The following is a 121,896-nucleotide window of genomic DNA, read 5'->3' on the forward strand; positions in this document are numbered from 1 at the left end:
ATTAAACAAATAACTACTTTTACACAGCATACTACTTTATTAGCTAGGCTTTCAGAGTAACACTTCTTTCCCTTTTTCTTACATATTTTTACATTCTTATACATAATTTCATACATATTGTTTTTATTTCCATTTACAAATTGATTAATTGTTTTATTTGTCTTTTTCAGGATAACAACTACCTGAATTGATTGTGGATAACCTTCAACAGCTATACCACTCAAACAGTTTAAATGATATTCTGGATAATATATACAGTTAAAAATAAGTAAAAACAGTGCTATACAGACAGTATTGTGAGGAATGTGATTTTTATAATGCATTTTGGTTTTTCGATTTTTTTTATTTTTTTTTATTATTGTTATAATAAATAAATTTTAGTCTTTATTTTTTGTAGTTCTTTACACATATATACAGTTTATGGTTTCTTTTTCTGCTTCTTTGCAGCTTCCTCTCTTGTAGCGTCGTGTAAATTTTCAGTTGGCGTTACTGGTGATTTTTCAATGTTTTGAGTTCTTGTTCTTGACTTGTTAGGCGTTTTGTTTGTTGCATTAGCCTGCTCATGACCAGGTTTTATTAAATATCTTGAGATGCCAGGTCTCCTGTCATCACTTTTAGGATGTTTTGGTTTTTCCTTCTTTTTTGGTGAATTGTCTTTTCTGGCGGACACCCTATCGTGATTATCGAGGATCGATTGTGAATGTTCTGTGTCACTCTCTGACCTACTCTTATCCTCGGTACTCATGAGAGGTTGTGTCGAACTCCGGAAATGGACCTCACTCTCCTGACTTGGCTTGTCGATATCATCATGGTCTTGATTCTGCTCATAATTCTCACTATTGTCGTGAACATTAGAATTATCTTGTTTATTATCGCCATCAGTGTTAGTCATATATGAATCATTACCTTCAAATTCTCCTTCTGAGTTTTCGTCGCATTCATACTGCTTATGGCCTGTTTGACCACATTTTTTGCACTTCCATCCATTCGGACAGACATTTGCTGTATGACCTTCGGATAAGCACTTACTACATTTCATATTTGGTCTGTTTGTTTGTTGCTGACCATAATGGTTGATTGTGGCCCAGTATTTTCCAATCTTTAATGACTTTGGAAGCGGTGGATCAAATGGTTTGCACACAACAATGCGATCACCTGTCCTGCAATTTGTGAGGAGGAAATCTATTCTTAGCCTCTCCCTGAAGTGGTTGAGTACCTCACATTTGCTAGCTGAAAGCTCAAGGGATCTTATAATCTGCTCATCATCTGCTGATAGGGGTACATTTTTTACGCGTACCTTAATTGTATCTTCTTGCTCGTTCATTGTTACATTTGGGTTTCTGGTGTACAAAGTTACAGATTTTGTTCTGATTGTTAGACCTACAGACAGTAGATCTTTTTGTGCGTATTCATTGTCAAAATATATTCGCCACGTACCACGAACTCTCTGTAACCCAATTAAGGCTTTTACAGGTACTTGCTCATTTATTGCTCTGTACACCTCAGGATGTGTCAGAAATAGTCGCTGGCCTCTATAGTTTGTAGCATTTTCACCAAAGACATCGGACTCTAAGAGAAATATTGGTTTAACACTACCAATCTTGTAATCATCGTTTTTGTCTTCACTACTTGCTGCTTTAGCATAAGAGGCAGCCATTTTGTTTTCTTCGTTTGGGTTTTCTTTGTCAGTACACATCAATAAATATTACAATTGGTTATCAAAATGGAAAGTTTTAGTCGTTTTAGTACGGAAATTATATGTTTCATACACGATACACAAAATTCATACCATACTTTTGTTGAAATCTTCAGAATATCAATTTTTTTACGGAGCTATGAAACACTAGTCACCTTAGTTCAAGGGCCATAACTCATCTTTTCACCAGTAAACTTCTAACTTTGTTTTTTTTTTATTTCTTTCTATTTGTTTCGAAATTCAACTTTCAATCAAGAATCCGCTCTAGCTGACAAATGTGCTTCAGGGCAATTGTAACTCATTTATGGAAATTATTTTTTTTTAACTGTAATCAGGCCTAATCAATAGGATAATCCCTTACAAAGAACATGATTTACATTCAATCTTCACTATTTAAGAACATCAAATCCTACTATTTCATTGGTCTAGAGCACTTTGCTATATTCTAAAGTTAATTATCGGTTTTCCTCATTGTTGCAGATTGTACGGTGATCTGTAGTTGTTTACCTCTTTGCCACTCCAGCCTCCTCCACCAAGAAAAACAGACCATTTATAAAATGTTATTCATGGATAATATAGTCAATAGTGCTATAAGTGAAGTAAAATACCATTAATCAATCAATCAACCAATCAATCAATCTACAACTTACAACTTTTTTTTGATAACGTCCGTTTACAAATTAATAAATCATTAAGAAACTAATGTTCCAACTCTCTCAGACAAAGCTAACCTTAGATGGATTTGGCTATTATTTTAAGATCGTCTTACTCCTCACGTGTTTCGTTACTAATACATCCCTGGCTTTTAAACATATGACTTTGAGCGTTCCTGATGATGGCAAATCCAAAACCATCGCAGGCGTCAAATTTATAAAGTGTTAATCATGGTATATGGTCACAATTCACTCAAAGTTGACGTCAGACTGTTTTGCAATTCTTTTTGTGTCCATAGGTTTTGATACTCACAAATGTTTAATGCATTTGGCCCCTGGAATTTTGGTCCCAATTCTTTTCGAAATACACGGGATGAAAACACTGAAACCGAGAACATATATACATTCCAAATGACAATAGCCAATGTATCTAATTGCAGGAGTTACAGATACGGTGTATTTTATTGGTGCCACCGATATAGCCAAAGAAGGTGATTGGGAATGGAATGGAAGTAAAACTCTCCTTGATTTTACAGACTGGAGAAATGGGCAACCAGATCATCATGATCACACGGAGAATTGTTTAGCTTTACGAGGACATTCGGGCTTCCAATGGCACGATTATTCATGTCATGAACGTCATAGATACATATGCGCTGCGGAAAGATAAATCAATTTTTCATATATTAAATACTTATTTAAAAAGTATTAGTTCTTATGAATGATAATGGAAATGTTCTTTATTGAGGAAAGTTTAAGATATCAAAGGGTTGTCAGAACCAGCCATCATATTAACACGACAACGAATCAATCGAGACATATTTTAGTTATTTCACGAAGTGAATTATTCCATACTTTTTACGAAATTAAACAAATATCTCAAGAACAACAATAGTGAAAATAGTTATATAAGTTTTCAGATCCTCAAGCCACCATTTCAGGTAGTTTTGTGTAGTTTGAAGAACATCGCTCATTGCTTATCTGTTTTGTTTTAAAGATTAAACTCAATTATCTTCAAACAATAAGCGAGAAAAGCGTCGAAAAGTATACAGACCCTCAGATAACCATGCTGATTGATTTTGTAAAGTCAGGACTAAATCACTTTAGTCAGTGGGTTATTGCTTGACATATACAATACTTGATTGAAATCCCTTAGATCAGAAGCTACAAAAGTAAAAAGTGAATATAGCACCAAAATATACAGACTCTAAGACGGTCATTATTAATGATTTGGTAGCGTCCGAACTAAATTACTCAAGGCATATTTGAGCTCGTGACTGACATGCGAAATATTTGCTATTTTTTCGAAGACTAAAGACACGTAAGTGTGGAACGCCAAAGGAGAAATCGAACAAAAATATATAGACACTCATATCACAATTTTCAACAATGTGGTAAAGTTTGGGGTAATTGTTTAAGACATGAGTTTTTCTCCGAAATATTTAGAAGTGACAAGGGTAAAGAAACCATAATGGATTCGTGGTTGACGGACGTATAAAAATAATAAACAGTCAAACGAATGCTCATAAAAATTAAAAACCAATTGTTCAGGTCTCAAATTAAATTAAGATAAGAAATTTTGATAAAAAACAATATGTCCGGGCTTAAATGATAGCTTATCACACACTGATTTTGAAAATACAATGTTTAAGGAACTTTTTTCATCAATTAAGGAAGATAATAAGCCACTTCCAGTTAAATCAAAGTTACTCCCGGTGTCAAATAATAGCTTACTTTGCTCTCATTCTAAAAAATAAATAGTTTCTATATACTTTTGCTTAAAATAAGGGAGATAAATTGCTACTTCCGGTTTTAAAAAGGTCACTTCTGGTTGACATTTTCAAGGTTATATGTCTACTAACCTAATGCAAGAGATCACAAGTCTTTATCCTGTATAAATATGAATCTACAGCAAAGGTCAAAATCTAGAACGTCAATTTAACCTTTGACCTTGAACTAAATTTCAAGGTCATAAAGCAAGGATCTGAAATAAAATAACCCTTAGTCTCTACTATGTAAGGGAAATGAGTTCTATCCTTATACAGCTTATTTTGAGTTTAAGAGGGGAAAAAACTCCCATCAAATGTCAACGCACCCTTTTAACCAAAATATGTATGTTACGACAAGTCGCGAATATAAGTTTTGTAAAAATATTTAGTCGAAATCTTATACGGCTTCTGAAAAGAAGCAATATCAATCCAAAATAAAAATTCAGAATCTGACCTTGACCATTTTCTTTTTGGGAACCAAGGACCAAAATTCAAAAGACCCTAGGTCTCTATCACTTATGGTTTACCAGTTACATTTACATTTTTCTTATATAAAATACAAAAGGGGAAATATCTCTCATATGGAGTTTCCGGACCGCTTCGGTCAAAATTATTCTTAAGGACCTGAGAATATAACGAGCAAATTGGTAAAATAATTTTGTCGTAATCTTTAACGGTTGCGAAGGAGATGCGCACAAAAGAAAACAGTCTTTGGGGAGATAACTTTTACAGTAAAAAGTGTTCGACTAAACAGGGTCAGTTTCAAACTTGCAATAACTGTTCGATATCATATGCAAAAAATGTCAACTTTTCCTAAGGAAGTACAAACCATAGTTTCAAATAATATACATTGTATTTATTTATGAACGAAATTTTTTTAAATACATGTTATAAATCATAACAGTACTGAAGCACTGGCTATTGGACACATGATATTATCGGAACATGCATTGTTTACCAGCAACGGTAGCGACACAGTGAGAGTAAAGGCCTATAATATTTTAAAGGGGTGATGCGTCCAAAATGAGTTTCTGAATTTACCTTAATCAGGAAGCCCAAATCCAAAAATTTAAATGCTAGACATATCCATTCAAGGTCAACTTTGCCTCAGGGACTTTGAACCTTAGTTTCTTAATAATTTCTAACTTTACGAACGGGACAATTTAAGACAAGAATGTCATAAATCATGTCAGTACAGACTACTGAGCTGATGATAGATAACAGGTGTTACCAAACCTATTAGACAGTACTAACAACATTAACGGTACAAATTGTACTGCATTTTAAACTGTCTCTTCAGTGATGTTCGCGACCAAATAAAAAAACTTAAACAAATGTTGAAGACATATTCAAACAAAAAAGGACATAAATTTTAGCCAGTCAGGGCTTTGCAATAGACTGCACCAACAAGCAACACCGACTTCTCTACAACTTACTCGAAAAAACAAGCAAATACAAAACAGGGAGAGCATTGGTACAGGCACAACATCCGGTGAAATTAAACACGTTTTACGTGCGCACAAACCGCCCGCCTTGCATCTATAGACCAGATGTCGTTAAAGTAAAGCACACAATAAAATCTGCACGAAGCAGATACCAACAAGATGACTACTAACTTGAACAGAGAAAATTTAATTGACTCGATACAATGGTTTAATCTGTTTTACAACTTACCCTGACGTTATTATTATTATGAGATCCTGATTATATATAACTACGACATTTTGAATTTTTCTGACATATCAAGACAATAACCTAGGATATGAAGTTGATTGTATCCCGTCAGTATGAAAGGAAATTAAAAGTGGTACATGTATTTATCCGTATAAAATTGGTACATATATTTATCCTTATATAATTCATAATCCGGTAGCGACACCGGGTTCGTCGACATGATAAGCGTCTCCTGATATGCACGCATAATCTGCTATGCGAATCCACATTTAGTCAAAATGTCACAATCGAGAATAGAACACAACCGGCAAAATAGCAGATAAGACGGGTGTCTTGTAGCCAAAGATCTAAGTCTTCGAAGACATGTCGAGTTGAGGCTCAGACTTATCATATCGGTCAACCAATTCGTGATGGTTTCCGTTAAACTTATGTAGATTCGGTTTGTGCATTTATATTTGTGTATATGTTTTGTATTGATTATGATACATATGAGTAAACTTATAAGTCGGCCATTAGATGTGCTCGAGAAGTACGCATTGGAAGACCAACTCTTTGTTGAAATATCAATCCACTAAACTCAACAAATATGCAGTCGATAAAAAAGTGCAGAATTTTGGTATCGTCTTCGGCGTATTTGTTGTTCAAATCAATGTGGTTCTTAATACAGTAAGATTGATTATGACCTTAAATAAAAAATGTGTATCTACGAATCCCATTTTTTATCGAAATGTTTAATAAGAAGAAGTAGATATGGGAAAATAGTAGTGTACAGCATAGAAAAATCGAAAGTCTTGATGTTATTGTGACAGTTGAATCTGCTTGTCCGGGTTTATAATTAGATAAATTCTAATTCTATTCTAATCAAAGGATTTATTCATTTTTCACATATTTTGTATATGTCATATATGTTTGAAATAGAAATGTTTTCCCTGAGAAAATATGTTAAATAGTAACAAGGATTAAACCATATTTTCCATTGATATCCAATCACTGCCAATCATGGTGTCGTCTGTAAAACTTTCTGAATTAAAAAAAAAAAACACTTCAACAAATTGTCTATAAATTTATGAATCATGAAGAAACTAAGATTTCAACTCCCTCAGGCAAAAATTATCTTAGGTGGATTTGGCTTTAAATTTATGTTTAGGTCCTTTTTGGTCATATACCGCTTCAACTCTTTCGATTCTTATACATCTTCATAATACGCATTTTGTTTATAGTTGTTATATCATTCAGTTCATCCTTTATTTATCTTTCTTTCTCGCGTAGTAAAATTATCACGTAAACAAATTATAAACATTTTATATTTTGAGTTGATTATAAACCCTTTTTGAAGGCATTACTCTTGTGAATGATAGTACGGCTGTCAGATGTAAACGTCAATCAAGGCAGGTGTAGATTCTTTGTAATTTAATTTCTATTAATAGGCAAGTAAAGTAAACTAATGACGTTGCACACAGATAAGTTATAGAATATATGCCTGAAACTTTATTTGAAGACAACATTATAGACTGGTGGTTTGTTAAGGAAATGAAAAAGATCCGCCAAACGCATCTCGATGGTATCCCCAATATATGAATGGAGCTAGGTAATTCATGATCTTCGTTCGGTGCATGCAGTTATAGATCGGTCAGTATTCTTACTTAAAAGTCTACTTCTCTACCTTCGTATTTAAATGGAAATGATGGCCTATAGGATAGTTTTTAAAAATCTATTCATTAACATTTTTGGGGAGATTTTCGGTGCAGGTGTTGGCCCATTTGTCATGATTGTTATACCGGAAAGGAACATTGACAAATTGATTGGAACTTTGACAGAGCTGGTGACAAGGAATTTAGAAAAAATACCGAACTCCAAGGTCAATAAAAAAAGAGGAAGCGCATAAATACTGACAAAATCAAACGTAATACTTTATCACCCATGGAAAAAGCTGTTATATTCATGACTGGGTACAGAAATTTTTCAAATAAATGGTTAAGTGTTTGTTTGTGGCAGTAAAATAGTAGTTTTTCAATTTTAGCTATAGGTGAAACATGAGTCGAAGAAATATTATATATGAGAAGTCCGAAAGATTAAGACGTGATAACTTAACTGATTGTAATTGTAGTAAATGTTGTGAAAAGTTATGTGTTGAATGTTAAGACTTGATGGAAAATGAAAAAAACACTTTATTAGTTTCGTCCGTCCGATGGAACTGTTGTCATATGCAGGATATAATGTTCTTACAACGATTGAAAAAGAGAGGTGAAAGATAAGGAAGGGAAATTCAGACTCATAAGTTGAAAATAAACTTACAAGGCCATGGCAAAAAAAAAGAAAAAGACCATAAGACAAACAACAGTATACTAAACACAACATAGAAAAATAAAGACTGCGCAAGACGAACCCCACCAAAAACCGAGGGTGTTCTCATGTGCTCCGGAAGGGTAAGCAGATCCTGCTCCACATTTGGCACCCGTCTTGTTGTTAGATACTTTATTCTCTGAAACCAATTAACAATTTAACATGTTCATGCGAGTACAAACCCGGTGATAAGTCCAATTCAGTAGGTCACATTGGGGGAAAGGAGGACGGGATTGTGGTTACGACGATTGAAACATATCCGTCGTCATCTATGAAACAGCTATTCCATGACGGTCCAACTCGTGATGGCGTCCGTAATATTTTCGAAGGGATGCATTCAATCTCACCACTTGGAACTCTTGGTTTAATAGCTTCCTTGTCAGGAGTGTGTTACGATCCCTCTTTTTGAGAAAAAAAACCCCACATTTTATAGAATACTAATTGAACACTTTAAGACATAATGATAGTTTTGATTTACAGTGGTGTCTTAGTTTATGTCTAGTGATAATGGCGGATGTGGAAAAAGTTATTTGTATAAAACTGCAGGATACTTTCTTTCCCGAACCCGTTTTGCTTTTAAGCTGAACATTCTTCATTACGAATAAAAGGATATATGCGATTTTTTTGTCACAGACAACACTCCAATTACACAAACAATCAACATATACCCAGTAGTCAACAGTCTTCAACAGTAGACAATATCCGAAATAAAACAAAAATCTACAGAAAAAGGTAAAATTATTATAATATTTTTGCATGGAAACATTTATGTACGTAATAACCTGAGAATGTAGAGGATACAGTTGATTGTTCTCTCTTGACAAATTAGCCTGTGCATGTAGGTCGAGCACCTTTGTACAATTGACTAATGTCTTTATCTTGAATTGATTTTAGAAACTGACGTAATTTTTAATGAAATACATTGATGACTTTTCATCCGACATGTATGATCGACCGCCATCATTATCTAGAAATAAATATCTCCTCGTGACATAAAACGAAGAATATATGGTAATATGACACGCAATTATATTGTATAACATAGGGGATATATAACTTGTCTTACATAAATCCGGCCAATTGCAATTTATGTAAGGATATTTTTGTGTACTTTCAATGGATTTAAGACTCCATTTGTACCATATTAGCTGATTTACATAGTTCTGGATATACAAAAATAGGCAATTAAAACAATTGTTTATTACTATTGAGAGCTATGTTACACGTAGGTCTCCACTTATAATTAATTTTAGAATAAGTCAGTCGAAGAAACATGCCAAAGTATTTCGACAATAAATCTAAACCTCTTATAGTTGATGTGTTTCCCTCGGTTTTAGTTTGTAACCCGGATTTGTTTTCTCTCAATCGATTTATAACTTTTGAACAGCGGTATACTACTGTTGCCTTTATCTATCATGTTTTATACCAACACGAAACATTTCCCATCAATTTCAAAAACCACAAAAGGGTTCTAGAAAACTTCAACCTTGATGATCTTAAATCCAAATCTTCTAAATGCATTACTTACTATGAATGAAATATCAGAAAATCATTAATCTGCAATCTTTACTTGTTTCTTTCAGTTTTCAATGTGAAAGAAAGAGTTGCCATATTTTCTTCTTTATATTGAATACTTTGTTATCTGTTTTATACTTGTCCATAAGTGATAAATTAGCCATTGGCATATTACCATGATTGTATACAAAGATTACCTGAACATCGGATTATTACCATCTTTTTCAAAGATATACTTTTAACAACGGGATACATAATGATATTTAAAGATTATTGAACATCGGAATACAACCTGTATTTTCTACGATAAACTTAACATCGGAATACTACCAATATATTTAAAGATTTACCTAACATCGGAATGCTACAATGATTTTCTAAGGTTAAATGAATATCAGAATACAACCATTATATTCAAAGATAAATCAAACATCGGAATACTACCTTTATATCATAAGACACTATAAATATGAATTTGCCGCAAAGTGCAAATAACGCCAACGCATACAATTTTTTTGTAGGGGAAAATGTTTATTCATTACAGTGTGTCGGTGTTCTCTTTTGAAAATGTGACTGAAAGCGTATTTGATATTTAGATGATAAATCTTACTTAGGCCTAGTTTTGAATATTTTACATATATACGTTCCGTAGATTCTTTGCAAAGACCAATGTTTTCCTTCAGTTGCAAATACTGTGAAAATAATAAAAGCATTCTACAAATTGGATCGAGATTACATTAGTTTATTCATAATGTATAATATTACTGCTGTGAGGAACTGGTAAAGTATATTCCATCATAGATCCCACGTGACTAAGTAACTACCGTCGTCTACCGGATAGTTTTTGCTGCCGACAAATCTTTGATAAATTCACGCTATGTCGTGTACCTAGCTTTGCAGCTTGCTTTGTATATGATTTTTTATTACCCCTTTGGTATTTTCTCTCTTCTTTTGCTGTTAGAACCATGTATGATCATTTCTCTAATTCTTCGTCAATTTATCCCTTTCTGCACCCAATGTATTAAAAAAAAATTAATCAACGTGTGGTTCGTTTGATCTCAGTTCTTCATTGGTTAAAATCCGATTATGACGTCGAATTTTCTTGCTTTCCTCTGAATTTCCTATTGTGACGGCATGAAAAAAGAGGACTATGCCTGATGACGTCACAGAGAAAGAACACATTTTTTGTAGATCATTCGAAAAGAAGGAATAAATTTGCCTGCGTATTGTTTGAAAATCATTAGGGAAACAGATTCCACCACCAAATCTCGTGTAATACGATATTTATCCACTCTCGACAGTTAAATTTTAAATATTTAAAACGCTCGGCGAGCTTCGCGTTTTAAATTTGAAAACTTAACTGTCTCGAGTGGATAAATATCGTATCACACTCGATGCAGTGGTAGAATCTATATATATTAGAGTTGATTATATCAAATAAAGGATGGCACAGAAACTGTTCAGTTTTTTTTTCATATCTTGTCTTTCATCTACAAAATGAAAATGAAGGGGCGATTGAGAATATAACTGAATTATTTTTTCCATTGTAAACTTTCCATTTCTGTGTAAACTCTTTCCAGCAGCGCATATAGATAGATAATTTATCTCCAAGTTGAAATTATATTGCAGGGCTTGCGTTTCATATAATTATTTCCTTGAGTGATGGTTTTGGCTTACAAGGAACTTAATGGTACCTTCAAAAGTTTTATGGACTTCATCATGATTAGGTTGACCAATTAGGAATATCTGTCATAACAGCAAAGAAAAGTACAATAAAGATGTTTTTAGATTAAAAAAAAGAAATCTAAACTATTTCCCTACTTGAAAAAAAGGAATATCTGTGTAACAGATTACCGCAAATATGTTCCATCTGTCGTAGCAACAGTCCCGTCCCGAATGTCACTTATCACCGAATCTCTACTTGCCATGAGTAACAAGACGGGTGATACTAATAGAGCGGGGACTGTCTACCTTTCCGGAAAACATGAATTAATCCCCAGTTTTGATTTGTTTCGAGTTGCTCAATCGTTAGATATGTATGTATATAGTTATCAAAGGTACCAGGCTTATAATTTGATACGCCAGGCGCGCGTTTCGTCTACATAAGACTCATCAGTGACGCTCAGATCAAAATAGTTAAAAAACCAAACAAGTACAAAGTTGAAGAGCATTGACGACCCAAAATTCCAAAAAGTTGTGCCAAATACGGCTAAGGTAATCTATGTAGTGTTTTGTTGACTGTTGTTATCGCCAGTTTTTTTTGTTTGTCATTGAATTGCTTTTCTACGACTTATTCACAAATGCAATTAATTGATGATATTCATATATCATACTTAAGTTAACATTTATTTTTTTCTCTGGCAAACTAGTTGGTATTCCTTTCAACATAAACTGCTATCATATTTTTTTTCTAGATAATAAAAATGCCACCATTACCACGTCTACTACTAATAATAATTATAGTAAAGGAATGAATAATAATTAGAATGATAATTACGATAGTTGTACATATAGTCTTGGTAGATGTCAGAGCTTTACTTCTAGTCAAACTGGAAAAATCAACGTCCAATATGCTCACTAAATCTGTGTAAAGTTTCACCAGCTATCCGCATTTGATCAAGTTTATGTATTTCCGAATTAACCACATGCCAAACGACAATACAACTAAAAATTTTTTTTTTTAATTCTGTACTTTGTGCTTTCGTTTTAAAACGAAATGGGGTATGTTACTCAGGATTGTTCTATTTGTGTAAAGACATTGAAAACACCTAAAATTCTACCGTGTTCCCATTTATTTTGTGAAGTATACATTTCAGAGTATATAATATCGACGGTTAATAAACCGGAGCAAAAAATATACAACTGCCCAGTGTGCAGAATCGAAGTCGAAGTAAACAATCCAGCTGGTCATAATTCCGTTTGAGGACCTGCTTTTCCATCAGCTGAAGGTTTCACACCAACTAAAACAAATATGTTAGGCTTTCAAAATAAACAACAGTGTCACCCTTGTGAACGCTGTGAACATTTGTCAATCGATGCCACAGTTTGGTGTAGTAATTGTGGCGAAGCTCTGTGTCAGAAATGTTGCGATCTTCATCGTCGGTTTAGGATTACTACAACACATAAAACTTGTCCAATTACCACTACAACTAACAACGACTTTAAGTTCTTGGCCGAAACGAATGAATTGTGTAAGAGGAAGGCGAAAGATACCAGAGGGACATTCAAACTCATAAGTCAAAAATAAAATGACAACGCCATAGCTAAAAGAGAAAAAGACCAACACAAAGAATAAAACACAAAACACAACATAGAAAACTAGAGACACACGAGCAACACGAACCCCACAGAAAACTGGGGGTGATAGTGTACACCAGACTAAGCCGCTAGACGTTTACTGTTTAGACCATTCAGTGCCGTGTTGTGTTGTTTGTCTAGCTGTAAACCATAGAACATGTTAAGTGACTAGCATTGAAGGAATAGACGATTTAAAAGCAGAGAATATTGAGCTTTTTCAGACTGAATTAGAAGATGTAAAATGCAGTTTAAACAAACTGATCAATTTAAAATCTAAAAATAAAGAAGCTAAAAATCATCCTTTCAAACCATGAAAAAAGAAGCTATTTCAACAACCGCCAACCTGAAGAAAAGAATGGGCGATCTCTGTCAAAAATTTATCAAAAATTCAAGTTTAATGCAAGACGATTTACTAACAGAACTAGATAACATCATAAAACAGGCATAAGGACACTCGTTAGTTTTAGAGAATTGGACTTCAAGATAAAGAACTGTTAACTCACTTGGATCGAAAAGTCAAACATTGGTAGTAAAAGAGGACATTAAGGTAGAATTTGCACATAAAGATTCAAACATTAAAAGTCTCTTAAATGAAAATCAGGATATTGATGTGTCAACTGGTTTTAAGGAAATTTTAGAAGCTTTGGCTAAGGTTGAAATGCTTGGAAAAATATGTTTCAAAACAAAGCAACAAATTTTCTGATAAAAATAATGACCAATGGAACAATTTGTTCAAATCCAATCGTGTTCATTTTGAGACGTTATCACTGAAATTTCGGTCTATATTAGAACGTAAGGAAAGGGTCTTTATGTGTGGTGTTTGTTTGACTTCCGAAAAATGTGTTCTCATTTCTTCAACTGGACAGTGTGAAATTATTAACATACGAACTAACCAGATTATCATTTCCGTTTCCATTAAACAAGTAGGTGGACCAAAACGCATTTGCTATGACAAAAATGATAAACGTTTATTTGTGACTTTCCATTCAAATCGTGGCGTCTATTGCAAGATAAAAGAGGACATAATACAACAATTAAAGTCATACTCTTTCTATACCTGTGTATGTGGAATTGATGTTTTTGATACGAAACTGTATATATGGTGCAGGCTCCTGATATGCAAAATCCAAGTGTGTTTATGCAGACTAATACAGGTGGAGTATTAGATGACCTAGTAGTAGATAAGGAAACACTAATACTGTTGCACTACAAAGTTCTAAAAGTGTGAGCTTCACAACATTTCAAGAGAGAAGCTTGAAAAATACTGTTTACTTCAAGGCAATATCAGTAGCATTAGCTTTCGGACCAGATGGCATTCTTTTTGTCGCGGAAAGTAATTGGTGCATCAACGTTATATCGAAAAATGAACAGAACTTGCGACCGTTGATAGAAAAACTTGACAAATTGAAGAACGTTAGAGATATATGGACTGACAACGAATCAAATGCCCTTTTCGTTTGTGGAAATAACTATATTGAAATATATGACATACAGTGGTGACAGTCACTTTGTTTGTTTAACTAAAAATCTGAATATCTGTTATCATTTCTTTTCAACCATAGTACCGCTACGGAAAGCTTAAAATGTCATATGCAAATTTCTAATTCACAGAATAGTCAACTGATCATTGATAAACGTTCATAAGTTTAAATTCATTATGAGAAACAAACACATTACAAGGCAAATGTGCCCTTTACATTGTTTTTGATTTCCGGATGGTGCCACGACTTCATAAAACAATTTGATTACATTGATGGTATAAATATATGTTACAGAACTAATTTGAACTCAGTAGGATCCAGAATCCTCCTAGTAAAAATCGGAGTAACAATATTTACTTGTAGAAATTGGAATTCTGTTTCAAATTATTAAAATCCAGTACAAATCAGAATTCCAATATCTACTTGTAGAAATTGGGATATCAAGACTTGTACCAAGAGGATTCTGAATTGTACTAAATTTCTAGTAGGATCAAGGATATCACTAAAGACAATAGTTAGCATGATTCTTGATTCTGCCAGACTTTTGTTTTATCAATTATCATTTTTGCTGATGCACTTGAAGTAGAAAACAAACTGAAAAAAAGTATAATACCACTTTAAATACATTTTCTGTTGTACTCCATTACAAACAAAAAACGCATGAAATTGATAACGTGTTGTTGTCTTTTTTTGCTAACATTTTGTTTATGGTATTTTGATAAGCAAACCATTTTGACTCCTTTTCCGGGAAAAAGATTTTGCCTAAATGTAAGAGATTTTCGTCTGAATATTAATTTTAAGACATTGTTCAAAATTCAAAATGTTTTTGTTAAAATTTGTATCGAAAGACAACTTAACATTACTGAATGAATGAAGTTTTATCTGAAAGATTACATTTTAAATACCTAGAATAAAATTTGGGTTTTAGTTAAGAATGTACTTATAATAACTCAAAATTTTGTAAAATTTAAGTTTTAACCATATATAAATATCTACAGATATCATATGTATAGTAGTTAAATTTTTAATTGTTTTTAGTTTTTATATTTTTTTTTACTTTTATAAATATAAAAGGTGTGTAATGAAGAAATATCTCAAGGCAAAATATGGAAATACATGTAAGTAGATGTGGTATAATTGCCAATGAGACAACTATCCACAATAGACCAAGAGACAAGGATGTAAGCATCGTTAGGTCACCCTACGATATTCAACAATGAGCAAGCCCATTACATATAGTAAGTTATAAAAGGTGCCGATTGCCAAATGTAAAACAATTTAAACGAGAAAAAAAAACTCGGCTTGATTTATGTTATAACGAAAAAAACTAATATAGCAGACAGCAACCAACGAAAGCCACTGAATTACAGGCTCCGGACACGGGACAAGCTCATAGACAATATGATGGAGTTTAACATGTCTGTAAGTGCTTCAGGCTCAACTTACCTGGGACAGTGGTGTAACAGCACATCATACGAACCCACTGTAAAGATCAGTTGGATATGTCTTGAATCGTCAGTTGTCCACGATTCACAAAAATCAACTAACAAAAAGACACAAAAAACAAATGATGCAAAATACCAATCTCAGATTTCTTAATATTACTGAGAGATAGTTCAATGCCACCAATTACAACTAATTGATAAATCATGTTTCTCAAGAAAAATATATCAATCGTACACAAGGATTAGCCCCATTAAGAAATAAATTTTCCCAGTATTTGGCTTTTTAACCCATGTATCATGTTATTCATCTGAATGGTTGATATTATAGGTATTCAACTATGAATACGTGCAGTCAAAAGGACTTATAAAACCAGATAAAGACATTTGACTTGGTTATATTTTCAAATTGATATTCATACAAGACCAGTCTTACAGAAGGAATGACTCTTAGATAATTCCTAATCTGTGTTACGGTGTTTTCTAGTTAAAAGTAGCTGGAATACATTAAATTACAAATTTGTAAGGGGTTCCGCGGAATTCAGTGTCTCGCCTACTATTGCTATTGTCATTGTAAAAAGTGTAATATTTACTTTAAAAAAAGTGTCCATTTATCAGTAAAATACAGTAATTTAAAAAAAAAAATTTCTTTAGATGCTATTTCTTGTTATTGAAGATTAGCTTCTGTCCCAGTTTCATAACAATCGATGAAGGTTTACAAATTTATCATGTCAAAAAAATTTAATCCCAGACTGTCTGTAAATGTTAACTGTAAAAATCTAAGTCCATCTATCAGAAAAAAACTTAAAATGAAAAAAATATATTTTCAAAAGTTTGCTTCAGACATTATCTCTTAATCATAAAAAAGCTTCTGCCAAAGTTTCATAAAATTCTATGAAGCTTTGATAAAGTAATTGACTTGTAACAAACTTTAGTCCTGAGACTGAATCAACTAAGTAACTATAAAAAAAAACTAAGTCCATTTATCAATAAAATACGGGAAAATAAAAATATATATTTTCAAAATTTTGTTCTGGATACTCTATTTTGGTCATTATCAAGCTTCTCTCCAAATTTCATAAAATTCCTTGATGGTTTGACAAAATTATTGATGACTGAAAACCTTTAACCTCAGACTGAATCTGAATGTTTATTTGTAAAAAAAACTAAGTCCATTTATCAGTAAAATACGGAAAATGAAAATAGATATTTTCAAAATTTCACTCTGGATACTGTATTTTGGTCATAAACAAGCTTCTGTCCAAATTTCATAAAATTTTATGAAGGTTTGACAAAGTTATTAATGTCTAAACAATACTTTAACCACAGACTGAAAAAATTAAGGGTAAAAAGGTGGAGATCTTTTTCAATTGTAATCTCCTCCCATTTTTTGACATTTTTGATTGGTCAAATAATTTACTTTTGTCTTACATAAATTGGCAGCATTGTATTACGAAACTCAATGCAAACTTATTTATCCCAAAACTATGTTAGATGTTTGATAAATAGGACAGGTTTGATTGTTTATCTATTGTTTTATCTATAAACAACATGAAATTAATCTATAAATTATGTCTGAAATATGAATGATTTTGGATTTATATAATGTAATTTAATTTCAAAGAAAAGACAATACCTAGAAATATATTAAATGAAAATTGGGTCTATAGATGACTTGTGAAATCAGTGACATAATCATTCTAAATTAATCAATGATTTAGGTTACAATAAACAGTGATTCGCTTAAAGCGGCTATCATACAAGTGAGAGGTTTAGCTACATATAAAACCAGGTTTAATCCACAATTTTCTACATAAGAAAATGCATGTACCAAGTCAGGAATATGACAGTTGTTTGTCATTCGTTTGATGTGTTTGAGCTTTTGATTTTGCCATTTGATAAAGGACTTTCCGTTTTGAATTTTCCTCGTCGTAACCACAATCCCGTCCTTCTTTTTCCCAAATGTGACCTACTAAATTAGACTTATCACCGGGTTTTGCACTTACATCAGTAACATGACGACAATTTTAAGAGAAATGTTGAATTTCAAAATCTCAGCCAATAGAATAAAACTATATATTAAGATTGTGGAAATGAAAATACCCATATGTCACCGTACCACCATTCATTTTCAATTTTCTGTCTTAAAATCATCAAACAATTCTTAAAGGATTTAGAAAAATAGTATAACAATGTTGGAACATAGAAATGCCTTATCAAACAACTATCTACAAATAATTTTTTTGGGACAAAGATCTTTATTTGGAGTCCCTCTGTTCATTGGTCCCAATTTGAATACTAAGGTACTACAGGGATAAACCTGTTTATTTCTTCATGATCAAAAAAAGCATTGAAACTGAACAAAACTGCATAAGAATACTAAAATTGAAACCTAAAATAGATTTTTTATGCAAGTTTTGAAACCTACTGGCATTGAAACATATTTTGCTCAATTTATATACTGACAATTTATCATCCTTCTTAAGAAATGAAGTGAAATATCAAGTTGTTTTTTGTCCCTCACCAATGATTTCGATTTCCCTTTGATCTAGAGGAATGTGTTTGCATTTACAATTCAGCTTTGTCTGAATATATGGATTTATTTTGGTCATCCCGCTAATATCAAATATTGTTTTCCTCTTCTCGAAAAAATTGTGACTTAAAAGTCTGCTCCTTTTATCTCATTTTATTGTACTTGTCACTCAAGAGATGCATCACTTGAAAAAGCATCTCCCATCCAGAGGTGTGCATGGTATAGAAGCTAAAAGTGGTGCCTCTCCTCTGCACAGGTGGTGAAGAATAGTCCATCTGACCTGTAGTTTACCTTTGTAAATTATGTAATGTGATGGCTGCTATTTTTGGATTTAAAAATTTTATGTAATTCCATTCTATTCCGATGATAAAATCTGTGGAGCTGTTTCCATGAGGTTGCTTGCGTTTATTTCCATTAAGCTAAATCATCAGCTGGAATCAACCACAAGAGGTCTATTAATCCTTCGCAGACTCATTTCAAAACCCATTACTGAAACGTGACTTCGGGCCTGCGTCAGTGTTTAACTTAGATTCCCAATGACAGGCAAATCTGCAAATCAAAGTAACAATATCTATATGAGTCTTTTGCCGATCACACATAAGAGTCTTTTGCCGATCACCCATACTCGTAACTTTGCCAACTAACCCATATTTCTTAATCATCCGCCAGGTCACAGTTTCAGTACTGGATGACCACGTTTGGCCAGTTTACTACTCCTACATCATTTTTCCCGAAATTTTTCTGTTATTGGACATTTTTTCTAGACAGTGAGTTTAATATTTTGGCCTTATTTACTCTTTAACATGAATTAAAACAATACATTGATGAAACGGTGATAATTTATTGGTTATCTCTTTTATCTTTATATCTTTATATACACCTAGACAGGTGTCAAACTTCAAAGGCATATACCAGATATAGTTCTAAAACTGTCGTTGGTAAAAATCAATAATCCAGCGAGAAAAGTCAATCATCTATGCGTGGTATTTATTGCCTGACATATGACCAGAGACCTCAAAATAGTGTAATTATCCATGTTATATATATTTGTATATATTTCAATTTTTTAAAATCGTAATTATCCATTTTTTATTTTTTAAACGTTATCTAGTTTTTTAATACTTGCAAATATCCACGTGTAAGAGTAAAAAGGTGAAAAACAAGAATATGTGTCTTAAGGACACAATGCCCCGGTTATACTATCACATTTCCATGTGCATTAAGCCGCAAAATCTGGGTTATAACCTTAATTTGGCACATATTGCGAAAAGTTCACATCTTCATGTATATGTGTACTAAGTTGATACGACTACAGGTTCATGGTAAAATACCTTAAGCCAAACCATTGAAACTTGATACGACAAGAATGAACGCAGATCGAAAACATGCCTCCTAATATCGTAATTTTAGAGTAGGGTGGGGGTACATAATAAAATAAAAGGTAGTAAATGAACCAATAATTGAAGTTTACCCTGGCCACTTGAAGATGAGCTAAAAATAGTCTTTTGATCACTAAGTCGTAGTGCCCATAACGTTTAAAACGTTTCCATAAAAATTACTATTTCCAACTATCATTTTTCAAAAAGTTCTTTGAAAATTTAGTTCTTAATGCATAAATTTAATAACTCCATAGTTTTGACACCTTTATTTTATGGTCACTTGCTCTTCAAATCAGCACAAATGGTTCAGCTCAGTCACTTGTTCAAAATTGAAACATGTCCAATTTCATTGCAGAGAATGTTTTGTTTACGTACTATATTTGAGTACCAATTGTCGTTAACCACAATCCCGTCCTCTTTTCGCGAATACCACTTACAGAATTGGACTTATCACCGGGTTTGTACATTCATGAGCAACATGACGGTTGCCACATGTGGAGCCAGATTTGAAGATTTGCTTATCTTCCTGAAGCACCCGAGATCCCCCAGTTTTTGGTAGGGTTGTTGTTCAGTCTTTAGTTTTCTATGTGGTGTTGTGAACACTTGTTTGACTTTTGGTCGTTTTTTGTTTTTGCCATGGCATTGTCAGTTTGTTTTTGACATAAAAGTTTGATTATCCCTTTTGTAACTTCCGGCTTTTTTCTACTGGGATTGATTCGAAAGCTATGATTTTGTATATCAGGTTAAAGAACTTTGATCTTGGGTTTACCTACTGCAAGTACTTGTTGATACACCATGTAAAAATTCTTGAACGCTAATAATCCAATAGCTTTTCAATATTTTTATTTGAGGAAGGCACTGCTTTTCAATGTACGTGTAAAATCAATGTATCAATGAAAAGGACATAATTCACATGATTGACCAAACATGTTTGACAGGCAGGAACTGTAACATCTTTAAAACATTTTTTTTTTCTTCAAATTATGAAATATAATAATTTCATAATGCATGGGATAACTCTTGTGTTATTACATGAATGTAGTCTTTTTTCAGACAAAGGGGAATAATTCCAAAGCCGCAATACGCAAAAGAGTCAAATTCATTTTTTTTTAATTTTGCAGTCAAATACATTATTGAATACAATAGGATCTGAACAGCTTTCGTCAGAGAAGTGTTTATATGAATTATGTAACCAAGAACCTTATCGTTCCATTGTAAAATCAAGTTAAAATGAATCAATAAATTTTAATAATGGAATAAAGATTTCTGTTTTCTCCACACACTCTGATGCGCAATGTTACCAGAATAACAGGATCCTTCAAAAATGTTATACCAAATTTCAGACTAACTTGTCTTTGCTGTGCCATTAATGCATACTTTTGTCAATAAACTGCTTCGCCGAGGGCAGCTGGATACGACCGCAGAGGTCCAACCCTGAACAGTTGGGGCAAAAATGGACACAATATTCAAGCTTGATACAGGTCTGAATTTGGATTGTAATTAAATATTTGACACATTATAGGTTTCTGACACAGAACAAATATAGTAAAAGAACTTGAAATTGGTTATATGATTTGAATTTATATTCAATTGAAGATTTCTTGCTTTTGTGCAATGCACTGTGCTGTTGCGCAATACTTAGTAAATCTGTTTTCAGACTATATAAAAAGAATTAGCAAAATAAATTGTGACCCCCAATTTTTCTTTGGAAAATTGACAATTTCTTAAATCTTGAGGAAAAAATATTGACCCCCAAAAAAATTTTTTTTACCCCCTTTTCCCAAAAAAAATAATAATTTAAGAAATTTTCTTATTAATTTCTTAAATCTTGAGGAAAAAAATTGCCCCCCCCCCTTTTCCAAAAAAAAAAACATTTGAAGAAATTTTCTTTTTGTAAAATGTGGTACAATTTAAGAGACATCAAGTTATTGTCTGAAAACTAGAAAAATGCTTGTTTTATACCCTTTTTGGCCCATAATTCTGGAACAGATTGGGCAATTACCCCCAAATGAATCCCAACCTTTACTTGTGGTATTGAACTTTGTGGTACAATTTCAGAGCAATCAAAATACTTATACACAAGTTATTGTCCTGAAACTACAAAAAGGCTTGTTTTGGGCACCTTTTTGGCCCCTAATTCCTAAATGGTTGGGACCATCATCCCCAAAAACAATCCCAACCTTCCTTTTGTGGTTTTGAACCTTTTTCTTAAATTTCATAGAGATCCATACACTTAAGGTAGATCATAAGTGTATATTTTTTGAGATAGAATTTTCTTATACTTTGCCAGAATGAAGATTTTACTATGCTTTTTTTCAAAATTATAATAAAAAGTATGGGTCACCGTGCTATTTTTCAAGCTATGAGTCGTTGAAAATTGCCTTAATTTGGTTAGATTGTTCATGAAAAAGCACATTTGTGTGCATAAAAAAAATTCTATGAGATAGAATTTTGAAATAAATTGTGAGAAGATAGGTTTTATAATATGTTTTAAGAAAATAAAAAGAAAAAATGGTGTCACCGAACTTGTTTTCTTGCTACAAGTAAAAATTAAAAATTTCCCTATCAGTCTAGTATAATTTTTTACTAAAAGAGTTATCTCTCCTTAAATGGCTCATTTGAGAAAAATGATTCTAAAAACCAAAAAAATGATATTTGTTTAAATATTTTGTATAATACAATAATTCACCAAGTTTTCTTTATATAAATAAACAGTCTAACCATTAAATTGCAAATCTGTCTCCAAATTTGCAGATTTAGACAAATAACTAGACCCATTTTGTACTGCGATTGTACAATCCAAGATGGCGGTATATTAGAATCTACCTTAAACTAAAGTTATTGTCCGGAAACCAAATGTCTTCGGACGACAACAATGACGACGTGATAGCAATATACCACCCCAAAATTTTTTTGGCGGTCGTATAAACACAAATGCACTTGTGACTCAAAAAAAATTCAGATCAACATTCTTAAGTAACTGCACAGAAACAAAGAAATGTCCATTCTGCTTCTATACATTACAAACCCAAGAACCATTGGAAAACAAAGTTAACAAAAAAAATATCAATAAAAATTTAAGCGTTTTATTTGAATGTAACATAAAAATATCTCAAAAGAAACATAATGACTTCAGTAAACAAACAAGCACCTGTAAATGTAATAGGTAATGTAATGCATGTCAATTCTTTGTACTGCATATGTGTTCAGTCATATTATTTGTACTGCAAAGGCTATCAGTCATCTTCCTAAAACCTTTTACACATAAAACAATTAATACAATGGTTAGCTTCTTTCTTGCAACTGGTATATTTGAAATTGAGAAGTAAAAGGTCAGTTCATTCCATTCATTCGTCAGGAAAGTCTATTTTATGTTTAACCAAAACAATTGAATGAAATTACTGTTTATTGACACCAAACTGTATTAAGTACATTCACATTTTTTCATCAAGAGACTTTTTATAGCTAACTATTAGGTATGGGTTTTATTTTTCAATGAAGGCTCTACAGTTACATAAAGTTGTTCACTTTTGTAATTGGTGGATAGTTTCTGATTGACAATCACATCACATCTCCTTATTTTATATCTAGGATAAAGTTTTCAAAAAAGACCTTTTTTACTGTTACAAGACCAACAACTTTTTCTCAGAATTTATTTTAAATACATTAACTCGATCTAAAACATTAAAGCACACCTGGCTGTCTTTCAGGGATATAATCAAAATTGTTATTGTTGTACATGTCTATCAATTTTGATGAATTGCATTTGGCACCTTACATATGAATTTTAGATACAAGATGGTTTTGGTTTACAAGAAAGAAACTAATGAAAATATATTTTAGCAAATATAACTGTTCTTCCCAAACAATGAACACAGGCTGCAAAAAATTTTTTTTCACAATATATGAGATAACGACTCAGGGTTTCAAACTTCCAAAATTTAGTCCAAAACTGCAAAACTTTCAAAATAGTCTCATTTTGCAATCTTGGCATTAATACTTAGATATGAAACAATGGTTTGCCTGAAATATGTTTTGCTAGAAAATATATTTTACTCACAGGTTAATGTGTGTAGAATATCTTTTTGGATAAAGTCATAGCTCTTTTTTGTCCAATACATTTCGTGAAATATTTCCATTTTAAATCAAACAGGTCAATTTCAAAATGTTTATGAATTCACTAGTGACCTTTCTTCAGTTTGTATTGACCAGTTCATTAATCAATAACATTATCATAATCTTGAAAATATTCAAAATATTGAATAACTTTACCTTTTAACAATGTCAAGGGTTAATAATATCTCTTTCTTTCATTCTGACTAATGGATTGACTAGCAGGTCATTTGAATCACACTTAAAAGAACAAATTCAATTCTGACCAGTTATTGCATCGTTGATTAAAAACACAATTTGCATCAACTTTTTCACTATAAACCATCAAAATATCAAATACAAGGCTTAAAACATTATGACTGAAAATCTTCTCCTTTTCTCCATGCATACACCCTGATAAAAAACTGTCACATATTACTCGAAATATATTCTTAATTCATTCCACTGTTAAAAAAAACTATGAAAACTTAACATTTATATTTCCTTACTGAACCCCTGGTTCCATACCTACATGGATTTTTACATTCCAACGAGTCGGCACTATAAATGACAAATTCCAGCGATATCAATTAGCTCATGAGACCTGAAAGTTGTAACTCTTCAATATCCACCTTGTTATGTCCCCATCATGTCTTATTATTGTTAACCGTTGCTTATAGATGCTTATGTTACCAACTTGACAACAATTAAACAAACTTTGAAAACAATTTATCAGCTCATATTGATGCTATCAGCAAACCAAGATATGTTTATACAGAAAAATATCAAAATAATTTTCAAATACTCTGGTTATTTAAAGGGTGCAGATGATTTGTCTCGACAACAACTGATTAATTAATTTTGTGATCAGGGGATGTCATTTGCAATCCTCACATGCTCTGGATATAATATTTACAACAGAGGTAAGGGAAAGTTACAAATCTCAATAACTGATTGATATCTCTGTAGCCAACACAAGGTAAATACTAGATTTTTGCAAATAAACAAATTTACTCTCTTGAGGTTATGATATAATTTTTATATCTCTTTTCAAAGCATCTAAGTTTCAATTAATGATACAATATCTACTTCCCATAAAATAATAATCAACTGTGGAATTATAGTTGTCCTTTCATATGAAGTTAACCCTACTCCTTCTGCTCTTCCAGACAGAAAAAAACTATTTTGCCACCCAAAGTACAGGAACACAAATATTGTGAATGGGAATAATCAAAACAAACTTATATTGATTTGTGAGTACACTAAAAACATTCCAAGCTTAACTCAAAATTTATACATGAATTATACCAATTCCACTGAGAAATTCATCAAACTATACTTAGGAAAAGGAAAGGACTTCTGCAGTTTTCGGAGCTCAAATGACAGAAATTAGAAATATTTTCTATCAGTTTCTCTGACAGTTTTAAAGCCAACAAAAGAAAAAACAATATAATTCAAACTAATTCAACTATCATATAAAAACTAAAACATTTGTTCACTCCATTCCAGTAAATCTGAATACCTTTTACCAAAATTACCACCATCTTCATTCATGAAAAGGTTCAGTTGCACAGGTTTCACAGTATTTACATTACAATCTAACTGAGTCTTGTTATATATTCTTGACAGTACTCTTAGCCATTCAAACTACTAAATATGATGACAATAACTTAGATACCATATAAACATTACAAGTGCCCTGAATATAACCAGGCTACAAAAAATGTTTAAATTTCAGAAATAAATAATATTCATAAAAATTCTAATAGCTTATATAAATTTTGCTATCAAACATATTCTATGAAATGGTTAGAATTTCCTTTACATGTCATGACTTTGCTAAATCAGTATTGAGTTGTCCAACAAATGAAATCCAGAAAATATGTACTTGGTTATCAAATATTATAGATTAAATAAAATATGCTTAACTATGTCTCAGATAGGTTTGCCCTTTGATATTGATAATATTTATAAAATAAGAATGTGTCCATAGTACACGAATGCCCCACTCGCAATATCATTTTCTATGTTCAGTGGACTGTGAAATTGGGGTAAAAACTCTAATTTGGCATTCAAATTATGAAGATCATATCATAGGGAACATGTGTACTAAGTTTCAAGTTGATTGGACTTCAACTTCATCAAAAACTACCTTGACCAAAACATTTAACCTGAAGCAGGACAGACAGAACGGACGCACAGACCGAAAAACATAATGCCCCTCTACTATCGTAGGTGGGGCATATATAGTAGGTGGGGCATAAAGAGACCATTTTGCTATACATTTCAGATCAAGCTCAGTATAAATTGATCCCTCAAAAAAAATGTTTGAATTTCTTGTAAAGAAAGCAGTTACATCTTACAAGACCTCCTTAGCATGGTCATAGGTTAGCAAAAGAGGGTCTAAAGTGTTGAATTCAATAACTAACTACCTACCAACAATCAGTAAACAAAAAGTAAACATTTAATGTCCAGAAAAGGTAAAGGTCACAAAAAAATTCTCCTTTATGTATAATTTGAATTGCAAACACATAATTAATTTCAAGTTTAGTGTATTAATTTAATTCAAACTAAAAGCTAGTTGTTCATACCCTTAACAAAAACAAAATCAAAACAAATTTAATATCCATCAATCCTAACCTGATTACACTGTACTTAACAGTGTAAAATTGTAAGTTATCACAGTAATGTTCATTGTACTTCAAAAATATTTGAGAGTTACCCTGAAATGTAATATACCCTCTGCATATACATAAATACATTCACATTAAAATATACTTTTATATATCCACGAAAATACATTTTTTCCCAATCCACAAAAATTGATTCCCACTTTAAATAAATGAATCCTCAGTACTTAGTTTTGCATTTACGACACAAATGTTCTATTTCATTTAAAATTTGAGAACATATAATCATTTACATGTTATCTTTCAAATACTTTTGAATGAATTATGTAATCAAATTGAATGAACTCAAAAACAGTTTATCAATTAAATATTAATACTCATTTGTCATTTAAAAACAAATTACATTTTCAAAATATTTTGAAACACTTTGTAATGAGGGATAAAACAATTGTAAATGCAAAATTAATAGGAATATCATGTGTTTAATACATTGTATGTAAGTAGGGACTTCTATACCAAGAAAAAAATATCATCTAAATAAAGATTGTGTTGCAAAATGACATGGATTTCTTCAGCACCATACAAAAGTAGACAATTTTTCACGTTCTTGTGGGTAGGTAATTCTAAAAGTTTCCTCCTTGTGAATATTGATGTTCAGTTTTTATTCCTCCCCAATTTAAAATCTGTTTGTCTGGATTTTCATCCCAGTCCTGTTCTAGTTTCAACTGAAAATATAACAAATCAAATTATGAGACTTGATATATTATATCATTGGTCACTTAAAATTAAAATACATTATCACTTTCATGTTTTTTTTAAACTAAAAACTTACCTCAAAGGTCAATATCTTAATCTTAAATTGTTGATTATTTGATGAATACCATCCCATATGAGCATGCTATATATATTTTTTAAAAAACAACATATTTGAAAATCACTTAGGAGAAGCTCTACAAATGTTGATTGCAGGTCATATAAATGAATTATAACAAGGAACATCAATTAAGCAGGTATTTCAAGGTTTACATATACATTATTTTAGTGTCTTTGAATCCATATTTGGCATAATTTTTTTTTAAAGTGTAGGTTATACTAAGTTTCCAGTTGATGCAACCAAAACTTCATGAAAACTATATTAAACCAAAACTTAAACCTGATATGGAACAGACGAGTGGATGGGAGAACAGACAAACATACAGAAAGGAAAACATACTGTTCCCTCCCATCATATATAGGGCATAAAATTTGGTCAGTAAACTTGCTTTACGAGCAAAGCAAAACACTCATGACATATCAAGGAAATAATGTTATAAAATTCACTGATATTGTTTCCATCAGTTCAAAATAAAAAAAAAATATTTGCCTCTTCCCAAAAAAAGAGTCTAATAATAAATTTGGTAGTTTTCCTTAATCTATAAACCTTTTGTAGTCATCGTCTGTTGATGGTCCTTCTATTTATTATATAAAGTAATTCAACAATTAAAAAAAAACAAAGTTTGCAAATGTAACCATTTCTACCTATTTTCAAGTTCAAAAATATTTTTGAATGAATAATAAAAATAACTTCACAGTTCAAACAATATAATAATATAAATAAGTATATATAGAGTAAGTTCTGATTACATATATTTCATAGTTAAAGATAAATAAAATATAAAAATATCCACACCAAATAAAAGAAGACAATTTCATAAGAAAAACACAAATCACCATACTTCAACAGAATACACCATATAAATTGTCAATTAACAAATCTATCCCCCCCCCCTCTTTTCCAAAAGTTTGTTTTTGGTGGTGGTTTTGTTGGTAAAAAGCCTTTTAGCAGATGAAGCAGCCAAATAAAAACCACACAGAACAAGAACAAAATTCAAATGTAACTTTTCATCTCAAGGCTAGCATATTTTACAAGATTTCAGGGGAATGACTTGTAAATCAAGTTCAGAGCAGTTGTTACTTTCAATTCAGACAAAGTCAAGAAAAAGAACTTAAAAGTTTACACAAATTAATTTACAATATCGCAGTCAGCTTACAAGCCTCTTTTTCCTTTACAAAAAATTTAAGGATTCTGACACAAACATGATAACTGATAATAAAACCTTCACTTCAATGATACCAAAGTTACACAGATGACAAGGGAGGTAATTACAGATTCTGTAAAGCATTGGATTATAATTTGGATTTTCTAGCTGTTAAAACTATTTCTATCATCATGGTGTATTTCATTGTAACTTACTCTGAACTTTCTCTCATGCTGTGGATTATAGAAATTAAGTTCAAACCACATCTAGGATAAAGCAGCATAACAAACAGAAACATATAGTTTTCTATAATGATTATAAGTTATTCAGACCTGTCAACTTTCTTGATTTATAGGGGTGATTTCCCCTGAGAGGGACGTCAAATTAACTCATATGTTAACTCACTCAAAACCATTGTAAGTGAGACCCAAACACTTATGACAATTATCGGTTCTCATGTGCTTAAAATCACCTTTTAAGATTTTAAAAAGGTTGGCAGGTATGAATTCAACAAAGAAATGAAAAGGTAAACAAAAGTTCAAAAGGCAAAGTACAGTCAAACCTGTATTAATCAGTTACTCTTGGGAAGTATCAAAAGTGACCATTCAAGAGAGGTCAACTTTTAAATGAGGTTCCGAAAAAAATTCTGAATCTGACAAAGCCTATGGTCAAGATTGGGGCAAATTGTTTTAGCGGTTTCAATCGGTAGAGTTATGGTTCTTTTGTCAGAGAAGTAGAAATAAAATTGGCGGATACTGGCTGTAAATTTAAAGAAAACATTCAAAATATATTAATATTCGTGGAGAAATGAGTCGGTTATACGGTTTTTAATGGAAATGGAAAGGAGTGTAACACGAGGAATTCACGAATTCGACTCTTATTACACAATCTCATTCTGATTTTCATTAAACTTAGATACTGAACACATATATTATTCGTCATGATTATTTCAATGGTTAAAACATTGAAATGACAGTTGTTAGAAGTTGAAATAGGTGACCGCTGATTTGAGTTAAATTATAGAGAAAACGTTTGGGAGGGTCTGGAAGTGACTGTTACAGGCAGGTGACCGCTGAAACAACTGACTGTTAAGGCAGGTTTGACTCTAGTTCAAAGTTAACTCGGAGAAAATGATATTTTCTTCAGTTATAAATTAATACATGCACTTATTTAATATTTATTACTAAATATGTAGTAATGACACTTTTAGCATGGATTCCAAAATATGAAAATAACGAAACAAATATAACTACTTTTACACTAAATGAACTTGGACAAAGATCCAAGTCAGTTTCCCTATATCTGTATCTTTTTAACTGAAGAAAAAACAACCAAATATTTTTTAAAGCAATACAAAAAATTTTGCAATGAGGAATGTACTTAAGCTTCTAATACATGCATAAAATTTCTAAATCTAAATAATTTTACCATAAAGATACAAATATGAAGTTTGACTTTAAACAAGAAGGTAAATTTTCACTCCCAGAGTGTGATTGGCTTCCAATTCATTGAAAATGTTCACCAATTCATTTTGTTCAACAATTCATTGAAAATGTTCCCCAATTCATTGAAAATGTTCACCCATTCATTGAAAATATTCACCAATATTTTGTACAATTATACCTTTCTCTGTTTATGTTTTTCTGTTTCTTTTTTCTCCCACTGTTTCTGTTCTATTTGTTTATCCTTTGTAGCAGTTGATCCACAACCCCACACCTACAAAAAATGTATGGCTACATTTAATTCCATTTTCAAATTACCTATTATGTTTTCTGATTTTAGAACTTTTGTAAATGAAAACAACATCTAGATAGCTTCTGTATATAAAGCTCATATGGGCAGCAATAATAATTATCCTAACGTTGTATTGTTTATAATCTTGGAAAAAAAGTTGGCAGTTTGAAAATGGACTATTCTGTAAGCATTTGAAAAAGTTCTTACCATTACTTAAGTTTGAAAGTTTAACTATTTATAGTGGTTAAATATTTTAATTAACATGGTGATGTGAAAGAACCTATATTTTTTACCTGTAATTTAATAAGATTTCATAGATTTTCATTGACTTTGGCACAATAAAGAAATTGAAATTTTGGCATGCAAGTAGGGTTTACTTATTTTGCACTTGAAAGAAACTTTTGAATATTTTTCCATAGGTTTTACTATATAAAATAATTGTCAAAAAGACAACAACAAAAATCAAAATAAAATGAGCGATTAAATTTACAGTATTTATTTAGGTTGCAAACTGTTGTTTTTCTATTGAAAGAACAATAACTCTAATTCTTGTTCATATCAAATGAATAAATCCTGAATATGACTGAAATAATGTTACCCAATATTAACCAGATGCCTGGATAAGAAGGTAGATTGGGTGTTTCCCACCATCTTGGATTGTAAAATAGCAGTAAACACATTGCTTTATAAGGTTATTCAGATAAAAAAAACTTTTATTAAGGAATGTGTAAGGAATTTACCTATTTTGTTTTGTTGCATGAAAACCAGTCAGGTTTTTTTATTTTATCTTAAAATTCTATCATTTAGTTTTCTTTCAATCACACAAAATTTGGTTTCCTGATAATTTTGCACAACCTGTAGCTTGAAAAAAAGACCTTTTAAAAAAGGCATGATATAAACTACATTTAAGCAAATAATTAAAAATTCTCTCAATTTTCATGAAGACATCTACCTAGTTGAAAAAAAAAGTTGAAATTGTTGCAACTAAAATTAATGAATCTGCAGTAATTGCTATATGAAAAATTCTTACCTCTATTTTATTAATAGCACAATTAACTCCATAATGCTCCAATTTGTCAAAATCTGATGGAATAACTATAATCAAAGATTTTGGATCTTTTCCAACATGGATACCTTGTCTGATATCTCTTGAATATTCATTCCATAACACCATCGGTCCACTGGCTGAAACAAAAACAAAGCACATCCATGTAACTTTCACTATCAAAGCCTAACATATTGATTGAAATCAACAAATATAAAAATAAGAAGATGTGGGATGATTGCCAATGAGACAACTCTCCACCAGAGACCAAATGACATATATGTTAACAACTATAGGTCACCGTATGGCCTTCAAAAATGAGCAAAACCCATACCACATAGTCAACTATAAAAGGCCCCGAAATAACAAATGTAAAACAATTCAAACGAGGAATCTAACAGCTTGATTTATGTACAAAACAATGAACGAAAAATAAATATGATATACAGCAAAAAACAACAACCACTGAATTACAGGCTCTTAACTTGAGACAGGCACATACAGAATGTAGCAAGGTTAAAATATTTTGCTGATGCCAAACCCTCACCCATACCTGGGACGGTGGTGTAATAGTTCAACATAAGAACAAAAAGGAAACTCTTGAACATGGAAAAGGGCTTAACTCATCAGATCGATACAAAGCAGAAAACATTTAACGAAAACACAAGACCGGACATGTCAAAATATTTATACACCCCCACAACAAAAAAGACACTAAGTACAGATCTGAGAGTACTCACAGTTACTGACAGCTAGTTCAAAGCCAATAACAACTAATGAAAAAATCTAATAATAAAAACTAATAAAAACAAAAAGCCTGGAAGTCAAGTAGTAACCTCTGGTTGGAAATCATAAAAAGAATGTATGCATTGTAGTGCTTCACATACCCAACTCGTAATTCAAAGTCTTGAAAAACATGAAGTCGGTGTCTAACAGATCTGAAAAGTGCATGCACATTACAACTCATCAGTTTTGAGATGCTGACCAAATATGGAGTCATTCAGTTAAGTAGTATTGAAGGAAAGTGTGATGGAAATTTTAAGTTCATTCAATATATTAAGAAACATAAAGTATCAACAAACAGAATATAGGGATCTGAAATATTTGAAAAGTGCTCACATGTTCAACTCATTACTGTCAAGCTGCTAGTCAAATATCAGGCCATTCTGTTCTGAGAAAGGTTTTTCAAAAATATTTGTTAAACAAACAGACGGACAGACAAGATGATTGCTAAATAGCCCCTACTCCTAGAATGGAGGTTTAAATACAGTATATCTTTTCTATGTATTATCTCATTTTTCAAACATTATTTGAAACAAGCAGTTGACAGTGTAATACAAAAAATGTTTTGATACTCAGAAATAAAATTTATATCTTGAGCAAGTTATGTCTGATTTAATTATCTTAATCTTCACAAAGTGTATCTAAGATTTTTCCATCTTGCAAATTTGTTGAGGTTTTTGTTAAATCTTTTCACAGTTGCTTCAAAATACCAGCTAATTCAAACACATTTGTTTAGATTGATGAGTTATTTCCCTTGACACAATGTCAAAAAATATATAAATGGCATAAAGCACAAAGCAGGGTTTTCTAAAAATGACAGTTTTATTGGGTTTTGGTCAGTGGTAAAATATAATTTTACAAGAAATTAATAACTGAAGTATTTTCATAACTTGCAATCTTGAAAAGACAGAGTAAATGTCAATGCGACAACAACCTAACAACACAACCTTTATTAAAGAACAGAGTTCCAATGTCCCTAGTGTTGCACATATATTATCTATCCAAGGGCAATAAGTAAAAAAAACTTTTTTTTTGTTCTTTAAATTTTTTAATAATATCTTAAAGAAATGAAGGCTTAAGAGCAAATGCAATGCAAATTCCAATATAATTAATATTTCCAAGGGGCAAAACTCTTTAAAAAATATTTGATCGGCATTGATTTTCGAACCTACCGGTATCCGGGAATTTCTATATCCCCACAATGTGTTGTGCAGGGGACAAAAAATAGATATCTTTAGATTGAATCAAAAGCTGTGTAAAAAAGGTTAAGCTTTCACTCTGAAAATCAAGAACAACTTTATCTGCAGGATAGGAATGAAAACCTCTGCACAGATACTTGCTTATCAATCTTATATCTTAGTATGTCCTTCTGCATATCTAAACAAAAGTGTATACAAATTCTATACAGTTTATGAATAAAAAGTTCCTGATTGGAGCCAAAATATAAAAAAATGAATCATAATCCATTACAGTTATGTTAGCCTATTGTATTGAAGGCAGTGCTACCCAATTATTTATTTTTTGCCACTAAATTAACCAAATCTAAAAACATAGATTGAGACATTGACATGAGCAAGTCATTACAAAATAAATGGACTGAAGTGATAAATTTTATGGTCTTTAAATCACTAACCTTGTACTACTCTAAATACTGGTGTAATCTGTAATAACATGGTATCCTCTCCTCCAAATCTGTGTGTACCTTCCCTGTTAAGATATCAATTTAAAAAAATGTATTCACTAGATATTGATGAATAATTTCAAAATACAAGTTTCTATAAATACAGTCAAGACTGCATATAAAGGTCACCCTCAGGGGTTCAAAATGTGTAAGTACAGTGGGACAAGAAGAGGGTGACGTGATTAGACATGTTTTTGATTAATATAGGTGACCTTAATAGCAGATTTGACTGTAGAACACTATTTTAAGCCTGCTATTGTTTTGTGTATACTTTGAATTTGTAAAGACTTCATGGTGAATCTCAATATAACCAGATTTATGATTTATTACAAAACAATTAAGTTTCTTAGTGATATTTTCATGTTTTTCACTTGTTGGTGTATACCGAATGTTATCTATATAAACAACTCATTGAAATGTAGTATCATTTATTTTGATTAATACTTGATTTTTGTTTTTCTCTTTTTTGTTTTTTCCTTTTCCGATCAAAATGGCTTTCATATTTTGATGAACTAATTTTCATTTCTTTTAATGTTAATGTACAATTTTAAAGAAAACAAAAACAATACTGGACTCAAAATAAAATCAGCTATTAAACCAGTTCATGATCTGTTATCTTTTAAATATAATTGAATACAAGGAGATGTTGGTGTTTGTGCATGAGACACACACCAACTTCAAACCTACTTAAAATATACATTTTAACATCTTACCGCCATCCTGTATCCTCTGCTATACAGTATATATTTCTGCCTTCAAATGACAACAGTGTCATTGTGGGACCATGATATGAAATAACGTGATTTGTAAACCTGTGAAAAGAATAGGTAATTAGAATTGTACTAAATTCTAAGGTAATCAAAACACAGAAAAGTCTGAAATCACAAGGAAACACTTAAGGACATTTTGGGCTAAAATTCAAAACTAGAATTAGGTTATCTAGTGATCACAGATACCCCCACTTGCAGAAAACATTTCAAACATATATGAAATAAACTGTTAACACAGAAATGTCTTGCCTTTTTGTTATTTTGATCATAAAATGCAAATGTTGAAATTAAAATAGAAATACTTTAACATGCAAATTATGCAAAATATTGAAACTCAATGAACCACGACTAATGGCCAAACAATCTCCATGGAAATGAGATGTATAAGAGCATACCAAGTATCATTGAAATACCACAAGTGGTTCCCCATAAACTGACCTAATCACAAACTAATACATGTAATCTGAGCAAAAGTTTCAAAGTCAATAGACCATGACTGAGGGGGCAGGGCCAAATAATCTCCATGGAAATGAGATGTGCCAATGCTAATACAACTGCATACCAAATATCATTGACCTACCATAAGAAGTTCTCTATAAACTGACCTAATCACAAACTAATACATTATTGAAACAACATACCTATGTCTCGCTCTTAACTCCATCAGACAATACAAAAACCAAAATTCCTATTGAACATTGCCTGTATTTAATGTTTATTAACATCTAAAATATTTTGTAAAACAGTACTTTCAATTCAATATCACCTTGGCCACAAACTAAAAACAATCAAAATCTTAAGGTAACTCTTGAACGGCAAATGTCATAATCATTGAACTCTTAACATGACTTGTATTTTATGGTCCATGATATTGTGTTTAAGTTTCGTAAGCATAACTATATTTCCCCTCTTCGAGGCCGGTGTACAATAACTAAGAGCTAATTTCCTAATGCTTGTAGATTAAGACTTTTGTTGGCTTGTGTATAAACGTTGCTCAAGCATTGTAATCAAGATTGACATCTGCAACAATATAAATAGCCTGTAATTCAGTGGTTGTCATTTATTGTTATTTCTCATATTTGTTTATCGTTTATTGTTTTGTATAGTTTGTTCTTGTGTTGTGCTGTTGCACCATTGTCCCAGGTTAGGGGAGGGTTGGCACCAACAAACTAGTTTATCCCCACCACATTCTGTATGTGCCTGTCCAAAAGTCAGGAGCCTGTAATTCAGTGGTTGTTATTTGTTGCTGTTTATCATACTTTTTTAATTCATTAATTTGTACATAAATCAGGCCGATAGTTTTCTCGTTTGAATTGCTTTACATTTCAGGGCCTTTTATAGCTGCCTATGCAGTATGGGTTTTGCTCACTGTTGAAGACCGTACCTGTACGGTGACCCATAGTTGTTAACTTCTTTGTCATTTGGTATCTGGTGGAGAGTTATCTCATTGGCAATTATACCACATCTTCTTATTTTCATACGAGTTAAACCTGAATACATTATACTTAAATTTGTTTGGACTTTATTCTGGAGGTAAATAAAACCTCAGCAAAAGACAGTAATTGTATAATATTAATAATATAAACCTGGTGTTTTCACTGTGCTTGTCTCTCTGAAAAAGAGACTTCTTAGGTAATCAGTCTAACATGTTTAGGTAACATCTATTTGATCATAAAAAATAAATGTGGGTTTAGAGTCTAATCATTTAATTACCTATTATGTGAGAGTCCATCTTCACTACTGTTATATAATGATGTCCAGCTTTGACATCTACTTAATCTGGCCTGAAAAATAAAGATCCAATCAAATAGACTGTTATTCATATCAACATTTGAACTAATGTGGATTCGTTATCATTTACGGGATACCAATTTTAATGGATTTCGTGGATAAAGTTAAACCAGAAATTTTAAAGTTCAACTAAATACAATTTCCATATATGCTTGTATGCAGCACGATTGAAAACCTCAAAATTAAGAATCTACGAAAATACAATTTTTTCCTGAATCCATGAAAAGACAATAAACTTTCTGTAACAGTTTTATTGTAATTTCATGCTTCCTAACGTTTCCATTTGTCATTTCAAACCTATTGGTATATATTTATGATGGTCTCATTAATTGGACAACAAAAGATAATATTTTTGCTTTAATAGATTTTCCTTGTTTTCAACCAATATAATGTTTTAGTGAAGGTTTACAGATGAATAATCTAAAATACATAAGTATTGGGGAAATTCATGTCGTTCAAGATTAAGAAAGATGAAATCAGTTTTCTGCAGTTCTATCCCCTTCATCAGTTTTATACTTATATACAAAAGCAATGGTATATGCATGGAAGACAATACGAGTCAGTATGATATGCTATCAAAATTGGAAATACAAGTTTATAAATTTACCAAACCTATCCTGTCACTTTTTTAACAATAATAAAAACATTGCCAAGATTTCTTAATTTACAGTATCCAAAATCCAGTTCTGAGAAAACTTTACAAACCTATACAAATTTGTATCAATATCTTATGCCGTATATGAATACATGAGATGAAAAGTCAACATCAATGAAACAGAAAACCAACAACACAATAAAGACTAAATAGATCTTTTGATTACTCTCATATTTTTCAGCAAATGTAAGAAAATATAGTTTAAGTGCAAATCTGCCTAAGAATCAGGCAGTGTTGAAAACATGACAAACAAAAACCCACTAAAGTCGACATTAATTTATGTTCAAAATGTATAATGGTGCACAAATATAACATTCATTTCCTTTTCCTGTTCTGGTATTTCAAGATATCATTTGGTTGAAATGCACTTGAAATTAACAATTAAGAATTGACCTACCATTTCTAACTCAGGATGAGGGTAACTTGAAAATAGGGTGGTTAGGTTTTTTTTGTCACTTTATGAAATTCTTCTAAATTGCTTGATTCTTACAAAGACTGGCACTTTAAAAGTTAGATGCTAAAATTGTGACAGGATAGGTTTTGTTAAAATATAACTTGCATAATTTCCAATTTTGATAGCATATCATATGTATGTAGAATTTACTGAATTGCTTATAATTAATCTCTCATTTTTGTACATTGCATAGCAATTGCATTTATAAATGAACTTAACAATTGCTGAATATAAAGATTAATTTATTATATAACTACAATATGGCCATACAGAAAAATTAATTGCTTCCAAGACCAATTGAAAAAAAAAATATTTGAAAGAGGTTTCTATTCTTTTTAACTTGTGCTTTCAATAATCACATTGAACTTCAAATTAAACTTTTAACTATTAAGAGACATGTTTCATTGACCAAGATTGAACTTGTATTATTGGTACAATTTGACCTGGTCACAGTGCCAATCTGGTGATTGTATAGAGTAAAATAAGTTATGTTTACATTTACTAGAAAAAGACGTCTTTGCAAATGAATAATTTATTGATAGATGGCGTTGATTTTTCTACATAGATACCATAACGTTACAAAAACAACTGCTAATGAGTATAAATACATGTATATATCTGGCAGTACCATGAAAGTCTCTTTTTATCCTAAACAATGGTACCATAAAATTGAACAAGGAATTTCAGGATTTGTCGTTTAAAAAAAGCATAAACAAAACAGCTCATTTTTGCAGGTATTAGGATCCATAGCAGTGACAGAGCTTACAATAATTTTATTTGGTCTAGACAAACAAACAAAAAAGAAGCCTGTATATCCATTACTTACTATTTTCATAAGTAAGTTAAATGACGTCAGTAATGGATTTTTAAATTCAGACTGTTCTTCCTTCTGATCTATATGAGTGTAACTTGCTGGGATAACTGCCGACAATGACCATACCATTCCCATACTCATTAAATGTTTGTCTTGCTCAAACTTCTCAAGTTCTGGAACAGGAGCAGTTTCCTGTAAATAAAGTGTGTACTGATTTTAATTTGAAAAATTACGGCATGTTAAAGATCTAAATTAACTGCCAGTTTCTTATAATAGTCAAATATTAGCAAACCCGATTTTTTTCATAAATACTTAATTAGAAAGCATCTAGTTCACATTCAATCATATTTTTTCTTTAAATTTTCCAATTTTAAGTTCCATTTTGTCTCCTTTTTGTCTTACATGTAAATTACCTGTTCTGAAGGCATTTTAGATCCTGTCAGGATAGTATACACCCAATTGTGTACACCACAGTAAATATGAGGTAAGTTGTGATTGGTCCATTTCTTGAAGTCATCATAACATAGTTCTTCATGAGGTCCAAACTGAAAAAACCAACATATAGATCATAAATATAACCTTCTATGATTCTTCAACTCAAAATTACTCCAACTATCTCTTAAAATACCAAGTTCTGCTATTTCTATCAGATACAGATGCCATGTTGGGTGCCCTGCCTTCAAAGTCTATAAAAGACATTCTGATCCATTGCAAATTTTAAGATGAGATGGCCAATGGTAAAATGGCTGTGTAATCATGGTGATTCAATGTTTTAAGACTGGTATTAAAAAGTCCAAGAAGAAAGTAGTGATTACACAATATTTATACATAATATGAAATGTATCAAACATAGACATAAATGTGAATAAAGTGAGGTATCAAAAGAAGCTCAAGCTGGCATAAATGTAGGTCACAGTGACCGAAATATTATAGATACAATTTGTACTTTATTTAACAATCAAATCAATGTAAAAATTCCTGATGTACCCTCAAAAGACGCCAGAATGTTACTTACTGTGATTATTTATGATAAACTATTATTGATTTATCATTGATGATTTCTGAGAATGGTAGTCAATTAAAAAATATGCTGATTCTAGTTATGAGTGTAACTAAAGAATGTTTTTTACAAAGCTTAACAGTATTTTTCAATTATATAAACTGTTGACACAGAGATATGTCTTGCTTTTTTGTAATTTTGATAGTAATACTGCAAATTATGAAATCAAAATGGCAATTTTTAAACATATAAACTAACTTATGTAATGCATTTATACATTCAAAGTCAATGAACCATGACTAAAGGTGCAGGGCCAAATAACCTACATGGAAAAGAGAATCAAAGCACGAAAGCGCTGTAAAGGCAGTTAATTACAGGTTGTGTGTATTTTAAGTCCAGTTATATCATTATCTTGCATAGTACAGTGTACTTATCAGAGGTGGCTTTCAGTATTTAAGATTTAGAGTTCTCTAATGATATTGAATAAGTTTTATGAATGTCATATTTTGAGCACTATATGAAGGCGATTGTTCTCACTTGTTTATGAACTAGTGCATTATGTCCAGTTTGTACCTTTTTTATCTATGTTTATAGTCAAATAAGTTATCAAAGGTACCAGGATTATAATTTAATACGCCAGACGTGTGTTTCGTCTACATAAGACTCATCAGTGACGTTCAGATCAAAATAGTAACAAAGCCAAACAAGTTCAAAGTTGAAGAGCATTGAGGACCCAAAATTCCAAATATTGTGCCAAATACGGCTAAGGTAATCTATTCCTTGGATAAGAAAATCCTTTGTTTTTTCATTGGCAATCATAACACATCTCCTTATTTATATAATGATCTATATTCAACGACCTTAGGTACAAAAAAAATGTATGTAACTAAACTATGATGGGAAACCTTTGACTTCTTTCTTTATATAAACTTTTGATTTGGTACCATAGAACTATGTAGAGTAAATGTACATTGCAACATGTCAACTCTTTCAACTCCAAGCAAAATTATATTTCCAAGCATAAAGTAATTTATGAATGAAATAAAATGCTCCGCTGGGGCGCAGCTTGATACGACCGCAGAGGTCGAACCCTGAACAGTTGGGGCAAGTATGAACACAACATTCAAGCTTGATTCAGCACTGAATTTGGATTGTAATTAAATATTTGACACAGCATAGGTTTCTGACACAGAATGAAAGTGGTCTAAGATACTTAAAAAAATTTAATTTACCTATTCAAACCATATCATTATTATTTGCTTTTATATATAAATCAGAAATAACCAATTTAAAATGGAAAATTTTAAAGAAAAAAAAGGAAAAAGAATCCCCCCCCCAAATTTTTTGAACCCCCTTATGATTCATCACCCCAAAACTCAATCCCAGCCTTCCCTTTGTGGTATGGTACCTTGTAGTACAATTTCAGAGAGATCCATACACTTGAACACATGTTATTGTCTGGAAACTAGAAAAATGCTTGTTTTTTGGCCCCTTTTCGGTCCCAAATTCCTAAACATTTAGGGCAATTACCCCCAAACTCAAACCCAGCTTTCCCTTTGTGATATGGAACCTTGTAGTACAATTTCATAAAGATCCATACACTTACACACAAGTTAGGCCATGAAACTAGAAAAATGCTTGTTTTTTGCCCCTTTTTGGCCCCTAATTCCTAAAATTTGGAGGCAATTACCCCCAAAATCAATCCCAGCATTCCCTTTGTGATATTGAACCATGTGATACAATGTCAGAGAGATCCATAGACTTACACACAAGTTATTGTCATGAAACTAGAAAAATGCTTGTTTTTTGCCCCTTTTTGGCCCCTAATTCCTAAAATTTGGAGGCAATTACCCCCAAAATCAATCCCAGCATTCCCTTTGTGGTATGGTACCTTCAATTACAATTTCAGAGAGATCCATACACTTGAACACAAGTTATTGTCTGGAAACTAGAAAAATGCTTATTTTTGGCCCCTTATTCCTAAACTTTTAGGGCAATTACCCCCAAACTCAATTCCAGCGTTCCCTTTGTGATATGGAACCTTGTAGTACAATTTCATAAAGATCCATACACTTACACACAAGTTATTGCCATGAAACTAGAAAAATGCTTGTTTTTTGCCCCTTTTTGGCCCCTAATTCCTAAAATTTGGAGGCAATTACCCCCAAATTCAATCCCAGCTTTCCCTTTGTGATATGGAACCTTGTGATACAATGTCAGAGAGATCCATAGACTTGCACACAAGTTATTGTCATGAAACTAGAAAAATGCTTGTTTCTTGTCCCTTTTTGGCCCCTAATTCCGAAAATTTGGAGGCAATTACCCCTAAAAATCAATCCCAGCATTCCCTTTGTGATATGGAACCTTGTGGTACAATGTCAGAGAGATCCATACACTTACACACAAGTTATGTCTGGAAGTTACAAAAATGCTTATTTTTTGCCCCTTTTTGGCCCCTAATTCCTTAACTGTTGGTACCATAACCCCCAAAATCAATCCCCACTTTTCTTTTGTGGTATTAAACCTTATTTTTAAATTTCATTGAGATCCATTCACTTAAACTAAAGTTAGAGTGCGAAAACTAATGTGTCTTCGGACGACGATGACGACGCCAACGTCATACCAATATACAACCACAAAAATTTTTTTGCGGTCGTATAAAAAGGAGTTCTTAATTAAGAAATAAACTGATTCGCTGAGCGCAGCTGGATACACCCGCAGAGGTACTACCCTGAACAGCTGGGGCAAAAATGGACACAATATTCAAGCTTGATACAGGTCTGAATTTGGATTGTAATTAAATATTTGACATATTATAGTTTCTGAATAAATGTAGTCAATGAACTTGAAATCGGTTTTATGAATTGAATTTATATTTAATTAAAGATTTCTTGCTGTTGTGCAAAACACTGTGCTGTTGTGCAATACTTAATAAATCTGTTGCCAGACTATAAACAAATAAAGTTCAATTTCTTCTCAATGTCATATTTGAAATTTATGAAAATCAATAGGGAGATTACATCAATAGCTATAAATAATTCACCAAAGTTTCATGTGAACTGCTCAAAGCATTTTTGGGTTGTTGTCAAAAACTGGAAAATCCCCCCTTTTTTAATGAATAAAACCCCATAACTCAGAAATGTAAAATCTAAAATTTATAAAATTCTAAAGGGAGCTTACGGATTGATAATTTAGTCTTAGATGCAAGATTTTTTTATCAGTTGTTAGTGGCTTTGAACTAGCTGTCAGTAACTGCGAGTACTCTCAGATTTGTACTTAGTGTCTTTTTGTTGTTTGGATGTACAACTACCCGACCACGTCCACTTGTATTTGTATTTATCCATCTGATGAGTTTAGCCTCTTTCAACTGATTTTTATAGTTCTTTCTTATATTGTACTGTTACACCACTGTCCCAGGTTAGGGGGAGGGTTGGGATCCCGCTAACATGTTTAAGCCCGCCACATTCTGTATGTACATGTATGTGCCTGTCCCAAGTCAGGAGCCTATAAAAGTGTAATTCAGTGGTTGTCGTTTGTTTATGTGTTGCATATTTGTTATATTTGTTCATTTTTTTACATAAAATAGGCTGTTAGTTTTCTTGTTTGAATTGTTTTACATTGTCATTTCTGGGCCTCTTATAGCTGACTGTGCGGTATGGGCTTTGCTCATTGTTGAAGGCCGTACTGTGACCTATAGCTGTTAATTTCTGTGTCATTTGGTCTCTTGTGCATGTGTGGAGAGTTGTCTCACTGGCAATCATACCACATCTTCTTTTTTATATTTACATCAACAGATATAAAAAATTCACCAAAGTCAAGGTGAGACAACAAAACTTAGTTGTAAGATCTCTGAAATTTTTTACAGGGTACGAGTTTTTCTCATTGTTGGAGATTGTACGGTGACAGTAACACCTGTAACTGCTTAAACCCATTTCTTATGCACTTTAGTTTGATAAACTCACTGAATATCATACCACATCTCCTTATTTTTATATGCATTACAATTTACATGTGCATGTAATTGTAAATATATATATATCAGAACAAAATTCATTGCGTCACTTTTATTTATGCATCCTTTGGCACAATACAAGTTCTAAAATTACACAACATAAAACAACTAAATGTTATTTCAGATGAAAGTTTTGTTTCAGTTCCATTCATAGGATTTATTAGAATTTTGTATGTTTTGCCAAGTCCAATAATTCGCTCTTTGTGACATAGAGACATAGTTGACTAAACCACCAGGTGTCGAACATTCAAGAATTTTCAGTGTTTCTGTTTTTATTTGATGAAAAGGTTGCCTGAGCTCTAGGAGCTTTAGGTTTTATCACAGGATATTCTGTGCTGTCAATAATAATCCAAGTCGTAGGAAACTTTAATTTGAAGTTGGATGGTGAAAAATACCTGACTAAACCACTAGATGGCCAAGTGTTAGCCTCACACCACTGTTTAGACATAAAAACAATCCATGTATACACAATATTCTTAACACTAGATTCAATCTAGAATCTAGACAGTTCCAAGTTGGTTGTATGATGCCTCAATTTCATCAAAGTCATAAAAAAACTGATTTTCAACTGACACCCTATCAATTTGAAAATATATGTATCTCAAACAATGTGCTGCTGGACCAAGTGTGGTCAAAACAAATAAAAATTTAGTATACAACTCTAAACCGGTATAAAAATGCATGGCTGTGTCACGTGTTTTCATTTCAAAATTCTCTGCTGAAAACATAGGCATTGATGGTGTTTGCGTAATTCCATCTGTGAAGCTCAACATTAGCTCGGCAGTTGGTGGTGGACAGTCATAAATCCTTTCTGCAGTATGAATGACTTCTTCAGGAAAACCAACTTTACAATCAAAACTTTCCTCTAGATTTCTACTACAATAGTCATCAAGTTTAGTTCTTTTGTTTTCACAGGAAACTGCCCTGATTTTTCTTTTTGCGGATGATTCAGTCTCTTGCTTGGTCCAGGAAAATAGGCTGGGAATTGCAGTAGACTTAAGTCTCTGTATGGTGGGTTTGCGCCCTGAAAAAGGTTATAAAACATTAGTTTTTTTATAATTAAATGAACTTCCATTAGCAATGTATACTTTGTACTACCTGGCGAAATATTAACTAGATTTATTCATTACAATCTGGATAAAACTATGTTTGCCTGATTCAATGTATGTTATGTAAATCCAAAGGACAAAACATGAGAGACTTATGCAACAAACGTACATTGTTTGTACCTAAATAACTATAATATAGATGAGAGCATGTCATTGTTTTGTTCCTGTTAACATTGTCATTGATATTTTTCAAGAAAGTCTATGAGGCATAGCTTATGCATTCCTGTCATTACTACATTAGCATAATTACTGCTAAAATAATTCTCAGTAAGATATACCTCTTGTAAGAAATCATTATAATTGTAGCAATCACCAAAAAATCTCAAACAGATCACATTGAATCGTAATCCAAAAAATTATGACGTCTTGAATTACCCACCCCCTTTTATTCTAAAACGATAATTGCGGTTGTAAACAGACTTTGGTTTTTTCGCATGGCGATTACATATATAACTATATATTTCACAAAGAAAATAGAGTTTTACCATGAATAGTTTCCTGCACGTAGTCTTTTTCAGTAAAACGTGCCTTGCAAACAACAGCTGATTGAGATGGACTCCACGATATCATCGTGTTCTCGTCCAATCTGCGTATGGGCCATGGCGTTGATCCAACTTTTCCTTCTTTTTAAGTCATTTGGAAATGCATGTCCTCCTCTTAAATGACATCCAGGTACACAACAACAAGTACTTGGCATCGTTAATTAAAAATATAACTGAAATAGTTGCACAGTGCAGAAACCGGAAGTAGAGGAACAGGATCCGCTACCACGACGCCACCTATTCAGGAACGATAATTTGCTACTTTATATAACTGCGAAAATAACGTTAGACGGGTTCTTCTTCTTCTTCTTGTTAAATCCACACACGTGCATAAACAGAAATGCGCTTTAAATTGTATAATATAATTCATGTTCAGTCGACCTTTAATTATTATATCAACGACTGAAATGATTTATAAACATCTAGATTGCAGATAACACTCGAAATTAACCCGAGCTCTTTCCACACGGAATTCAAATAATTCTAGTTTGTCAATCGGTTGACTGCTTATAATGCAAAATACTAATATATCAAAAGTTTTTAAAACTAACAAAACACAATGATCGTTTCTCTATTTCCCAATGTAAATGAAATGAAACAAAAAACAATTTATATCGCAATAAGAAGAGGAGAGAATTCAACATTTCCGGATCTACTTGGAGTCTAATGACCCCCCACGTAGATAAGTTGGATATAGCGGAAGGAAGGATTAACCCGGCAACTAGAAAGGCATTAAAGCACTGCCTTTAAAAAACTGCCATTTTGATTTCATAATTTGCAGTATTACTATCAAAATTACAAAAAATGGGGAATGTGTCCATGGGATGCCCCCGCTAGCATATCATATAAAGTTATAAAGGGACATAACTGAAGAACAGTAAAAGTGACACTACCCAAATTTGAACTTGATCTGAGTTTTGTAGTAATAAGTATTGTGTATAAGTTTCATAAATTTGGTTGAGGCAAACTTAAGCTAGAGAACGGAAACGGTAAATTCAGCAATTTTTCCATTTGTAAAGGGCATAACTCTAGAACAATAAAAGTGACACCCCCAAAATTCAAACTTGATCTGTATTTTGTGGTAATAAGCATTGTGTATATGTTTCATAACATTTGGTTGAGGCTAACTTAAGTTAGAGAACGGAACGAAAAATTCAGCAATTTTTCCATTTGTAAAGGGGCATAACTCTAGAACGGTTAAAGTGACGCCATCAAAATTCAAACTTGATCTGTGATTTGTGGTATAAAGCATTGTGTATAAGTTTCATATTATTTGGTTGAGGAAACTAAAGTTAGAGAACGAAAACCAACTTTGGGACGTACGTACGGACGTACAGACGGCCAAGGGTAAAACTTAATGCCCCCTCCACAAGGATGGGGCATAAAAAGCAAGACATATCTCTGTGTCAACAGTTTATATAATTGAAAAATACTGTTAAGCTTTGTAAAAAACATTCTTTACACTCATAACTAGAATCAGCATATTTTTGAATTGACTACCATTCTCAGAAATCATCATCAACAATAAACTATGCCAATGCTTATTAAACTGAATTCCAAATACCATTGACTAATCATAATTGGTTCACTTCAAACTACCGTAACCTAAGCACAAACTTAACTTGTAAACCATGCAAAATTTCAAAGTCTATGAACCATGATGAGGAGTTGGGAAGATGCTGGAAACAGCACGCCTTAGTCTCGTTTTTTCGACTTTATAGAAGTGAGACAAAAAAAACAAGTGTTACACAACTAAAGATTGTACAAATACATGTAATCTTAATCTATTTTAATTTATTGAATATAATAGCCAGCAACTCCCAAAGAAATGTCCAATGTGATGTTATAATTGTGTACCCCCTGATTTGATGGTATTAGAATATATCTTTGTTTACAAAGTTAAAAAAAGGCATCATATTAGAATATTTTATCTTCGCCAAATGTTTCATTAATTCAGCTCTGCTGTAAAGCTAAGAATTGCACACATATTTTGTAAGTTGTAAGCATTAATAAAGCAAGTGATGAGGCTCCTTTTTAAACAAATACAAATAGCAATTACAAGCATCTTGCAAAATATGCTATTTCATTTGCTTTTAAATTGCTTTTTTTTTCAAAATCCGCATCATTTCTTAAACAATGAATCAAGTGTTTTGACAGATAATCTCCCTATCAGTTATGTAACAATCAACAGAAAGTAGCTGTGAAAAGTTCATACTCGGTATCATCGATATCATCAACATGGACAATAAACTATCAGTGGTGTATCTATAATTCTTGTAAAGAAAATAATATTATCTGATATTTACTTGATAAAAATTATTTAAATTCTTTCCTAGCTGTCAATATTGTTTTTAGTGATCAATCAAAACATCTCCTACTATACAAGTCCCTGAGGCTATACAGCCTGTAATATGACTGGATATTAACAAATAAAATAACCATTTTCAGTTCCTTTTTCTTAAGAGCATAGAAATTAGTTTGTAAATAGTTTTTCTCTTATGGTAAATTACCCAAATATAAACTACAATATTACTGATTGTGTTTAGCCAATAAAGTGCCATCCCATAGGGCAAATAGAGTTTTTTCTCAGATGATTATTATGGATATTGCTCTTGTGAGAGTAATTATGTAGTCAATACAAGAAAAAATACAGTCTACAAAATAAAGTCTTGAAGATATGAACAGTAATTTACTGGCACTGGCAAAATTTCTCTAGTCATTTCTAACATTCATTCTAATTTTAGGATCATAAATAGAGAAAAATTACTGTGAAATATTTAAAGTTGAAGAGTAATCCTTAAGCTGAATTCTTAATTTGATTTTTGGGGGAAATACCTTTCACTTCTATATAAGTTTATATCATATAGAATTACATACAATGTGTGATGAAGTGTGCATATATAGCTCTTATCCCAAATCTCTTTACAAATTATTTCTTTCAAGAGAGTTTATTATAGCAAAATGCACTTCCTCTGAAAATATTTTATTGGTGAGGGTTGTGCTCTCTATTATCATCATTATCTCTCTACATCATGCATATAATTTTTGATGACTAAAATAGTCCCATGTTTCGTGTGATTTTGCCATTTACCTAATTTACTATAATTTCACGGATGTATAAACTATAAAAAGTACTTTAATAAGAAGCAATATTTTATTATAGTAAATAGATTCAAAATTCAACTCTGCAATATAAAAGAATTTTGAAAAGGATTTGATTTTACTGCCAAATTGGCTCTTAATTGTACCTTCTTATTTCATATTGATTGATTGTTGGTTGATTAATGTCTAGTGGCAAATATTTCATGCATGTTCAGGACAAGAACAAATTCACAATGAATACAATAGGTAGGTTCTGTAAATGTCCGAATTGAAGTCAAGATCATTAAAATTTTGACTACCACTGGGAAATGCTGGGTTCATTGGATAGGGACCGAAATAAAGCCTTGCGACAGGCCACCTACAACTAGAGTTGTTACAAGGGTTCTTAACGTGCAGAGAGCATGGCACTCTCTTTACACGAGGCGTCAGATTTAATGTCCCCATTCTGACTGGACGTGGCTGCGTACTTGTACATCCTGCTCAGTCAAACTGACGCCCAACTTTGGCAAGGGTTTTTCTGGTAGTCGAAAGAACACCAAAGTGACCACATTTTTATTCCCCAGTCACCCTTCCGGAACTTATTTTAAAGAAAGTCAGCATACAATACAAAATATATTTAAAACAACAAACAACTAATCTGATAATCTGTTTTACTACAAGTGATTCATTAAAAGACATTCCTGTTGAAATAAAATGCTTCGCTGGGGCGCAGCTTGATACGACCGCAGAGGTCGAACCCTGAACAGTTGGGGCAAGTATGGACACAACATTCAAGCTTGATACAGCTCTGAATTTGGATTGTTATTAAATATTTGACACAGCATAGGTTTCTGACACAGAAAGAATGTGGTCTAAGAACTTGAATTTTTTTAATTTACCTATTATGGTCCAATGTCCAAAATCAAAATACATGGTTAGATTCAGCATATCAAAGAACCCCATATATTCATTTTTTTTAAAATCAAACAAAGTTTAATTTTGGACCCCAACTTGGACCAACTTGAAAACTGGGCCCATAATCAAAAATCTAAACACATGTTTAGATTCAGCATATCAAAGAACCCCAAGAATTCAATTTTTGTTAAAATCAAACTTAGTTTAATTTTGGACCCTTTGGACCTCAATGAAGACCAATTTAAAAAACAGGACCCAAATTAGAAATCTAAAAAAACTGTTAGATTTGGCATAACAAAGAATCCTAATAATTCAATTTTTGATGAAATCAAACAAAGTTAAATTTTGGACCCTTTTGACCTCAATATGAACCAATTTGATAGTGGGGCCCACAAATAAAAAATCTAAATACATGGTTAGATTCAGCATATCAAAGAACCTCATATATTCAATTTTTGTTGAAATCAAACAAAGTTTAATTTTGGACCCCAATTTGGACCAACTTGAAAACTGGGCCAATAATCAAAAATCTAAATACATGTTTAGATTCAGCATATCAAAGAACCCCATATATTCAATTTTTGTTGAAATCAAACAAAGTTTAATTTTGGACCCAAACTTGGACCAACTTGAAAACTGGGCCCATAATCAAAAATCTAAACACATGTTTAGATTCAGCATATCAAAGAACCCCAAGAATTCAATTTTTGTTAAAATCAAACTAAGTTTAATTTTGGACCCTTTGGACCTCAATGAAGACCAATTTAAAAAACGGGACCCAAATTAAAAATCTAAAAAAAACGGTTAGATTTGGCATAACAAAGAACCCCAATAATTCAATTTTTGATGAAATCAAACAAAGTTAAATTTTGGACCCTTTTGACCTCAATATGAACCAATTTGATAGTGGGGTCCACAAATAAAAAATCTAAATACATGGTTAGATTCAGCATATCAAAGAACCCCATATATTCAATTTTTGTTGAAATCAAACAAAGTTTAATTTTGGACCCCAATTTGGACCAACTTGAAAACTGGGCCAAAAATCAAAAATCTAAATACATGTTTAGATTCAGCATATCAAAGAACCTCATATATTCAATTTTTGCTAAAATCAAACAAAGTTTAATTTTGGACCCTTTGGACCTTAATGTAGACCAATTTGAAAACTGGACCCAAAATTAAAAATCTAAATACACTGTTAGATTCGGCATAACAAATAAATAAATGTGATCAAAGATTTTACAAATCTAATGCGCCATACTGTGTAATTAAAGATTACTTCTTAAAATTTTTCAATATTTGACCCCCCCCATAATTTCTTTTTATCCCCCCCCCCCTTTTTTCCCCCAAAAAATTCTTTCCCTCAAGATATGGTCATAATCTCAATTCAAATTTCCAACGGAGTTGGCAACCATAATTACCCATTTAAATTTACCATAGTGCTAACTTAATCTATTTTATAATAGAATTAAAAATATAGTGTCAAATCTTTCATATGGATTTTTTTGTAAAAAAAAAAGATGCAACATTTGCAGATATTTTTACTGGTCTTCCTTTATAAATATGCATTTCTTTAAACATAATTTAAAAGCAGTGTAAGGGAAGTAACCAAAACGTTGTATTTGGATTACCTCCCTTACACTGTTTTAAATTATCTTTATTGTTCATTAACCATTACTTTATACATAATTTAAAAGCAGTGTAAGGGAGATAATTTCAATGATGTATTTGATTTATCTCCCTTACACTGCTTTAAATTATGTTTTGTACTAAAGTATTTGTCCATTAACCAGGACAACCTTGTTTTTCCCCCTTTTTTGCACCTAATTCCTAAACGGTTTGAGCCATAACCCCCAAAGCAAATCCTAACCATCCCTTTGTGGTATGGAATCTTGTAGTATAATTTCAGAGAGATCCATACACCGTTCCACAGTTATTGTCTGGAAACTAGAAAATGCTTATTTTTGGCCCCTTTTTGGCCCCTAATTCCTTAACTGTTGGTACCATAACCCCCAAAATCAATCCCAACCTTCCTTTTGTGGTATTTAACCTTATGGTCAAATTTCAAAAAGATCCATTCACTTAACTAAAGTTAGAGTGCGAAAACCAATGTGTCTTCGGACGATGACGCCGGACGACGACGACGACGACGCCAACGTCATAACAATATACGACCACAAAATTTTTTTGCGGTCGTATAATAAAAATTGCTGAAGCAGATCCAAATAAATGTTGATAAGGTCATGAAGGTTTAATATTTGAATCAAGCTGAATCAACAGGCAGGACCATGACAATTTTGATTTTACCAGCTAACAATTTTTTAAAAAGCTTCTGTTACAACTAAAATAACTGACAATTTAAGTTGCAAGAAAATAGAATATCAGATCAGTGCCCAGTAACAAGTTCCACCACATTCTGTATGTGCCTGTCCCAAGTCAGCAGCCTGTAATCAGTGGTTGTCGTTTGTTAATGTATATATCATATTTGTATTTTGTTCATTGTTTTTACATAAATCAGGCCACTAGTTTTCTCATTTCTGGGCCTTTTATAGCTGACTATGCAGTATGGGTTTTGCTCATTGTTGAAGGCTGTTCGGATACCTATAGTTGTTAATTTATTTCTATGTCATTTGGTCTCTGGTGGAGAGTTGTCTCATTGGCAATCATACCTCATCTTCTTATTTTTATATTTACAATCAGATACTTACCATCCCATTAACAATACTTTCAAATACTTTATCATCATTAACACTTTTTGTATATTTTATACTGGAAGATCCAAGTGTCAAGCAATAAGATACATTTACCATCTGTAAACCATCTAAAAGGCAAAAAAACGAAAATCTTAATTCAATTTTGATACCACTTTTGCTGTTACCAGAGTTGCTATTGCCTAAACTTTAGTTTCAGCAATGTTTATAATCATGATAATGTTTACAAGTTCATTGTTTTGTATTAAATTGTGACCTTAAGTTTTGGTCTTTTTAAAGATGCTTTCATTTATATGCTATGGATTCTGGTCACTTTGATTCTGATTTTAAAATGTTCATTCAGTATACTATTCATGTCTTCATATACAAGACATAATGCCTTATAGTAGTAGAAACCTATTTAAGGACATACGATACAGTGACAGGGGAGGTAATGACGTCGCTAACGTAATATGTTATTTTTCTCGACGTCAAACTTTGACATATCGAGAAAAGATGCACTTTTCAACCGATTTTTATCATTCAGACTAAATTAACTTGAAAACGAGTACAGGGACCCCTCTTTTTAAAAATGACATTTGGCTTGATTATGTATGAATATTATTTTTGCCAATTTTTATGAACAAATCACTGATGAAGTTGTTTAAAATTAGATAAATATACCGCCAAAAAGCCGTTTTATTGATTAAATGCATGAAAATGCAATAAAAATAAATTATTTTCATTTACTTAGAATTGTTACACAAATTCGAAACACACTTATGTAGAGAAGATATTCCAGATGTGTTTACAAAATCTGCTTGCGTTTCTTTTTTAAAACAAAAAAGTTAGGTGTGTCTTTGCAAAGGATAGAAATGTCCAAACAGAGATGTCCAGTAAATGTCTAAAATTTCGACCCTATTTATCTCCAAAAGTAGCACATGAAGATATATTTTTTATTACATATTTGAATTAATTGATTAGGTGAAAAATAGCTTGTATGCAAACAGTGGGATCTGACAGGGTCTGGACCTGCATTGCTGCATGTAATTGGTTGTCAGAGGTAACATGTATACTGGAGCATAACTGATCATTCCCTTATATTAAAACCAAGAAAACTTTCATAAAGATTTTCCTTGTACAATGAGTGTTGTAAAATTAGAAACTATAATGGCAAACAGGAAATGGATAAGCAGCAGATGTACAAATTGCTTACTCGCTACAACTCAACATTATCAAGCTGCACACCAAATATTAAATTATTCCCTTTCATAGAAGTCAAGAAAACTTTCACGAAACATTTCCTTGTACAATGAGTGCCGTAAAATTTAAAACTATCTGCAACAGGGAGAGGCTATACTGCAGATGTGCAAATTGTGTACTCGCTACAACTCAACATTATCAAGCTGCAGACCAAATATTAAATCATTCCCTTCAATAGAGGCCAAGAAAGATTTCTTTTCAAACCCACAGAGTCAAGCTTTTACTAGACCTGTTTTCACCTTCAGCAACGTAGGTAATAAACAAATCACCCAAAATATTAACAATACCTGATGATTGTTGAAAGAATCAATTTAAAAAGGAAAACAAGATTTTGACAACAATTGAATTTGCATAAAATACACGTATACTTTTTAGAAATTCATTTCAGCTGTGGTGGGTTATTCAATCAATGAACCAACAATCTCTTTTCAAACTATTTATGAAACCATTAGTTGTAACTATTTACAATTTACTTTTCGGTAAACATTAGTATGTATAATTAACGAATTTCTTGTCTTGTTATTGTAAACATACTTCAGCACTACATCTGGTAAATTTCAAGAGTCCCAAGTGAAAATAGAAAATAATAAACAAAAGACTTTCACTGTTTGTGTATTTCAAAGGCACTCCTGCCAGAAAGATGATAAATGAAAAAATTCAGTGTGAAATCTAAATCTTCAAGCAGTTTTGGACCCCTGTCAGTCCATTTATAAAATTGGTTGATGATTTTTTTTATCTTGATTGTCATACAACAGAAACCATCAATATAAAATGTCTTATTTGATTTCATTTTTAATTGGTTATAACTTTTTCTAGATTTATTCACAAAATTGTCCAATCTTATTGAAATGTTGATCCTGTGTCCGTGCTTCGCTTACAAATTTCCTTTGCCGATGTAATAATAACTAAAACAGACGGAGAATGGAATGTTCTCAGATCCTTGTAAGCATTGAAGGCATCATCTGGACACAGGATCTGGATTATAATCAGCGCTAGACTACATGCCCACCAGCGTAAAAATCATCTCTATAGGCCAATAGAATCTAACTAAAATTTTCGTAAAATTCAGCTGCAGGCCTGTAGATTCAAAAGTTTATGGTGAAGACTGATAATCAGATACAAAAATGTCTGATGTTTTATAAAATTAATACATTGTATTGCTTCTCCATCATTCATATGACTTTACCTTAGTTTAACCTACTCTCATTTGAGTAATTTCTTGTTTCAATGTATGGACAATTCTTAAATACCATATACTGTGGATTCATTTATCTTTGTGGGTACCAATTTTTCATGGATTGAGGGAAATTTGTATTTTTGTGGATATTTGATTTCTTTGGTTTTGATAAAGTCTGCATTCAAGTCTATTAAAAAATTATACTTTGTTGAACATTCAAATTTGTGATTCATGTTGAACCACGAAAAATTGGTATCCCATGAATATTGTTTATGTTAGATATTTGATTCTTTCTGCTGAATTAATTCCCATTTTGTCTCAACTTTGGGCGAATTAGAGGTTGTCATACAAAACAACGGCTTTGTGGTATTGTCTAGAGATCCATATCCACATCTCCATTTAATCATAAATATTTTAACTTCATTTTCTTACCTTCTTTATTTAGGTAATCCTTTCCATCACAAAATAATTTGAAATAGTATTTATGTTGAGAAGGTTCATCAAACATTTTAAGGAGTTCTTTTCCAGACTTAACAAACTGTTCTTTAGTAATTCTTTCTCGATCAGAAGTACCGTGGAAACTACACATCTGTTTGTACAGCAATTTTCCAAAAGTATGAAGGGGTCCATGGAAAGCATTCTGAAAAAAAAATATTTACAAATAACAGGAATTGAAAAAAGTACCAAAAGCTCCATGAGGTAAATCAAAAAGAACAAGTAAGGCAAAGGTAAAATATGTGTGGTTCCTGTTGCATGCATTACTTTTCTGAAACATACTGCTAATTTTAAACAAGAAAAAAACTTAGTTCAAATAGTTTTTTTTAGAAAACTGCACATATATGTAAAGTTAGGAACATACTTAGATAATTTGGGTCGTTTAAGCAACCAAAATCACATTTATACTTTGTTTTGCTAAAATTTCTAAAGTTACTCAATTAGTAACTTTTAATCATCATCCTACAAGAAAATGGAAAAGAAAGGATAATTTTACTTTTAGTTTTTCAACTTATCAATAGCAATTACTGTGACATATGCTATGTATTTATAAAGGTTACTCGGGAACACGTGTATTTGTTTACTTTTAACACGTGTGTTTAAATCAAAACATGTTTATGTTTAATTTGATTGGACCATCAGTAAGTTATTACCGGTTTAAGTTATATCAATCATGATAACTTCATGCTAGAATTTTAGCGCTAAAATTATAATAAGATATCTAGAATTGTCATTCGAGGTTCGCCTATCCGACAGAAAGGTTCGTTTTCCCACCCACCCACCCCTTTTATTAAGACTTCATAGGAATGTGAATCAGTATGTTATGTAGAAAATAGTTGATAAAATACATGTATGTAAATCGAAATGATTTTTTCTTCAACTTATAGAACATTTTTCTATTGTAGATTGTGTTTATATGTGATGGCAGCGGTCGATGACAGCAAATTGGACATTTGTTTATTGTTTATAATAAAAATAAGCTTTCTGTGCTGTCGGGGCGAGCTGATAACCAAAAACTGTGTTGAGTTTTTACTTTGTAAATGCTTTATGTTCGTTTGAAGTATTGAATAAGAACATAATTAGTTTTATCATCTCATAATATATACTATCAATTAATTCCTTAAATTGCTAAAATTAAATTTTCTCCACATTTGTATCATTGGTATCATTGTATCTTCATACAATGCAAAGATGTAGATATAAGAAGATGTGGTATGAATGCCAATGAGACAACTCTCCATCCAAGTCAAAATTTATAAAAGTAAACCATTATAGGTTATAGTACGGTCTACGTATGTGTCTTCATCTAGCAAAGAATTCTCCTAAAATTGATTCTTGGGCTCTCTTGAACTTGCTGTTGACTATGAATTTTTGCTCAGTGTTGAAGACCTTAGTGTGACTTTAAAATGAAAAACACGAACTAAAGCACTGTTCCTTTGCTTTAGGTTTTGTTTTGTGTACCAGGTTCATGTTTACAGATGTACATGTTGAGTAAGAAGATGACATTAATCTTTTTGTTTCCATATAGCAATCTTTTATTGTAAATTAGTGAAAAATAAATGCTTCCGTTACTTATACAAAAGTAATAATTTTTTTAAGCATAACAAAATGACACAACATATATTTCAAAGAAGGACTCCATCATCAGTTATTTCAATGGGTATATAGTATCTACTCTAATACCTAATTTTATCCTTAAGGCTTAAAAAGGCCTGTAAAATAATAGTCTTTTTTCTTTTAATAATACTTCTTTCTAAAGTCACTGAACTGAAACATTTTTATTGGCAGTCACGGTTAACTTGAATTTAGAACATGTACTACAAACTGGACAACATTTATTGTCAATTTTAATGTTTAAAATGCTCATCTGTGAAAATTAAAAAAAAAAGAGTTTAATCTCATTTCTCATAGTTACAAAGATGTGAAACCTAGACAAAAAATAATACTGGGGCAAAGATTTAACTTGAATTTCACAACAATAAGACAGCATGAAAATTATCCTTTATTGTGTTTATGAAATATATGTTTTCCTACGAATATTCACTTTTTTACATACAGGTTAATGATACACCCATTTGGGACTTAAATTAAATCTTTTACTCTTCAAGTTTTGACCAGTTGATTCAGGTTTTTATAAATCAGGCATTGTCATGTGTTAAATTTGAGTCTAATCTTTTCAGAATATTTGATCTCTTGCTCTCTGAAGATTTTTATTAAATCATTATACAATGTATAAGAGAAAAATAATTTAAAAATTATTACCCAACATCAACATTCCATTGTAAAATTATGAAATTTTAACATACATTTTTAAAGTTAGACAATCTATAACTATCTCAAGGGGATAATTTTTTAATAATCAAGGGGATATCATGGTAAAATCTATCATGTAACATTTTCAAATTAAAAATTGATATCATAAAAACAATAAACTGTTTTCTCAATTTCTTTAAATTTTAATATTTTTTTTACGAGTATGGAATGATATAATACTACTAGTAAGTAAATCATATAACAATAAATTACAATAATATTTGATAGATACAATCAAAGATTAATGAAACTAATATTTCTGATGGCAATCTGTTGCAGCCATATAAATTTATACTATACATCATACGAAAACATCCAGCTGCTGTTTACAAAAATAAGATGTAAAATGATTGCCTATATCAGAACTTATATCCACCAGAGACTAAAGGACGAGGATATTAATGACTACAGGTAAAGGACGGCCTTAAACAATGAGCAAATCCCATATTGCATACAAAGCAATAAAAGTCCCAGGCAGGACAAAATGTGAAACAATTCAAAAGAGAAAACCAATGGCCATAATGATCAACAAAAAAACAAATATCTAAATGCAACAAAAACTATACATATTTCAGGAGCTTGCATTCTCCAGTGGTTTTCGTTGGTTTCTGCCTCCCATTATCATTTGTCGTTTATTGTTTTTACTATAACTCAGTAAAATATATGTTTAAAAAAAATTCTTGCAAGTGGTGATTCTATTCTATTGCACCCCGAATAGGTTTTAGAAAGAACAAAGCGTTGAAATTGAAACTATTCAAGTGGAACAAAGATAAGTTTAAGGTATAAAACACATCAAGCAAGCTGTTCATATACACAGTCATTGATTTCATTATCTTTACTACAATTCTTTTTAATTGATATAAAGTCTTGTATATAAAATTAAATTACAGACTGAAATTGCATAACTCCTGTAAGAATTGTGTTATATATAGAATGGGGTAAGTTTAAAATACCAATTGCTATGTCGTTCTGGTTAAATAGGTAAGAACAATGTAAGAATAGCGAATAGTCCAGTCCAATTAAAAGACAAAATACATATTAAGACCACTAAAAATCGACAAAAAACATTGTGTAAATTAATCTTGTGCTTGTCCGTAACATTTGAAACTTGTTTTTCTTTTTTATGTTGTAGAGTTTAGTGGTGAAAAATGCTTTATATGAGAAGTATAGAAAATAAGCCTTCCCATGCATCACAATGCTAAATAGCTATGAAAGATATTGTTTTGGTTAAGTAACTTTTCAAAGTCTTGATGTATCATTTGTATCCTCAGTTACTCTGACAATTCAGAAATTATACTTATTTGTTGAGAAACAGTTGATCTTTTTCTACTGATTATTTGTATAACAATTTATTGATATCTTCTGAAACACACTTTCAAATCTTGTGATCAAATATTCAATATCTGCTAAATTTATAAATTTACAAAGAGTTAATAATAAATTAACCTCTGAATGATAATAAGATTTTAGTTAAAGGTTTCGCCCATTTCAAAGCAATGTCTGTAGCAACGTCAATCTATATCAATAAACTTATACTAGATCATTTTGATTTTAGAGTTACATATTAGACCACTGGTTGACCATGCTGATTGGAGTAAAGAAATATGGTCATCATGAACCAGACTGTTCTGGAAAAGTGGTGGTCCGAAACTTGAAGGTTTTAATAATAATGGACACCAAAATTTTACAAAAGACCGAAACAATTTTGGTATTTTGCAATAGAAATATATTTAGTGAGGACCAGCAGATTTTCTTTAAGGACCACTATGGAAAAAGGATTTTGAGAACTCTGGTCATCTGAACTTCCGACGTCCAGCAATATAATGTGTCCTGAGTGGGCTTCCAATTAGTGGGATGTATAAATATGCTGCCAAGTCCTGTAGAAATTTGAATGTTTAATCAGTGGGCAGTGCATGATAGGAGAGTCCAATGATGATCCATGTTATATGTTATTGATACCTATGAAAAATCACTTTTTCCTATCAACTGACCCTGTAAGTTTAATGACATAAAGAGTCAATATAAACCTTAGTCCAATAACAGTCATGTTCAATGTCATATATCTAACTAAACAAATATTTTGTCATTAGAAAATAAAAGGATATGGAGTAAATGTACATGAGACAAAATCGCACACAATACATAGAAAACATATGAAATTATCAATGAACAGGGCTTGTCATTACACAACAATGTCAGTATCAAGAAGTCTTTTGTACATTATTTAAAGATATATGTATAGACCATAGCGATTAGTTTAAAATTTAGAGAAAAATTAACCATATAATATAATCATCAGTACTTTTATGATTCCGACTGTAAAGACTCATGTGTTGACAACCCAACATGCCCTTTATTTACATTGGCAGTCCTGAATATGCATGAACTATTTGCCACTGAATGTTAGAAAATAATAATTGAACATATATTATTTTGGATGATTCCCTGTATGAATAATGAAATGTACCAACAATAACCTCTCTAAAAGGTGCATTACTGAATCAAAGCAAATGTGGGTTTACCATTGAAGCTATTTATGCTTCAGGGTTGAATTACTGTAAATTCAGAAATTACTGCATGCATTTATTATTGCAATTTTTCAGGAATGGACAAAATTGCGAGTATAATTATTGCGATAACAAAAAAATCTGCATAAAGATCTATGTTTCAGTTATCAAAATGTGAGTTCTTATTATTGCGATACTCACCCAACACAATGCCCAGTCGCATTATATAATAAAAACCTCGCAATAATTTCTGAATTTACAGTACATAGGAAGTTGATTTTGGTGTATTTTGTGAGCTATTCTACATTAATGATACTCCAGCTATAATCATTTGGTTAACAAGAAGTTGAAGAGCCATTGATGTAAAAATGCAACAGATAGTAAAGCATGCTTCTAAATTTAAGGCTTGATAAATTGGTGGTGCAATAAAAAATGCAACGAAAATTTCATACCTGGCCATTATGTGCTTCTGTGGTCGGGTTGTTGTCTCTTTGACACATTCCCCATTTCCATTCTCAATGTTATCATGTATAAGTATTCGGTTAACAGTAGGGAGATGAGCGATAAATCTTAAAATGCATCACAAAGAATAGCATGTTCATCTGACGTTTGATACAACATTATCAGGTTCAAGCTCTCATTTGTAGTTCCTAAGAGAAATGTGTCCAATATTTGATGGGACAGAGGGACAGATCTACAGACAACCGTAAACCAGTATACTCCCAGATTCCTTTGAAGCAGGGGTGTGATAATAGAGGAACTAGTTTTTTGTTACATGTTACAGAAATTTTCCACATGTTCATTAAAACTGTCTTCCCGAGACATATATACTCAAAAAGATATTATTATGAAAGATATTCTATACTTATTTCTTGAATGTTTAATTTAGTGCAGATCATCCATGATTTAGTTTCAGAAAAAAAAAGATGAAAAAGGGTTCAAACCAAACCAATGTGGGATCTTAGTGACTACCACCATATTTGCTAATCAAACAGTATGATACTGTAAACCAACTAATTTTCGTGAGCGATTAATTTTCGCGACTTGAAAAATATCGCGAAGATGTTAAACCTTGATCTTCTGTTATATTGATAAATCAATGAAATTAAAACATCGCAAAACTAGAGGCTCTCAAGAGCCTGTGTCGCTCACCTGATTCTACTTTGGTTTTGGAAATCATGTAAAAATAGATTAAAATCATAACAGATACCCTAATAATGAGTGAGGCCAAATTTGGTTTAATATTGGTCCTGTAATTTAATAAAAAATCCTGGTGGCCATCTTGAACAGTAAATCGGCAACAAAGTAGCAACACTTAATCAGCACCTCATAAGAAACATTTATGCCATGTTTTGGTTTCATTCCATTCAGTGCACCTCTAGAAGAAGCATTTGTATGTATTTCCCATAGGGTCTTATGTTAAAGGAAGTCCCCCTATTGGCGGCCATCATGGATGAAAGATCAGCTTCAAAGTAACAAAACTTAGTCAGCACCTCATAAGGAACATTCATGCCATGTTTGGTTTCAATCCATTCAGTATGTGGTTCTCTAAAAGAAGACATTTGTATGTATCATCCATAGGGTCCTTTGTTAAACATTGTCCCCATCTGGCAGCCATCATGGATGAAGGATCAGCTTCAAAGTAACAACACTTGGTCAGCACCTCAAAAGGAACATGCATGCCATGTTTGGTTTCATTCCATTCAATGGTTCTCTAAAAGAAAACATTTGTACGTATTTCTCATAGGGTCCTATGTTAAACTAAGTCCTCTGCTGGCGGCCATCTTAGATTATGGATCGGCTTCATAGTAACACCACTTGGTCAGCACCTCATAAGGAACATTCATGCCATGTTTGGTTTCATTGCATTCAGTGGTTCTCTAAAAGAAGACATTTGTATGTATTTCCCATAGGGTCCTATGTTAAACTAAGTCCCCCGCTGGCTGCCATCTTGGATGATGGATCAGCTTCAAAGTAACAACACTTGGTCAGCACCTCATAAGGAACATTCATGCCATGTTTGGTTTCATTGCATTCAGTGGTTCTCTAAAAGAAGACATTTGTATGTATTTCCTATAGGGTCCTATGTTAAACTAAGTCCCCCGCTGGCTGCCATCTTGGATGATGGATCAGCTTCAAAGTAACAACACTTGGTCAGCACCTCATAAGGAACATTCATGCCATGTTTGGTTTCATTGCATTCAGTCAGGTTCTCTAAAAGAAGACATTTGTATGTATTTCCCATAGGGTCCTATGTTAAACTAAGTCCCTCTCTGGCGGCCATCTTGGATGATGGATCGGCTTCAAAGTAACAACACTTAGTCAAGACCTCATAAGGAACATTCATGCCATGTTTGGTTTCATTGCATTCAGTGGTTCTCTAAAAGAAGACATTTGTATGTATTTCCCATAGGGTCCCATGTTAAACTAAGTCCCCCGCTGGCATCCATCTTGGATTATGGATCGGCTTCAAAGTAACAACACTCGGTCAGCACCTCATAAAGAACATTCATACCATGTTTGGTTTCATTCCATTCAGTGGTTCTCTAAAAGAAGACATTTGTATGTATTTCCCATAGGGTGGTATGTTAAACTAAGTCCCCCGCTGGCAGCCATCTTGGATTATGGATCGGCTTCAAAGTAACAACACTCGGTCAGCACCTCATAAGAAACATTCATGCAATGTTTGGTTTCATTCCATTCAGTGGTTCTCTAAAAGAAGACATTTGTATGTATTTCCCATAGGGTCCTATGTTAAACTAAGTCCCCCGCTGGCGGCCATCTTGGATTATGGATCGGCTTCAAAGTAACAAAACTTAGTCAGCACCTCATAAGGAACATTCATGCCATGTTTGGTTTCAATCCATTCAGTATGTGGTTCTCTAAAAGAAGACATTTGTATGTATCATCCATAGGGTCCTTTGTTAAACATTGTCCCCATCTGGCAGCCATCATGGATGAAGGATCAGCTTCAAAGTAACAACACTTGGTCAGCACCTCAAAAGGAACATGCATGCCATGTTTGGTTTCATTCCATTCAATGGTTCTCTAAAAGAAAACATTTGTACGTATTTCTCATAGGGTCCTATGTTAAACTAAGTCCTCTGCTGGCGGCCATCTTAGATTATGGATCGGCTTCATAGTAACACCACTTGGTCAGCACCTCATAAGGAACATTCATGCCATGTTTGGTTTCATTGCATTCAGTGGTTCTCTAAAAGAAGACATTTGTATGTATTTCCCATAGGGTCCTATGTTAAACTAAGTCCCCCGCTGGCTGCCATCTTGGATGATGGATCAGCTTCAAAGTAACAACACTTGGTCAGCACCTCATAAGGAACATTCATGCCATGTTTGGTTTCATTGCATTCAGTGGTTCTCTAAAAGAAGACATTTGTATGTATTTCCTATAGGGTCCTATGTTAAACTAAGTCCCCCGCTGGCTGCCATCTTGGATGATGGATCAGCTTCAAAGTAACAACACTTGGTCAGCACCTCATAAGGAACATTCATGCCATGTTTGGTTTCATTGCATTCAGTGGTTCTCTAAAAGAAGACATTTGTATGTATTTCCCATAGGGTCCTATGTTAAACTAAGTCCCTCTCTGGCGGCCATCTTGGATGATGGATCGGCTTCAAAGTAACAACACTTAGTCAAGACCTCATAAGGAACATTCATGCCATGTTTGGTGTCATTGCATTCAGTGGTTCTCTAAAAGAAGACATTTGTATGTATTTCCCATAGGGTCCCATGTTAAACTAAGTCCCCCGCTGGCATCCATCTTGGATTATGGATCGGCTTCAAAGTAACAACACTCGGTCAGCACCTCATAAAGAACATTCATACCATGTTTGGTTTCATTCCATTCAGTGGTTCTCTAAAAGAAGACATTTGTATGTATTTCCCATAGGGTGGTATGTTAAACTAAGTCCCCCGCTGGCAGCCATCTTGGATTATGGATCGGCTTCAAAGTAACAACACTCGGTCAGCACCTCATAAGAAACATTCATGCAATGTTTGGTTTCATTCCATTCAGTGGTTCTCTAAAAGAAGACATTTGTATGTATTTCCCATAGGGTCCTATGTTAAACTAAGTCCCCCGCTGGCGGCCATCTTGGATTATGGATCGGCTTCAAAGTAACAACACTCAGTCAGCACCTCATAAGAAACATTCATACCATGTTTGGTTTTATTCCATTCAGTGGTTCTCTAAAAGAAGACATTTGTATGTATTTCCCATAGGGTCCTATGTTAAACTAAGTCCCCCGCTGGCGGCCATCTTGGATTATGGATCGGCTTCAAAGTAACAACACTCGGTCAGCACCTCATAAGGAACATTCATACCATGTTTGGTTTCATTCCGTTCAGTGGTTCTATAAAAGAAGACATTTGTATGTATTTCCCATAGGGTCCTATGTTAAACTAAGTCCCTCACTGGCGGCCATTTTGGATGATGGAACAGCTACAAAGTAACAACACTTGGTCAGCACCTTGTAAGGAACATTCATGCTATGTTTTGTTACATTCCATTCAGTGGTTCTCTAAAAGAAGTCATTTGTATGCATTTCCCATAGGGTCCTATGTTAAACTAAGTCCCCTGCTGGCGGCCATCTTGGATGATGGATCGGCTACAAAGTAACAACACTTGGTCAGCACTTTGTAAGGAACATTCATGCTATGTTTTGTTTCATTCCATTCAGTGGTTCTCTAAAAGAAGTCATTTGTATGCATTTCCCATAGGGTCCTATGTTAAACTAAGTCCTCCGCTGGCGGCCATCTTGGATGATGGATCAGCTACAAAGTAGCAACACTTGGTCAGCACCTCCTAATGAACATTCATGCTATGTTTTGTTTCATTCCATTCAGTGGTTCTCTAAAAGAAGTCATTTGTATGCATTTCCCATAGGGTCCTATGTTAAACTAAGTCCCTCACTGGTGGCCATTTTGGATGATGGAACAGCTACAAAGTAACAACACTTGGTCAGCACCTTGTAAGGAACATTCATGCTATGTTTTGTTACATTCCATTCAGTGGTTCTCTAAAAGAAGTCATTTGTATGCATTTCCCATAGGGTCCTATGTTAAACTAAGTCCCCCGCTGGCGGCCATCTTGGATGATGGATCGGCTACAAAGTAACAACACTTGGTCAGCACCTCATAAGGAACATTCATGCCATGTTTGGTTTCATTCCATTCAGTGGTTCTCTAGAAGAAGTTCAAAATGTAAAAAGTTAACGCCGACGACGGACGACGCCGGACGAAGACGGACGACGGACGCCAAGTGATGAGAAAAGCTCACTTGGCCCTTCGGGCCAGGTGAGCTAAAAAAAGCGTCACGAAGTCGAATTGAAACGGCAAAAATGCGAAATAAAGTATCCGCGAAAATAAGTTGGTTTACAGTATGTTCATGTCCTCTTCTAAGGTTTTGACAGTTTATAAGGTTAACATAAAATATAGAATAAATCTAGGATGACCTAGCAGTATAAACTTAATATCCCTCATGAGTATATTTGAATAAAATTAAATAATGAGACAGCAACCCAACTACACATTATGTTATCTTCCAATGTAATGATCAGCTGACAATATAAAACTAATGCATATATGTAGTTTAATTTAAGAGACACTTCACTATCAAGGAAAGCTCTACCAGTATTTTGGTGAATTCTAGGTAATGTTTTGAACTTTTTATTCTGAGTGCTTTTAATTATCTGAATCTAATTGAATAAGGCATTGAAAGCATAACATTATTTACTTACATATAAAGGCTTAAGGCATACATTTAAGCTAAAGAAATGAAATAAATAGTCTATTAATGGATTTATTTAAACTTTCATTGAGTCTATCATATTTGTCCTTGGAAGTTCAAGGCTTTGGCTGGGTTAAAGCATATTTATTAACCCAGGTAAAGCTCTTTGTTTGTTATCTGCAACTGACCACTGAGTTCAAACATGACCATGTTTAAATAGCCGCTTGACAATTATCATTGTTTATAAATAAAACTGTGGTCACTGAATAGGAAATGGTTGGAGAGTTCCTTTGGAATTGATTCTGGAACAGTTTGAATAATTAACAATTCTATTGTAGAGCTTAAAGCCTAATGAAGAAAATGGACAGAGGTGCCTTTTTTTGTGTGATATTTAAATAATTGACAAACAAAAAATGGACCTACACCATGTGTACATTAAAAGAATAAATTTCAATATAACAGACATACAAACATGAATGAACTTCTTACAAACTTCAAGCCTAAATCAAAATGGAATGAAAAGACAGACTTGTACTGGACACTTAATGGGAAAGGATCATCAATACCAGAAATCTCAAGAATAAAGTATTATGTAAAACTGATACTGATAGGAGATTCTACTGTAGGTAAATCATCTTTACTCAGATCTTACTGTAGATGTTCTTTGTGTTCTCAAGATTTAATACTACAGAAAAGACTTACTGCAATCCAAAAGTGCCACAATAAACAAATACAACTACAAGACAGTCATATTCAACTCAGGATATTCGACACAGCAGGTAAATAAAATTAATAAATCTAATCATTTCGTTCTTTTTTTCAAAATTCATATTTCAGCATGATCATGATGACAAAAAATTATTATAGAAATATAACACTATCATATATCATGTATATAGTCATCAGGGCATGGCAAAAAGAAATAAAAGCAGGTTATAAGAAATCTTAACCTTTTTTCTAATAGGTTATGTTGATCAAGGTAAAAACTGTGACACATATAATGATGGGGAAATGATCTACACATGATTTTTAAATGTGCAAAAAGAGCTACCAATAATTATTCACCCTCTATTTTTAAAGTCAATGAAAATAAGTCCTTTTCATACTTTTAACAACAGAGTTGCTCAATTTTGAATATAAAAATAAGAAGATGTGGTATGATTGTCAATGAGACAACTCTCAGTCTCCACCAGAGACCAAATGACATAGAACTATAGATCACCGTACTGGTTTTTGACTATTTGAAAAGTCTCTTACAGAATAAATGGAATACCATAACTATGTACAATGTATGAATAGGAGACGTGGAGGGTGTACATCAATGAGACAGTAACCTAATGACACAAATAACACAAAAACATCTACAATAGGCAAATGTTCAGCCTTCAACAATAAAATGGTGTTTCTACAAAATTTCAAGCCATTAAATATGAAAACAACATGTTATAAATTTCATGTGTAGGAAACACTTTTCTGGATTAACCTTCATCAGGATTCAGGAACGTTCAAAGCAGAATATTTGAAAGCAAAGGACATATAAGAACCGAAACCTTTGAGGACCCATGTGAACAAATAGGACCTAAAAAAATAGCTAAATCCAATCCAGGTAAACTTTGCATGAAGGTCAGTTGAAACCTTTGTTTCTTCAAAATTTATAAATTTATAAAAAGGACAATTTTAGAAAGGTTTGTCACTAATCACCCATCAACTTAAAAGTTAAATTATTAATAAATTAAACAGATATTATCATATAACTTCACATCAACACAAATTCTCCAAATTACCAAAAAATGTGTTTTAAATGATTCACAATTTTGCCATGGCGTTGTCTGGTTATTTTTCAACTTATGAATTTGAATGTCCCTTTGGTATCTTTCGCCACTCCTTCATAAACTAGACATGCTAGACAATCAAATTTTTAGTACACTGTAAACCATTATGATAAAACTGACATTTAACTAAACAAAATTTCAATTCAATCTTATCAACTGACCAACTATATAATATATTATAAGAAACATGTACCCATAGATCTGTAAGACATGTGAAGATATCACGTTTTTCTTCCAGTTTATTTACACTAGAATTTTAAGTACCAGTACAGTAGTAAAATTGGGACATTTATATATTATGCCATAATCTGATCATATTTACCTATATATACACATGTAAATTTAAAGGTCTGATCTAGTATATTGCAAAGTAACTTTTAATCAATACCACTTGACTGTAGATTTTAATGGCATGGTAGTTTTGCCTGCCCCATGTCTCCATAACTCCAGACTATTTGGTCACATCCAGCTACTATTATATATAGCAAAAAGACTTTTTACAGAAGATGGGATAAAAAAAGTTATATTATAGATAAAGCCTATTTAGCAAGACCTTTGGTAAATAACAAGGAAAAATTCTCTAACTTGAATTTTGTTTTCAATACTAGGTGAAGAAAGATACAGAAGTATAACTCCATCATATTACCGAGGGGCTCATGGTTGTCTTTTGATGTTTGATGTCACTAAAATCCATACCTTTGAACATATTCCCTCATGGTAAGTTTGGAAAAATTTATATCATTGCTGTATCTATAATATATTTGCGTTGTTGGTTCCTTCAATGAATTTTTGCATAACTAACAGGGGTAATATAAGGACACCTTTGGAGGGCCGGCAGGGTACACTGACTATATTAAGTCAGGTGAAATATTGTGAATAAAAGGAAAATCATGGCATAGGTCTATGAGACAGCTGCCAAATTTAAATAAAACCAGAAAATACTTATAGATTGAGGTCAACAACTGTGTTGCTTACGTTTGTTGGATGCTTGTTTTAAACTGAAATCCTATATTTAACCATGACAAATGTTAAAACACCCCTGTTATGCAGCATTATGGTAACCTAAGAAACATTTGAAATTTTTAATCCATTATCTGATCATTAATCAAAATATGAACAGAAAAAGTTCAAAATAACAAAATCCATTAAAAGATTGAGGGTCTTTAATGCTACTAGTAGTTACTTTCAATTTTGTATTGTAACTTATATATATATTGTTATTCAAATTTTTCAACATTTTGTAGGTTTCAAGATCTACAACAGTACGCTCTTCATCCAGAAAACTTAGTGATAATTCTTGTTGGCACAAAGTGTCATGACAATGAGAAAAGGGAAGTAACCAGAGAAAAAGCTGAAGCACTTGCTGAACATCTTGAAATTATGTACATTGAAATTAGTTCTGAGGAGGATATGAATATCTCGGAAGCTTTTGAAAAACTGACAACAAAAATTATTGAAACATTCAGAAGAGACCCAAAGGTGTACTCCACTGCCGATATCACTTGCCTCATTGGAAAACAAGACAGAAGAAATGCTCAAGAAAAAGACAAATGCTCTTGCTGATACAGAATTTTTGCAATGTTTTTACTGGATGGATTTTGCAAAAAGAGCCACATTTTAAATTTTGACAGCATTATTTGTATGGAGAATTTCCTGAAGTTGTGATAATTTATCTCATATTTTTTTGTCCATCAATCAACAATCACATAAATAAACATGATAAATGCATGCAATTTCTGAATCTGAAGTAAAAAGGGGTAATAATATTTGACGAATCCACCACAAATGAAATTCCAGTTCTGTGATTGAAGATAGCAAACTAATTAAAACAATTTATAATATGCAAGTTCCATATGGCACCCCCACCATACTAAAAGAACACAATAATGTATTACAGTTTATTCCGTAGGGGTGCCATATGGAACTCTTTCCAATATATGTCCTAAGGTGGTGTTTTTGGTGTAAAATTCAATGTGCCATAGTTGTGCAGAAGTTGTGAAACTAAGTAGTATTTATGAAATACTTACAAATTGCTCTTGTAGATTATGTTGTATAACCATTTTAATTTAACAATATATAAATAACACATAGTTGAGAGGGTGATAGAGCAGATTGTTACCCCGAGAAAACATTGTCAACTGAGGCGAAGCCAAGGTTGACAATGTCTTTTCGAGGGGTAACAATCTGCTCTATCACCCTCTCAGATATGTGTTATTTAATTTATTATACTGAATGTTCTGTTATTACTGTCTATTAAATTTCAAATTCAAAGTAATAAACTATGACGTCTTGTACATAACAACCATCTGTATTTAATAAAGCGCACACTTGATCAAGCGTCTCCGTAAAAGTAATAGAGTATTTGCCATAGGATAGAGTCGTATTTAATAAAGCGCACACTTGATCAAGCGTCTCCGTGAAGGGTAATAGAGTATTTACCATAGAATAGAGTAAATTAACACCCTTGTATAAGCCAATCAAAATATTGCATTTTTACGTGAAGTATAATATTAGAAATTGTTTAAAATAAAAAGACAAAAATAAAATAATTCTGGGAAACATTAAAATCTCAAGCTAGGTATGTTTGCTAAATGTTTTTCTATAAATATTATACTAAGTTAATCAGTGAGCATACTTTACCATGTTTACACAAATGCTTTATCATATATGTTAATTCTATACCTATGTTTATATTGGAATACTGTACTTTTAGAATGTTTTAACACATTAAACATGTTTATTTAAATGCATAAGAAACTGAATAAATTAGCTAATTGTTTTTCCTTTCTTAGTATTTCTCCAAAGCATGCATGTCTAGCATTGTGATAAATGCAACTTGTTACAATTATAATAATTTTGTACATTCAAGTCATTATTTTGAATGTTAATAATTCATCCTGGTTTACTTTTCTACCAGTTATTGTATACAAGTGGCATCATCAATATTAGGTAAAGTGCTCCCATGCTCCCTCTTCCTATTGCCCCATATAACATATAACAGTAACTCACTTACTGCCGCTATAATTTCCGAAGCCAACATTTCCTATGAAACCATGGGTTCATTCATGGAAAAATTACAGTCATCTCTTTGAAAGTTTTATGGACTCATATCATGATTTGGTTGACAATTATGAAATATCTGTGTCACACTCTGATTACCATTGATACACAAAATATGTTAAACTGTTGCTTGTATAAATAGTATCTGAGAAACAGATCTGATAATAAATGTGGATAGTGTCCACATGTGGATACAGATGATGCCCCCACTTGCATATCATATAGTTATAAAGGGACATAACTGAAGAACGATAAAAGTGACGCTACCCAAATTTGAACTTGATCTGCGTTATGTGGTAATAAGCATTGTGTGTAAGTCTCATAACATTTGGTTGAGGCAAACTTAAGTTAGAGAACGGAAACTAAAATTTTTGCAATTTTTCCATTTATAAAGGGCATAACTCTAGAACTGTTAAAGTGACGCCACCAAAATTCAAACTTGATCTGTGTTTTGTGGTAATAAGCATTGTGTATAAGTTTCATAACATTTGGTTGAGGCAAACTCAAGTTAGAGAACGGAAACCAATTTTGGGACGTACGTACAGAGGGACAAGGGTAAAACTAAATGCCCCCACGGCTATAGCGGGGGCATAAAAAAAACTTAACATTCCACCATAGAAAATAAGTTCAAGATCAGATGAAACCTGCCAAACAAACATGTGCAGCATACAATCATCCTATGCATACACCATATAGTTGACCTATATAAAGTATCAAAACAATAACAGAAAATAAACTGTTAACACAGAGATATGTCTCGCCTATTTGTTATTTTGATAATGCAATTGTTGAAATTAAAATAACAATACTTTAACATGTAAGTTATGCAAATATTCAAAGTCAATGAACAATGACTAAAGGTACAGGGCTAAACATTCTCCATGGAAATGAGATGTGCTAATGCTAATACTACTGCATACCAAATACCATTGACTTTTCATAAGTCATTCCCTTTAAATAAACCTAAACACAAACAGTAACTTGTAAACTAAGCAAAAGTTTCCGAGTCAATAGACCATGACTTAAGGGGCAGGGCCAAATAATCTCCATGGAATGAGATATGCTAATGTTTATACAACTGCATACCAAATATCATTGACCTACCACTAGTAGTTCCCCATAAACTGACCTTATCACAAACTAATACATGAAAACTAAGCAAACGTTTCAAAGTCAATAGACCATGACAGAAGGGGTGGGGCCAAATAATCTCCATGGAAATAAGATATGCCAATGCTTATACAACTGCATACCAAATATCATTGACCTACCACTAGTGGTTCCCCATAAACTGACCTAATCACAAACTAATACATGAAAACTAAGCAAACATTTCAAAGTCAATAGACCATGACTGATGGGGCGGGGTCAAATAATCTCCATGGAAATGAGATATGCCAATGCTTATACAATTGCATACCAAATATCATTGACCTACCACTCGTGGTTCCCCATAAACTGACCTAATCACAAACTAATACATGTGAACTAAGCAAAGTTTCAAAGTCAATAAACCATGACTGAGGGGGCAGGGCCAAATAATCTCCATGGTAATGAGATGCGCCAATGCTTATACAACTGCATACCAAATATTATTGACCTACCACTAGTGGTTCACCATAAACTAGACCTAATCACAAACTAATACATTGTTGACGCTGCCACCACCGCCGCCAGAAACAGCATACCTATGTCTCGCTTTTTGATTCCGTCTAGGCAAGGCAAAAATCAAGTCAACGGCAACAGACATAGGCCAGACAGAACTTAAGAACAAAAGGCATCTGTATAAAAGATATGAAGCTTCCAGCTCTTCTAGTCTATACCTTTTGAAATATAAAGCTTTATACAAATAGTTTATGCAGACATAAAATCTTCTGACATATCCAGTAACATAAACTATCAGTCCAGATACCAGGCTTGACAATACATGTATTGGTCAGGCTAAATGGTTTTCAATAAAGATGTTCAATCAGAGAGAATTTGTAAGTTTGACTGAATGTCAGAGAGCCCATAAATTTTTTTTTCAAGATGCCCATAAAATGGATTACAGTGATGAAATAGCAATGATATATCCTAAGTTTCCATGGAATGGACTGAAGGGGAAAACCTCTAAGACTAAAATATCTCTGGTATTGCGAGATGTTAGGTAATAGTGACTTAACTGCAGCTAAAGGGCATATTTGTACGGTTAACATTTAACAGCATCGTAATAGATGATTTATCGTTTCTACTCAATAATGATTAGATGAATGTATAAATCCTCTAATCCTCTTACAAGATGGACTTTCGAATAGAAATGTTAACTGTCTGCATATAACTTATTGGGTTAATCCTGTAATAACAACATTCAGTTTAAGCCACCTAAGCCAACATAACATTTTATTGAGTAATAAATTATGAATGAAATATATAAAATTGCCAAAACTGATTCTTTTTCAATAAAATCTGTTATGGTAATGTTAATCTTATGATATAATCTTTTCCCCTGTTTACTAAATAAGTAACATATCAACATTTCTTATATTAAGGATTTACATCATGTCTCATACAAACAGTCGTGTACTACACTGAACATCAATGTATCACCCAATGATATTTTGATTACATGAATAAATTATAAATTAATTGTAAATTGAATATGAACCTTTTCCGAGGTAACAAATAAAATCATGTTGAAATGAACTAAAGCTATACATTTAAAATTGCTAAGCCAATATCATCCTGCAGTTTCATTAAGCATCACATTGCTTCTTATTATTAAGTAATAATGATGTGGCATTTCCCCCAAATTAGGCACTGCATGTAATTTGTATATAAGATCATTATTGACAAAAATTTAAGTATAGAGGCCAAATAAGCAAGTAAGCAATTTCACTCTATTTAATAATATAACGCAACAGTGAACAGTTATTGTTGATCTATTTGAAAAGCAATTTTAATTTTAAGTTTGCAACATATTGCCTTAACATGGCTAAGTTACATTAATACCACAACCCTCATTGTAATACATGTAATATAAGGGATTATTTATGGAATGCTGCAAGGATTAAAATAAATAGTTTAAAATGCAAGATTTCATTCTGGAAACTTGATAATTTTTCCTTTAGTCTTTTTCTTAGTTTTGCATGAACATGATGAATATACTTCAACATGACTTTAAGGTCGAATACAGATCAACGAATAAAATTATACCATCTTATAAATGTTCAACTCAGATCTATTTTGAATCTACGTACTATATGTAGGCCTACATATTCATGACAAACCATCCAAATCAAAAATTAAAAGCACAACCTTAGAAGAAATTTTCTGAGAACAATGTACTTTGAGCTTTTTTTTCTGTAAAAAGGAAGTTGTTTAACCAAACAACATGGCATACATGTAGCATGCTCACATGAAACTTGATAATAAATTTCCGGTAATTTTGATTGTTACCGGGTAGTTCCTGAGAAAATTTTTTAAAAAATTCATATATGACAGACCATTATGTGAAGGACAGTAGGAATACATGTATAGTGATTGTATGATCCTAAAAATAGAATAGCATCCTGTAATTATACATGTTATACGTAAGAGATGTGTAGATGATCATTCCTGTACACTTAAAAAACTTCATGTATTGTGATTAGATGTCCTTGTTTAATACCTACGAGGGGCAAAATGAATCCCATAAAAAATTTTAAAATCTATACAAATGGTATTTCTCTCTTCAAGGGCCTGGGGTGATGAAAATATAATAACTATCTTAAAGCATTAATGGAAGTGATCCTTAAATGAGGGTGTGGAAAGGGTTTACAGAATAGACCATAACGGACAAAAAGCACAGAATCAAGGGCAAAAAACACCACAAAAAAAAAAACAATAGAGAAAAAAAAGAAAAAAAAAACAATAGAGAAAAAAAAAGAACAAAATAAACAATAGAGAATAATGGGCAAAACAAGAAATGATTGTAACAGGATGCTGTTACGAAGTCTCCCAAACGAAGCTCCCATAATTCGTAATTCCCAGGGTCGCCTGACATTGGGCAAAGTCCAGTGAAAATTGGTTTGGTCCAGTAAAGTTATTTGAATTAGTGATGCCTAAGGACTAACCCTGTATATCATTCATATCATCTTGGCATGACAAACCAGAATATATATGGTTTAGGGGTGGGGATCTCAACCATTTACAAGATATTAGAACTTTCTCAAAAGGCAGGGGGTTGGGATAACCCCTGGGGACTAACCCTGTATATCATTCAAACCATCTTAGCATGACAAACCAGAATATATATGGTTTAGGGGTGGGGATCTTGACCACTTACAAGATATTAGAACTTTCTTTAATGGCATGGGGTGGGGGTGACCCCTGGGGACTAACCCTGTATTTCATTTCATGTGCTTAATCATGACAAACCAGAATATATATGGTTTAAGAGTGGGGATCTCGACCATTTACAAGATATTAGAACTTTCTCAAATGGCAGGGGTAGGGATGACCCCTTGGGACTAACCCTGTATATCATTCAAACCATCTTAGCATGACAAACCAGAATATATATGGTTTAGGGGTGGGGATCTTGACCACTTACAAGATATTATAACTTTCTTACATGGCATAGGGTGGGGGTGACCCCTGGGGACTAACCCTGTATTTCATTTGATTTGCTTTATCATGACAAACCATAATATATATGGTTTAGGGGTGGGGATCTCGACCATTTACAAGATATTAGAACTTTCTCAAATGGCAGGGGGTCGGGATGACCCCTGGGGACTAATCTGTATATCATTCAAACCATCTTAGCATGACAAACCAGAATATATATGGTTTAGGGGTGGGGATCTTGACCACTTACAAGATATTAGAACTTTCTTAAATGGCATGGGGTGGGGGTGACCCCTGGGGACTAACCCTGTATTTCATTTTATGTGCTTTATCATGACAAACCAGAATATATATGGTTTAGGGGTGGGGATCTCAACCATTTACAAGATATTAGAACTTTCTCAAATGGCAGGGGGTCGGGATGACCCCTGGGGTCTAACCCTGTATATCATTCAAACCATCTTAGCATGACAAACCAGAATATATATGGTTTAGGGATGGGGATCTCGACCATTTACAAGATATTAGAACTTTCTCAAATGGCAGGGGGTCAGGATGACCCCTGGGGACTAACCCTGTATATCATTCAAACCATCTTAGCATGACAAACCATAATATATATGGTTTAGGGGTGGGGATCTTGACCTCTTACAAGGTATTAGAACTTTCTTAAATGGCAGGGGGTGGGGATGACCCCTGGGGACTAACCCTGTATTTCATTTAATGGGTTTTGTCATTTAGAACATTTTCAATTAAAAAGATTGTGTCTATCACAAACGGTTTTCAATTTATAATCATTTGAAAATTTTAAAAAATAAAATCCCATAGGGTTCTATAGTAAAACCCTCTTTTCTTTTTGCCCCTCAAAGTACCCCTTTATAAACCCCATTGCACAAACAAAACCCTGATTGCACCACTAGACATGTTAGTCTAACATATTGTGAAACCCTAAGTTAATCTGACAAGCGGTTTTGGAGAACGGGTGCGGACAAGTTCAGATTTAAAAGCGGCGGAAGAGGAAGAGGAAGAGGAAGAAGAATAATAATAATAATAAGAACTGAGCAAAAACAATAAGTCTTCCCAAACTTCGTTTGGGAGACTTAATAAATAAAGAATAGAGAAAAATGGTCTAAAAAAGATAAAGAATAAAGAAATGAATGATCCCCCATCCAGACCCTCTTAAATTATTTTTTGCATTCCTTGGTATATCAAAAATCAAATTGTTCAGGTATTAATTGAAAGCAACACACAAATATAATCTTCAGTACATACCTCAAAAGTAGTTCTGGTCAGTTCTCCTGGATGGTGGTTGTTTTCATCAGCTGTTAGTTCTAATTTCTGCAACAACAAAATTAACATAAATTTATTTAATTTTAATTAATGTTTTGTTCATATACATTTCATGATTTGAAAAATATACTTAATAGTATAGTATATCCACTTAGAAATATAAATATCTTAACTAGGATGGATGTAATGATGGCAGAGGTAATTTAAATGCATAAAATTCAAGATGTTAATATGATAAGGACTTGAACCCTGCTTTGTACTAGATTGACACACTGAGCCATTTATAATGGTAACAATCTGCAGGAAGACATGTTTCAAAGCTGTAAATAAGCAATTCCAATTTTTAAGTCTTTGGTTTGACCCAGCCAGGAATTGAATCCATGACCTTCCCCACTTGAGGATAGCATACTATCAGGAGACAAAAGATATATATATATAAGTACATAAAATAGAACTTATGATATATTTACAGTTGTGACTCAAAAAGTCACCAAACTTTAACTTGAGGTTCCACACAGCTTTTGCTGCTCACCTGGTATCTATATGCTTTTGTAAAAAAAAATATCTCTTCTAATAAAACCTTATGTCTCTAGTCTTTTAACTTCCTCCTTATTCATTTTATTGACATAGTTGACTCTGATGTTTTTATCTTTTATTGTTTGTACATACGTCACTTGTACTCTTGGCTTTGTTGAAAGGACAGCAGAGGATGAAACTATTTGATGACACAACTCATCACGATTTTTCATTTCTCAATGTTTCTCAAAGAAAAGAATGTACTTATCTTTCATTTTTATGGGCATTAAATTTTTATCTGAAACTATAAATGTCAATTTTTTTCTTAAACTGTATTTTATTTATCATATTATAACAAATAGTATCCTGTTTGATAGTTTTTGTCTCCTTCTTTCAATTCTAACATAGAAAAATAAACTCCAGAACAAAAATCAGCCATAAAGGGAAAAAGTCTAAACAATGGTTTGATTACAGAATTACAGTACCCTATGTGACACTCAAGATTTAATTGTCAGTCATAACAATACTTGTTTATTTGAGAATCTATATCATATAAGATTTGGGATAGCTTCTACAAAAGTTCCAAATTCTGTCATTTTCAATTCAGATCATGGAAGAAGTATCTATACAACATGAATGCCCAGCCTTTAAAAAAAAAAAAAAAATATTTACTTTTTGTTTCAATAATAATGATTAAAACAGTATAAATGGTTTTACAGTATAAAGGTGAAAAAAGTCTTCAGCCATCAAGATTTGAATGGTTGTGATTAATTGTGTTAATAACATTGCTTTATTTATCATGCAGTGGGAAATCTAGTGACAAAATATTACCTCCACTGAAAACACTGAAAACAAGATCTTCTCAAATGTTTGTTTGCACCATTTTAGCAAGGACCCTATCAATTATGGATTCATGGAAAAACGTTCTGGTAAATAGTAAAAATAGAAGTAAATTGAAATAAAAACAAAACTTCCTCTCAATGTTATCATTTTCCTCCTTGAGTAGCAGGCTATAGACGCTTGGGGTAAAATTGGTTTAAAATGTTGCTATGCGAATAAATTTCCTGGAGTACCAACTTCAATTTATATTTTTACTGTCTGTATACCTCTCTGGAACATGCTAATTTTTCGTATATATATATACAGCTAGATCAGAGAAAGTCAGGGAAAAAATTCCAAAGGAATTGATTGATATCATTGTGGATATGCAGCAAAAATTGGCACTTTTGAAATTAAGTTACTAAGCAAAATCAAACAGACCTTATCTCAATGTAAACATTGAATGTGAATAGATCGAGAAAACCGCAAATACTTGTACAAAACTTGTACAAAAACTGAACATAAAACATCGGGTATTTGCATGATTATTTTTAACAACACAGTTTAACAAATAATTTCTTTAAAATGTACAATTATTATTTAGAAATAACTTTTGATCCGTATCGTCACCAGTATTGTTTTATTATTGACTTTCTCGACTCGTCATAAGAAGAGTGAATTTTCTTTTGTTTTCGTTCACTGGATATCCCACTGCATGAATATTGCCAAACAACAAAAGTTAATAAAAATATTAGGGATACATTTGTACCTATCCTATATATATTTCCTGTCTCAAATTTAGACCATACAGTTTTTTAACCTTTCGTGTTATATTTATTTAAACCTATTCTGTCTTTTCTACTTGAATGACTATACAAATTTAAATGTCTTACTCAGAATCAATATTAAACAGGTCCACAAGTAGTTTTTTTTTAATCCATATAATTTCAGAATGATAAATGTGGTATGACTTAATGTATGCCTCTATCATATCCGCTTTCATGAAATGTGAATGACCTTAGTTCTAATGATGATTGAAACAAAAAATGAGAAATACTTAACATGTTTAAAGACGTATCAGTACATGTATGTTATGTATTATAATTCTCTACATTATTACAAGTATACAACATGATTAAATATGTTAATTTCCTACTAGGATGTTTAGGTTACAAATATGTTTATGTTCTTTTACATTTTCTGTCACAGCACCTATACTTATACCCATTGTACGTCATTTATTTATTATTTATAAATACAATACATCGAATCATTGGTATCACTCCTGTACTTATATCCATTGTACGTCATTTATTTATAACATGTAGTTACAAATTGACCCAACATGGCCCAAGTACATGTACAAGTATTTAAATAAAAGTTATTCTTTTAGCAATTAGAATAGAAAATTTATTTTTCAAATCAAACAATTTTAAAATATCATTATTTTCCTTCTGCAAGAAATTTGTAAAATTTAACATTACAAAAGACATGACAGACATGACAGAGGCATTCCCTCATGGTTAATGAAATTGGTGCCATTTATTATTACTCAACAATGAAATAATTAATACTTCAAAATTGGAATTATTCATCAACCGTTTTGCCTTTTGGTGGATTTATTTATTGTCATTTTGAACAACGGTGAATATATGTATAGACATAACCTGACCATAACTTTTTTTTTGCAATTGGTCAATCAGACGTAAATCTCAGATTTAAAATTAGGGGACACAACCATAATAAATGTTACACAAATTTGGCACAACAAATTTTTTCCCCCTGATTTAAGCAGGGGGGTACAGTGACCCCTCTGACATTCCCAAATCTCCCCCTGTTATAATAATTCAATGTAAACTGCTACAAAAGTTTGCTTTTTAAAAAAATTTAAAACTTATAGCTGGTGACATCAAAATTATGAGGCTTGGGTTAATATAAGGTCACTACAGCAATAAGTTTTTAACAACTACTGTCTTGTTTAAATAACTAACGTCTTGTTTGAATACCAATAACAATCCATTTGTAAACAGAACTGACCTATTGAGAAATAGCGGCTAAAAGATGACATGTTGATGTTCTATCTAACAAAGGTCAACAGGGTCTTACTAAGGCATGTAAGGCGAGTCCATGAGTCCTGGACTCATGAAAATCTGTCTGCACTTACCATTTTCAAAACTTGTCAGTCCAAACATGCATCTTGATGTAAAATGTTGTATCAACTGAGCCAAGTTAAGTTTAAAAACTAAGTTTGATGTCATTTCCTTGCTCTACAAGTTTTGAAAGGGAGACTTCAATCATTAACTAAACTACTGGTATATATACTGATAACATTGCTTCTTACTGTTGGACTCTGCATGGCGAAATATGGTAAGTCCCTGGACTAGCCTTCAAAATCCTTAGTGAGAACCCTGGGTCAATCATACCTATCATTGAATGAACATTCAGATTTTCAACATTTTTCATAATATAACCTGATTATTGCACACTCTGTTCAAAATCACTTACAGAACCATATTGTTGAGTGAATCAGTAAAACAGGGTTATTGCTGTCGATTTTAGGTGACAACAATCTGAATTACCCCTTTTACATACATGCATACAACCTCCGGAAGCGGGATTTTCTCGCTGTGTTGAAGACCAATTGGTGGCTTTCGGCTGTTTTCTGCTCTTTGATCGGGTTGTTGTCTCTATGACACATTCCCCGTTTCCATTCTCAATTTTATGTATACTTGATCAAGTTGATGACTTATTAAAATACTGAGTAATATATACGTAACATGTATATTAAAATGAATCACCAACAACATAAACAATCACCAGCATTCACTGTGAAATTTCACTGCAAAGAGTGATATGACGTACAATCTATGATTATGAATGTAATGTACAGTTGATAAAAAGGTTCTTTTTTTTCAATTCATATTTCTTATCTGATACCCAAAACTCAAAGAATTGCTAAACAATGTTAAAAGGTCCCTTAGACAAAAAATCAGTACATATATGTGTAAAAAGGATTTTGTTCTGTCTTTACAACATGTCACAAAGGTATCTGCAAGGGTAAACAACAGAACAAAAGATACACGCATTATGTTGATGTACCATAATACAAAATAAAAAACTTTATTCAGACTTTTCTAGAGTTGGTACATGTATTTTAAATAACTTACACATGTCATTAAATGTAACTGGATATCCTGCATTTATCATTAAACTCTTAATCCTAAAATAAGGACAAATTTCTGAAAGCCTCAGCAATATATTTACAGACATCAACTCTTTTCTAACCATTTAATGTAATGATCTAATACATTGTATAATCATACATGAAATACACACACAACATGTATGCAGTTAACATGGTTAACCCCACAAAATATATTCATTCACTGACCATCTATAATACGGTCTTGTTAGAGCTATTTTCCTAACGCATGTAGCGCAAGACTTTGGTTAGCTTGCTTGCTTTGTTTGAATATTGTACAATTGTAATTGGGATAACATCCAATCAAATTTAAATATAATATATACAGGTTTAACTATGCCTATCTATATTGTGTTCAGATGTCAATCTTAATTACAAAGCTTGAGTAAACGTTTATCATATTAATACAAACAAAGCAAGCAAGCCAACCAAAGTCTTACTCTGCAAGCATTAGGAAATAAGCTCTAAGCATATTAAGTACAAGCAGTCGTTGGCAGTAGTATTGGGCAACCTTGGGTTAGCAAAAATTTTATATGCAGGATTTTTCATTTCATTTTTCCTTTTTTAATAGAAATTTGTTTCAGGACAAGATTTCGTATTTGGTATAGATTTAGTTGTTAAATGAGTGGTTTGTTGCAATTTTAATAAAATGCTTCTCTGGGCGCAGTTTGATACGACCGCAGAGGTCGAACCCTGAACAGTTGGGGCAAGTATGGACACACCATTCAAGCTTGATACAGCTCTGAATTTGGATTGTGATTAAATATTTGACACAGCATAGGTTTCTGACATAGAAAGAATGTGGTCTAAGAACTTCAATTTTTTTAATTTACCTATTATGGTCCAATGTCCAAAATCAAAATACATGGTTAGATTCAGCATATCAAAGAACCCCATATATTCAATTTTTGTTGAATTCAAACAAAGTTTAATTTTGGACCCCAACTTGGACAAACTTGAAAACTGGTCCCATAATCAAAAATCTAAACACATGTTTAGATTCAGCATATCAAAGTACCCCAAGAATTCAATTTTTGTTAAAATCAAACTAAGTTTAATTTTGGACCCTTTGGACCTTAATGTAGACCAATTAAAAAAAACGGGACCCAAAATTAAAAATCTAAAAAACACGGTTAGATTTGGCATATCAAAGAACCCCAATAATTCAATTTTTGATGAAATCAAACAAAGTTTAATTTTGGACCCTTTTGACCTCAATATGAACCAATTTGATAGCGGGCCCACAAATAAAAATTCTAAATACATGGTAAGATTCAGCATATCAAAGAACCCCATATATTCAATTTTTGTTGAATTCAAACAAAGTTTAATTTTGGACCCCAATTTGGACCAACTTGAAAACTGGGCCAAAAATCTAAAATCTAAATACATGTTTAGATTCAGCATATCAAATAACCCCATATATTCAATTTTTGTTGAAATCAAACAAAGTTTAATTTTGGACCCCAACTTGGACCAACTTGAAAACTGGTCCCATAATCAAAAATCTCAACACAGGTTTAGATTCAGCATATCAAAGAACCCCAAAAATTCATTTTTTGTTAAAATCAAACTAAGTTTAATTTGGACCCTTTGGACCTTAATGTAGACCAATTCAAAAAACGGGACCCAAAATTAAAAATCTAAATACACGGTTAGATTTGGCATATCAAAGAACCCCAATAATTAAATTTTTGATGAAATCAAACAAAGTTAAATTTTGGACCCTTTTGACCTCAATATGAACCAATTTGATAGCGGGCCCACAAATAAAAAATCTAAATACATGGTAAGATTCAGCATATCAAAGAACCCCATATATTCAATTTTTGTTGAAATCAAACAAAGTTTAATTTTGGACCCCAATTTGGACCAACTTGAAAACTGGGCCAAAAATCTAAAATCTAAATACATGTTTAGATTCAGCATATCAAAGAACCCCATATATTCAATTTTTGTTGAAATCAAACAAAGTTTAATTTTGGACCCCAACTTGGACCAACTTGAAAACTGGGCCCATAATCAAAAATCTAAACACATGTTTAGATTCAGCATATCAAAGAACCCCAAGAATTCAATTTTTGTTAAAATCAAACTAAGTTTAATTGGACCCTTTGGACCTTAATGTAGACCAATTTAAAAAACGGGACCCAAAATTAAAAATCTAAATACACGGTTAGATTTGGCATATCAAAGAACCCCAATAATTAAATTTTTGATGAAATCAAACAAAGTTTAATTTTGGACCCTTTTGACCTCAATATGAACCAATTTGATAGTGGGGTCCACAAATAAAAAATCTAAATACATGGTTAGATGCAGCATATCAAAGAACCCCATATATTCAATTTTTGTTGAAATCAAACAAAGTTTAATTTTGGACCCCAAATTGGACCAACTTGAAAACTGGGCCAAAAATCAAAAATCTAAATACATGTTTAGATTCAGCATATCAAAGAACCCCATATATTCAATTTTTGTTAAAATTAAACAAAGTTTAACTTTGGACCCTTTGGACCTTAGTGTAGACCAATTTGAAAACTGGACCCAAAATTAAAAATCTAAATACACGGTTAGATTCGGCATAACAAATAAATAAATGTGGTCAAAGATTTTACAAATCTAATGCACCATACTGGTCTTCCTTTATAAATATGCATTTCTTTAAACATAATTTAAAAGCAGTGTAAGGGAAGTAACCAAAACATTGTATTCTGATTACCTCCCTTACACTGTTTTAAATTATCTTAATTGTTCATTAACCATTACTTTATACATAATTTAAAAGCAGTGTAAGGGAGATAATTTCAATGATGTATTTGATTTATCTCCCTTACACTGCTTTAAATTATGTTTTGTACTAAAGTATTTGTCCATTAATGAGGACAACCTTGTTTTTCCCCCTTTTTTGCCCCTAATTCTTAAACGGTTTGAGCAATAACCCCCCAAAGCAAATCCTAACCATCCCTTTGTGGTATGGAAACTTATAGTATAATTTCAGAGAGATCCATACACCGTTCCACAGTTATTGTCTGGAATCTAGAAAATGCTTATTTTTGGCCCCTTTTTGGCCCCTAATTCCTTAACTGTTGGTACCATAACCCCCAAAATCAATCCCCACCTTCCTTTTGTGGTATTGAACCTTATGGTAAAATTTCTTAGAGATCCATTCACTTAAACTAAAGTTAGAGTGCGAAAACTAATGCGTCTTCGGACGACGACGCCGGACGACGACGACGCCAACGTCATACCAATATACGACCACAAAAATTTTTTTGCGGTCGTATAAAAACCAGGAAAATAATATATGTTGGATTTGTAGCCAGATAGAAGACAATGTTGTTACATTTATTAGGCAAATTTAGAAAAATCAAGTATTTATCATGTTTAAGCATATGCATGATGCCAATTCATTAACTGCTCTTAACTACCATATAAATTTATCATGCCTGTATAATGTTATGATTATTTAAACTTTGTTGTGTTCTGTGAATTTGTACACATGTTGTACATAATTGAAAGTTTGAAACTTTCAATATAAAAATAAGCAGATGTGGTATAATTGCCAATGAGACAACTCTCCACCAGAGACCAAATGACATAGAAGTTGACAAATATAGGTCACCATACGGTCTTCAACAATGAGCAAAACCCATACCGCATAGTCAGCTATAAAAAGCCCTGAATAACAAATGTAAAACAATTTCAAACGAGAAAACTAACAGCCTGATTTATGAACAAAATAATGAACGAAAAAACAAATATGATATACAGCAACAAACGACAACCACCGAATTACAGGCTCCTGACTGTCTATGTCGACAACCACTGAATTACAAGCTCCTGACTGTCTATGTAGACAACCACTAAATTACAAGCTCCTGACTGTGTAATATCATGATTATTTGAACTTTGTTGTATTTTGTGAACTTGTACACATGCTGTACATGATTGACAGTTTGGTCTAACTGTGGTAAAGTGGTGATTTTAGGATTGAGGATACAAGTTACATGTGATACAAGAAGTTCATAAAAGACTATAGTCATGATACTCATGTCTGTTGGCTGAACTTTTATTCAATCTTTTGGTTATTTGTTTGATGGGATTCTATCTCATGTGCCTGTCTACATGTATATCATATTATGTTAATAATAAAAATTGTAAGGGGTTCCATGGTACCCTGTGTCTCACCTGTGATTGCTGCTGTCAGTGTAAAAGTGTAATGTTGACTTAAAAAGTGAGACCATTTAATAGATATGTTAGTAAAATACAGAATTTATATAAAAATTCAAACTTTTTTTTATATGCTATTTCTTGGTCTTGAAGATTAGCTTCTGTCCAAGTTTCATAACATTCCAAGACTGTTTATAAATTCATCATGTCAAAAAAAACCCGACTGTCTGTAAATGTTAACTTTACAATACTAAGTCCATCTATCATTTGTCTATCAGAAAAAAACTGAAAATGAAAAAAAATATATTTTTAAAAGTTTACTTCAGACATGATCTCTTAATCATATAAAACCTTCTGTCAAAGTTTCACAAAATTCTATGAAGGTTTGACAAAAAAATTGATGACTGAAAAACTTTTAACCCCAGACTATCTACGGTATCGGGTCCGTTCGCCCTAATTACATGTTCGCCCTGGGTCCGTTCGCCCTGAGTCCGTTCGCCCATAGAGTCCGTTCGCCCTGGGTCCGTTCGCTCTAATTTATAAAAAAAAAATTAATATTTATGGTATAATTTAAGGTTTTATAATCTTATTCAGATATTTAAATAGTAAATATTAAAAAAATATATATCTCTCCAAATTCATGAATAAACATGGAAATTAATATAAAAAAAAAGGTTTTTGTTTTGGAGCATTAATCAGTCTAATTGTCTTATTGTTACAATTGTTTTTATTCAGAATTAATTTTGATGACTGTTGATTATAGATAAACTCATTATAGATACCAGGATTGAAATTATGTACACCAGACATACATGTACGTTTCGTCTACAAAAGACTCATCAGTGACGCTCGAACCAAAAAGGCCAAATAAAGTACGAAGTTGAAGAGCATTGAGGACCCAAAATTCCTAAAAGTTTTGCCACAGGTAAGCTAAGGTAATCTATTCCTGAGTTAGAAAAGGCTGAGTATTCTGAAAATTCAAAGTTTTGTAATTTAGAATGCTGATTAGGTATGATTACGATGTCTTTGATCTCACTGATTGTTGTTGTTATTGTTTTGATGGATTAATAATGAAATTGTTTTTTTTTAAATAAACAAGTCAGCTTGGAATGAGTTAAAACAATGATGTAAGAATTGTAAGACACTAAAGGGAAATTGTTTTCGCTGCTTGGCTTCTTTGATCTCAAGGTGTTGAGTGAGTTGGATCTTGTTATACCTGTTTGGATTGTTTTGAAATTGTTACAAGGTTTCAACAAAGATAAATCCATACAGATAACTTGGTCTCCAGTTTCTTCTTCTTCAAAATACTGCCCACATTCAACATGATGAATATTCTGGAAAGATTATTTAATGCAAATCAAAAGAAAAATAATTATCTGGTAGCAGCAATACAACATAAATATTCGGCTTAATTTTCAACAAACTTTAACATAATTAATTCAAATAATTTATACTATACAAGACAACAAAATAAAATAGAAATCAGGGCGAACGGACTCAGTGCGAACAGGAATTAGGGCGAACGGACCCAGGGCGAACAGGTACTAGGGCGAACATGAATCAGGGCGAACGGACCCGGATTCACTATCTACTACTTGTTAACAATGGTTAACTGTAAAAAATAAACTAAGTCCATTTATCAGTAAAATGTGATAAAATGAAATAAATATTTTCAAAATTTTGCTCTGGATACTGTATTTTGGTCATTAACAAGCTTCTGTCCAAATTTCATAAAACTCCATGAAGGTTTGAAAAAGTTTTTGATGACTAAAACCTCAGACTAACATAATTTAATCTGAATGTTAACTGTAAAACAAAACTAAGTCCATTTATTAGTAAAATACAGAAAAATTAAAATAAATAGTTTCAAAATTTTGGTCATAAAAAATCTTGTGTCCAAATTTACTAAATATCCATTAAGGTTAGATAAGTTATTGGTGTCTAAAAAAAACTTTTACCACAGAATTAACCTAAAATTTGATGATGCTGACGATGGAATCTAGGATCGCTATGTCTCGCTTTCGCATCATAGATGTTCCAGGCTCGACAAAAAGATAATATAAACCTACTGAATCCATCTAGATTCCTTTCAGATATTTAAGGTATACACATATCTACAATATGTACCTGAAATAATTTTATCAGACATGCTGAATTCTTTTTTGAACCTGTCCGACCGGACAAAGCCGAAGTTCCAGCGTCCATTGATGATTCTGATCCTTTCCTTTGACTATGTCCATTTTGACTATGTGAGCTGTGATTTCCCATTCCTTCACGAACACATATAATATGATGCTTCTGATCTATCTCCAGAAAAAAACTGTTTCTTTTAAACTTCACTGAAACTAAGAAGAATTAATCAAAACTATCTACGCACTATAATTTTCAAATATGCCATTTTTACACAAAATAGTCATAATTTTTATCAAAAATTACGGATACATCAACTATTTTATCATGACATGTTATGAATTTTTGTGTCACCAAGTTGAAATTATCCTAACTAGTTTGGATGAACCGAAAGCGGAAGTGCACGTTTAGTTATCCCACAATCCCGTGCGAAGAACTAATTTATGATATCCATACGCTGCGACCTGATTTACTATTATTTATTTTCTTTTTTACTTATACAGTTTAGATTTAAATAGAAATGAAAGTACACAAAATAAGGGCGAATAACATTATTTAAATAAAAGCTTTTGAAAACTAATGTTGTATATATAAAATAAAATTACTCTTTTTCCGTGTAATTAGTTTACTTTGCAGTGGATCGGCCCAACCTGAAGGAATGCCATCTTTGTTTTCTTGGTTGATTATTCAAGCTAATACCCCCTCTTAAACCCATTAAATATCATGTCACGATGCGAATTTTCTACCAAAATAATCCCGGCAACTTGTGCCTGGAGTTTACTGCTCGGAGCAACAGCAGTATTCTTTGCCTTCGTGTAAGTAAACCACTCCCCCCTTTTATTTACTACACCTGCATTTTTTAAAATATTTCTAATGCTACTGGAAAATGAAAGAATTTTTGTCCTTATACGGACTGGTCTACTCACTTTAAATCATAATTCTGTCAGTTTGTAGTGCAGATCACTGAACAAATACATGTAATATCAGAATATGTGAAAGTTCTTGTAGTTTTATAGAAATGGTACCCGATTAAAAAAAAAAAGAACTTGATATTGTTCTATAAAGGTATCACGATTACCCCAAAACTTTTAAGAATCAGAGAACGAATTGATATTACCCTAAACAAGCTAAAACTCTACTTTAATTAATATGTTACTGCTTTAAAAGATAGACTGATAGACTTTTATTAGTAGACTATAATTTTGAGATAATTTTATGTCATTTTTACTCAATAAAATTAATGCACCAAATCTCAAGTTTGTTTATATGCCCCTGCTGTAGCAGAGTGGGTATTAAGTGTTACCCTCTTCTGTGCGTACGTCCCAAAATTGTTTTCTATTTTCTAACTTTAGTTTGCCTCCACCAAATGTTATGAAACTTATACACAATGCTTATTTATACCACAAAAGACAGATCAAGTTTGAATTCGGGTGGCATCACTTTTACTGTACTAGAGTTATGCCCCTTAACAAATGGAAAAATTGTTGAATTTTTGGTTTCCTTTCTCTACCTTAAGTTTGCCTCAACCAAATCAATGTTATGAAACTTATAGACAATGCTTATTACCACAAAACACAGATCAAGTTAGAATTTTGGTGGCGTCACTTTTCCCGTTCTTGAGTTATGTCCCTTTATAACATTATATGCAAGCCAGGGCATCATCTGTGTCCCATGCACATTCACCATTTATTTATGAATGAGTTACTTCTGTTGACCCGAGATCAATCAGTGTAAACGGCATCAGCTTCTTGCTGTGACTTAATAACAGAAGTATTGTGACATAGGAAATATACAGGAAAGCAGTCTGTGCCAAAATCTTTTACAACTACTAGTCATAAGACCAATATTATGATATTTTTCTTATGTGTCTAAACAAAATTTTGCAAATACTTGCTATTCCTACTACAGTTTAACTAACACGGGTCATCTGTGCTGACTGGGAAAGTGCACTAATTCAAAAGTTGTCTATTTAACTCCAGGAATTTGTTTTGTGTGTCTTGTATGCTATTAAGTAGAGTTATTATTCTTTACAAAGCACAAAAATGTCAGTATTCACCTCAAAAGCTAACAAAACCTTTAAACAGACTTATTAAGAAGGTATATAGTTACGATACTTTTGTCAGGTCATTAAAGATTGCATATTTTGGCTTTAATATTGATTCACTTATAGGGTCTTTGCATCGGAATTAAACATATTTATTCTAAAACCAGTTGTTGGCATGACACGGGTTATGTTCTTCTCATATATTTTATGATGGTATAATACTAAACCCCTAACAGGAGGGATTGTGCCTGATATTCATATTATGAAGACACAATCTTTCAATCAGTTTAATTGAGGTCTGGAGCTGGCATGTCAGTAACTGCTAGTAGTCTGTTGTTATTTATGTATTATTGTCATTTTGTTTATTTTCTTTTGTTTCCTTTTCTGACATCGGACTCGGACTTCTCTTAAACTGGATTTTACTGTGCGTACTGTTGTACGTTTGTTTATTCTACATTGGCTAGAGGTATAGGGGGAGGGTTGAGATCTCAAAAAACATGTTTAACCCGCCACATTTTTGCGCCTGTCCCAAGTCAGGAGCCTCTGGCCTTTGTTAGTCTTGTATCATTTTTAATTTTAGTTTCTTGTGTATAATTTGGAGTTTAGTATGATGTCCATTATCACTGAACTAGTATACATATTTGTTTAGGGGCCAGCTGAAGGACGCCTCCGGGTGCCGGAGTTTCTCGCTGCATTGAAGACCCATTGGTAGCCTTCGGCTGTTGTCTGCTTTATGGTCGGGTTGTTGTCTCTTTGACACATTCCCCATTTCCATTCTCAATTTTATTATTGATGTTTTGAATAATTACGTCCACCAAATTGTAATTCAAGGAATTTGCATACAAGACACACAAACACTTAGTGAGTGAAGTCAACTCCTACTTTAATTGACAAATGATTGAGTGAAATGAACATACAAATGTATATCTCAACATGCTTAAAGTTAGTCTTTTTGTCGAGCCTTCGACTTTAGTCGAAAAAGCGAGACATAGCGATCCTACATTCCGTCGGCGTCGTCGTCGGCGGCGGCGTCCACAAATATTCACTCTGTGGTTAAAGTTTTTGAAATTTTAATAACTTTCTTAAACTATCCTGGATTTCTACCAAACTTGGACAGAAGCTTGTTTATGATCATAAGATAGTATCCAGAAGTAAATATTGTAAAAATAAAATTCCATTTTTTCCGTATTTTACTTATAAATGGACTTAGTTTTTCTGCCAGGAAATATTACATTCACTCTGTGGTTAAAGTTTTTAAAATTTTAATAACTTTCTTAATCTATCCTGGGTTTGTACCAAACTTGGACAGAAGCTTGTTTATGATCATAAGATATTATTCAGAAGTAAATTTTGTAAAAAAATAAATCCATTTTTTCCTTATTTTACTTTTAAATGGACTTAGATTTTCTGCCAGGAAACAACACATTCACTCTGTGGATAAAGTTTTTAAAATTTTAATAACTTTCTTATACTATTTTGGATTTGTACCAAACTTGGACAGAAGCTTGTTTATGATCATAAGATATTATTCAGAAGTAAATTTTGTAAAAAAATAAATCCATTTTTTCCTTATTTTACTTTTAAATGGACTTAGATTTTCTGCCAGGAAACAACACATTCACTCTGTGGTTAAAGTTTTTAAAATTTTAATAACTTTCTTATACTATTTTGGATTTGTATCAAACTTGGACAGAAGCTTGTTTATGATCAAATGCTAGTATCTAGAAGGAAATTTTGTTTTCTTCCAGATAAAATTACATTCAGTCTGCAGTTAAAGTTTTTAAACATTTACTAGATTCATAAACTATCCTGGATTTTTACCAAACTTGGACTGAAACTTCTTACAATCAAAAGATAGTATCAAGTGGAATATTTTTATTGATTTACTTCCTCATTTTTGTAGAGCCTGCGATTAACAGAAAAAGTAGGCGAGACACTGGGTTCCGCGGAACCCTTACGAATTTTTTTATCATTAAAAGCAGTATTTGTTTTTACACCATATAAAAAAGAGTTTTCAGGTAATTTCTATTAGTCCTCAGGTACTTATTGAGTTTTCAGGAGTTTTTGGGAAAACAGTGGATCGGTTATGGAACAATATCAAGTGTTTTTTTAAGGAGAAGTAAAGACAGTTGATGCTAAGTCAATCAGAATAAATGACTTCATTGAAAAAATTAATTCTTTCTGTTATGTTATAGCAAAGGCATTGTGACATGGGAAATATATGTGAATATGCATGATGTGAAAGGCATCTATTCCAACTTATATTTTCATGTTACATGAATTTAATAATTTTGCTATAACTAACAGAACACAAGGGTTGTCAAGTTTTCAACAGAAATAATCACCTTGTTATTTTCTGTCCTGCAGGAAGACCAATACCCAAAGTGTAGGACTTTCTGTTTAGAGTCGTGACAAATTTATAAATATAAGACAGAACATGAATGTTAATCAGTTAAATCTGATACCTATTGTAGGAATAGTCCCACACAAACTGCATTTTAATGAAATCTTTTAAAAATATAAGTGTAGACCTGTTACAAGAAAAAATTTCTGCTTTTATCCACCTTTTCATGTGACTAACTAAATTTGTATGCCCTTCTTCCTAAAGTTAAAAGCAACATTTATTTGATGGCTCAGAGATGTGGAAATACTATTGTCAACTTGTCTGGCTTGTCGTAAAATCTCCTGAAGATGTAAATATTTCAACTACTTGTCTGGGACAAATAATATCTGTAATAGCACAACCAGTCATTGCCAGTAGTGACAAGTAAATAAAATCAGGGCAAATAGATTTATGTACAAATGTATAGTACTTGTCCTGCAACAAGTGAAGAATATTGATATTTCCACACCCTTGCTGTCTTTTTAACATGTTTAATTTGATCTTATTTTCACCTGAATATGCATGATTTATTTGCAACCTAAACAACAATTTTTCAATCATTAAACTTAAAGAAATAAACTTTTTTTTTAAATTTTTATACGTATTATTATTTTCACTAGACTTTTTTCATAATTTTGGAGGGATGAAAATGGGGTGCATATTATACACAACTGCATACAATACACGGCCAAATATGGTATGTCCAACTTGGAGACAGGTCTGAAAATCTGCTTTAAGGTCTTTAAATTTATAATGAGATTTCTGCCTAATGACAGACAGTACAGGTGATGTTTCAAATTTATATTTTATCATCTGAACCGTTCTAACGATTTAGGAACACATGTATTTATAAATTATATTATTGGCTTTTAAATAAAAAAAAATTTTTAAAACATTTGTAAAAATGGGGAAACAAACCAAAAATCAAGTCTCTGAATTTATTCAAGTGTTTATGTTAAAACAAGGAATTAATTGAATCTGGAATAATTTTGAATTCTGGAAAATTGATTAGAAATGTATGATGAAAACTAACCCAACTAAATAGGGTTAGCCATGCGCGCATGGCTAAGGTTAATTTTACTTTCACTATCATTTCAGTATGAACTAACTAACACCCCTTAGCCATGCGTGCATGGCTAACCCTATTTAGTTGGGTTAGTTTTCATCATAAATTTCTGATCAATTTTCCAGAATTCAAAATTATTCCAGATTCAAATAATTCCTTGTTTTAAACAGATTTACAAAAATGTACCTTTGATTATATGTTGAAAGTTCAGCACTATTGTCTGTGTCATACATGTTAAAAGCCTACATTTGCCCAATTTCTGGTTTTAATGAGATACACACATTGAAAATAACTTTCAGACCATAAACATACATAAATTTTGTTTGGCCTGATTGCATTTGAAGAAATAGAGTTTGCTCTTTGTTTTATTTAAGTACTTGAAAAGATTTGTATAGCACTTGTACATTTGTATCTTAAAATTGTTGTCTGATGCAGATATATAAATTTTTTTGGCATTTCTGAATCCCAAAAATATGAACAAGTAGTTATAAATGTTGAGAAAAGTAAAATGTCATTGACACTTTGGGTATAAAAATTGATGTTAAACCCTACAAATGGCATAAGCAGTGACTAGAAAATTATTTGTAGGGATACATTATAAATTTAGATAAAGCACATAGCTAACATAAAATATATATTATAGTGTGTCAAAATAAGGAAGAAGTGATACATTATCATGAGATTTTATTTCTTAGTCTCATTTAAAAAAAAATAAGATAACAAATCCAGGTTTCATAAATTATTAAAGTAGTATGAAACTTCAAATTTAAAAAGAAAAGTTGAATATGTTTTAAATACTTGAATGGCTCAAGTTTTACTATGAAACAAGTGTACCTGAAATTTCTTGCAAAAGGTAATCCTATATATTATCAAAATCTTCATAAATGTATTGCTATTGAATTATTGTCTCTACCCGTACATTAATTCACAAATATTTTCTTGTATCATGTGTATGCAGTGACCTTAACTACGAGACCTCTCGTTAGAACTTCAACCCGTGCAAGTGTAAGGGGAAAACCATGATGAAAGAATGTAAACAAACTTGCACTAATGGTAAATAATAATAACATTCTTAAAAAACAAATTTTATACAACAAATCATTTAACAACTTTTAAGGAAAAGTTTAATTGCCAAATGGGAATGCATGGAAAATATAAAAAAAAAATCATGGCTTTATCAATTTATTTATTTGTCATGGCTCTTTGTTGATTGTTGATCAATGTCACAATCCAGTAAACTTCGGCAACAAACTTGAAAGTTAATTAGCTTGCGATCAACAATGACTGAATGAAATATCATTTGTCTATAATACCTTATAGACTCTTAATAAATATAAAAAAAAACGTGCATACAGGACTTAGTTTAGTATTTATGCATGCATTGGTTCAATAATTTCCATAACAATTAAAATTACATGAAACTCCTTTCATATGAATTTAATTTTGGAAGGATATTTGGGGAACATAATATGATTATAATTCAGTAGATCATTGACTAATAGGGATGTGGAAGATCTTGACTTCTCATGATTTATCAGTCATTCTCAATGTCACATGACCACGATGACAGGTAGAAATAAAAGAAAAGAAAAGGGTCTACTAATTGTCTTTAATATATTCATAAATTTACATATTATGACATGATCAATTAAAAGTAATAATCTTTTTGCCAATTCCATAATTGTAATTATGTATTCTTTTGTACGAGTTAACGTGATAATAGGGATAATTATGCTTTGGGCATAATTATTTGGAATTTTCGGCTTTTAATGCTCGAACTATATATATATACTGTGGATTCATTTATTTTTGTTGATACCAATTTTCGTGGATTCAGGAAAACTTGAATTATCGTGGATATTTGATTTCATGGTTTTGCCAAAGTCTGCATAAATTCCTATACAAAATTTTGTAATTCGTTGGACATTGGAATTAGTGGTTCTCAGGTATCCACAAAATCCATGAAAATTGGTATCCAACGAATAATAATGAATCCACAGTATTTATTTGATTTGGTCTTCCAAATGTTTGAATTCGAGAGAGTCTTATGTAGACCTAAAGTGCCTCTGTTGTACCAAAATAATAAGTCGGGTATCTTTAATAAGATTTGTCTAAAAATTAAACTTTTAGTATTGATAAATTAGTTTCAACTTTAATTATGGGTCAACAAACTTAATTTTTAAAGGTTTAGTTTATTTTTCTTTTTTTACAAAACCATATAGATCAAGACTTTTTACTTACCTTTGTTTACCCAACTCAGTTTTTTTCTTTTAAACAGTTAATTTCTAGGAAATGTTTTATAGTTTAAATTATATTCAACATGAATAATTGTCAATCACACCTTCAGTGATTACACAGCATGTCCTTTTTACCTGCATTGCTAATATTTTACCTGTCAGTTTTTATGAATACTATAATTGTACTATTTATATGGTATGGCACAAATCAGTTAATTAGCTACATTGTCATGATTGTACTGTAAAACTTTTACAAAAGCCTATTAATTACGAGTAAAGGATTGGAAGGAATCTTTGTGCCAATTCAATTCTTAATTTACCAAAAGATTTTACATTTTATAGGTATTTTTCAGTTATGTTAATTACATTTTGTATTGATTTGACACTTCACACATTTTGTCACAGAAGACAGGATGTTCCAGGATGTGAAAAAAGTACAATTTAAGATATTCAATAAAACTGAAAGCAGATAGATTTTTTTTATGGTACAAGTAACACAAACCCTTAATGGTCCAAACATCTGAAAAGGACTACCGGTACATAATAATTGACCTGTGTAAATTTAAAACTAATTCAAAATCTTTATACATGTGTATGACACATTTGAACCAGGCTTTTTTATCTCTATCAGAGCTAACACCTTCATGTGTTACCAGTTTGGTCCTGCAAACTTTAAGATAAACTTTGTTGACCAGGCAGACAAAACAGTGCACATGTTTACTGAGCCCACCCGTCTCAATTATTTATTTTGTTTAACTTCACACAATGTTAAAGTCATAATGTCTGCCTCAGTCTTCACCACAGGTTCACCAACCCAGGCATGAACAAATCATCTCTATAGGCAAATAAAACTATTTTTATACATGTAGATATGTATTTTCCAGACTGATATACTAGCCTTATGTTACCACTGGATAAACTATAAATGGCCAAATGCATTAATGATTGATTTATACATAAATAAAAACTGTGCACTGACACTGAAAATACTCTCTTGGTCTTTTTAATTTAACAGTCAATTGAGTGTACTATCATGATTATCAGCAATTTTGATTTTAATATTACAATTCCAAAAGGAAATTTTTGTTCTTGATTAAGTGTTGCTTTTTATGCATGTTGTTTAATAAGTTATGTGCATATGAGTTATATGGATACAGCATAATGGCAAAATCATTTTTCAATGCCTTGCCAACATTTTAACCTTCATAGCAATAGAAATTACATACACGGAAAAGAAAAGCAGGTACATTTAAACATTATCAAATGCAAGATATATGTATAATATTTATAACAATAGCATAAACTGTGTTTTTTTTCTCGTAATTTCAGATGTCCGTATTTGCTGGAAGCTGTTTCAATAGGTATTCCGATCTACCAAGGGATTGTGACAGTATTTGTTATTGCCAACTTTGGCCTTGCCACATTCATGGACCCAGGAATTTATCCTAAAGGTAGGTAAACATGGCACATACAAAAAAAATACATCTCATGATGTACAGGTCAAATTACACACATATGTTAAAATGAGTGACAAGTACAAAAAAGAATGAAGAAATAGAACAATAAGAACAAATGAAATCCGAAGTAATACATTAATTTTTGTGAATTCTACTAAGAGAAACCAACAACACCATGGCAAAAACTATCATGTAGATGCATGTTTATCATTGGCAATTTGCATTTACACATATCTCAAGTACAAAAAAGGCAGTAGACAAGTATGAAAGGATAATTCTATTACCAGTATTAACTAAAATCAAGGCAATCTAGAATCAGTATTAATCTAACACATACAAAAAATAAAATGTATAATTGCCAATGAGACAACTCTCCACCAGAGACCTAATGAGGTAGAAGAAAGCAACTATAGTTCACTGTACAGCCTTTAACAATGAGCAGAAGTAATATCACACAGCAAGCTATAGAAGATGCCAACATGACAGATGTAAAATAGTTCAAACGAGAAATATACTTAATTTATGCATGCATATATTATCCCACACTATTGATCTGACATGTCATTATTTCAGCTCATGAGGATGAAGTTAAAGATGAAGATTTTCGAGCACCATTATACAAGAACGTAGAAATAAAGGGTATAACTGTGCGGATGAAATGGTGTACAACATGTCAGTTTTATAGACCACCTAGGTGCTCACATTGTAGTGTTTGTAATAAATGTATAGAAGTAAGTGTCAAAATTCGTTTAAGTTCATGGTGTAAAGGTCATAAACAGAGTTATATGTATTTTGTACACAATTTATAGGGGTGAGGAAATAAACAAATAAGCAAAATTTTTATCCAGTCAAACATTATCATAGCTAGTTTTAGCTCATTATTTATAATACTGAAAAGCTGCCTGTCTTTTGGAGGGTTGTCATGGTTATTGAAGCAATTAATTTTATTTTTTGGAAGAGCTCCTTAATTTGACTCAAAAAAACTCAGAAATACTGAACGATTCCTGAAACATCAAAGTGTTATAAAATTGTGAAAAAGTAGCAATAAAAAAATGTTATATTATTAGTAAATGGATTTTGTTACGTTGCTTGAATTATATATAAGGACCCTAAATTTGATTTTTCTGATTTTCAGAAGAATAAAAAGTTGTACTTTTGTGCACTGTTGTCCCCTACTGTGTCACGGACTCTTCAAAAATACATTATGACATATATAAATTATTAATATCTGCATAGTAGAGTTTGTCTTCAAATTTTGTTGTTATTTTATACATAAATAGAAATTATTACACATCAACCGATGTGTTTATAAATATTCATATTTAATATGTTCAAAACTTCAACTTTATACTTCAACCTTGAAATCACCTAACAATGAACTTGTTTTTCTTTTTCAGACTTTTGATCATCATTGTCCATGGGTGAATAATTGTATAGGAAAAAGAAATTATAGATATTTTTTCTTATTTCTAATATCATTATTCATTCACATGCTCAGCATCTTTGCATTTTCACTTTTATATGTGCTAAAAAACAGAGACAATATAGGAGAAAGGGGAAATATAGTGTCGTATCCTTTATTGAATTTAGACTAATGATAGAAAAAGTGCTTTTTGGTTTCTTATGATCATCTCAGAACAAGAAAAATTGTGCATAACAACACACACTGACCGACCAAGAATAGTCAATAGGTCAGATGTTTACAGTTGACTAAACATTTGACATGGAATTGGTGAATTCTTACAATATAACTAGACTGCTTTTATGCTTGAAAGAGGCATAAATGTTTGTTGTTTTTTTTTTGCATTGTCCAGTCAATTAACCATTTCTAAGTCGAGAACAAACAGATAAAAGTATATTTTGTGTATTCACACATACATGTTTTAAAAGATTTGTGAATGAAGATGTTTGTTGAATGTTGGATAGATTGCAACGTATAAAAAAAGTTTTTATTTAGTTCTTTTCCTGAAATATATTTAGACAGTGATATATTTGGTATACCTTTTGCTGAACAATATAAAAAAGATGAAGAGATGCGGTTAATATGTCAATGAGACAGCAAACCAACAAAAAAAAAACAAAAAGACATTTAGAAGTCAATATACGTCTATAATATTTTAGTCAAGCTCTAAATCACCCTGAGAATAAAATTGTTGATAAATTTAACAGATTCCCAGGATCTGCCAACAATATCACATTTGTAAATAGAAAGTTTTCCTTAACTTTGATCACAGTATTGTAGAAATGATAATTATAGGTTTATTACTTTTCCCTGTTGGTGGTCTGATGGGATTTCATATGGTGTTAGTGTCTAGAGGGAGAACAACAAATGAACAGGTAAGTTTATACAAAGTATGTTCATATAAAATTACATTCAACATTCTGAACTGCAGTGATATGGAAGGATAAATTTATATGAACTTTTGCATTTGTAAATCCAATTACAATTTCCCTTCAGAATCTAAATAATTTTTCAATGCTTTCATTTGTGTTTCCAATATATTTATATGTTTAATAATTACGTGTATTATATAATTGTATATTACAGGTAACAGGTAAATTTAGAGGAGGACATAATCCATTCACAAGGGGATGTTCACAGAATTGCAGATATGCAGTATGTGGGCCACAATGGCCAAAGTAAGTAATTACAGACAATATTCATGATACATGTATTTGTCGCACTTGCTTTATACTAAACAACTTTGTAAATTGTAAAGGTATTTTAATAGAATGATGTCAATACTGAATGTATTAATCATATTTACTTGTTAATGGTACATGTTTACAATTTTTCATCTGATTTTCCTTATTTGTTTGATTTTTTCAATTTCTTTGTTTGTTATTATACGCCTGTTTACGGGACATATTATGGTATACCGTTGTCCATCCTTCGCCAACATGTCGAACAATAACTCAAAAATGCTATATCTAATTTTCATGAAACTTTGGTGAGTTGTTGAGGAGTAATGGAATTTTATTTGTTAAAAAAGTGACAGGCGTATCATGAGTTCATGGCGCAGCTCTTCATATACATATTCATTGTATTTCATAAGGGCCTCGAAAGAACAGGGAGTGGTAGGAGGGAGTCTCAACCCTAGTTCCTGTGAAAATAATGTGTCTAATCCCACAGTCATGATATAATTAAATCCTGAATTCCTGACAGTTAATTTGACTATTCCTGAACTCCCGCAAATTACGACTCAATCTTGAATTCCTGAAAAAGGTCCTTCAGCCTCTCAAAGAATAGTGTAACTCTTTTTGAATAAAGAACAGTTACTGTTATTATTAATAGATGAGAAAAATATTTTCTATTGAATTTATTGTCATATACCAGCAATGACATATATGTAGAATGCATGTAAACACGTATCAGATAAGTAACAGATAGAAAACTGACAAAAAGAGGCTTCTACACAAAAACAAAAATTTACCATAACATACAAAATCAGTTAAATGAAGTTGAGTGAAACTGTTGAAAATTCAACAGGATATTTAACTGAACAAATAATTTAATCCTTTTTATACGCCCGTTTACGGGACTTATTATGGTATACCTCTGTCTGTCTGTCCATCCGTCGTCAACATGTCGGACATTAACTCAAAAACGTTTTTACCAATTTGCATAAAACTTTGGTGAATTGTTTATATCTATTGACGTGAGCTCCCTTTCGTTTTTATAAATTTTAGATTTTACGTTTCCGAGTTATGGGGTTTTATTCATTAAAAAAAAGGGGGATTTTCCAGTTTTCGGACAATAACTCAAGAATGCTTTCACCAACTTGCAAGAAATTGTGGTGAATTGTTTATATCTATTGACATGAGCTCCCGGTCGATTTTTATAAATTTGAGATTTTAAGTTTCAGAGTTATAGGGTTTTATTCATTAAAAAAAGGGGGATTTTCCAGTTTTCGGACAATAACTAAAGAATGCTTTCACCAACTTGCAAGAAATTGTGGTGAATTGTTTATATCTATTGACATGAGCTCCCTGTCAATTTTTATAAATTTTAGATTTTACGTTTCAGGGTTATTAAAAAAAGGGAGATTTTCCAGTTTTCAGACTAAAAATCAAAAATGCTTTCAGCAGTTCTTATGAAACTTTGGTGAATTGTTTATATCTATTGATGTAAGCTCCGTTTAGAATTTTATAAATTTTTCATTTATCATTTTTGAGTTATGGGGTTTTATTCATTAAAAAAGGGGGGATTATCCAGTTTTCGTACAATAACTTCAGCAGTTATGAAACTTTGGTGAATTGTTTATATCTATTGATGTAAGCTCCGTTTAGAATTTTATAAATTTTTCATTTATCATTTCTGAGTTATGGGGTTTTATTCATTAAAAAAGGGGGGATTTTCTAGTTTTAGGACAATAACTCAAGAATGCTGTCAGCAATTCTCATGAAACTTTGGTGAATTGTTTATATCTATTGATGTAAGCTTCCTTTACATTTTCATAAATTTCTAATATGACTGAGAATTAATTGAATTTCATTTGTTTATAGTCTGACAACAGATTTACTAAGTATTGCGCAACAGCATAGTGTATTGCACAAAAGCAAGAAATCTTTAATTAAATATAAATTCAATTCATATAACCAATTTCAAGTTCTTTGACTACATTTATTCAGAAACCTGTAATATGTCAAATATTTAAATACAATCCAAATTCAGACCTGTATCAAGCTTGAATATTGTGTCCATTTTTGCCCCAACTGTTCAGGGTTGGACCTCTGCGGGCGTATCCAGCTGCGCTCAGCGAAGAAGGTTATTGGGTATTGGATAATTATGGGGTAAAAGACAACTTTCAGACACTATCAATATTTTGTCCCACTATTAATCAATTATGCTGCCTCTGAAGAAGGCATGTGAAGGACCAAAAACGGCCAGGCTATGAATCATCACTATTATGTGTTTTTGCATCACCTACTTTTTATTATACGACCGCAAAAAAATTTTTGTGGTCGTATATTGGTATGACGTCGTCGTCGTCGTCTGGCGTCGTCCGGCGTCGTCCGAAGACACATTGGTTTTCGCACTTTAACTTTAGTTTAAGTGAATGGATCTCTATGAAATTTTACCACAAGGTTCAATACCACAAAAGGAAGGTTGGGATTGATTTTGGGGGTTATGGTACCAACAGTAAAGGAAAAAGGGGCCAAAAATAAGCATTTTTGTAACTTCCAGACATAACTTGTGTGTTAGTGTATGGATCTCTCTGACATTGTACCACAAGGTTCCATATCACAAAAGGAATGCTGGGATTGATTTTGGGGGGTAATTGCCTCAAAATATTAGGAATTAGGGGCCAAAAAAGGGGCAAAAAAACAAGCATTTTTCTAGTTTCATGACAATAACTTGTGTGTAAGTGCATGGATCTTTCTGAAATTGTACTACAAGGTTCCATATCACAAAGGAAAAGCTGGAATTGAGTTTGGGGGTAATTGCTGAAACGTTTAGGAATTGGGGGCCAAAAAGGGGCCAAAAATAAGCATTTTTCTAGTTTCCAGACAATAACTTGTGTTCAAGTGTATGGATCTCTCTGAAATTGTACTGCAAGGTACCATACCACAAAGGGAAGGCTGGGATTGAGTTTGGGGGTGATGAATCATAAGGGGGTTCAAAAAAATTTGGGGGGGGGGGGGTTTCCTTTTTTTTCTTTTTTTCCTTTTTATACGACCGCAAAAAAATTTTTGTGGTCGTATATTGGTATGACGTTGGCGTCGTCGTCGTCGTCGTCGTCGTCCGAATACACATTAGTTTTCGCACTCTAACTTTAGTTTAAGTGAATGGATCTCATTGAAATTTTACCATAAGGTTCAATACCACAAAAGGAAGGTGGGGATTGATTTTGGGGGTTATGGTACTAACAGTTAAGGAATTAGGGGCCAAAAGGGGCCAAAAATAAGCATTTTTGTAACTTCCAGACATAACTTGTGTGTAAGTGTATGGATCTCTCTTGACATTGTACCACAAGGTTCCATATCACAAAGGGAATGCTGGGATTGATTTTGGGGGTAATTGTCTCCAAATTTTAGGAATTAGGGGCCAAAAAGGGGCAAAAAACAAGCATTTTTCTAGTTTCATGACAATAACTTGTTTGTAAGTGTATGGATCTTTATGAAATTGTACTACAAGGTTCCATATCACAAAGGGAATACTGGGATTGATTATTGGGGTAATTTCCTCCAAATATTAGGAATTAGGGGCCAAAAAGGGGCAAAAACAAGCATTTTTCTAGTTTCATGACAATAACTTGTTTGTAAGTGTATGGATCTTTATGAAATTGTACTACAAGGTTCCATATCACAAAGGGAAGGCTGGGATTGATTTTGGGGGTTTTCCCTCAAAATTTTAGTAATTAGGGGCCATAAAAGGGCAAAAAAAACATGCATTTTTCTAGTTTCAGGACAATAACTTGTGTGTAAGTGTATGGATCTTTATGAAATTGTACTGCAAGGTTCCATATCACAAAGGGAAAGCTGGAATTGAGTTTAGGGGTAATTGCCCTAAATGTTTAGGAATTTGGGGCCAAAAAGGGGCCAAAAAACAAGCATTTTTCTAGTTTCCAGACAATAACTTGTGTTCAAGTGTATGAATCTCTCTGAAATTGTACTGCAAGGTACCATACCACAAAGGGAAAGCTGGGATTGAGTTTGGGGGCGATGAATCATAAGGGGGTTCAAAAAATTGGGGGGGGGGATTTTTTTTTTCCTTTTTTTTCTTTAACATTTTCCATTTTAAATTGGTTATTTCTGATTTATATATAAAAGCAAATAATAATGATATGGTTTGAATAGGCATACATGTGAACCTCCCGACGGGAGTACAATAATCCCGTTTTCAGGGGTCTCCTCCCCCCCTCCCGTTGAAAAAATCCCGTGTATGAAATTTTTCATGAATGAAAAATTTCTGCCCAACATAACATCTCAGGCATCTGGTGTAACTGACATTACCTGAAGTTATATTTTACCTGTAAATCAATAAACATGCATAATTATATGGCTTCACTTGTCAGCTTGGGTGTCAAACATACTGGTAAGCAACGATTTTTACCTCAGGCTAACTGCCGTTGTGTAACAAAAACTCTGTATTTATTGGGTTACTTCCCTTGATTTATCCTGTTTTAAGTTACTTTCCTTTTAATAATGAAAATTTTTAAAAGAATATAAATAAAATATAAATTGAACAAATAATCATAAAAGGATGGTTATTAAATGATTTTAAATGTCTTAGGACAAATAAAAAAATAATAATTTGAAAATTATTTGAGGATTCTATACTTCCTTTTAAGGCTTAAATTGAAATTTATATAATAACTATGACCCTAACTTTCAAGATAGAATGAATTTCTGAGTTTGCAAATAAAAACTATTTGCAAGAGAAAAAAAAAAAAAATAAAAACTATTTGCAGACAGCTAAACAAATGTTCTGGTTGCAATGATTGTTTTATAGAATATGAAGTAAAAAATTTAAAGAACATACTGGAAAAAAACAATGTTAGATTGAACATGTAGAATATAAAGATGGAGAAACTTTATAAGTACAAGGGTACTATAAACATAATAAATTGGTTGGAAAGTTGAAGAAAACACACTTTAAAAGACCATTTTTACAGCACACGGTTACATTTACAACAAAATTAATGTCGATTAAAAACCTCCTGATCTGAGTCCTAATCTCCTGACCAAAATTTCCCAATCTCCTGATCTGAGTTTCACAGTCCATCACATGTATGAATAGGTAAATTGAAAATTTTTAAGTTCTTAGACCACTTTCATTCTGTGTCAGAAACCTATGCTGTGTCAAATATTTAATTACAATCCAAATTCATTGCTGTATCAAGCTTGAATGTTGTGTCCATACTTGCCCCAACTGTTCAGGGTTCGACCTCTGCGGTCGTATCAAGCTGCGCCCCAGCGGAGCATTTTATTTTTTTTCTTTTAAAATTTTCCATTTTAAGTTGGTTATTTCTGATTTATATTTAAAAGCAAATAATAATGATATGGTAGGAGATACACACCAAACAGGATGTGTAAATTATTATATAATAAGTATTGTGCAATAGCAAGAAATTTTCAATTGCACAGTATTGCACAATAGCAAGAAATCTTCAATTGCACAGTATTGCGCAATAGCAAGAAATCTTCAATTGCACAGTATTGTGCAATAGCAAGAAATATCCAATAGCACAATATTGCGCAATAGCAAGAAATTGTCAATTGTACAGTATTGCGCAATAGCAAGAAATATTTAAATGCACAGTATTGTGCAAAAGAAGATACTTGACACATTGGTTTTCGCACTCTAACTTTAGTTTAAGTGAATGGATCTCTATGAAATTTTACCATAAGGTTAAATACCACAAAAGGAAGGTTGGGACTGATTTTGGGGGTTATGGTACCAACAGTTAAGGTATTAGGGGCCAAAAAGGGGCCAAAAATAAGCATTTTTGTAACTTTCAGACATTACTTGTGTGTTAGTGTATGGATCTCTCTGACATTGTACCACAAGGTTCCATATCACAAAGGGAATGCTGGGATTGATTTTGGGGGTAATTGCCTCAAAATATTAGGAATTAGGGGCCAAAAAAGGGGCAAAAAACAAGCATTTTTCTAGTTTCATGACAATAACTTGTGTGAAAGTGTATGAATCTTTCTGAAATTGTACTACAAGGTTCCATATCACAAAGGAGAAGCTGGAATTGAGTTTGGGGGTAATTGCCCTAAACGTTTAGGAATAAGGGGCCAAAAAAGGGCCAAAAATAAGCATTTTTCTAGTTTCCAGACAATAACTTGTGTTCAATTGTATGGATCTCTCTGAAATTGTACTGCAAGGTACCATACCACAAAGGGAAGGCTGGGATTGAGTTTGGGGTTGATGAATCATAAGGGGGTTCAAAAAATTTGGGGGGGGGGGGGGAGATTTTTCTTTTTTTTCCTTTTTTTTCTTTTTTTCCTTTTTTTTTTCTTTTAAAATTTTCCATTTTAAGTTGGTTATTTCTGATTTATATTTAAAAGCAAATAATAATGATATGGTAGGAGATACACACCAAACAGGATGTGTAAATTATTATATAATAAGTATTGTGCAATAGCAAGAAATTTTCAATTGCACAGTATTGCACAATAGCAAGAAATCTTCAATTGCACAGTATTGCGCAATAGCAAGAAATCTTCAATTGCACAGTATTGCGCAATAGCAAGAAATATCCAATAGCACAATATTGCGCAATAGCAAGAAATTGTCAATTGTACAGTATTGCGCAATAGCAAGAAATATTTAATTGCACAGTATTGTGCAAAAGAAGATACTTCGTATAAATTGATTATTTCTTGACCAATTTCAATGGGGTTTTATTCTTGAATTCTTGGGGTTCTTTAATATGCTGAATCCAACCATGTATTAAGTTTTTGGATTTTGGGCCCCGTTTTTAAATTGGTCCACATTGAGGTCCAAAGGGTCCAAAATTAAACTTTGTTTGATTTCATAAAAAATTGAATTATTGGGGTTCTTTGAGATGCCGAATCTAACCGTGTATTTAGATTCTTAATTTTTGGTTCCGTTTTCAAATTGGTCTACATTAAGGTCCAAAGGGTCCAAAATTAAACTAAGTTTGATTTTAACAAAAATTGAATTCTTAGGGTTCTTTGATATGCTGAATCTAAACATGTATTTAGATTTTTGATTATGGGCCCAGTTTTTAAGTTGGTCCAAATCTTGGTCCAAAATTAAACTTTGTTTGATTTCAACAAAAATTGAATATATGGGGTTCTTTGATATGCTGAATCTAACCATGTATTTAGATTTTTGATTTTTGGGCCCTGTTATCAACTTTGTCCACATTGAGGTCAAAAGGGTCCAAAATTAAACTTTGTTTGATTTCATCAAAAATTGAATTCTTGGGGTTCTTTGATATGCTGAATCTAACCATGTATTTAGATTTTGGATATTGGACCATAATAGGTGAATGTCCAATTTAAAAAAATTTTGAATAGGTAAATTAAAAATTTCTAAGTTCTTAGACCACATTCATTCTGTGTCAGAAACCTATGCTGTGTCAAATATTTAATCACAATCCAAATTCAGAGCTGTATCAAGCATGAATGTTGTGTCCATACTTGACCCAACTGTTCAGGGTTCGACCTCTGCGGTCGTATCAAGCTGCACCCTGCGGAGCATTTTATTTACTGTAGACCAGCATTTTTGTCATGTTTGAAAAATTTGATCTCCATATTAACTTGAGGTTATACTCAACATTATATTTAGTGTTAATGATTTTGTGAATAAAACTTGTGTATAGAATTCTTATTTTAGTGTTTATTCCTTTGTAGACTGGTATCATATGTGCCTAAAACAAGGACTATTCATATAGACGCTAGTAAAGTCACTTATCATGCAGCTGGCAAAGGGGATGTCAAATTATATAGTGATAATTCAAACGGAATTAAACGAAATTCTGCCATTACCAAAAATGTAAGTTTTATGTGTATCTTATTATCATGCTTTTAAATGTTGTAAATTGCTCTGCACACAATTTTCTAAGATTAAAAATTGTATGTGTGTAAGTAACAGTTTGTGACTGAATAAAATGTTCTTCACAGTGTTAGGTCAGTAATTAAGTGAACAAAGTCTATTATATATCAAACAGGATATTGAAACCTAGCAAAATCTATGCAATTGAATGAATTGAATACCGTAAATTCAGAAATTATTGGGAGGTTTTTATTATCTCAAATAATGCGACTCGCAATAATAAGAACTCGCATTCTGATATCTGATACATATAAGTGTATGCAGATTTTCCTGAAATCTCAATAATAAATCTCGCATTCTAATATGACGACCTATGTATCGTCAACCAGTATAATCACAGTATATCTACTATTAGCGCAAGCGCATAAATACACAAAACTGGCTGTTCCGCGTTATGCCCAACTTATTTATACTACCAGTTATTCTCAATTTGCGACATCAAAACCCACAGTTTACGTAGGCCATGATTCAGATACAATATAATTATCTCTATTCTAAAGCAAAATAAACAAATCAGTCTATTTCAATTTATTTTTTGGTGTAAAATTTCATAAAACCAAAATTCCGCGAAATGATGTTATTGTCTTTGCATGGCAACTAAACAAGGTTACGTCATATGTATGCTTCCGGCATCAAATGTAAACACTGGGCGTTTTAAAGCTTCTTGTACGACTTAAAATGCAATAAATTTACATTAAAAGAACATATTTAGGTGAAAAAAATGATTTTTTTAAGATTTATTATTGAATAAAATAATATTACTAATATTATCATATGGGGGTAAAACGGAACAGCCAAAACAGTACTGTGTGTATAGGGCTTTCACGGTTAACAAAATTACCGAATTTGTCCTATTAGATTCAAAATAATTTTTGTCTCTTTCTTCAAAAATCGCAATAATAAATGCGCGCAATAATTTCTGAATGTACAGTATCATTTATTAGTTACTATTTTATTTCTGACATTTCCAAGACAATTAAATCAGCACTTATGACAAATTGCAAATTGGGAGGTCTAGAAGAATTAATTGCTGGACCAATTTTGATTTGTGCAACTTACTTAGCTTTTAGTGTAATTTCAATATGAAAAATGCACACAAGATTTTTATACAGCGTGTTTCTACTTTTATATATTTTCTATAATATTGTTTTACCAGTATATGAACATGTGCAGCTGTTTAAGTAAACTGTAAATTTAGAAATTTTTGCCTGCATTTATTTTTGCTATTGTTGAATTATGGAAAAAATGTAAAACTTATTTTTACTATTTAAGGAAGTGCTGCGTACAGATAATGCTATCAAAAATATATATTCACATTTTTTTTCTTGCAAAACCTATCTAATCTACAATAATAGAAGATTGTAAAAACTTCTGAATTTACTTTTGTTACATGTATTTGGAAAGGAAAGGTGCTCTTTTACACTTTACCATGGAAAGTCAGCAGTTAAATTTGCTTTCCCCAAAACAGGGTCAAATAGTAGCTTGTGATATCTTTTCCTGTGTGTATGACCCAGATGTGTGCGTGTAAGACATATATGACACATATTTCTGTGTGTTTGACACAAATTGTTGGTTAAAGCATTTGTTACACTAGAAACTAATAGAATGGGAAGCGAAATACCTAAAATGTTGACAAGATTTAACCAGAACAACAAAAAAAAAAAATGTTCCATTTTGATATTTGAATTTGGTAGTGAATGCATATATATTTAGAAAATGCATGAACCCTATAATAAGCAATGTTACAATCCCTTTGGGAGATCAGAATACCTGTGGGATACTACCTAAGGGACTGTGCTGGCCTCCAAAAAAATTTCTTAAAAAAAATCGCAATAATTAATTTCATTTCAACAGCATTTATATATTTAATTGAAAAGTAAATAGCACTTTTTTGCCAGGTAATCAGTAACTATTCAACAGCTTGCACACTGTTCTTTTTAATGTTGTATAATAATCGTGAAATAGTTACTGAATAAAGGACGTCGAGCTAATTTTGCATTAAATGCAGTTTTGAATACTAATAGAAAATTATTTCACGTTAATTTTTAAGAACCTTTTGTTGATTTCACATCAGAAGTTTGAGTATTCAATCAATGAAGTCTATAATGTACATGTATATCTCTTTGCTTAAAAGAAAACATGATTACAAAGGGAGGTGATTTGGGCTGTTCCATTAAAATGCATGTGGGAGGGAAAGGAAACTTAAATTTATTTTGTGTCTGTTTCTCCATTTGATGCTGCCAACTTTATAGCCAAGTAAAATTACTTGAAGAAATTATTTTCATTTTGGTAGGATTATAGATATCCCTATCCTCTAACACCCATTTTAATGGAATAGCCCAAATTTCTCAACAGTTAAAAATAAATCCAAGTTCTTTTGTGAAATGATCATTATATGTTGTAAATTCATACTTGTTGATATTAATCTCTTTATACTTTTCTTTTAGAAGCTGACGACTTTTTGCTGGATATGAACTATTCTGCATGTTAGATGTTTTTTACTAACGCTCCTTTCAGGCACTTTAGTGAAACAAATTTATGTTTCAAATAAAACTTCAGTAGGACAAACTCCTGTATGCATTTGACCATCATATTTGATCAAAATATATGTTTTGAAGTAAAAGTATATTCATTTTATCATTTTGTTTAAAAGTTTATCCCTAAAGTCCAAAACATCATTATGATTGTCCATTCAGTGACATATCTTTTAAAAAATCCAACTCCTTGCCCATTTTCTCATATTCCTATGGTTTATAAATATAATTGTGCATAATTCATGGCTCTTTATTAAAACCTACAGGATATTTGAGGTTGAAGAAAAATATCCTGCATTATATAAATCAAATGTTAATCAATAGCACTATATTAAGATAACCTTAGGATGAAAACAATATTTTGATGTGATACCAATCAATACACCTGTATTATTAAATAGTAAATACAAACTCTATGACACACAAACAAAACGAATAAAACAAATTCTCCATGCAACCTGTGTAGAATTTAGTGTCGGGGATATGTTTGATATGCAGATTATTCATTGAATTTTTGCTGTTAATTACATTTAAATAATTGATATTTGACTACATTTTCAGTAATTAAAACCTCATTGAATTACATCAAATCATCAAAGTATCTGTCGTTCTGTAGTAACATTAAGGGTTTAAAATGCAATAGTCATTAAATCACGCTAACAGACAACTTTTTATACGACCGCAAAAAAATTTTTGTGGTCGTATATTGGTATGACGTTGGCGACGTCGGCGTCGTCCTAAGACACATTAGTTTTCGCACTCTAACTTAAGTTTAAGTGAATGGATCTCTATGAAATTTTACCATAAGGTTCAATACCACAAAAGGAAGGTGGGGATTGATTTTGGGGGTTATGGTACCAACAGTTAAGAAATTAGGGGCCAAAAATAAGCATTTTTGTAACTTCCAGACATAACTTGTGTGTAAGTGTATGGATCTCTCTGACATTGTACCACAAGGTTCCATATCACAAAGGGAATGCTGGGATTGATTTTGGGGGTAATTGCCTCCAAATTTTAGGAATTAGGGGCCAAAAAGGGGCAAAAAACAAGCATTTTTCTAGTTTCATGACTATAACTTGTGTGTAAGTGTATGGATCTCTCTGACATTGTATCACAAGGTTCCATATCTCAAAGGGAATGCTAGGATTGATTTTGGGGGTAATTGCCTCCAAATTTTTGGAATTAGGGGCCAAAAAGGGGCAAAAAACAAGCATTTTTCTAGTTTCATGACAATAACTTGTGTGTAAGTGTATGGATCTCTCTGACATTGTATCACAAGGTTCCATATCACAAAGGGAATGCTGGGATTGATTTTGGGGGTAATTGCCTCCAAATTTTAGGAATTAGGGGCCAAAAAGGGGCAAAAAACAAGCATTTTTCTAGTTTCAGGACAATAATTTGTGTGTAAGTGTATGAATCTTTATGAAATTGTACTACAAGGTTCCATATCACAAAGGGAAAGCTGGAATTGAGTTTGGGGGTAATTGCCCAAAAAGTTTAGGAATAAGGGGCCAAAAATAATCATTTTTCTAGTTTCCAGACAATAACTTGTGTTCAGGTGTATGGATCTCTCTGAAATTGTACTGCAAGGTACCATACCACAAAGGGAAGGCTGGGATTGATTTTGGGGGTAATTCCCTCAAAATTTTAGGAATTTAGGGGCCATAAAAGGGCAAAAAAAAAGCATTTTCCTAGTTTCAGGACAATAACTTGTGTGTAAGTGTATGGATCTTTATGAAATTGTACTGCAAGGTTCCATATCACAAAGGGAAAGCTGGGTTTGAGTTTGGGGGTAATTGCCCTAAACGTTTAGGAATTTGGGGCCAAAAAGGGGCCAAAAAACAAGCATTTTTCTAGTTTCCAGACAATAACTTGTGTTCAAGTGTATGGATCTCTCTGAAATTGTACTGCAAAGTACCATACCACAAAGGGAAGGCTGGGATTGAGTTTGGGGGTGATGAATCATAAGGGGGTTCAAAAAATTTGGGGGGGATTTTTTTTTCTTTAAAATTTTCCATTTTAAATTGGTTATTTCTGATTAATATATAAAAGCAAATAATAATGATATGGTTTGAATAGGTAAATTAAAATTTTTTAAGTTCTCAGACCACTTTCATTCTGTGTCAGAAACCTATGCTGTGTCAAATATTTAATTACAATCCAAATTCAGTGCTGTATCAAGCTTGAATGTTGTGTCCATACTTGCCCCAACTGTTCAGGGTTAGACCTCTGCGGTCGTATCAAGCTGCGCCCCAGCGGAGCATTTTATTTAATTTTGAAAAAGCAGTTGTATTGTCTTGCCTGTGTCAAACTTCATAGAATATAAAACATAGGGATGTTGATCTATCATCTTTTTACATGTATTAATGAAATAAATTAATTCAGCAATAATTGAATGAAATAAACCCAAATAGAGAAAATCTTATATCCTGGCTAAAGATTTTCCCTAACCAGAGTTTAGCATTTCCAGAAATAATAAGCTATCTGTTATCTCCCCCTGAAATTGTTAAAAAGGCAGGGGGGAACAACTTTGACTCTTTACATTAAAAAACCTCAGGAAAACAAAAGTCATGAATAGTTCAGTTTTACTTGTGATCAAATTTCATTGAAAAATATCTTTTGTTAAAAGTGCCACTGATGATTAAGTCACTGTTTCTAATTTCACAAGCAAATTTAAATTCAGAATTCAATTATATTTAAATGGATTGATGCATTACCTTTGCTCTATAATGCATTGATACCAATTGTGTCAAATGATAATTTAAAAAAAAAATGTGTTATAATATGTAATGAGCCAGATGTTTTGGTAACAATTACACACAAAGATGAGGGAAAACTTAACAGCATGTCTACAAAGAATTATATCAAAAGAATTATGTGTCCTCCATTCTTATACTTTATATCTCTATAACATGATATTATATATTATATAGGTATGGTATTGTCTCACTTATTAGCTACATTTTCCAGAGCATCTTACATTTTTCCCTTCTCTGCATGCTAGGCATGTGTCCGGGAGTATGAACATTTTTTTCATCGAAAAAATCATTCTCAGAATTTAGATTTTAGGTGAAATTTTACAGCATTTCGAATATCAGTTTTGTAACAAGAAAATCAATTTACTGAAGAAAAACAGTTATTTGTTTTAAAAAAAATGAGGTTTTATTTTTGCATTTCAAACTTAGATGTGTAACTTAACATACACTAACGTATGAAACAAAGCTAGTGTAGTAGAGGAGATGATATAAAATACAAATGTTATAAGGTTGAGGAGGTATTAACAGAGTTGTTTGTTGTTGTAAACTAATATCGCTTGAATTCATTAGTATGTAGATAATAGTTGCTTTTCTTGTTGTCAGTCACTGTAAACCCAGTACCTCCGTAAAAATCAGCTTTCTTTTGTAATTTTTTTAAAGTACCAAAAAGGGACTTGGATTTTATAAACAATTTAAAAGAGTTTTTTTTTTTCTTTCAATTTTTTTATAGGATTGGGACGATAGGGGATATAGCTGTATTTTGTAGCACCGACTTATAATTCAGCTTTTCTTCTGCATTAGCAAGATATTTGGTTGTGGAATTCATATTCTGCTTTTAACAGTGATAGCGCATGCTGCACTTAATAATAACAAAATTTTATGGCCATAATCATTCCTCACTGTCAAATTAAATTGAATTCATACTCAACTTCGGTCAAACATTTATAAAATTGTTTGCTTAAATACATGCAATGCTATTGAATATAATTTGACTTTTAATTTGTAATTTAAGAGAAAATTATTACATAATATTAAATAAAATACAGTAATATTTTTTCTCTCTGTTTGTTATGTAATTTTTTCAGCTTACATGATAGATTTAAAATGTAGGTTTTATTACTTTGCTGATTGTGCTTTTCAGACATTTGACCTAGTTTAAAATTCTCTTATATTAAATAATAAACAGTAAGCTTGTTATGAGATTTTCTCTGCTCAATTTATTGTCGAGCCTGCGACTTTTGTCGCAGAAAGCTCGACATAGGGATAGTGATCCGGCGGTGGCGGCGGCGTTAGCTAACTTCTTAAAAGCTTTATATTTTAGAAGGTGGAAGGTCTGGATGCTTCATACTTTGTATATGGATGCCTCATGTTACGAAGTTTCCGTCAGTCACATGTCCAATGTCCTTGACCTCATTTTCATGGTTCAGTGACTACTTGAAAAAAAAGTTCAGATTTTTTGTAATGTTAAATTCTCTCTTATTATAAGTAATAGGATAACTATATTTGGTATGTGCGTACCTTGCAAGGTCCTCATGCCCGTCAGACAGTTTTCACTTGACCTCAACCTCATTTCATGGATCAGTGAACAAGGTTAAGTTTTGGTGGTCAAGTCCATATCTCAGATACTATAAGCAATAGGTCTAGTATATTCGGTGTATGGAAGGACTGTAAGGTGTACATGTCCAACTGGCAGGTGTCATCTGACCTTGACCTCATTTTCATGGTTCAGTGGTTATAGTTAAGTTTTTGTGTTTTGGTCTGTTTTTCTTATACTGTATGCAATAGGTCTACTATATTTGGTGTATGGAATGATTGTAAGGTGTACATGTCTAGCGGGCAGGTGTCATCTGACCTTGACCTCATTTTCATGGTTCAGTGGTCAAAGTTAAGTTTTTGAGTTTTGGTCTTTTTTTCTAATACTATATGCAATAGTTCAACTATATTTGGTGTATGGAAATATTTTATGATCTATTTGTCAGTCACGCAGGTTTTATTTGACCTTGTCCTCATTTTCAAGGTTCATTGCTCAGTGTTAAGTTTTTGTGTTTTGGTCTGTTTTTCTTAAACTATAAGCAATAGGTCAACTATATTTGTTGTATGGAAGAATTGTTAGCTGTACATGCCTGCCTAGCATTGTTCATCTGACCTTGACCTCATTTTCATGGTTCATTGGTCAATGTTTAGTTTACTTGGTTAATGTTAAGTTTATGTGACAGTTGTAATAAAGCTTTATATTTAGGACTATCAACATAATATCAATGATTAGTAAAGAAGGCGAGACATTTCAGCGTGTGCACTCTTGTAGTTTTAAAATGTATGTTTTACTTTGCTAAGTTAGCTTTTCAGACAATTGACCTATTTTAAAATTCTCAAATATTAAATAATACACAATGAATTTGATTTTGGATTTTCTCAGCTTACATAATAGTTGCGAATGAAAATGTTTGTTTTTTTTATTGAGTTTGCTTCTCAGACATTTGACCTATTTTGTAATGCTCATCACACTTAAGATAAAATCAGCTGTTTTTTGTTATGCTTCTTCTTTTGTGCAAACTCCTGAACCTCCTCAATCTTGCACTCTTTTGCTTCTAAACTAAATTGCTATTCCAGGAAGATGGGTAGACAAGATTTTATTTACTTGAAGCAGTTTAGAATTTTCTGCTGTATATTGTTGTTTCTATTCCACTTTCATTGTGCTAACATTGCCTGTAACTAATCTTATCTTCCTGGAACAGTCCTTAGCTTGTAATAGCCAGAATGTAAATCGTAGCTGCAAAATTGTTTGTTGAAATGACAAAGACAATGGTGATATTATTGTTCTCTTAAGATGAAATTTAGCTTATTCAGCACTATTAATGTTTCTCTTCGAAATCTTACCGTTTCCAATATTACACAACAAAAATCATCAGATTAGACTTGAGACATTTGATAACAATGAATGAAAAATTGATGCCATTCCTCGTTAATGGTTTTTCTACAATGCATGTTATATTATATGATGACATTTTCCAAGGCAGTATTTTGTTTGCCCATTGGAAAATTGTGTTTCTATACAATGTAATTTATTTATCCTATCCTGAAAAAAACAAAGAAGTAATGTTCTAAAAGATCAGTAAATTAAGCTCAAAATTGTTTCCTCTAACTTTATATTGAATCTCTACATAAACTTACCTATCCCCAGATTAGATATTTTGAATATTTAAACTTTGGTTAAAATTTACCCTGAACACTGCAGTTTGGAAAAGACGAAATCAAAGCAATTGGCTTCTTTTTTCTCTCATTTGTTTGAAGTTTTAAATTTTACAACAAATACTCATGTATATAATAAGAAATGAAAAAGAGTTTAAGGGAATTAAACAGTTGAACTAAACTTCTTCTTTGGTAGAAAAACTGGCTCATTCATAAAACTGTTTTTCCGTTGTAAAATAAGTATAACTCTTTATTTTTTGTGTCACATTGGCACTTGAACTTGTGGTTAAATATTCTTGTTACAATTAAGAAGCCTTTTATGGTACCGTCTTTACTTTCCTTGCCTTATTGATTAATTGTCGCCGTCTTTCAGTTACGTCTCTCTGTACTGTTAATTAATGCCGATCGCTATGATTAAATATATTGTTAAACTGTCCCTCATGGTGTTTAGGTGATGTGAAGGAAACATAATTGACTTGTATTTGCTTTGGAACTGTCTCCGTTCTGTCCACTCCTAAGTGAGAGATTTGACACATGACAAGACATACTTTAAATTTCCATTGATTTTTTCGAAAATGTAAGGAATGAAATAATTGAATTTAAGAGTTGAAAACATTAGATGTAATTGATAAAGACAATTTAAAGTTATATTTGTGGATTAGACATTTTTGTCACCATTGTTGACATATGTCGAGTATAGCTCTCTCATTCTTGTCTCTTTGTTTTCTCATGTCAAGTATAGTTCTCTCAATTACTTTTATTGTTTTATGTACATGATGTAAATTTTGTAAAAAGAACAGAAAATTTCCTTTTTATCCATGCATCTATAATGAGGCTAGCTTCAAAAAGACAGAAGTGTTTATCTGAGCAGTTTATGTACAAAATGATGTATAGGAAATTATTCTTATAGTCTCATTTAGGGACAAGTTTCTTGATCAATGAAAAAAAAACAAAAATTATGTGAAAACTTTACTTTCAATCTGTTTCAGACAGTTTCTCATCTTGAAAATGTATGAATTCTGTATAAATTTGCTTCAAATTTGTAAAACAAATATGTTTTGAAATTTACAGCGTTTTTAAATAAGAAACTGGCATTGTTAATTTTTCCCTTGGTTCCAAAATAGAACTTTTAATTTTAATATATACTTTGTATATTGGTTTTAATATTATATATATATACTGAATAGCCTATAGGAATAACTGAGAGATATTTATTGATTTGAAATATTAAAGTATATATATGAATTCTGAGAGAATTGTATTTGAATCCAAATGATGAAGATTAATGTCAAAACATTATCTGTTAATGCATTCAATGAAATTGCCTAGAAATTCTGATAAAGTGTAAAGAGTATTACACTCGAACCCCTCTAAATTTAAGGCTCCAAACCAAGTAATCTGAGACCTGTTTGAAATTATTCCTTGTATCAAAACCTACAATATGACAAGAGGAAATAGTAAATAAGAATAACGATTTAATTACATATATCAAAAATCAATTTCTACACAAAATGTTACAAATTTCTAGTATACTGCTGTATAAAAAGGGTAATTCAAAGCTAGGAATGTACTAGCCTTGGAAGCATGATCTTCTTAATGTTAATGGTTAAGGCCCCTACCTAATATATACCCCTCTTTACTGGTAATGGTCCAGATGTGCTAGTATTAGTCTGTTTAATTCATATATAGTAGATATAGTAGATAAATTAGGCTAGACAAATGTGAGTTTAGGGTTTCCTCAAGAAAAGTAGGATGTGGAGATAGGATTTTTTTTTAAATTTTGCTATAATTTATCTTGAGTATATGTTGCATGTGTTGAGACCTGTAATTTTAGAATGATTTGTTACCAAAAGTTCCGATAAAAATGTAGGCTAAACATTTCAGGTATAAAAAATATTGTCGGTAGGGAACCCTAAACACAAATATTTTTTTTATTTTGGCCCTTTTGTATATTTTTGGTGTTGGATGGTGTATTCCCATTATGCTAAAACTGTGATCATAACATATGTGTGTTACTTCCATATTTAATCATCAGCGGGCATGTTATTACATCACTTCTTTGCTCAAAAATGCTTCTTTTTTCTTTTTAAAGACATTTTATAATATAGCAATTTCATTGACAAAATCACTAAGCAAAAATTCCAGCTACAAACAAAGTACTTGTTATGTACGAATAAAATAGGTTCAAGAATAACAAATGTATTGGTTCAATCAATTCTGAGACTTTCATCAATATATGTTACATAGCCTTTGGCTATTTTCATTATATCTAAGTGCAGTAGACAATTTCGGAAAAATTGAAGACAAATTGCAAGTCGCTTGTCATTGACAACACAACTATTATTATGCTTCTCAGCAATTAAACACGTTTAACACTTGACCACAGTATTAGCTTTCCACTTAGCTTGCACTAACCAACCTTTATGTTTTCTTTGCCTTTCAGGGAGTGACCTCTGTGGTGTAAGGTCATAGGTTACCATCTTCAGTGACCTTGACACCGCATGCACTACTTACCTCTTCAACCAATCAAGATTTGTATTTTTAACATTTGTAACATCTCTCTACCGTCTGTTGATAGGCCACCCCTCAATCTTCATGTCTTCTGGACGATGACAGTCAAGACAGTGAGACAACGCCCCCTTTACAGAAAAGGTCAGACTCAAAAACAAATCTTTTTGATGATTCACAGCAGCCATCGATGAATTCAACCATGGGAACATACCATAGTCAGACCAATAACCGAGCTTCACCTCCAAGACAGTATCACCATGGTAACAGCATCTCAAAGTCCCCACAACGAGGGAGAAGAGCAGAGAGGGCAGCAGCTTTGGCGGCGGCACCTGTAGCCACACCGGAGGATTCTGTTTTGACACCACCACGTTCTCTGTTGAATAGTCCTGGCTTGGACCGTGTGTCACATGCTATGCGTAATACAAGTGTTCCAAGCAGAGCTGTGAATAGCAATAATACTAATTATGATAAGGTTCGTGAACAAAATTCAAGGTCTCAAAGTGAACCTAGACCTAAAAGAGAAAGTGAAAATCGTTATAAAACTGATTCTCATCAACCAGGTCATTCTGGAAATACATATTACCCAAATTCTCAAAACAGTGCATCATCTGTTCCGTATCGACCTAAATTCAATTATACTCATAAGCCTCCCCAATCACCATCTAGGTCAGCACCGCGTTTCTCACAAAAGACTAATGGCTACACGTCGAAAAGTGAGGAAATGTTAGATTCTTATGGTCAGGATAACTATAGACCAAGTGATGGCTATAATAATTCAAAACAGATGTACAACTCAGGTGATTATCGTGGGAGGTCACATGACAGCCTCCCAACCAATAGATATGCTGCACAGTCTCGCAGTGCAACTACACTTCCTCCCCATACTCAAGGGCTGTTTGATGATGAAATAGGTGGATCTAGACGTCCGTTGTCATTTGTAAAGGCATTAGAAATGAGTGAAATTGGTGGACAGAATTCTAATAATGGTATAAATAAAAATCATGCTATGCCGAGAAGTCGGACATTATCACCCAGTGAATCAAGACAGCCTTTACCGAGTCGGACTACAAATTCAAATAATTCAAGACAATCACATCCTAGCCACAAACGGCCAAATGAAAAAGCTGAGAAAAAGAAAAGTGTTTATGATACATTTGAAGTAGCTGTATGACCTGTATGTGTATTATTTTACGTTATTGATATCCATCAAACCTTGTCTTTAATTGGAGTACATTTCTGCTCAGGTGGATTTTGCTGCTTCCATCTGGCAAGGCAAAACCTTGAGATGTCCCCTGTGTCAACCCTTTATTAATGAAATTTATGTTCAACCATGGTGGGCAGGTTGAAAAAGCTGAATCCACCTAGACTGAAGTGTATGTCTGATATAAATACAATTATAGTAGTGTTCAAAATAGCTTTGTTCAAAATAGAAATAAGGAGATGTGGTATGATTGCCAATGAGACAACTATCCACCAAAGTTCAAATGAAGTGGATGTTAGCAATGATAGGCAACCGTACAGCCTTCATCAATGAGAAAAACCCATACCGTATAGTCGGCTATAAAAGGCCCTGACATGAAAAATATGAAACAATTCAATTGAGAAAAACTAACGGCCTATATTCAAAGGTCTTTTAAAGATATCTGAGAGAGGTTGTAAATGGTTGTAGCAAATTAGCGATATTTATGTCACAATTATAGTTTTGATTATGTAAAACTTTATTTGTTACATATAACACTCTATTTCTTAAATTTTAATACTATGAATTCATTTATTTTCATGGATACTTTGTAATTATGTGGTTTTGACAAAATATACATACATACGAACCTAAACAAAATACATGAAATAAGACTCAAATTGTGGTTCGCCTATACCCACAAAATTCATGAATATTTGTTTCCTATGAATAATGATGAATCTATGTTCAAAAGTTATTATTTTGAGCCCTCTTGAAAAGGCATTCATGAAACTTTAAAGTATATTTGGCTAAGTGCAGTCCTAATCAGTCAGATGGTTTTTCCAGAAAATAAATTGAGCTGATAAAATGAGTTGATATTGAAAATAATTTATAGTATATATATTCAATCTTAACTAGTTTTTACGACAAAATCATTAATAAATCAAATGAAGACGTAACATTGACAGGCAGTAAAAGTGTAGAGTCAATAATAAAAACAATGTTGTTGTCAGCTTTTTACAATAGTAATTAAACTTTTAATATTGATTTAATCAATCACGATAGGAAGGCAGTTATACACTTGATTTATGGCATCTTTCAGAGGTTTGATGGATATTGGTTAAACTTTTGTTATGAATGAAATTTTAATGAATGTTTGAGTCAGCAATATATATTTTTATAACAGTAAGGTAGTCAATTCTCTAACTGTGATCACATTTGATATTTTATGTAATGTTCGTCATCTTGTACGATGTATTGGTTACTACTTCATCAATGTGACTTGATGGGTTCAGACAGAGAAAAAAAGCAAATTTTAACTGTTGGGATGAGAGCAGATCTATATATTGGCAAAGAGATCTTTGTTAATAAATTGCATAGATAAATAGCTCACCTGGACCATGAGACTAATTTGAGCAGATATTTAGCTCACCACGATCATGAGCATCTGCCATCACTTGCTTTTCATTGTCTTTATCTTTTCTTTTCGTTATCTGGATTTGTTTGTCCAAGCGGAACCAAAATTGACTGGAATTTTATGAATATCTGTTTAGATATTCCCCATTTTATGAAAGACCCTAGCAACCAAAGCTTGCTGTAATTTTGATAGGTAATTTTTATGCCCCACCTTTGGTAATAGGTTGGCGTTATATTTTCTGGTCTATGTCATGTATATGTCCTTCTTTATTAGGTGAATATTGTGATATTGTAAAAGATATAAATAAAAACAGTGTCCTTCTTTATTATGGGACAGATATTGTAAAAGATATGAATGAAAAGTTTTATGGTCTTTCAAATCATTGTAATCTGTACATTTCCCCCTTACAGGGTACATGTCCTTGACCTCATTTTCATGGTCCATTGATCAACACTAAGTCAAACCTCATTCTATCTAATGGTTAAAATTTTGAGCATAGGTCAACATGTTTGGTACTAGGAGTAATAGACCATGTATGCATGTTGTGGGGTTCTTATGCTTTAACATATTACTCGACGATAACTTAGGCTTTTTTACACTATCCATTTATTATTCAGTTATAGAAATCAATGAAGAAGGCAAGACATTTTAAAGTATGCAGTCTTAGTCATTAGTATTAGATTTTTTATTTTAGAAAAAAAACCTGACAGATTGGAATATGTAACATAATTTTTAAAATCCCACTAAACAGACTGACAGACTAGTCGACTTCAGTCTGTGTTGTGTTGTAGATATTTTACAGTCCTTTTAAGGGTAGCCTTTACAATGAAACATAAAATATTGCCTCTCAGTATATCAGATTGTTACATTTCCTTTTATCAGCAAAATTGGAATAGAATTTTATTATCGAACGAGTGTCTACTTTCTCGCTTTTGTCTGCAAATGTGTATATCATGCATTGGTCCGACAGATATCTATTCCGTCTATAGACTTAACTAGATTTAATCTTGAACTGACTGAGACTTATTGGGATTTTCATGTCGTTAGTTTTCTATGATAAATTCACATCAAATAATAATGACTTTGACAGTTATTTATAATTTACAGACCAGCTGTTTGGTATGTTATTGATTTGTCAACTTTTGAGAAGTTCTTTGTCAATATTTACATCACATTAAATGCTGAATAATTAGCAAAGAATGATTTTAAGTGAAGACAAATATCTCTGAAGACTTCAAAGGTATTGCATTAGTTTAAGGTTCATTTCTCCCTTTGGTTTTCATAGAATGATAGAGAAGTAAATGAAGGCACAGACAGTCCCATTTTTTTCCAAATGAAGGAGAGAAAATTGTGAAATATACTGTAAATTCATTAGACTAAAATGTGATTTTAATTTTTTGCGATATTGAGAAAAATCCTGTTTAGTTCATATAAAAAATTTCAAAATGCGAGTTTAAATTATTGCGATTATAACCCTGTCGTATTTTTCGCATTAATAAAAACATCGCAATAATTTCTGAATTTACACTATTTAAATGCTGGTATGAAATCAATGTGGACAAAATCTCCCTTTTGGCATAAATGGGTTCAGCATTAGATCAAAAGAAGAGGGGTGATGGTGGGGTCTGAAAGGTGATACCTGGTCCTTTTTAGTTTTATCAGCTCTTCAGCGTTTGAATTAAATTTTGGACTTTCAAAAAATTTGGTCTCAAGCATCGCCTAAGAGACATTATTTGTTGAAATGCGCTTCTGGTATAGTTAAATTGGCACCATCAATGTTATTGATACTGTGACATTTATATTCTGCAGGAAACCATCAAGATACATTGTTGTAGCATGTACTATACAGTTAGGTTCATTCCAGGTGTAT

The 121,896-nt window shown here is 32.2% G+C and overlaps 4 protein-coding genes and 2 long non-coding RNA genes across 8 annotated transcripts; 3 read left to right on the top strand and 3 right to left on the bottom strand.

Annotated features, from left to right (window-relative positions):
• Positions 1 to 22,852: 22,852 nt before the first annotated feature.
• LOC127712125 (uncharacterized) lies at positions 22,853 to 87,129 on the bottom strand. Of its 2 annotated transcripts, none has more exons than XM_052218388.1 (12): positions 86,713 to 87,129; positions 75,858 to 75,923; positions 54,474 to 54,681; positions 51,620 to 51,732; positions 38,663 to 38,794; positions 38,262 to 38,441; positions 36,249 to 36,319; positions 34,479 to 34,577; positions 33,718 to 33,791; positions 31,287 to 31,441; positions 30,146 to 30,238; positions 22,853 to 27,229 (listed from the first exon to the last, which is right to left on the bottom strand). In XM_052218388.1, exons 1-12 carry the CDS (start codon positions 86,851 to 86,853, stop codon positions 27,128 to 27,130), a joined length of 1,434 nt encoding a protein of 477 aa, XP_052074348.1. In that variant the 5' UTR covers positions 86,854 to 87,129; the 3' UTR covers positions 22,853 to 27,127. The 2 variants fall into 2 exon arrangements, with proteins under 2 accessions (XP_052074348.1, XP_052074349.1); XM_052218389.1 differs by lacking the exon at positions 22,853 to 27,229 and adding an exon at positions 27,238 to 28,755.
• Positions 42,887 to 45,154, bottom strand: LOC127712129 (uncharacterized). The gene is made up of 2 exons (XM_052218393.1): positions 44,856 to 45,154; positions 42,887 to 44,285 (listed from the first exon to the last, which is right to left on the bottom strand). The coding sequence occupies exons 1-2, from the start codon at positions 44,938 to 44,940 to the stop codon at positions 43,762 to 43,764; spliced, it is 609 nt and encodes a 202-aa protein (XP_052074353.1). The 5' UTR covers positions 44,941 to 45,154; the 3' UTR covers positions 42,887 to 43,761.
• On the bottom strand, positions 60,479 to 64,682 carry LOC127712130 (uncharacterized). The gene is made up of 3 exons (XR_007986955.1): positions 63,682 to 64,682; positions 62,520 to 63,515; positions 60,479 to 61,517 (listed from the first exon to the last, which is right to left on the bottom strand). It is a non-coding gene; the product is annotated as an uncharacterized LOC127712130 (long non-coding RNA).
• LOC127712128 (uncharacterized) lies at positions 65,316 to 69,717 on the top strand. Its single transcript, XM_052218392.1, has 3 exons — positions 65,316 to 65,885; positions 67,547 to 67,655; positions 68,183 to 69,717. Exons 1-3 carry the CDS (start codon positions 65,579 to 65,581, stop codon positions 68,499 to 68,501), a joined length of 735 nt encoding a protein of 244 aa, XP_052074352.1. The 5' UTR covers positions 65,316 to 65,578; the 3' UTR covers positions 68,502 to 69,717.
• Positions 87,130 to 87,360: 231 nt separating the features above from the next.
• On the top strand, positions 87,361 to 121,509 carry LOC127711777 (palmitoyltransferase ZDHHC5-like). Of its 2 annotated transcripts, none has more exons than XM_052217901.1 (8): positions 87,361 to 87,530; positions 95,775 to 95,896; positions 96,476 to 96,633; positions 97,300 to 97,472; positions 98,137 to 98,239; positions 98,451 to 98,542; positions 106,238 to 106,379; positions 117,497 to 121,509. In XM_052217901.1, the coding sequence occupies exons 1-8, from the start codon at positions 87,439 to 87,441 to the stop codon at positions 118,598 to 118,600; spliced, it is 1,986 nt and encodes a 661-aa protein (XP_052073861.1). In that variant the 5' UTR covers positions 87,361 to 87,438; the 3' UTR covers positions 118,601 to 121,509. The 2 variants fall into 2 exon arrangements, with proteins under 2 accessions (XP_052073861.1, XP_052073862.1); XM_052217902.1 differs by having other exon boundaries at positions 117,608 to 121,509.
• On the top strand, positions 100,837 to 103,272 carry LOC127711794 (uncharacterized). The gene is made up of 2 exons (XR_007986881.1): positions 100,837 to 101,303; positions 102,364 to 103,272. It is a non-coding gene; the product is annotated as an uncharacterized LOC127711794 (long non-coding RNA).
• Positions 121,510 to 121,896: the final 387 nt, after the last annotated feature.

The sequence above is a fragment of the Mytilus californianus genome, unplaced genomic scaffold (genome assembly GCF_021869535.1).
Source record: "Mytilus californianus isolate M0D057914Y unplaced genomic scaffold, xbMytCali1.0.p SCAF_8, whole genome shotgun sequence".
Taxonomy (NCBI): domain Eukaryota; kingdom Metazoa; phylum Mollusca; class Bivalvia; order Mytilida; family Mytilidae; genus Mytilus; species Mytilus californianus.

Coding starts and splice junctions, on each gene's coding strand:
- LOC127712129 (XM_052218393.1), bottom strand. CDS start 44,940: ATGATATCGTGGAGTCCATCTCAATCAGCTGTTGTTTGCAAGGCACGT. Junction 44,286..44,855: donor CGTGCAGGAAACTATTCATG/GTAAAACTCTAT, acceptor AACCTTTTTCAG/GGCGCAAACCCACCATACAG.
- LOC127712128 (XM_052218392.1), top strand. CDS start 65,579: ATGAATGAACTTCTTACAAACTTCAAGCCTAAATCAAAATGGAATGAA. Junction 65,886..67,546: donor CAGGATATTCGACACAGCAG/GTAAATAAAATT, acceptor TTTCAATACTAG/GTGAAGAAAGATACAGAAGT. Junction 67,656..68,182: donor TTTGAACATATTCCCTCATG/GTAAGTTTGGAA, acceptor AACATTTTGTAG/GTTTCAAGATCTACAACAGT.
- LOC127712125 (XM_052218388.1), bottom strand. CDS start 86,853: ATGGGAAATCACAGCTCACATAGTCAAAATGGACATAGTCAAAGGAAA. Junction 54,682..75,857: donor TGACCAGAACTACTTTTGAG/GTATGTACTGAA, acceptor TTTTTTTTTCAG/AATGCTTTCCATGGACCCCT. Junction 38,442..38,662: donor CTAAAATGCCTTCAGAACAG/GTAATTTACATG, acceptor CTTTATTTACAG/GAAACTGCTCCTGTTCCAGA.
- LOC127711777 (XM_052217901.1), top strand. CDS start 87,439: ATGTCACGATGCGAATTTTCTACCAAAATAATCCCGGCAACTTGTGCC. Junction 87,531..95,774: donor GCAGTATTCTTTGCCTTCGT/GTAAGTAAACCA, acceptor TCGTAATTTCAG/ATGTCCGTATTTGCTGGAAG. Junction 96,634..97,299: donor TTTGTAATAAATGTATAGAA/GTAAGTGTCAAA, acceptor TTTCTTTTTCAG/ACTTTTGATCATCATTGTCC.